The 143,274-nt window shown below is 47.2% G+C and overlaps 1 protein-coding gene across 1 annotated transcript; it reads left to right on the top strand.

Moving 5' to 3' along the window:
* Positions 1-21,596: 21,596 nt before the first annotated feature.
* WNT3A (Wnt family member 3A) lies at positions 21,597-108,357 on the top strand. The gene is made up of 4 exons (XM_062505741.1): positions 21,597-22,531; positions 72,386-72,627; positions 104,861-105,126; positions 107,878-108,357. Exons 1-4 carry the CDS (start codon positions 22,461-22,463, stop codon positions 108,355-108,357), a joined length of 1,059 nt encoding a protein of 352 aa, XP_062361725.1. The 5' UTR covers positions 21,597-22,460.
* The last annotated feature ends 34,917 nt before the right edge of the window (positions 108,358-143,274 follow it).

Here is a 143,274-nt window from a genome sequence, read left to right on the forward strand (position 1 = left end):
CGTTAGGATTTGTGGGGTTCTGATCCCATCACCAATCCTCCCAATGATCTTGGTCTGTTTTTCTCCTACTCATGTCTGGACCCCCTTGAGGCACATGGAATGACCCAAATGTAAGGAAAACTTCCCTGGATTTGCTGCATTCAGCAAAGCCTCGTTCTGGGAGGTTTCTGGCTCCCACAGGCCCATAAGTGGCTGGATAACTTGGATGTGGAACAAGAAGCAGAATTTGAGCTTGGAAGGAGCCACAAATCAGACCAAGTGTGCTTCTGCATTTGCATCTTTCCTTCTCCAGCTGCCAGGGAGGTTTAAGAGAGACCTGATCACTAATTTCCAGTTTATCTCCATGTTACTTCTGCTCTCCTTCATCTTCTGGCTTTTTCCAATCATTTTCTGAGGTTGATAGCAGGAAAATGTTCTGCTGTATGCACCGAAGCTGCTGGGCACTCAGGTTTCTTTATGTCCCTCCAAAAAAAATAATGTCACATCATTGGGCCAAGGGCAGGAGTCACAGGTTGGCTTGGGAACATTTTTCCAAGCTTTTTGTGGTTGAACCTTGTGCACACCTGAAGCAAGGGATAGTGTATATTTTTGTGTAGATGTGTATCAACAATTTCTGTTTTTGTTTTTTTTTTTTTTTTAATGGGATCTCTTATTTTCCAGAGTATTTTTAGGTAAAATGTAATTTCCCAAGAGCCAGTTTGGGGCAGCCAGTTTGGAGGTACCTGGATGGGCTTTGTCCATGCTCCAGCTTGCTTCATTTAGTGCCACAGGATCCTGGCTCAGACCTCAGGATTTTGGGCAAGCACAGGCAGTGTTGTGACCAGCCTGGCACACCTGAGCTCCAAATGCAGTGAGATTTTCTAAAACTGGTGTAGGTTTGGTGCCCTTTTTGATGGGCAGTGTTCAGTCCAGGTTCTCCTGCAGCCAAGCCCCCATCACCCACCTGCCCTCCCCTCCTCTCCCTCATTTTGGCTGCTCCTAAACCTCCACGAGGAGCATGAGGGGATCACTCTGCTCTCCTCTCACACTCTGCCACTGGACTGAGAAGCAGAATCCATCCCTGCCCAGCTCCCAGGGGAGGCAGTGCAGGGTGTAGCTGCAATGTGCAAGGACATTTTGGCCCCTGGGAGTTTGTGTGGGCATGCAAAGCTCTCCTGGCCTGTAAATCATTGTCAGCACTCACACAGGGCAGGCCACAGGTCAGGGGCTGAGCACTGAAGCATCCCCTGATTTACAGCAGTCTCAGCCCTCCTGAGATGGTTCCTCACCCCAGCTCAGTGGGGTCCCAGGGCATTTCCAGGGGGTTCTGTGCGTGCAGGAGGTGCAGCTCTGTCACTCTGAAATGCCTCACAGGTGGGAAGTGCTGGGTTCAGCAGGAAAGAAGTGATGGAAAGGACTCAAATCACCCACAGAGAGGCTCCTTGGCCGCTCAGCTGCTGCAGGACCAGCTCTCCATCCTGTGCCTGGTGTGGGTAAGACTGGGCAAGGCACAGGACGCCCAGAGCATGTGCTGGGGTCTCCTTTGGGCGATCTGCTCAGAGCCTCTGTGCTCCTCCACAGGTTGTTGGTGTGAGCCCGAGCAGGCAAACAGCAGTGAGGGTGGAAAACTCAAAAATCATCACCTCGCACAAGCCCCTCTTCATCCCTTTCTCAACCTTCTTATCAGCCCAGGTCTTCTCTTTGCTCCATTCCCACGTTCTTTCTGCATCCCACCCCAGGCCAAGCGAGTGTCTCACATCCACCTCTCCACAACCAGGCACGTCCTGGGATCCCCCCAGCCTGAATCCTTCCTCCTGAAGGAAAAGGGGGGAGCAGGTATCCATCTCTTCTCTCTGTGACCCTGACAGGACGCAGGGAAGGGCTGGAGCTATACAAGGAGAGGTTTAGGATGGAAATCAGGGAAAGGTTCTTCCCCCAGAGGGTGCTGGACACTGCCCAGGCTCGCCAGGGAACGGGCACGGCCCCACAGAGCTCCAGGAGTGTTTGGACAACACTCCCAGGGATGCTCAGGTTGGGATTTGGGGTGTCTATGCCGGACCAGGAGCTGGATCAAAGATCCTTGTGGGTCCCTTCCCACTCGGCATATTCCAAAATTCCACCTTTCTGCAGTTAACACCCGTGTCAGGCCCAGCCCATCCTAGTTAGGCCAGGCCTAGGCAGGGTCTCTGAGCACCACAGGGGTGGCAGGAGGGGCTGCCATGGGTGTCCCCAGCTCTGTGTGGACCCACGTGGAGGGAAGGAGCAGTGCTGGTGTTCCCTACAGGGATGATCCCCTGTGCCCTGGGCTCCTCCACCAGGGCAAATTCCAAAGCCAAAAAGGCTTGTGCAGCTCCCAGGAGCGTGTTCCTGCTGGTCTGGGCTGCTGGGCAGATAAAAGCAATTCCCATCTGATTTAACCACTCACTTTAAATCCTCCAAAGTATGTGCAAGGTTTGTTGGCACTTCCAGCACAGGCTGGACCTCGTCCATCCTTCCTTCAGGTCCTGTCTTGGAGCAAAGCCACACAGAGAGTTTAAGCAGCTCCTGCAAGTTGCAGCAAAGCCTGGGACTGGCAGGCCAAGCTGGAAAACGCTGGGATAAGTCTCCAGTAGCAGCTTTTATAGTGAGTGAAGATTTAGGTGCTGAAGGTGGCCCTCGCTACTGAAAGTCAGGGCTTGTAGTCTTGGCCTGAAGCAATAGAAGGAGCCTAAAATTTGGGAAGAGGGTTTTGAGTGAACCAGTTGGCTCTGGGAGAAGGTGGAGGACATGGGGACTGCTGGGAGAGAGGAACCGGGGTAACACAGCATTCCCTCCGAGCAAAGTCGGGGCATTTTCTCCCACACGGTCCCCTATTAAACCACAGCGTGATTTTTGGGGTTGTCCTGTGCAGGACCAGGATTTGGACTCGATCCCTGTGGATCCCTCCTGGCTCAGGATGTTCCGTGATTCCAAGTGTGACTGGCAGCAGCCTTGTAAAACTCCAGGACTAGCGCTTACCTGTGCTGCTGGATTGTGGCTGGGTGACTCAACCTTGTCCTGGGCTAAAACTCACCTTGCTGAGCTTTCCTTTGAAGTGTGGGGCTTTTCACTTTGGTGTGGGGCCTCTCTTTCCTTCCCACAGGTCATGAGTGAGAACTCAGCAGTCCAGGCAGTTAAATCCACACACGGGATGGAACCTGGCAGGCCAAAGCAAGTCCCAGCACTGCTCCCTGCCACTTGGCAATTGAATAATATTTAAGGATTATTAATCAGCAGGAAAATTCCTGCTCTAAAAAAGCTGAACGCCTTTCTTTTGCTTTTCACAAGTTGAGGTCTCAACGCACAAGGGATGAAAATGGAATAAATGAGAGGCTCTTATTTGCCTCTGCAACAAGCATTTCTTCATTTTCTCTGCTTTTACAGATGTTGGGGGGGGGGGGAACTGTATTTTTTTCTGCCTTTCTGATGGACTCTTTGCTGGTCCCTGATCCCCAGTGTGGGAATCCTGTGGTTCCCTGGTGCACATCTGACCTCCTCAAAGTGCCATGGCTCGCTGAATTGTTAATGACTGCATTTTCCCAAGGCAGAGAGAAACCCTGCATCCCTACAAGTGGAAATTTCAAGCACAGAGATGATAGTCCTGGTGGGTGTGGAAAAGGGAAAATCTGTGCTGTTCTCCCACTGCTCCTCTGAGGAACCAAATCTGCCCTGGGTGAGTTTTTCCAGGTTTTATTGGCAGAACTGGCAGGTTTTATCCCAGGAAAGAAGCAGAGGAACAGGATTTGTTGGAGGCTTGCTCCTCCTGCCTGTCTGCTGGTCTTTTCCAAGACCTTTTCCATTGACCTTCTTCCCAACAGCTTTTCCTCGGCACATCCCATGGAAATTTCATCCCGGAGCCACCTTGCTGTGGGCACCAGGAGAAGCTGCTCTGAGGGATCTCAGGTGGAGGGTGTGGAAATGGCCCCATCTCTTGGCCACAAACCTGACCCGGAGCACAGCGAGCTCCAAATCACCTTAAAATCACAATTCTGCATCTATTTCAGCATAAAACCCCTCTGTTTTCCACTTCTGCCATGATTTCTGTGGGTTTCTGGAAGCTGGAACGGGCAGGTGAACATCTCCAGTGTAGAGATGACCAGCGATTAAATAAAATAATCCTTGCCAAGGTGAATACATTTATTTCAGGTGCTTTTTCTCCTTAGGAAACAAGGCTTTGGGTCGAGGGAGTGAAACGCTGCGGGGGGGGGGGGGGGGGGGGGGGAAGTGACTTTTCCATAGGTTTACAAGTGAGGAATCCACTCTGGTTTGCACTCCTTGCGTAGGAAGAGCTGTGAATTCCAGGTGTGGATAAAACTGCCCTGGTGCTGCTGATAAACCCAAAAACCTGCGAGATCCCTGGGAAGGAGCGAGTCGGGGAAGCTGAGGAGCAGAAGCAGGGATGGATTGGGATGGATGGGGATGCACCTGCTCCGCAGGCAGCTCCATGGAGAACCACTGCCATCTTCTGGACCTTTCCCAGCACAGCTCCAGCGCCAGCCTGGACACCGATTTTTTTTTTTTTTTTTTTTTTTTTTTTAAGATCTCTTTGGGCAGGGAGTTTTCCAGAGGACGCACCGGTATTGTGTTACCTCACACTCAGCTCTGCGTTGTGTTTTTCTAGGCTGTGTGCAGGTGTAGGATAAAATGTTGTCCCTGGAAGAGCTGGAAATCTGCCTCCTTTTCCATGCCCGTGCAGGAGGAGGTGATGGTGCAGTGTTTGGTCATCTCAGTTTGGGCTTCTCAGAGGGTGATGGAGCCCTGAGACATCGGCTCACTTCGACCCCCGCCATGAATGGTCCAGGACTAATTCTAATTCCGGTCCCATTTTCCTAATCCACTGAGAGTGAGGCTAAAATTTAGGATCTGAGATGTGGCTTGGGGCCATCCTGAAGTAACTCAGCTCACAGGAAGATGAGGATGAATAGTTGGGAAGCAGAGCCCTGAAATCACCCTCCTTTGAGCAGCGGGCTCCTCCCAGATGGCAATCTTTTATTTAATCACGCCAATCACTTAATTTAATCAATGAATTAATGCTCTGATAATGGAAACTGTTGCAGCTGTGTGGTTCAGCTCCATCTTGAGCCACAGGGAGGACCAGAGCAGCTGAACCAGATGAAGATGGATAACTCCTGTGTCCCAGATCCCCTCTCCACGGACAGGACAGCTTTTCCTGAGAATATGGGCAGGTAGTTGCAGTGATTGAGTCAGGAGCTATTCAGGTCTTATTTTCCCCCTGTACTCAGCCCTGGTGTGGCCACTTCTCAGATCCCGGGGTCAGTTTTGGGCCCATCATGACCAGAAAGACATTGAAGGGCTGGAACATGTCTAGACAATGGAATGGGGCTGGAGAATCCCTGAGGGAGCTGGGAAAGAGGCTCAGCCTGGAGAAAAGGGGGATCAGGGGGGAACTTGTGGCTCTGCACAACTCCCTGACAGGAGGGGACAGCCAGGGGGGAATTTGGGATCTGCTCCAGGGAACAGGGACAGGAGGAGAGGGAACGGCCTTGGGCTGGGCCAGGGGAGGTGTAAATTGGATATTAGGGAATATTTCTTCCCTGAAAGGCTGGTCAGGCACTGGAAGAATCTGCCCAGGGCAGTGGTGGAGTCGCCATCCCTGGAAGTGCTCAAAAGCCATGTGGGGACATGGATTGGGGGAGAACACTGTGGTGGTGCTGGGGTTACTTCTTGGATTTTAGGATCTCAGAAATCTTCTCCAACCCTAAAAATTCTAGTGGCACTTGGGTGAAGTTCCCATTCCCTTCCCACCTGCTCAGGGAATGTCAAACCCACGGACAGCGAGATGACTCCGTGTAACCTGAAGTTCTTCCCCTGAGGCCAGGTGCTCATCTCCTTTCTCACACCCCCCTGAAGAAGCCAGAAAAGGGATTTTTGGGAGCTGGGAGCTGTTCCGTGGTCACTAGATGGCGGTGGCTGTTCACATTTGGCAGCTCTTGGCAGGCGAAGAGCAGCCAAGGGGGAAGAAGGATGAGTTTGTGGTTGGCACTTTGGGAACCGCTGGCCGAAAGGTTTCAGCGCTGCTCCCGACCCTGCGTGTGAGATGTTCCTACACTTCAGTGTTCCACACATTGCTCATCAGTGGAACTCAGTGCTGCGAGAGGAGGGAGGGGGGGGGAATAAAAAAATGATTTCAATAAATAAGCTGATTTGCACATTAGCAAAGGCATGGGAGATACAATGAAATGATGGGACAAGGGGGACTGGCTTTAAGCTGAAAGAACGGAGATTTAGGTGGGATATTGGGAAGGAATTCTTCCCTGTGAGGGTGGAATTCCCAGAGAAGCTGTGGCTGCCCCTGGATCTCTGGAAGTGTCCAAGGCTCCAGGGCTTGGAGCAGCCTGGGATGATGGAAGATGCTCCTGCCATGGCAGGAATTGCACTGGATGATCTTTAAAACCCAACCCATTCTGGGATTCTGTTGTGATAACAACAAACAGCAAAATAAAAAATAACCTTGTGACAAGGTGGGAAAAACTCTTATTCCAGGACAGAAAGGAATCCATTGCTGCAGTGTGCGAGTGGTGTCCTATGAGATCATTCCCAAGGAGAAGCCTTAATTTGGCTTAATTTGTGACAGCAATGAAGGAGGCAATCAACCACTCTGGTCAATTATGGTTGACCCAATGCTTGCACTCTCACCACGTGCATTTATCTCCTGAGGGAGAAAAGCCTCTGGTGCTGTGGGGACACCTGTGAGAATCTGGGCTCAGGACAGGAGGAAGCTGTCATTCCCTGGATGTCTGCACCTTGGGGGACACATCTTTGGGGAGCTGGCCTGAGGTGCTGAAGGCACAGAACATCAGTGAAGTCCAGACGGGTCCTCTCCTGGATTTGTGCTCCCTGTCTGGCACTGGATTTCCCAGCTCTACTGCTGGATCCCAGAAACCTGGGGGTTTTGAGCTTCCTGTGCTTTCTGGCACTGACCCCCAGGAGAACACTGCTTTTGATCTGAGGCCTTGGAGAAGGATCCCAAAATTTGAGTGATGGAGTTGGAATCACTGGTGTGTAGTTAAATAGGAGTGTGTGATTACACATGGGGAAGGTTTTGGAATTTGAGGTTTTTATAATGTAGTAATAGGTATGGGACAAGATGGAGGATCTTGGGTGCTGTTTCCTTTCTGTCTTCTTCCTCCTCCTTCATGATTTCAGGCAGTACTTTCTGGTTGGACAATTAGTGTCACACTGAGGGTCATGGGGGTTTGGTTATTGGGTCAAAAGTATAAATAATACAGGTGTTAATTCTCTATTGGACTGCTTAGCTTTAAGAGACCTTGCAGCAGCTGGATCTCTCTCCACTTTGCTCATTTTTAGCTGGTAGCTACAAGTACTGCTGAACTTTCTGTACTTTAGATAAGATTTAATAAACAACCAATCCCAAATACAAGAAAATCCATTTCCGTGGTGTGTTTTTTTTAATCCTGTCTCTGAGTGAAGACAGAAGAGACAAACCACAAATTGAGTGGTGCAAAAACACCCCAGAGTTACACTCTACAAGTGGGGCTTGTCTGGGATCTCCAGTGGGAATCCCAGAGAGGATCTTGGCTGAAGCAGCCTGAGGGATGCAGAGGAGGAGGGGGAAGGAAGGGATCCATCTTTAAAATAACTTTTTTCAACAGATCATTTCTCCCATTCTCCTTTTTTTTTGGAAAACCCAAGACAAAATTTTTAAAATTCATCAGACTCCAAAGAGAGCTGGAAAAAGCCTCCAACAGAGCAAGCCTGTCTATACTACAGGTCTATACTACAATAACAATGAGTAAATTAATTGTTTTCCAAAATTGTATGGCTACTATATTATTATATTATTGTGATTTTCAATAGTTGCATTTTCACACTCAAGTCTCACCAAGCAGAAAAATCCTTTAAAAAAAAAAAAAAAAGGTTTTTTGGTTTTGTTGTTTCTCTAGTTGTTGATTTTTGTGATGGCTGGAGGAATTTTATTGAACATTTTTGGGTATGGTCTGATCCACCAAAGATTTTGACAGAAGCTGAGACTGGACCTGTCTGGAGGAGCACAGGACCTCATCTGGGAGATGGATTTTTGATTTTAAATCCTGTCATATCCAGTAATAGTCTGTATTAACCCTGGCAGTCAATGAATGCTCACGTATTGAGTGTGGGGGGAGGAAAAATATCTTTATTTGTGAGCTGACCTCTATTTGATCTGTGAGGCTGCCATGGCTTTAGGGTCACAGAGCAGCCTCGCAGGTGGCAGGGACCAACACATCCTCAAGGATGCAAGGCCCAGCCCAGAGACTCCAAGCCATGCTGGAGGTGCTGTTAAACTTTCCCAAAACAGAATCTGGGATTGTTTGATTTATCAAAGCGTAATAACTTGTCCTTGTATTATCAGAACCCCGTGCTGTCTTGTGGCAGTGAGTTGCTTGCTTTAATCATCAGCCATCTGTAGACAAGTGGCTGCTTTGACCGCTTTTAATGCTGCTGCTTTCAGTTCCATCTGGAGGGTGAGTCAGAGCAAATTACAGCCCCTTGACTGATTTCTCTGCTGATCACTTTGTCTTACAGCTCTTACTCACCACCTCTAGCAATGAACCCCTGATATTTTTAACCTGCTCCTCTTTTCTGTCTCTCTTTCTCTTCCTTTTCTATTTTGACAGGCCCGAACGGTTTCATATTTAGCCGGTCTCACGAGGTACCCCCAGCGTTATTCCCATTTTCTTCCTAGATACATTCTGACTCCATTTCTCTATTTTTGGGAGGATCATCCCTGCACAGGGAGCTGTCCATCAAGGACACAGATTTTTATTTTTTTTTTTTTTTTTTTTTTGAGCAGAAACCCTGTGTGGTGCCCCCCAGTCTGGGTTCTTCCAAGGCAGCATCACCTGCTGCCCGTGCTTGGTGACATCAGCCAGTCTCATTTGCACAGTGATAATTAAACCCCAATCGGTCTGAACCATCACTGGCATTTTTGCCACTGTGCTCCCGCATCCATCACTTATTTTTTAACCAAATTTGACCCGGATGATTCCTTCTTCCTCCTCTTTAACTGAAACTGGCATTTTCTCGCTTGTCCACCTTTTTCCTGCTCTCCCCCATCACTTCATGTTTCTGTTTCTCTCAGCATAATTTGGGGGGATCTTGCATTTTATTTTATTTTATTTTATTTTATTTTATTTTATTTTATTTTATTTTATTTTATTTTATTTATTTTATTTTATTTTATTTTATTTTAATTCTGGACAGCTGCTGGCTTCTTCATGAGCCATGATCACCCTGAAGCCTGGGAAATCCATCCCATATTCACAGTCCATGGTGACATTTCAGTCTGAAGGGAGTGAGAAGCCATTTGTATATTCAAGCTGACACAGAAACCTTGGAAATTCTTGAGAAGCCTTTTTTTCCCCTTTTTTTGGATGTTTCCATGCTCCCATGGAGACGAGGTTTGTGTCTTTTTGGGGATGTTGTTGGTGCTAAGGCTGAGAAAATTTGGATTGTTCAGCCTGGAGAAGAAAAGCTTTGGGTTGACCTAAGTGTGGTCTTCCAAGACCTAAAGGGAGGTGACAGAAAGGATGGAGAGGGAATATTTCCAAGACAGGACAAGGGGAATGGCTTCAGAATGGAAGAGAGTAAATTTAGGTTTAGATTTAGGGATATTAGGGAGAAATTCTTTACTCTGAGGGTGGTGAGATGGTTTGCCCAGAGAAGCTGAAGCTGCCCCTGGAACCTTGGAAGTGTCCAAGGCCAGGTTGGACAGGGCTTGGAGCAGCCTGGGATTGTGGAAAGTGTCCCAAGGTGTCCCATGATGAACAAGAGCCCTGAGAAGGGTTGTCAGGTAAACCCTAAAAACTAAAAAAAAAAGAAAAAAAAAGGCCAGCTCCAAAGCTGTGCTGTGGTGGCTGAGGGAGCAAAGCTCCCCAGAGTTAATTTCTTCCACCCATCCTAAAAATTCCCTGTCCCTGGGAGTTCCAGGGGTTGCCATGTCCAAAACTGCAGGAAGTTGTACCTGGGTGCCAGTGGTGATGCTGGGTTAAGGTTTGGACTTGGTGATCTCAGAGGTTTTCCCCAAATCCTGTGGTTCTGGGAAGTGCCAGGGAGACCCTGGCTGGGGACATGTGACACAAAGGCAGCTGGACCAGGGGGCTTCTCATCCTCTGCCACCAGCAGCTCCCCCTTAACTGGTCACACTGAGCTGGACTTGTCCCAGTGGCCTCATTCTCCAGCTCTTTCGATGACCTTCAATGAGTCTTTAAAACTGATAATTTATTCCAAAAAAAATTTTTAAAAATTCAGAAAATTTGCATTTTTTTATGACCAAGCTCGCCAACCCCACCTGAAAATACCTGTCAGTCTCTCCATTTCTATGTGCTGCTTCCTCAAATGTCTGTATCTCCCGATTAAGCTACCAAACACCTCCATATTTGATGGTGTTTTGGGGTTTATTCACAACACAGCAGCTTCTGGAGTTGGGCTGCTTTGTGCAAGTGTACATCGAGCTCTGTGGTGGGCAGGACATTTCAGAAACCACCTTCCCCACCTGTTTTTAAAAGTTTAGAAACTGGAAAGTAACTCGTGACTCCCCACATGTTTGATTCCTTCAAACCTTACGAGTTCTGGGAGAAGGAGGCAGAGGTAGAAGGAGCTGATTCCTGATGTCTGGGGTGCACATTTCTTGATGTCTTCCAAATTTGCAGGGTCAGACTGTTGCCTGGAAAGGCTGGCCTGGAACAGAGACCAGGCAGAGCAAAAGGAATAAAATAGGAATTTATTGAAAGGAATAAAATAGGAATTTATCGAAAGGAATAAAATAGGTATTTATTGAGAGGATTCACCTTGGAAAGTGCAACAGCCTTGCTGGGGCTACACCCAAATCAAATCCAAGATGGATCCTGGTCACGAGTTTTACACTTTTATAAGTTTGGGTTCATCCATATCTTGGGGTCAATTATCCAACCTCAGCCCCAGGCTATGAACTCTCAGCCCCCTGGTTTGCCCCTTTTCCCTCACCATTGTTTCTGCTTTTTGGGTACCAGTTGTCCTCGATTCTCTAGCTAGAAAGGAATTGTTTTGTCTAATTCTCCTGTGAAGAGAACACACTAACACCTAATATGAAGTTTCAGAGTTACACACCAAGCAGCAGAGATTCAGAAAAACATAAAAGCTAAAACCCAAGGCATCAAGACGTGCCCAGGTCCAGCTGCCAGGAGTGCACAGAGAAGGAAAGGTGAGGACAGGAGGAGGGAAGCCTCTCACAGAGATGAGCTCCATCCATGAACTCCTTCAGGGCTTTCCTACCAGCTGCCTGAAGATCCAGTTCCAGTTCAGGCAGTGTTGCCACCAAACTCCGGGAAAGGAGCACAGCTATTCCTTCTTTCTGGGAAAAGCGGGATTGGGAAAAGATGAGCCAGGACTTCTGAACTCACCCAAATATCCCCAGCACTGGGCACTCCCTTCCTGCCACAGGGCTGTGGCCACAAAGATTCTTTCTGCTCCTGCTCCCTGATTCCTGGGAGGTTCTGCAGGAGCTAAAAGGAGAAATAACCTTTTTAGTGAGTCCTACTGTATCTCCAGGATATAATATATACCTTGCCTTGGTAAATAAAGGCATTTTCCAGATTCTGGACCAGCTCATCCCTGGTGTGACACCACAGAGCAATGGCACATGGGTGACCCAGTGCCCTGTGAACACCCAAGCACTTTTTCTACCTGCAGAGAAAGGAGTAGAATCCTTTTTTTCCTTTAAAAGAAAAAAAAAAATACAGTTGCCAAAGGGGCCAAGCCCTGCAGATTTTACTCCCTCCTTACTCCACAGAGCCAACAGGATTTCTGGGCAGGATCAAAGCCAAGTAGGGCTGTTAAGAGGCAAAGTTCATCAAGCCCTGTGATTTCCTTGCCATTCCCATGAAAAAAAAAACCAACTCCAGCAGAGCCCAGCTCTGCTCCTTTGCAGGCTGCAGCCAAATCCAACCCACATTAAGGGAGTTGCTCCACATTCATATTGAAAAGCGGGCGCTTGCCAACCTCGACGTGCCTTAAACTCCTCGTTTTAAACTCCTGAGCACTGGCCTGGGGAAAGGATTGTGTGCAGGAATATGTTCATGCAGTGCCTGGCACGGGGGGTTCTGGCTCATGACTGGGATTTGGAAGCAGCTCCTGCAAGACTTGTGAAGCATTTGAAGTCTGGTTTCCTTGGGAAACTTGGTTGAGCTGATTATGTTGAGCATCCGCTCGTTTCCTCCCCTCCAACTTCTGAACCCCTCGGCCAATCCCAGCCCACGCTGGCAGGAAGATAAAAGTTTTGGGGGAGATTAAGTTGTATGAAAATAAGGGCACAGGTAGGGGGGGGGGGAAAAAAAAAGAAAAAAAAAAGAAAAACAATAAAAAACCAACAAAACCTTATTAGTGCATTTGCCACAGAGGAAGGGGGAAGGTGCACTGAGCATCATTAGCACCGTTTCCCACTGAATTTCTTGCTGCTAAAGCCACGTTGCTTCACACCCAGGGCTTTGAAACAGCTTTTTCAAACAGTGGGAAGAATGGGAAGATGTGGGCTCGATTTTGGTCCTGTAAACACAAGGTGGAGAGCAAGCCAGAGAGATGCAGCCCCAGCTTTTTCTTCCTAATGTTCCACAAATTCCATGGCAAAATTCCCTCAATAGAAACAGATCATATTATAATTGATAAAACAGATAGAATAGAATAGAAATAGATCACAGGATGGTTTGGTTTGGAAAAGACCTTAAAAATGATGTGGTTTTAACTCTCCTGCCATGGGCAGGGGCACCTCTTACTGTCCCAGGTTTATCTCCAAGCCCTGTCTGACCTGACCTTGGACACTTCCAGGGATGCAGGGCTTGGATCCTTGGGCATTTCCAGCCACAGTTTCTCTTTCTCTGTACCAGGGCCTCTCCAACCTCACAGCCCAAAATTTCCCCCTAATATCGAATCTAAACCTTCTTTCAGCTTAAATTCATCCCCCCCCCCCCCCCCCCCCCCCATAGGAATGGACAGCATCAAATCCATCAATATCCCTGCCTGAGAGCTCAGCCCTTCCTCAAATCATCCCAAGGACATGGCAGGACATCCCCCACTCCTTACACCGCAGCAAAAAACAAATAAAATCCGTGGTATTTCGCCCCATTTTAATCCGTGGGTTTGGATGCTGGGCCAGGAACCATCTGCAGGTGTCACTCCTGCACGCCAAGTCAAGGCAGCAGAAGGGAGCTGGGGACAGGTGGCCACCCGGCAACTGCATTAAGACATCATAACTTTGACTAATTTGTAAACAGGCTGAAAGAACATCCACCCTCCCTGGAAGGGGGAGAAGTGGCTCTTTAAACCCTGGGGATATGACCTCTTGTCCTCTCTGTTTATAAGAGGGAGGGGAAGGGGGGGGGGGGGAGAAGGGAAAAAAAAAAAGGAGGGAGAAAGGGAGAGAAAGTCAGACTTGTTGCCGTGTTAAAACCTGCCCCCCACCATCAGCTTTTGTGATGAAAATGGTGAGGGACACTCTCCAGCTCCTGCTTCTCGCTCTTTGTCATTCAGGCTTTGCAAGGGAGAGCTCCTTTCTGTTTATTTATCAAGCGGGATCCCTTGTCAACACCTCACTCCACTGAGGTTTTAGCACCTTGGTGGGGTTTTGTGGTTTTTTTTAACTGCCTTAACCAAAGCTTTCTGGTCCTTTCCTCCCTCTGGGTGCAGGCAGATCTTTTCTTCCACTAATTTTGCAAGAACTCTTTTTCTCTTGACGTGAGATTCTCCTGCAGCAAAGCACCAGGCAGACCTCAGCCAGCCCTTGACAGTGAATTTTGGGGTGCACTGGAGATATTCCATTATTCGTTATTTATTTAATTATTCATTATTTCTTATCTCACCATTTCCCACCTCGTGCCTGAGCTCTGGCCCCCTCCAAGCTCCCCTTTCCCACCCTGTGGCTGCAGCACACCGCCACAACTTTGCCATGGTGATATTTCCCATTAAGCTGCTTTAGAATGAACCTATGGGGGGAAAAAAAAATAAAAAATTTAAAAAATAATAAAATCAATTGACGTTCTGCACTTTTAAAACACATTGGAAAGGTTTGGATACCTTGACCAAGGCACTGCTGCAATATCAAGCAGTAACTGTAGATGCTCCTGTGCTCTCAAATTGTACCCTACGTTCCTATTAGTGATTTTAATGTATCTTAATTAACTTGCTCTGTGGCTGGAGAGAAGACACTCCAGTCTGGGCAGTTTTTCAGTCCAGTGCTTGTCAGCAGCCCAGAATAATCCCTGTTTAAAATGCATATTGATTTGCAAACACGAGGCTGAATCCCAACATTCATCTGCAGCGATGCTATCACTTGAGTTTCAAAGAGGGGGGTTAGGAGCGAGTTCACAAAGGGATCAAATTCTGGTTTAAATTTTAAATTTGTTTTTTCCTTTGTTTGCACCTGCAGCAGGAGTGTGGCCAGCCCTTTGAAAAGGAGTGATTTGAATTGGGTGTTAGAAAGGGATTAGAGAATTTCAACATCAGTGCATCCATGATTTAATAAATAATTGTTCATCTTATTGTTCTTTCTGTCTCACAAACACTTGGCTTTCCTCTCTTTTTTCTTCCTTTAATCCAGCATGTGTCTCCACCCTCAAAATAAGTAAAGAGAAATCAGAGAGCAGAGTAAAGAAACTGCAATTTTAAAGCCATTCCTTACGCTAAATGTGAGTTTGGAGGAAATCTTCATAAAATCATAGAATATTTTTGATTGGAAGGGACATTAAAAATCATCTAATTCCAATTAATGCTGGATTTCATCTTTCCTGATTTTGGGCATTTAAGTGAAGGTAGCTAACGAAGTAGTTAATGAAAGGGGCAGATAACGAGCACCCCCAAAGGACGTTTTATCCCACTCAACAAAATCTCTTCACTTCCAAGGAACTGGTCCCTTTAACAAGCTGCCATCCCTCCAGGGGCTGAGACTGGGAAATAGGGAAATGTCCAATGAGGGGTGCAGGATTTGCCCCCAGGAGCCAAAATACTTGACCCTAAAGTGCTTCTCTCAAAGCAAGCAGGCGATGAATATTAGTATTACTGTCATTATTATTATCATTATTTTCATTCTCTTTTTTCATTGAAATACTAAAAATGAAATATTTCCTCAGTTAGTGGCGCCCAGCTTCCTGTGAATGGTTGTTTCTACACTTCCCAGCAGGTTTGGGGCCCTAGAGGTTATCAGCTTCCACTGCTGATTAATGGGTTTTTAATCTGGATCTGGCCTGGAGAGGTTCCACACGAGCAAACACACACTGCACACGCAGGGCTCAGGTCATGTCTACATTTATTGGATTTCCTTTGAGGCAAGCTGCCACTGGTCAGGGTCCTCAGTTCATGTTTGGGGTTATTTTCTCTATGATTCTGGACTTCTCCATGTTCCAGAAAGGCAGGACTGCTCCTTATGGACTTCACATGGTTGGTTTGCCTTCAAAATAAATCAGTTTTCCCCAAATATAATCCCCTAAGCAAGATCCCAAATCATCCTGCAAGGCTATCATTTTTCAGAGGGTGATCTCCACAAAGTGACTTTGCTGTTGGAGACCACCTGGGACAGTTTCCCTCGCCATCAGCCAAGCTCTGATTCCCCTTGCCATGACCCCAGGAGGTTGTGGAAAGTTCTGGAGAAGATCACAGAGTCACAGAATCCTAGGAGGAATTGAAGGAGCATTAAAAATCCCCTTGTCCCATGGCAGGGACACGTCCCACTGTCCCAGGTTGCTCCAAGCCCTGTCCAGCCTGGCCTTGGACACTTGTGATGGATAAACACTTGTTTATCTGGATGAGATCTGGCACTGACTCTCCTGCAGGCTGATGGAACTGGACACCCATGGGAGAGGAGAGGAGAGGAGAGGAGAGGAGAGGAGAGGAGAGGAGAGGAGAGGAGAGGAGAGGAGAGGAGAGGAGAGGAGAGGAGAGGAGAGGAGAGGAGAGGAGAGGAGAGGAGAGGAGAGGAGAGGAGAGGAGAGGAGAGGAGAGGAGAGGAGAGGAGAGGAGAGGAGAGGAGAGGAGAGGAGAGGAGAGGAGAGGAGAGGAGAGGAGAGGAGAGGAGAGGAGAGGAGAGGAGGCAGCACCCATCATTCATCCTCATCATCACCTTCCAGGGCAGGTCCCTGCAATCCTTCTTCCCACCAGCTCTCTGAGAACCCTGTGTCACCACCAGGGACACGGACACATCCCCTCTTTTGGTCCCTGGCAGCTCCTCTGGGGTGGGGAAAGGAAAGCAGAGTCCTGGTGCTGCAGAGCCCCATGTCCCGGGTGCGTCTTCCATCCAACCTTTTCCCTCTCCAGGTTTGTTCTCCTGCTGTACCACTAGGTGGGCCAAAGCTACATCGGTGACAGGAGAATGGCAGGGCAGGTGGCTGTGCCTCACTCCGGCGTCCAGGGGACAGGAGATGGAGGGAAGGCGTCAGGGAGAGGTGGCAGAGAGCCCCAAGTTCCTCCTTGAGTCATTTAATATCGGGAGAGGTGTCCTGCCCCAGAGGAGTGACCATCCAAGGGAGAGGAATCCAGCAGGGACACAGCCACATCCCAGAGTGGTGGCAAAGGCAGGAGCAGAGCCACCACCCCCCGTGCAAACCCTGTCTTTGTCACCTTCTGCCATCCCCAAGCAGCTCCTTGGTGGCCAGGACACTTGTCAGAGCCTGGGATGGAAGGAAGAGACAGCACTGGTGCCTGTGGGAAAACTGGAGGCACAAAAAGCATGAGAGGGAATCCTCCTCAAAACCACATTTATGTCACCCAAGGTGGGAGAGCAGAAATATGAAAGTCTGTGCGTCAAATTCCAAAGGAAAGGATCACACCCATGGCAGATCTGCTCTGCTCTGCTCCGGGACATCCCAGTGCAGCTCTTTGGGTGCTCTGCCTCCATCCCGCTGATAGATCCAATCCCTCCTGCCCTCCTGGGGTCATTTCATCACTGGATTTTACACTTTCAGCCATCCTCCACTTCCCTGAGGAGCCTTGAGATCGGGAGAAAATACAACTGGACAGAATTTTTTAAATGGGAATCCAGGAGCAGCCAAAATTCCAATTACACACGGAACAACCTGGGCACATCACAGCCACAGCCAGGGGTGTTTCGGGCAATGTCAAAGGTTTGCTGTTCCCTTTCATGTCTGCTGTCCCCTCCCAGCTCAGGACATCTCTTTGAAGCCTGAAGAGCTGAGAAACACGCCCAAATGTGCCCCTGATTTGCTCAGTGCTATCAGTGCCTCTTCAGGGCAGGGGTGATGGCCTGTGGGCATCTCAGCCAGCTCCAGCTCCCTGGAGATCCAGGAGTCCAGAGCAGGTCCCAGACACAGGAATGCAGCTCCAGCAGGAGCTCACCCCACCTCCACAGGCTGGCATGAGCTGCTCAGGTCTCCCCTGATCCCCGGGCAGCCAAGGAGGTTTGGACAGGGGGAAGAGGAAAGGTGGAATCCTTTCAGGAAAAAAAAAAAAAAACAAAAAAAAAACCAAAAAACCTCTTCTCCAGCATAGCAGCAACCTCCACTTCTGGACAGCTGGGGACATGAATCTTGGTGAGGGGACATGAATTTAGCACCACAACCCCCCTGGTCACCAGTTCTGCCACCGAGTCACATCACCAGCCACGTGTTGTCCATCTCCTGCCTCCTTCCCCACCCTGCTGAGGTGGATTTTGGCCAAATTGTCACTCTCTGTGCTGCTGTGACTGCTGGGTGTGGGGATGACACAGCAGAGAGGGATCGCTGTCTTTAGGGACCTTAAAAGTGAAAGATTTAAAATGGCACAAGCCAACAGGCCCGTGGCCACCTCTTCGCCCCAGGAATATGGAATCCTGGCATTTTGGATAATTTCATTTAAATAAGATGGCAGACGTGTAGTTATATTTTGATATCTGGGTCTCCCACGTGCTCTGGGGGTTGCACAGCAGGGCTGGCTTTAGGGAGGCTTGCAGAGATGCCTGGTGGGGATTTCCTTGTGCCCCCAGTGCTCCCAAGGAGCCAGTTTGGGTTTCTGGGCACAGCAGGAAAACCGGGCTGTGGTGTTCTCCCAGTGCCATCCCTAGAGAGCAGAGGGTGATGAGTGAGGCACAGAGTGAGCAAATTGTGAGTGGGCAAGATCAACCACAGCCCAGCCAGAGCCAATTCCAGCTGAAATTTGCAGAAGCAGAAAAATGATCAGCGTTTACCAGTGGGAATTCAGATGGGAAGGAGGGAAGGGGTGAATCACACTGGTGTCCTCTGCTAAAATTGAACAAAACCTTCTTCTCCACAAGGAGCCCTCGGTGGTTCTGGTTGTCTCTCCATGAGGGTGATCTTCCCATCCTGCAGCCATGGCCAACCTCTTCCATGGAGGGCCCAGGGGGGAGGAGAGCAGGAGAAGTGACTCAGGGGGTATTTGAGAAGTGTGTGACCAGTCTGGATCCCTCCAAAGCTCCCTCCTGGTCCCTCATCCCTTTCCACAGCCTTCTCTGGGATGGCAGCACCCTGGATGTGCCTTTTCTGAGGGTGGGTGAGTGCAGCTGTTCCCTGTGCTGGCTGCCTGCTCTGGGAATCGCTCACGTTTCTAAATCCAGCTCTCTTGTCACACTCAAGTGGCCCCTGAAGATGCCAGCTGCGCCATCGGGGTGAGTAAACAGGACAGAACCAGCAATGCCTTCACAAGGCATTCCAGCCCCGTGACAACGAGTCCGTGTCCTCCCATCCCCTTTCCCCTGCGCCTCTTGGGTCACTGGAGTTGTCCAGCTCCTGCTCTTGCAGCAGGGTTGTTGTGGAATTACAGAATTCTGGAATGGTTTGGGTTGGAAGGGACCTTCTAGACCAACCCATCCTATCGAGCTATCCCAGGTCATTCCAAGCCCTGTCCAGCCTGGCCCTGGACACTTCCCAGGAGCACTCACAGCTCTCTGAGCACCTTCTCCCCTCAGAAATTCCCCTCAAAACTCCCTGGATATTGATGAGCAAACCCAGGAGAGAAGCAACCAAAGCCACGCTGCTGTCCCTGCACTGAGGGCCAGGTCCTGCCCATCACAACCTGTATGCACGAGTGGTTGGGGAAAAAATGGATCAGCCTGGCCCTAAATCAGCCCTCGGGAGAAAACCCTGCAGATATGGGCAGCTGGCAGTGTCACCTCCCTGAGGCCCGTGGCAGCTTTTTTACCCGCTTTAATGGGCTGCAAAGGTGCAAAACCCACCCCTTGAAGGTTCAGAAGTAATATTAATTCAAGATCAATTAAGAAGAAGCAGTATTAATTCAAATTGCTAATAGATAACCAATCACCAGGAGCATTCCTGGGGCTGGGAATAACCACTAGACAGCCCAGAACCCTTTTAAATCAGTATCATGGAAAACTGCTGGTGTCAGAGTGAGCAGCAGTGATTCCCTGCTGGGGGGGAGCTTCCCCATCCCACTGATCCCATCCCATTATCCCATCCCATCCCATCCCATTATCCCATCCCATTATCCCATCCCATCCCATCCCATCCCATTATCCCATCCCACTGATCCCATCCCATCCCTTTACCCCATCCCATTATCCCATCCCATCCCATCCCATCCCATCCCATCCCATCCCATCCCATCCCATCCCATCCCATCCCATCCCATCCCATCCCATTATCCCATCCCACCCCATTATCCCACCCCATTATCCCATCCCATTATCCCACCCCATTATCCCACCCCATTATCCCATCCCATCTCCCTCTCTCTGCGTGCCCCTGACAAACTGGATTATCTCCATCCTCCCCGAGCAGCAGCTGCCGAGCAGACAGGGGGAAAGGGAGAGTGCCTGAATTTGTCCCTTCAGGTGAAGTTGCCTGGTGCTTCCTGGAGGGAGGGGCAGAGGCTTCGGGAGACGTTTTCAAGCTCTCCCCAGGAACAAAAGGAGGGGGATGATGTCGGTCCCCGGGAGGGATGTGTGTCCTGCCCCATCCCTCGTGCCCTCAGCCGGGACCCGGGCTGTGTGTGAGTGTGTGTGTTCCAGTCTGCAGCGTGAGCAGCTCCGCTTGAAAAGACGGAGAAATCCCCTCCTTTGAAAGCCGCGGTGTTTGGTTCTTTCCAGTAATGCCATAATTGGATGGGATTTTCTCTAATACACAGGGAAAGTCCTTAAGATGATTTTTCACACACACACGCACCACCCCTCCTCCTTTTCCCTCATCCCACCTTATGCAATAAAACTCCCTCCTCCAGCCCCTTCGGCTGCTCCGGGAGGGCGGGGGAGATGCTGAAGGAGGAGGTGGGGGGGGATGGATTTAATACCCTCGCTATAATTGCGGCATCAACACCGCGGGGATTTGCTGGGAGAGCCTCGCGGAGCATCCGCTCCCCCTCTGGAAGCCGCTGGGATCAGCCCGAGCTCGGCTCCGCTCAGCGATTAAATCTCGGAGCACTTGCCAGAGCTCACATTTGCAATCGCTTGTCATCCAACCCGAGAGAAAATAATCAGGGCCCGACCCCTGCCAAATTCCCGATGATTTAAATATCCCCGAATGAACTGCGTTTCTAGTATAATTTCGCCAGAATGAATATATCTCTCCATCTAGCTCCACACAAACATATCTCTATATATATGCATGTAAAGCCCTGTGTGTGTAAATAGAAATATTCCCTACTAAGGGAAAATATAAATGCGGCTCTTAATGAGGATGAAAGCGCATTTTGATTTGAGCTAATGCAGGGTTGCAACAAAGTCATTAAAAATTGTACCTCTCTTTGTTCCCTGCGAGCCACAGAAATTTTCTGATTCGCAGATAAAATAAAAGCAAGTCGAAGAAATAAATAAATTTCCCTCCAGCTCGCTGAATCCTTTTAAAAAAAAATAATAAATAAAAAAAGTGACAAAACCCAGGGGGAAAAAAAAAATAATAACAGGCAGCAAGCAGCTACAACCACCCCAAAAAATATAAATAATAATAATAATAATAATAATAAAATTAAAAACCATGGAAAAGAGGATCGTTGTTGTTATTCCAGGGGAAAAAATATCTCCTCGCTCATGCAGTGCCTCCATCCCCTCTTTTCTCGTCTCCAGCCCCTTTCAAATGAGCCAGGGGCAGGGGACGCCTGTCAGCTGTGGGTGACACTTGCTCCCAGCCCCAGCTTTAACCAATATGTTCCAGAGGAGCAGCAAATCCGAAAACGGACCAGGAATCGAGGAGCTACATATTTATAATAATATTAATAATGATTCCTCCCTCCCCCTCCTTTTTTTTTTTTTTTTGCCTCCTTTCCACCCCATGGGGGGGGGAAAAAAAATATGGAAAAAAAAGGGGAAAAAAAAGAAAAAAAAGAAAAAGCGGAATTTTTGGGACCGCAGAAATCACCCCCCACCACCGGCGCTGAAAAGAGAGAAATTGGAACAATATGTAGAAAGAAAAAAAAATTTTAAAAGCTCAATTACTGGTGCCCTGTGGGGTGGATCTGGTGGATGAAGTCGTTCAGCAGCGGCAGCGCCTTCCCAATGTCCGGGGTTGGGATTCCTGGAAATTGGGATGATCTGAAGGATCCCTTTGGAGATTTGCATGGAAGAAGTCGATTTTTTAGCAGATGTCTTCAGTGGAGCTCTTGGATCTGCGACTGCTTGGACTGGTGGGGAAGGGGGGGGGGGGGGGGTGCCTGCGTGGTTGGGTGGAAATCATCTTTTTTTTTTTCTTTTTTTTTTTTTATCCATGAAAAAAGGAGGAAAAAAGCCCCCAAAAAAGAGACCGACCGAAAGTTTCTAGAAAGTTGGTTCAAATGCATCCCAAGCGTGCCCGTGAGGAAATGCGGCTTTGAGAAGAAGACAGACTGGCAAGAAGGAGAAAATTGAGAAAATAATAATTTTTCAAAGAAGAAGGGGGGGAAAAAAAAAACACTTTCACACTTTTTTTTTTTTTTTTTTTTTTTTTTTTGCATTTTAGTAGCTTCGACCCAGGGAGTGAAATCCGGGCAGGTTGTTATAGCTACCCAAATCCACAGGGGTCCCCCCTGTCTATTTAAACCCCCTAAATCTTCCTTCCCCTTTTTAAAACTACATTTTATCCCTTGGCTTGTGGGCCAACGTGCCCCCTAATGAGTATTAAAACACTATCTCCTTGCAATTAGCTCATTCCTGACTTCACGCTCCTGATTGACAGAACAAGCCAAAGCATCAGAATTCTCCCTTTGGCAATAAGTGCTGATTGGGTCCTTTTTAAGAGAGCTACTTCAAACTTTTTTTTTCTTTTTTTTTTTTTCTTTTTTTTTTTTTTTTTAATATTTGCCTTCAGTGTCTTGGCTGAGAGAAGAGTTTTTTACCTCTCTGAGATTTTTTTTTTCCTTGAGAGTAGTAGAGGAAGCAAGAGAGGATTTACCTGGTCGGGTTGAGTTCACTTCATTTGACTTTTTTTTTTTTAATTATTGTTATTATTATTATTATTAAAATAATCATCCTGCCTCAGAAGAAAGGAAGGTTTTTGGCAACTCTGGTTAAAAAAAAAAAAAAAAAAAAGAAAGACAACTTTTCATCAATGGCCTCTTTTGGATATTTCCTGTTTCTTTGTGGGTTGAGTCAGGCTCTGTCAAGTTACCCAATCTGGTGGTAAGTTTTATTCTTGTTCCTTTTTTTTTTTTTCGCTCATTTTCATTTATTTTTCCCCTCCTCTGTTTTCTCTGCAACCCCTGCGCTTAAGATGACTTGAAATTCTCCTTTCGTTGCCACTCAGCTAAAGAGGTGGGATTGTTCCAGCGCCAGCAAGTTCTTAGAACCTGCATTTCACCTCTTTTATTTATGCATTCACTTTGTTTATTTTGACTGGGTTATACCTGATCTCTCCTTCTCCTACTGTAAAGGAGAGAGAGCGAGAGGGAGCGATCGGAAAGTTATTTTTTTTTTTTTCTGAGTGCTTTGATCCTCTCCTGTGAAGAACAAAAGGCGCTGCCTGAATTAAAGAGATAATGATACAAGTTGACATGAGCATTTCAAGGTGATTTCGAGCTAGTCAGGTGGAAGGAAGGGGGGGAAAGGAGGAAAAACTTTTGGGTGTTTATTTTTTTTTTCCGCGCTTTCGCTTTAAGGAATATTAAGCGGTAAATTAAAAAATATATGTATGTATAAAAAATAAAAATAGGGGAGCGAAAGGGGCAAAAAGAGGAAGGTGAAGGCTCCGCAAGCCGGGCTGTGGGAAGGCAGAGCAGGGATGGGATTTGGGGAGATGCTCCCGGCATCGGCGTCTCCTCTCCCCGGGATGCTGCAATTTTTTGGGAGGGGGGCTGGCCGCTTCACCCCCCCCCCCTTTTTTTTTTTTTTCCCCCTTCGCTTTGCACCCTACGCCTTTAAGAGCTTTTTTTTTTTTTTTTTTTTTTTTTTTTTCTTTCCCCACTCTCAGCGCTCCCCCACGAAAAGCAAATGGTGCTGGGCAAGGCATGTAAGTGCACGATCCGCTCTAATTACCCGCGGAGGTAATTGGGCTGGGGGAAGCCCTAACGCAGGGAGGCTCCGCGGGATGAGCCGGGGGGGGAACAGCTCCCGACAGCACCATCCCCCCCACCAAAAAAAAAAAAATCATCCCCCCCCTCCTGCTAATTAATCTTTAAAGTGCGTTTAATCCTTGTTCCCCCCGCCGCGGGTGCGGGATCCGCGGTTCCCCCCCCCCCCCGTCCGGCGGTGCAGAGGTGAGGGTGTTGAAGGCAGCAGCCTCTCCAACTATTTCAGGTATGTCTGAAAGCAGGGAATTCGTTGGGATGGGAGAAAGAAAGAGAGTGGGGGGGGAAAAAAAAAAAAAGGAAAGGAAAGAAGAAAAAAAAAAAAGCAATAAAATGCAAATGTGTTCTTGGGAAGACAGGCAGCGAGAGCACCTGGACGGGAGTCATTAAAAAGCAATCTTTTATTCCCAGCCACCATCTAACTTATAATTAGAAACTCTGCTCGCATTCCTGATTGGAGAAGGGAACGCATTCCTCCAATACCGACATAAATATTCGCTTGTCACCCGGCGAGGGGAGCGTGGTCCTGTCCCCCCTGTCCCCCCGGTCCCCGGAGCTGCGGAAAAAGGGGGGAAAATCTGGGAAAAAGGAGCTGGGAAGAGGGGCAGGAGATTTTTTTCCCAAGCCGGGCCATCAGGTGTGTGCGGGGGGGAGCAGCGGCAGCACTTTGGGGTTTGGGGGTGGTTTTTTTGCCCCCGTCCTTCCCCGGTGCCGAGCGGCGCTTTCAGACATTTCTTTCGCAAGGAGAAACCCCCCTTAGGCCATGGAAATGCAAAGGAGGCTTTGCTTGGGGTGGGGGAGTCGGGGAGAAGCCGGGAGCTGTTGCATTGGCTGCCCAAATTCCCCCTTTCCCTCTTTTTTTACCCCCAACCTTTCCCTCTTTACTCACCCCCATCCCTTTCCCTCTTCATTCACCCCCATCCCTTTCCCTCTTCATTCACCCCCATCCCTTTCCCTCTTCATTCACCCCCATCCCTTTCCCTCTTCATTCACCCCCATCCCTTTCCCTCTTCATTCACCCCCATCCCTTTCCCTCTTTATTTATCCCCAACCTTTCCCTCTTTATTTATCCCCAACCTTTCCCTCTTTATTCACCCCCATCCCTTTCCCTCTTTATTTATCCCCAACCTTTCCCTCTTTACTCACCCCCATCCCTTTCCTTCTTTATTCACCCCCATCCCTTTCCTTCTTTACTCACCCCCATCCCTTTCCCTCTTTATTTATCCCCAACCTTTCCCTCTTCATTCACCCCCATCCCTTTCCCTCTTTTCTCACCCCCATCCCTTTCCCTCTTTATTTATCCCCCAGCCCTGTGGCTGGGCATGGGGAGCAGCCCTGGGAATGTGGGAATGGGAGCCTGGAAGGTGGCACTGGGGTCCCCGGGATGCACATCCCAACAATGGCAGGGAAGTTCCTTTTCTCCTAGGCCAGCCCAGCCATCCCCAGATTTAGCAAACTGACCGTGCTGCTCTATTTGATTTTAATTTAATTTTGTTATGTTCTTTTATTTTGTTGTTGCATGGTTGTTTTTTTTTTTTTTTATTTTCTGATAATTTTTTAATCTGCTCATCCAAGCAGCAACCATCCCATCCCAACCATCTCTGTTTAAAGCTCACGGTGATTTGGGTGTTTGGAGCAGAAAACCTCTCATTTACCACCCCCAAATTGTGTCCCCCTCCCCACTAATCGTTTCTAATTAAAGCATCAACTCACTTTAAAGCACACGGAGCTGTGGATATTTGCACTTTGAGAAAATCGGTAAAAAAAGCAGGGACTGAGAAATTATATTTTCCTGTGGGTTTTGGTTAGTTGTTGTCGCAAAATTGGGGGAAATGTGGATTTGTCAGGGGGATCAAGTCTTGCTGTAAGTTCTGTCTACCTCTCACAGTTTCTTTTTTTGGCTGAGCTGTTAAAATTGTTGCTCCCACCATGGCTCAGGGCACCTGTTTAAATCAGACCAAGCAAATTCCCACGTTCCTGGGAGCTTTGGGAAAAGTTCAGTGGAGGAAAAGGGAAAGGATCCCTTGGAGCAGCGATGCTCCCACACTCCATCCCTGATGATACTGGCAGGGGGAGGCTCCGTGAGTTCCTTAAAATCAGCAAATAATGCATTTACAGACTGGGATAAAAGAGCCTCTGAAAAGAATGGTTTAAAAAATAATCAGAGAAGAGGGACTGGTTCCCACTGGGATTGGCGAGCCAAGTTTTAGGGATGTGCTGGTGGGGTTTATTGTGCCACAGGAGCCCCAGGAGCTTCTCCAGTGCAGTGCTCAGCCTCAAGCAGCTCCTGGGAGCATCAACTTCCACACCCAGGGGGTCAGAATAACACCAAAAATCAGATTTATTTTTTTTTATGTTAGTGAAGTTCATGTTTTTGTTTGTTTATATATATATATGTATATGTATAAACTGAGAGATTGGAATGAGCAAAGGAAGCCTGAGAGAGTTCTGAAGCAAAATTCATGGGTAAGGGAGGATTAAATGTAACCTGTTAAATGTTCCCTGTCCTGGGGGAGCCTGGGGTCCGTGGGGAGTCACAGGAGCAGCATGGACAGAATTGAAACTTTTTCCAGCTGACTTGCACTGCCTTGAACGACTCCACATGGAATAGGGAAAAAAAAAAAAAAAGTCTTTAATTTTATTTATTTTATTTTTTGATCCGTGCTAAGTGGCCTGACTTGGTCTGAACACAGCCAGTGGGCAGAAATAATTCAGGAGAGGAAAAAAAGTCAATAAAAATTAACACAGAGCTTCCATGATGGGAATCTTAATCTCCTGCAGGCCAGGATGCTGCTCCTGAGGGAAAAGATCCCAGGAGAGGCCCTCCGGGTGAACTGGAAGTACAGGGAGACCCCTTTGCTGTAGGAAAAACTGACTGGCATCATTTTCCTGGGTGTGAGGCAGCTTTGGGATGTGTGTGGTTTAATTCCGTGCCTGAAGAGGGATGGGAAGAGGAATTCGAATGGAACAACAGGCACTGGCTGGGATTTGATGTGGTGGCAGCAGTGTCTGTCCCTTCCTCTGTCCTGCTGGGCGCGGAGGGGCTCCTGTCCCCTGTGCTGCTCTCAGAGCTCCTCTCACACCCAGAGTGGGGTGGGATGGGATCAGCCCCATGAAAAACCGGGAATTATCCAGTGAGCAGTGTTCGTGGAGGTGCCAGGCTTTGGGAGAGGATGTGAAGGATGTGGGGATGTGTATGGAGGTGTTTCCCTGCCTGTGACCTGCCCTTGCTCTCACAGCCCAGCACTGGCCACAGCAGCTCCACCAATTTCCTCTTATCCGTGCAGGATGGAGCTGGCAAAGCTGCGGTGTCCTGCAGCTTCCCCTTTCTGTGAAAGCTGGGGAAAGGGATCTAGCAGCTCTTTCCCTCTGTGTTTTTTGCAACTCAGGAAAAATGTAAGTTCGAGGGAGCCCTGCCAACACCCGTGACATCACCCCAGCAATGCTCAGGTGCAGCACCTGAGCCTGTCCCTGCTCTGTGGCACCACCACAGCAGCAGCAGTGCAGGGATGAGCTCCTGCCTTGTGCTCTCTGCTCTTTTCTGGGATCTCTTCCCCTCAAAGCGGGTGGAGCAGCCCCCATTTTAAAGTGAGGGCTCTGGCTCCCATGAGAAACCCAATCCTTGTCTGCTGCAGAACCAAACCGAGCTGTCAGGCTGCACTCCGGGGAAAGCAAAGGCTGCTTTGGCAGACAGTGAGGGGTGATCATCCCTCCCTGGCCAGGAGGGAGGCAGAGCCCTGGGGGGTCACCTGAGCTGGCACCAGGGCTCCTGGAGCAATCTCTAGAGCTCAGAAGTATGAATTGCATCTCCCCACTTCTCTGCTCGATTGGCCGGGCTGAGGTGCTGGAATTCATCTTCATCTCCTCCCCTCCTGCAGCAGGTTGTGGTGAGCTGCTAAAATCCATCAGTGTAGCAGAGCAGTCGCTCTCCTTCCATCTCTCCATCCCTCCATCCATCCCTCCCTCCCTCCATCCCTCTCCCACCCTTGTCCCAAGCCTTGGAATTGCATTTTTTGTACCTGTACCTATATTCCAGCAGTATCTGACCCAGCCCTGTTTTTCCAGGCAGACAATAATCACAGAATGAAGGTTTAGGCCACTCTCAAATCCCAGCTCTACCCCCAGTTTGGATTTGGGCTGGGGGTTTTGCACCCAAGCAGTGGAGTAGAGGGAAAAGGACCAAGGGGAATTTTCTGTGTAGATCTAAGTGGTAAAAACCAGCTCTTGTCCATTCCGTGCAGAGGATGCTGTGTGCAAAGGGGAAGGGAAATCATTTCCCATCTCCATCTTCTTGCTGGGACTGAGGAAACAAACCCTGGCGGTGTTTGTGTTGCTCCTGGCACAGTCCAGTTGTGGTGAGCTTAAATGACTGCACCGAGATCACACCAGGAGGTTTTTTTCTCAGCAGCAACTGAAAATTTTGCAAAGTTTTAGCAAGAAGTCCCCCTTGAAACTCAGGGAGGGCTGGGACTCTCTCAGAGAGCCTGGTGTGTGCTAAAGAAAATCCCAAATCCCTCATCTACTCAGCTTTCAGACTCATTTTATCAAATTGTGTTGTTCTGCTACGTATTAATTGATTCTTTTTTCTTTCCATTTTAAGAGGACTTTATTAGATAAATTAACCTAAAAAAACCCAGCCACTTGATATTCAAAGCGTTAGCTGAAGGAATTGCATCCAATAAAAAGCCTTTCCTAACTAAGATAAAGGAAAGTGACTGCTTTTGCTCCCCAGCTTTTTCCAGGTAACCCTTGAGGTGAAACCTGTCCTTTGCAGACATTTGAACACCTCTGAGAATTCTCACTGGAAAAGTTTGGAGCACTTGGAATAGTCTGGGTTGGAAGGAACCTTTTAGAGGTCACCTAGTCCTGCAGTGAGCAGGGACATCTTCAACCAGGGCAGCTGGGACTGAGGGCTGGGAATTGCCTTGCTTTCTCTTGGCCAAAAAAGGACTTTTTGACCATTCTTTCTAAAAGGTTTGGGCTGAAGGAGCCTTAATTTTTACTGTGGTGCCTCCTAGGAAAGGAAGTCAAGGATTGCTGATTGCAGCAGGGTAAATGAGGCTGACTCACGGGTGTCTCCATCCCAAACCTGCGGGATCCCTTTCCTGCTTGCATCCCGGCTCTAGCTGCTGCTTCTCCAGTCCCTGCACCAATTCCTGCACCACTGGTGCTCAGCGTGGGTTCTAAGCGGTGGCAGGAGGAGATTGTTCCACGTTACGCCCCGTGGGGAGCAAATTTTTTTTTTTTTTTCCTTCCTTTGCGTGCGCAGGAGAATCCCACCAGGAGCAGCGTCTGGGCTCTGCCCTTGCTCAGCGCTCCTCGGGTGTGATTCGGAACAGGTTTCAAAGGGTTTAATGGGACACAGTGACAAGGGCTGGGGGGGAATCCTGAGGGCACGGACTCGGGATGCTCCCTTGGGGCTGGACCGAGCTGCTCCCAGCACGGGCAGCACACCTGGGTGTGCCAGCCTGGTCCTGCCAGCCCATCCCACCCACATCCGCGGTGGAATTCCCTTCCCAGAGCAGGGCTGGCTCCCAGAGAATCCCCTGTGGGGGTGGACACTGTGGCTGGAAAGAGGGGAGGAGGGCGAGGGAGGTCTGGAGGGCACGGCTGGGATGGAGAAGGTTCTGGAGAGGCACCCACTGAGCTCTGCTGGTGTGGAAATCCCAGGGATTTCTGCCCAGCCAGGTGGTGGCTGGCACGGGGGTGGCATTACCAGTTAAACCCACTGGAATACGGGGGAAATGGCAGGGGGAGAAGCACTGGCCGGAGCACACAGGTCTTGTCCGTGTGCTCAGCCCAGGCTGGACAGGGCCCAGCCCCAAGACTGTCCCCAGCCCAAAAGGTCTCTCTAAACCCATCCCTGCTTTGCTGCCACAAAACCCAGAGCCGGGACAGTTCAGAGGGGCTTAATACTGAAACTGGAGTAACACCCAGGGATTTTAGATGGATATCCCATGGGGTATCCATCAGGGCTTTGCTGGTTCAGGTCTAGGGCTGCTCCTGCAGCAAAGCCACTCGTGAAACTGTCCATGCAAACTGTTTCCATCTATCCTCTGCCATTTATCATGCTCTTTTCCCCTTTTATCCCTTTAAAAGTGGCAGGATTTAAGTCCCACTGTCGTCGAGTTGTAAAAATCCATCAGCTCGTAAATTCACTCCAAATTCTACCAGAACTCACAGAAAACAAGGGGAGGGAAGGAGAGCTGATACATTAACTCCCTTGTTCTCAGCTCCTAACATAGGGCACGGCTTTTAAGAGCAGCCTGGGAGCCAGGGGTGATCGTTCTGCATCACAAAGGTGTTGTTTGTCCCTCTTCCTGGTTTGTCACCTGCATATTCACAGTCCCCTTCCCATCTGGGAGCTGCTGCTACCCAGAGAGAGCTTTGCATTTGTAGAGACTGGGCCATCAAAGGAGTTCAAGGTGCCTTTGGTCTCCTCCTCACCACAGTTCCTGTCCTGGTGTTAAACCAGCCAGGTACTCTTCTATGGACACAGTGATAATTATTAGCAGCGATGCCGTTGCTCTTTCCCAAAGTGGATATTCCTTCATGCTCTTGGTGTGAAATTCTTTCCTCCTGTTGCACCTTTGCACTCTCAGGCTTCAGCAGCAAAGTCACATCAGAGCACATGAGCTGCTTCCCTTCCCACATCACTGGCCCTGCAAGGGATTCCAGGTGTCTGGGATGGTCATTTCTCCTCTCCCACGGGGTTCTGCAGGCTCAAAGTGTCTTGGGGAAGGCTCAAAGAGTGCCTTGAGCTCAGGGAGTGGCAGACCCTCACATTTCCTGGGGTTCACAACAGCTTTGGGAACTTTCCTGGTTTCCAGGCACCATTCCCAGTGTTCCCAGTTTAAACACACCTCCCTGGAATGGCATCCAGCCCACGAATGGAAATGCCTGGGTTCCCACCAGGAGCCCACGCACAGGTTCTGCTGCCAGGTTAAGGTGCTTGGTGACACCTGGTCATCCTCAGACACCCGGCAGGGATTGTGCACAATCCACTGGTGACCTGTTCCTTCCTTGGCACCAGTGAGGAAAATCCCAGAGCGCCTCAGCATCACTCCATGTCCACCTGCAGGCAGCTGAGCAGGGCCTCGGGGTGGAATTCACTTCACCCCTCACATACCTGCAATTTCTGTCTCTCCATCCAAGCCAGGGGATCTTGGCTCCTTTCTCTGAGAACTGGGCACTTTCTTCTGGTGCAATTCATGTCTCAGGTGTTTGATGGAGCTTGACTGGTGAAATCTTCTGTGCCAGTGGAGGAGTTGAGGTGGCCACCTCAGAGGTACCTCCATCAATGTCATCCAGGTTCAGTCAGAATAGAACCAAAACAAAAGTCTTTCCATACTCGCCTATTTCCTAGTTGTTAAAATCCATAATTCCTGTTGCCAGCTATAAGTTCACATGGGTCAAATCACGTCATGGACTTTTTATCCATCATTCCCCTGTGTTTTATAATCTCTTTAGTTCTCATTGATGTACTGGAATGGCTGCAGGAATATTCATAACATCCAGGCTGGTGCTAAAAAGCTCTAGACCACTCCTCTCCTCAGGAAATTCATGTTTTGTCCTGTCTCAGCCCAGCTGCTGAAAGCCTCAGCAGTCTGAGGGTTTTGCATCTTCTTCTGTAGCATCTTTAACCCTACCTTTAATCCAGGACACTCCAGAGCACAAATGCATCTTCCTCGTGCTCTTGGACACATCCAGAGCCTCCCACCACCCCCCAATCACACCCAAAAGTCATTACCTCAGCACTGGGATAGAACTTTATCTCAAAACTTCTTGAAGAGAGATTTGTAGTGGTTTCCCTATGGCCCTGTCCTAACAGTTGTCTTGGCAGAGGGGCACAGTCACAGGTGTTTCTGCATCACCAGAGCTCCTCTGACTTGGCTTTGCTTTTTCTGAAATTAAACCCTTGCCCCTTTTCCCTTTTCCCAGTTCTGTCCCTCTTCATTTCACTTTCCAGGTTTGTATTTCCTCTGCATTTCTGCTGGAAGATGCAGTTTTATGGCAAAAGTTATGCACAGCCATCTTTCCAGGGAAGTCAGCATCATCCAACAGAGTTCACACCTTGGGATGGAGCAGGGAGAAAAGGATGGACAGGGCTCTGCTGCAGATGAGCCTGTCAGACAAATCCAAACTGCTCTGGGCAGAGCAGGAGCTCCTTGTGCTTCCAGAGGGGTGCACCTTGCCTAATAGAGACATTTCCAGAGGGGTGGGAAGGCAGGAATGAAGCTCCTTGAACAGTTGCCAAGCCTTCCATTCAGTGTGTCCCTCTGCCCCCACGAGAACAACAATGGAGCCTGTTGCTAGACAGGGCTGGGTGGCGTGACAGAAAGCAGCTCTAAATCCTCGTCAGGCTGAGGGACACAAGTGAGAATTCCTTTTTTTTTTTTTTTTTTCCTGAGCCTGCTGTAGCTGGGGACAAACTGGACAGGTAGGAGTCCATCCAAAACCCAGTGAATGTCAGGGAAATACCACCGGGCATCAGATAAGGTTTGCAGAATTTACTGGGAGACCCACAGCTGCTCCAGAGATACAAAAATCTGGTTAGTGCTGTATTTTGGGAGATCTGTGGTTGGTTTCTATCCCTCCTGGAGGGAAAATAAAATTTTCCTGAACAATTTACAGTGAACTTTCCTTAAGAGTTAGCGGTGAGAGATGAGATACAGCTCATCTGACATCTGTCAGACATTTACTTTGGGATGAGATTAACCCCATCCCAGCTTCCCAACCATTGCCTGGCAGAGGATCCTGGATGACTGGGACAAAGATCCCTCCCTTTAGACATGGCAGGTTTGGTTTTGAAATACTCCTAAAAGTTAGGAGCATCTGGGCATTTTATGTTCTACATAGACATGTGGAGTGCTGAAAGAGGATGTTTCCATTGGAGGACCCTTCAATGTGAATCTTTAGTGACCAAACTACCTTTAAAAAACTCTTCACTTGAAGTCCTGGGGTTGCTTTCCACAGGTGCAGAAGAATTGAGTAAAAATCCCATATCTCAGCAGGGCATTTGAAGGGAATTCTTGTGAAGTTTCGATTTCTTGCACGTTCTGGGAACGGCCATGGAGGTGAATTTGATGTGGAATGAGCTGCATTAGTGATGCAGAGCAGGAGAGCTGGGTACCTCGTTGGTGGATTTGGGATGTGGGGGAGCCATCCTGGAGGCTCTGAGGACAGAGTCCTTGTGTGGATCACAGAATCCCAGAATGGATTTGGGTTGGAAGGGACTTTAGAGCCCATCCAGCTCCACCCCGTACCATGGGCAGGGACACCTCCCACTATCCCAGGTGGTTCATCCACCCTTCTGATATATCCTATTATTTTCCTACAGTGGAGGATTTAGGGATAGGGAAGCTCAGCCCAGCCTCTCCCCTTTCCCAGCTGGATGGAACAACGTGGGCTGGTTTTTCAAATCTACAGAGAAAGGAACTGGCAGCCCAAACTCCAGGCCCTGAGAGCTGCTCTGCTGTAGCATGAGCAGGGCTGTGGTTGGGTTATCCCCTGGAAAGATTTGCTGCTGGAAGTGCTCAGACAAAACAAGAGGCTGAGTGGGGAAGGACAGGAGGGAAGTGCGGAGCTGCTTTGACACAATTTGTGCTTTTTGCCTCAGGCTTACCGCTGCAGCATGATCCATTAGCTGATTTTATTGAGCTGCCCCTTTTCAGTGGGTCGCAGTGACTGGTCCATGAATACCCTCAGCTCGTCCTGAGCGTGAGGAAAAGTGGATTAGCTCCGTTGCTTTTTCTGAAGTGCTTATTTCCTCTCACATGCTACAGAGAGAGCAGCACAGATTTAGCAGCCTAACTCTCAAATACCTTGGGTTAACTGAGATCCATCCCACTCTGGGTTTGCAAAATCAGGCGCAACCACTTCTACCACCATTAAATCCAGAAATCACCTCATCCATCCTCACGTGCTCCAGGCTGGATTAAATCCTCCTAAATCAGAATTCTGAAGAAGTCATGGATAGGAGCCCTCGGTTAACACTGAGTCATTGCCAACAGGAATATCATCTGGAGAAGGAAGGAGCTCACTGGATCACTGCTTTTTCCTAGCTGGATGGGTCATGGATATCAGTGGATTGATTGCAAAACCTCCAAGTCCCTTGCAACAGAGGACTGAGGGCACGGTGGGAACAGGGTTTTACCTGGGAGAGTCCACGGCCCAGACAGATGGGGCAAACAACCGAGTTGAAAGAGAATAGATAAGACACATTAGCAGAAGATTGGGGATCAGACAGGGAAATGCTAATTCGGTGGCCACTGAAACCCTTGGTTAAGTTGCCCACAGGCATGTGGGAAGCCTGTGATCCCAAGGAGCACCGAGTCCATTTGTCCTGCTGACTCAATGTGTAGTCTCGGTCTCCCGGGGAATGAAAGGGTCAAGCTCAGCCTAGCACAAGGCAGGTGTTTCCAGCACAGCTTCCTAACAGCTCCTGTAGAACTGCAATTGTCCTGTTGGCCAGAAGAGTCACCGAATTCTAACAGAGAAACGACTTCAGGATTTGTATAGACTGGTTTAAATTTACAGCCACGGGTACCTTGGTGGTAGCCAGCAGCAGTGAGGGTGGTGGTGGCTCCTGCTGCCCCCAGACACTGGGACTAAGAACAAACTGAGGAATTCCATCCTGCAGACGGGCTCCAGAAACAGGGAAAACCAGGCTCTTGTTGGATCCCTGCATGCAAGAGCCTATTTTGGCAAGTTCTGGTATCAGAAGGGCAGGGCAACATGCAACACCTTTACTGTCTAATGAGCTGCAGACTTTTTGATTAACCAGGGGACGAGGTAATTCAGCAGCTAAAACACATCCTTTGGACATGGGACCTCTGGCCATATTTCTTCTCTGCCTTTCACAAACCTAAACAAATAGCTGGGTGCCCTGGATAGAGGAGAATCAGAAAATGAGAGTTTCCTACAGGCTCTGGCAGGGGCAGCTGCCCACATCCCATTCCAAGCGAGTGTGGGGTCACTGAGCAGAGCCAGGAGAAGAAGCTGGGCCAGACTTACCTTTGACTCACTGTTTAAAAAAAATAAATTAATATATATATATTTTTACAGTGCTGACACATAAGCAGCCCTGCTGAGCTGGGCTCATCACGCTCCACCTCAGAGCTGCTCATCCCATCCCAGGGAGTCATCCAGGCTCCCTCTGCAGTCCACCAAGGAGGGCTGTGACTCAGCAGCCCTGTCAGGGTCAATCTCAGGAGGAAAGGATCTCTCTGTGTTGGGGAACAGCAGGACTGAGATCCAGTTGGGAGCCTGGCTCCCGCATGGACAAGGTTAGGTCAGATGATTTAATTCCATCGCTCCCAAATCCTTAAGTTCATCCTGCCCTTGGTTGCCATGGACAAGGAATGTGCATTTCTGCAGAAGTCTCTGCTTTTTGGGTTCTGTGGTGTTTCGGTGTAGAGGCTGATTCAGGGGAAGTGCTCTTGCAAAGGTATAATTTGTCCAAGATTTAGTTATTTGGACTGATTTTTTTGTAACCAGTAGTGAGCTGCCAAGGGGAGGCACCTTGGCAGAGACCACCTCAAAACCAATCATGATCCTGATCCTGAAATCCCTGCAGCAGGACTCACCAGCTCCTGCTGCCTTCTGAGCTTCACATTTTCCTGCTTTCTGCTGACCTTGCTGATAAGATCTGTACAAATTTATTCATACGCTTGTGCTGTCTGGTCCTCGAATTCCCAGACTGTTTCTGTTACTGTGAATGAGGAAGAGTTGGGTTTATCTTAAATTTCCTTGATCTTAGAGATGCCAGGAAAGGTGCCTGGGATTTTCTTTGATGCCAGAACAATACAGTGGCATCGATAGAATGGAAGAGTGAGGGAAATGATGTGAACTCTGAACTGACTAAACTTCAGGTCTCTACACAGGTTTTGCTATTAAATCTGTCTGGGTGCTAAGTTAGGCATGAACTTAGCCTTGGGCATTACTATGCTGAGTTAGACTTCATTATTAATCTTAGGAAAGAATAGACAGAGACATCTCAGGTGTAATTTGGGTAATTTTCAGCCATGTTAACCCCTTTTTCTGTGAAACTTGGGCCTTTCCAAAGTGTTTTTATGCAGACTTGTAATTGCTTGTGCAAAGGGACTGATGTCCCAGAGGGGGACCCGGGCTGGGGGCAAGGAGGGGCTCATGGAAGGGCTCTCAGATCCACTGCTGCTCTAATCCATCTCTCAGAACTAGTTTCTACATGATCCAAGGCTTAAGCTACCCTGCTGCCTGCTTGTCCCCATAATGACATTTAAACCTCTTGGCCCCATGAGCTTCATTTGGCAGAGGTTCGGAAAAATGTTGGAAATCTCACCAAAATGGGCAGTTAAATGTGTTAGAAATGTGAGTAGGGTTCTCCCAGGGGCTGAAGGGTGTGAGCATGTGTGAGTGCATCCATGTTCCCTGGACATCCTGAATCCAGGCAGAAGAGTCAGTGCTCACCAGTTTCAGTGCCCACAGAACAACTCCTTGTTCTGTTTTTTTTTTGGTTTTTTTGGTTTTTTTTAGATTTTTTTTTTGTTTGTTTCCTTCAGTCAGCTTTGGTTTCATTGAATTATAGAGCACAGATTGGTTTGGGTTGGAAAGGACCTTTGACGTCATCCAGTTCCAACCCCCTGTGATGGGCAGGGATGTCACTCACTGCTTCAGGTGTCTAAGGAGCCCATCCAGCCTGGCCTTGGACACTTCCAGGGATGGGGCATCCACAAGCTGATCCAATGCTTCAGTACCCTCTGTGTAAAGAACTTCCTCTTAACATCTCATTTAAATCTCTTCTCATTTAGTTAAAACTGTTTCTGTTGTCTAATCCCTCTGTGCAGATGTAAAAAAACCCTCTCCTTCTTTTTTTGTAAGCCCACTTTAATTCCTGTAAGGCCCCAGTGAGATCTTCCCAGTTCTCCAGGCTGAACAATCCCAGCGCTCTCAGCCTGTCTTTGTTGGATGGTTGAGAGAGTCAAAAGGAAATCAAAGTCTTCCATTGACTCCATCCCTCTGGTCATTAGAGAGTTCCTTCCTTCCTTCTTTCTTTCTTTCTTTCTTTCTTTCTTTCTTTCTTTCTTTCTTTCTTTCTTTCTTTCTTTCTTTCTTTCTTTCTTTCTTTCTTTCTTTCTTTCTTTCTTTCTTTCTTTCTTTCTTTCTTTCTTTCTTTCTTTCTTTCTTTCTTTCTTTCTTTCTTTCTTTCTTTTTTCTTCCTTTCTTCCTTTCTTTCTTCCTTTCTTCCTTTCTTCCTTTCTTCCTTTCTTCCTTTCTTTCTTTTTTCCTTTCTTTTTTCCTTTCTTTTTTCCTTTCTTTTTTCCTTTCCTTTCCTTTCCTTTCCTTTCCTTCCTTCCTTCCTCACTCTGAGATGTGATTTATGAGAGGAGTGGGCCATGCCAGGAATCTCCCCATTGTTCTGTGTGGCTGAGGAAGGGATGAAGAGGAGGAACCTCCTCACTGGGTTTAAGGAAAACAAAGGACTCCAATGCTTTGGTGGTTCCCAGTCACAGCTGTGTGTCACTCACTTGACTGGTGGGTTGGTGCTGGAAGCTCCCAGTGACATGACCCAGAAAAGTCCAATGAGCCCCTTCTGTGAGGGTTCTTCAGGAAGAATAAGTATTTATTATTAGTTTAATTTATTTTTATTTATTATTAGTTAAATACATGTATAATACATGTGTGTATATGCATAGATAGGTAGATCACCTATCCCTCTTCTTAGTTTTGGCTTCTGCAACAAACACAGTTGGAAGTCACATAAAATTTTCCTTTGACTGTAACAAATTTTGGGACAACCTATTTGTCCTGTGTCATGGACTCTGAGATCCTTCAGGAACCTACAAAATTGCTTCACACCTTGATTCTGGGCCAGGAAAGTGCTGCTTTGGAGCAATTCCTTTGTCTCATGTCTTAAGACTCCGAGCTCCTTTAGGTCTTGATCCTTCCAGTTGCTTCACCCTTTGATTCCGGGCCAGGAAAGCTCCGTGTTTGCTTTGTGTTTATCCTTAAATACCGGAGCAGATCTGTTCATTTTCTGTGCTCGGGCACCGGGCTGGGTCGCACGGGTTGAAATGAAGCCTGGGAGCAGGGAGAGTTTTCCCTGTGCTGGGCTGATCCACAGCACGTTATTATCCACGCTATCAGGGACATACAGTAATAATGTATGGAAATTACAGGCATATCTCAGTCCCATCTCCCCTATCCCAGCGCAGGGGAGAGAAGGAGCCTGGTTAAGGCTTGTACATATCTGACAAGGTGCAGCAAAACTTGGCTTGGAGCTGGATGGGGTTTTGGGGCATGCAAAGACAGAATTGCAGAACTTTGCTGTGTATCCTTCAGAGCTCTCAAAATCCATCCTGACCTCCACCCAACTCTCAGCTGTGATGGGTGCTGAGTGCTCCGAGCTCCACAGGCTCCTGGCTGAATCCCCAGCATTGGCCAAGCCTCAATCAATGTGAATAATTGATTTGGTGGTTCTGGAAAACGGCCTAATCCATTGGGGAGGGCGTGCTGCTGAGATTTGGGAAACTCGGGTTCAAAAACCTGCTCCGGATTGAGCAGAGGAAGCTTTGTGGAGCTCATTTTCCCATCCCATGGGTAGGTGCCATAACCACCGAGCTGCTGACTCTGAGTATAAAGGGGACATTGCGTCCTCCAACTTCTCTTTGGGAATGGCACCTTAGGGGATGGGCACCTGAACAAATTACCACGAGGTAAGTTAGGGTGTGAACTCATCAGATGCCAGTTTTTCTGTGGTAACTGCCCGTGTGAATGCTCTTTCCCTGCAATAAACACGAGATGGTTCATATTTACCAGGGGGTAAGAACGTTCACATGGGTGTTCACATGGCTCACACCCTGGTTTGACTCCCAGTAACTTGGGCCTGTGCCTCTAACCTCAGTACCCTTGAAAAGCCATCCCGAAACAGAAAAAAAAATCCAACTCCTCTGCTTTACATAAACCACAATTTTGCCATTTCTTCATTTCAAATTGCAATTATTTCAGTTCATCTTCGGTTTGCCAGAAAGGATTTGCTGAGATTGACTCCACTGCTCTGTTTTGGCAGGGAACTTGAGGTCCTTGAGGTCTCGGTGGCCAGGATCAGCCAACAAGGGCAGATAATCCTACAGACACCACACCAGCTTTTCTTGCCTCATAGTCAGAGACCTTCTGGGCACTGTCAGAATATTAATATCCCTGTTTCTCACAGCCGGCTCCCGAGCCCTGAAGAGATTTAAACACGTGGAGATATGAAGTTAGGCACATAAAATGCTCTTCAGCCACTGGAGAGAGGGTGGTGTGGTTGTGGCATGAGCAATGCTCCCAGGTCGCCTTCAGGTCTCCAGGTACTTTTCCAAGTGTTTTCCATAGACCTGGGAAATGGTCACCAAGTGTTCTTTAGGAAAGACCTTGGAACAGTGGTCTGTGAGTCTTCCAGTGCTGCATAGATAGAAACCTTGCCTAGGAGCAGCCACAGCAGAATTGTGCATGAGCCAGAGGACAGAGAAAGGGAAAATGCCTTTAAAATACTCCAAGAACTGGACTGAATGTTCCAGTCAAATAAAAACACCCACAAAACTAACAACCCACTTGCTTATGGGCTGGGATTTTGTCTCATGATGATCCCAAAGGCTGACTCAAGTTATCTGGGACATCTCCTTTCAGGTGAGATGGGGAAGATTCAATTCATCCTCGAGGAAGCCTTCCTCCAACTCTGCTTTGAAAGCAGGGTTTTCTCAGGATGTCCCAGCACACCTCCGGTCTCCAAACACACCAGGAGTGGTATCTGTGCTCTGTGGGGTGACAGAGCCTCCCCTAAGTGACCTCTGGACAAAATTCACTCAGTTTTAGCCATGTAATGCTCAACTATCTGAGCCTGCCATCTTAGAAAGCTGGGCATCTTCTGAGGGCGATTCATCCTTCCTGAGATTGGGATCTCTCTAGTGGATGTGATGAATCACTGTCTGGAGCTGCCTATCTTTCTCCATCCACTCTAGAAACAGCCTAAACACCTCTTTTTTAGACAGGTAGAGTAGGGAGGGATGACTGGGCACCTGAACACCCCTCAAATATCATTGATGTGATGCCAGTTAGTGTCTGGGAGGTTTTTATCCCGCTTTTAAGAGAGGCTGATGAGAAACTCAAAGTGTTTGTCAGGTTCCTGACCTTCCTTGTTGATTTTGCCTGGAGAAAACGGCTAAAAGACCCAAATCTTCTTTTTCTTCAAACTCTTCCAATTTAAATGCAGTATTTTCCAATACAATTTATTCCAGGCAATATTTGCAGAGTTGTTGCTGTAAATTCTGGACTGTAGTAGTTAATAACAAAGAGTATTTTGGGACTTTTATTTCTGGGTTTAAAGTGACATTTTGCTAACAAAGACCAGAATAAGATTTTTTTTTTTTCAAGGAAATGATGTTCCACAAAAATTCTGTACTGGGCACTTACTTTTTTTTTTTTCTGGAGCAGCTGGTTCTGGCCACTCTAGGAAAAGATTGCTGACCTCAGGTGTGCAAATTCGTATTTTTCTTTAGGACTGGAGCATTGTTACCAGCCTGGTATAACCATTTATGGCTGTGATGGGGACAGCCAAGACCTTGTAGAGAAAACAAGCAATTTTTCATCACTGCACCCTTCAGAGGGCAGCTCTTGACTTGTGACTGGCCAGTGGCTTGGTAGAACTTTGACAGTGCTTTAGAGAAATATTGAGTTGTCAGCAGTGTTTGTTAGTCACAGAAGTAATAGAAACAGGAGGGTTTTAATTGGAAGGGACCTTGAAAATCATCTCATTCCAATCCCCTGCCATGGGCAGGGACACCTCCCACTGTCCCAGGCTGCTCCCAGCCCCAGTGTCCAACCTGGCCTTGGACACTTCCAGGGATCCAGGGGCAGCCACAGCTTCTCTGGGTGCCCTGTGCCAGGGCCTCCTCACCCTCCAGCCAAGAATTTTTTCCCAATATCTAATTTAAATATCTTCTGTTTTAATTTAAAACCAAGCTGAGGGTTGATTTAAAAACCCCTCCCCCTGCACTCAATGCTGGGTATTTTTTTGTGTGTGTCTATGGCACAGGAGGATGCAATTCATTGTGGCAAGCTTTTGTCACCCCCAATGAAACATCTAGTTTATAATTTCCATGTAGAACCCTTTTTTAGGGACTAATTCCCCCAAAGGGCAACTCAACCCCCACTTATTCTAGCCATCTATCTTAGGACACAGCAAGTTGCTCTTCTGTGGCCCTGATGATTCTGTTGCAAGGTCAGAGAGGTTTTGGGTGATATCATTAACAGAATTCCTAACTTTAAGGTGTTCCAGAGAGATTAGATGAACTCCATTGAACATTGGTTTCTGCCAAGAGCATGTGTGACATTCCAATCCTGGTTCTTTGTTCATATCTGTGGAAGTCCTGCAGACCTGAGAACCTGTTTAGAGCTGGAATGGTGTGAACTGGCACAGCTCCATAGCCTGGAGGATGGGGACAGCAGGTGACAAATGTCACATTACAGGGCAGAGATGAGCCCTCAGCTCGTGGTGGCTGAGGGAGCTGCAGGAACTGCTGCATGCACAGAGTCACCGCCTGAGAAGTTTGCTAGTACCTTCACGTCCTCCCAAAATACTAATTGTGCTGCTCCTCCAGCAACCCTGACTCCAGGGAACTTTCTAACCATGCTCTGGAAGCTTCCTTCTTGCTCTGCTCTGCTGCAAACCTCTCCAGTGAGAAAGTCTCTGTCTCCAGACTGGTTTCACAAGAGCAAGCCTGGGTCTTGCATTAGGCTTTTGTGGATGTGTGCTCAGAGGAGGCAACCTGGAAACGGGGAGGTTTCCCCAGAACATCCTAAGCAGTTGAGGGATGTCATCACAACCCATGTGGCTTTGCAGAGTGTGGGTCTGGTCTCCAGTGACCTCCAGAGTTCCGTGGCAACTTGGTTTTTGTGATGATTTTCCCATTCTTACCTCTATGGCAAAAGCGATTACGACTGAGTTTCTAAGTTAATAAAAAAGTTCCAGCTCTGCAAAATTAAAACAGAATTTACCTCAATTTCCTCCAGTTGAAACATCCATCTACTTTCCTGCAACTCCACAATGTCTGAACACCTTTCCCTTTGCTTTCCTGTTCTTTGCATCACGTTTTCCCTAGAATTTAAGAAAAATCTTTCATTTGTTGGTGCAGTGCAATCCATGCCTTATTTAAGAAGTCAGAGGGAGTGGTGGGAGCAGCAAGCTCATCTCTTAGCATAGAACACACCCATATTTCCAGGGCTTTCTTGTAAGTTCTGAGAGCTTGATCCCAGAGGGTCCCCTGCAGTCCTGGATGGATCAGGCTTAATTGGCAAATATTCTGTGTACAGTGGGTTTAGTACGGGCAGAATTACTCCTGCTGGATATTTTTGTATCCATACATCCCTGTGTTGGTCTCAGTCTGTGACCTGAGTCCCATCCCAGAAAATTCTAGCATTAGTGATTGATACTTCGACCCATTTGAAAGTGGATCTGGGATGTAAAGGTCTGTGGGCTCATTTTTTAAAGATTTCAATGAGGATTCCACCACATTTTCCCCTATTCACCCAAACAAGCTGGGCTGAAATGCATTTTTTTGGGGAAAAGCTTTGAGCTGAGACCTTGAAGATGTCGGCAGGTTGGGAGAATCCATCCTTTCTCTTGAGGTATTTGAATCCAGTTGGGGACTCATCAACTTCACCACAATTCAGGCCTACATCTCAGCTGAGTCTGGCTGGGTTCAGTGAACCATCACTGGTTCCCATTTCACTTCCAAACTGGAAAAAAAGTGCTTCATCTAATCCAAGTATCTGGTTGGGAGTTTGTAATTCCAAGAGTACTTGGAGTGGGTAATTTCAGGAGTGTCCTGTGGACCCTCTGGATCACTGGAGGTCCGGGAATGAAGCATTCCTGTGTTCTGTCCCAGGCTGGTGAGGTGAGCAGGACTCTGCTTGTGCTCATAACACTATAATCACATCTGTCTTGGGAGCAGAGAGCAGAGGTGGGATGGGAGAAGAAAATTCCTGCTGTCTGTCTTGCAAGTTGTCTCTTCTAACTATAAAGAGGCTGAGTTTGTGACTTAGACCTGACTTAGACCTGACTGGACTATCGTGGTAGCATGTCTAAAGACCTTTGGTGGCATTCCTTTGTTGTTTTCTGCCTCAGAAGCAAAAGTCCTATTAACCTACCTAAAAACTGATTTATTTGTGAGAAATAAATGCCTTTTATGGCTTTCTACTCAGCACAATTCTGCTATAAAAAAAAAAAAAGATGCTGGCTGTCTGGTGAAACAGATTTGCTGCTCTTTGATACAAGCAGCTCTTAATGCTTTAAGATGGAAAAAGATGAAGGAATTTAAGGTTTTGAGGTTTTTTTATTATTGTTACCACTGTTAGATTTGTCCAAAATGGAAGGATTTGGAGCAATACTGAAGTCCACCGTGTCACAGAACCTCCCAGCACGGAAGGGCATCACTGTGACCTCTCCCTCTCCTTAATCCAACTTTTAGTCAGTTTTGTACTGCCCGAGGCTTCGGGAGAAATTAGAATCCAGGTCTAAGGGTTTGCCTGCGTGTGGAAGTTCTAGCAAATTAAACTCCTGATCGAGTTTCTGCGGTGCAACAAGTTACCACACATCAGCTGACCCTTGGTACCTGGCTGTGTGCTCACGGCTCGCCTGCAGCAAGTGAGGTAATTAGACTTTGCTTACCCACAATAAAAAAGGGTTAATTTAAATCACATTCGCCAGCATTTGCTGTAGGCTAGGGATTCACATATGTAGGATTGCTGTGGGTCAACTAGCACTTGGGAGTAATTTGAGCTCGGCTTGCTTGACCATGAGATTGAGCCCTGAGTGGAGGTGGGGATTTGTCATGAGGTGGTGTCTGGGAACTGATTCCTTCAGGACATCCACGCTCAGACATCTGAGGCAGAGACATCTTGTCTTGTCTCCTCTGTGGTCGATAAGGAGGAGAAATGGGTGATTGTAGTGAGACATGATTCTCACCCTAAAGATGTTTTAAAAAAAACAGGAATGGAAACACCTTGAACTGTGCCCTCAAATGGTGTTTCTTAATTCTCTTAATTGCTGAGAGGGAAAGCTGGATGGCTCACATGGAGACCACTCCATGCCTACTGGAGGTCACCAGCTGGACAAATGCATCTCATCTCCCACTACACTTTTATCAATCATTTTTTTCTGGATGATGAGGATCTTGTGCCATCGAAGGAGCCTCCACCTGCCTTTTAAAAGGCCTCAGGTCTCCCAGAGATGCCACGTCAGACCTGCTGATATCTCAGAAATTATGACCTAAATATGGAGCACCTTTCAAAGAAGAGCGAGCTACTTTGAGACATTCTGTTGCAGATGATTCAATTGCTGCTGACTGTTTGTATTTCAGGGTTTGTGAGGAATAGGTTGGAATGTACTTCCACTCCTGGTTGCTCTGTGATGGTGTGGCATGTAGGTAAATCATTAGTGAGTTCTATACGTTTTATAGGTGTTCACGATGACTCAGAGAACTGGAAATTCTCTGCGGGAAGCAATTCCTGCCTTCATGTGAGCCAAAATCACAGAACTGGTCAAGTTCCAAGGCATTGAGTGCACAGGAGATGAATGAAGAGGCTTTGAGCTTAGAAATAATGACCTGAACACTTATTTTCTCTTTCAATAGCCTGTAGAATGTTGCAAGTTTCCTTTCCCTAACATAGATAACCTTTTCCAAGTTTCCTTCCCTAATACAGATAGTCCTTTCCATAATCTTAGTTTTGGGATTCCTAATTTCTTGTACAATCTTAAGAAGGGAAAAGGACTAAAAAACTTCAGTCCTGTGGAAATAGTGAATTTCCAAAGAGAACGGTGATAACCCTCCCTGAGAGTTTGATACATTTGGCTAAACGTAGGTGATTAAAGCCATTTGAGATTTCCCTGGAGTCCACGAGCAGCTTTCCCTCAGGTGCCTCGTGATCTTGTCTTGTGTAAGTATCTCACAGAGGATTTTTCACAGGGAAATATTTAGGAAATATTTAACTAACTGAATTGATTCTTGAGCTTGAGATCCAGGTATTTTTATTTGGCTTTCTACACTACCAGTGCCTAGCGAGTGATCCCAGCCAGTGGAGATTTAAGGCTCCCTGTAGTTGTGTACACAGGAGTGTGCAATGTCATCCAAAGGGATGCTTTGTGTCACCCCAGGGATCCACATGATTTAGGGAGGCAGGCTGGAGCCAGGTGGATGCTGGAAAGCACCTCAAATGGTACTCAACACACCTGTGCTCAAGCAGTTGAATTCCAGCCTGAGAATTCAACATGTGATAAACTATGAGGGGGGGGAAAAAATATCCAGAGAATTTCAAGCAGGCGCGTACAATTTCTCCCAAAAGCCAGCTGTTGGGTGGTTTGCTTTGGAATGTCTGCTTCCTGACTAAAAGTGGTGCTATGTAAAGGAAGGTCAGCTAACTTCTGTGCAGCAATGGAGATTTATCCTGGGAATAATGGGAACGATGGCTGAGAGCTCTGCTAGCCTGGCCACGCAGTTCTTGACCATCACAGGGACTGGTAGATCATGGAGACGGGGGGATGAAACATGGAATTAGGGAGTTCTAGAATGTTAAGGGGTTGGAATGGATCTGAAGGATTATCCTCCAGTCCCAATTTCCCCCACCTTGGGCAGGGATACCTCCCACCAGGCCAGGTTGCTCAAGACCTTTCCAACCCAGCTTGGAGAACTTCCAGGGCTGGGGCATCAACAACTACCTGGGGCAACCTGAAAATATGAAAGAGGATGACCAAGCTCCTGTGCTTTGGTTCAGCTAATTTGGATCAGGTTGAGCCAATGTTCAGGGAAGTGGAAGCTCACTTTGATGTGTGGAGATGAAGGAATCCCACAGTTTCCAGACACTGGTAGCCTACCACCTGCCACCCAGCCTAAATTGACTCTAAGTAGTTCTCACTTTCAAGAGTAATCGAGTAGTGCTGATTTAGATCTGGGTCTGATTATTGTTGGAGAAGAAAATTAAAGGTGTTTGTCTTACCTAGAAGGATAAGTCATGGCGTTACACAGGATAATCTTCAATTTACTACCAGAAGCAGCTGCACTAAAGACAGACAGGTTATCAAAGCACTGAGCTCCCTTTGTGATAAAAAAAATGCATCATCCTCAGATGACTGATTGCAGTGGAGCTGCTGTGGCTTGACACGTTCGCAGCCCTCAACAGCACTGCAACACCTGTGCATGACCTCAGCTTAATCCAAAGTCAAGGGCAAAGGAAGAGGTTTAAGCCTCGCAGTCCCGGTGGAGGCTCGGAGCACACGCATGGATGCTTGCAGCAGCTCTGTTAGCAGGCAGCAACTTGTGAATGACTTGATCTCATTCATTGTGTGCCAATACCTTGCTTCTCGTCACCTTGGTGAGTAAACAGAGGCAGGCAGAGCCCCGGCCTGAAGGTTGATGAAAAGCGTTGCCATGTCGACACGCAAAACTGCACAGGACCCAGGGGAGGGGATGGGCTCTGCACAGGCACGCACCCCTCAGCCCGAGTGTGCAATGAGAGGTGACAGGCCAGCAGAACCCACGGGACACAGTGCTCCCAGCCCTGGCATGGAGCTGAGAGGGTGATACAGCTCTGGAGACAGCACACCTGGACTGCCAGGTTCCATCCCCTGCTCGTGCCAGGAAGGTATTGACAAACTGGTGGGCAGTCAAAGAGCCAGAGGGCTGGAAGGACTGATGCTGATGAGCAGATTAGCTCTAACTACTAATCTGGGCCAAAGAATGGGAGCATAATAGCTCTCAAACTTTAGTCAGGTGTATGGAGTAGAGGAAAGCGAGGTGGGATGGCTCCGCAGGGTTCCAGGAGCACAGTTTGGAGAAGGAAAGAAAGAGGGATCGAAGTTAAATATCAGAGAAAACAACTTGCGTGGATGCTCTAGAATGACAGTGTAGAGGGGTGATGTTAAAACGATGGAAGGATCATAATTTGTTTTATTCAACATGATCCCAGGCAAGACCATGGGAATGTGTGATGGAGGTTTCTATTTCATGTCTGGGTGGTACCATATGAGTGATATTTTAGTGGAATTCAGTGAGGGTTTACCTTCAGCTGGTGAGAATTTCCAGAGGTGTCCTGATTCCTGTGAAGCGGTTGCAGAATCCAAAGAAATGGGAGAGACAATGGAAGGATTGGAATTCAGGATATGACTGGATGGACTCTCTAAGCATTTGTCTGTGCCTCAGCCTCAGGACTTGGACATTCACTTGTTTAGACACAAAATGGTGAAATTTGTGACTTTGTGTACCAGGGATAACAAACTGTACAATTATAACTTGCTGTGACCCGGTTTGAGTGCCTTCAAGTTAATCATGAAACTCATTCTCTAACCTGATCAACCACTGTGTTCAGTGCCCACAGCACCCTTCCCTCTAAGCTGGAGAGGTGTGGATTTGATGGGTTGGCTCCTCAGTGTAAGGGGTTGGTTGGATGGCCACACTGGTGGTGGTCGGTGGCTCAATGTCCTTTGGAGATCAGTGACCCCCAGGGTCCCTCAGGGGTCTGTGTTGTGTCCAGAGCTCTTTAATCCCTTTATCAGTGACATGGACAGTAGGATCAGCAGAGAACACCAAGCTGAGTGGTGCAGGTGGCATGATGGAGGGCAAGGATGGCATCCACAGGGACCTGGACAAGCTCCAGAGGTTCAACAAGGCCAGGGCAAGTTCCTAGACGTGGGCAAACCCCGGGAATCAGTCCAGGCTGGGGATAAAGGGATTGAGAGCAGCCCTGGGGAGCTGAATTTGGGTGAGAGGCTGGACATTCCCTGACCTTGTGCACTTGCAGCTCAGAAATCCAGAGCTGCATCCCCACAGGTGAGGGAGGTGATGCTTCCTCTCTGCTCTGCCCCCGGGAGCCCTCACCTGGAATGCTACATCCAGCTCTGGAATACTCAGCACAGAGGCAGGGCCAGAGGAGGCCACAGAAATGCTGAGAGAGCTGGGATTGATCAGCCTGGAGAAGAGAAGGTCTAAGGAGACCTTAGAGTCCCTTCCAGTGCCTGGAGGGGTTTGCAAGAAAGATGGGGACAAAATTTTAACAGGACCAGCTGTGACAGGACAAGGTTCAGTGTTTTTAAACTAAGAAAGGATTGATTCTGACTAGGTATAAAGAATACATTTATTATGATGGAAGTGGTGAGGCACTGGCACAAGATGCCCAGAGATGTGGATAACCCATCCCTGGGAACATTCAAGGCCAGGTTGGCCTGGGCTCTGAACAACCCCAGTGCTTGGAGATGTCCTAGCCATGGCAGGGGGGTTGGACACAGGAGCTTTACAGACCCCTTCCAACCCAAACTATTCTGTGATTCCACAAATGGGAATTCTCTCACTTAGGTTGTCATAACTGAGTCATGATTGAGTTGAAAGAACCTTTCCTTTCACCAGATCTAGTAGGACTTGGGTGAACAGTCAGATCACATTTTAGGTAAATATATTTTAGGTGGGTTGTGCTCAGTGAGATGGGTCCTACCTGAACTGCAGATGAGCTTCTGAGAAGCTCCTGAGTGCATGAGAACAGATAATTCTTTGTCAGAGCCCCTAAGCTCAGGTCAGTGCTTTCCTTTAGATTTTCCTGAGTGGGGATGAAGTGAAGAACTGACCTTGTCCCACTCAGAGGAGTAGGACACAGATATTCCCCCCCTTTGGACACACCCTCAGTGTGTGAGGTGGTCATTTCTCAACTCCCCATTATTAAAGGATGTGAAAGGGCTGTACCTACAACAGAAGATCAACCTTGTTTAAGGACTGTGCTACTTCTCTCTTTAGCACCCTGCTGATATGCAACCAGCATGTTCCTTAATCAAAGATTTGGCGTTTGAGAAGAGGCTCCTCACTGAAAATGGCCAAAATGCACATTCATGCAGCAAACAGGCAGGGTTTATTGATTGACCTGACAAGACACTTATAGGAGAAGGGCACATGGAACTTGCAAACCAATTTTTGGGGTCTCCATGAGTGAGATGGAATCCCAGTGTGCTCTTGGCTGTGGAGTTACATCAGATCCCCGTGTGAATGCAGCTGGGAGGAAGGGGGAAGGGTTTTGTCGCCTCAGCCAAGGCGAGGTTGGGATCTTTAGGGACACACTGGCTGCTAAATGCTGTTAAGGACCTGAGTGGTGGCTTTTTGAAAGTCTAGGAGTGCTGTTTGACCCCACCTGGGGGCCTGGTAGAGATCCCTGGATTCCAGCAGCCTTGCCATGGGATGTTCTGCACTGTTCCATGCCTTGGGGTCAGATCTGTACAGAAAGGACAGAGCTGGGATGAATTATATCTGTGGTGAGTTCTTTCTGGCTGAGACAAGCTCCTCTCACACTTCCCATCCAGCTGACAGAAAACCCACCCAGACATCCTCTCCAGTCCCTCTCTGGACTTGGTGGCTCAATGCACAGGGACCCTCGTGGTCCCTAGGCAGTAACTCCATTGGGTAAGGCTCAAAAAACGGAGCCTCCACCCCGCTGGCCGAGCTGTGCTGAACTTGTCTCAGCTGGAAGTCACTGTTTGGATTTTTCCCATAGCTACTGGAATCTGTTTGATTCCAGGCTGAGGTGTGACATGCAGCTCCCTAGCTCCTAGATGTGAGCTCGCCTGGTGGGTTTGGATCGTCTCCCAGGTGCTGAATTATCCAAGAGAGACTCACATTTTTTCTTCACCTCCATGGTGTGGTATCCCAGGATTGGGGGTGCACGAGGAGTTAAGATCTCAGGCGTGCAACATTTGGGGCTGAAGTTATCCTTTTGCTGAGTATTGACCCAATACCTCCTCTCACAGCCTCAGGTAGGAACCCTGTCAGGCACATGGCAGGAACTCTGCCATACAGCAGCATTCCCCAGATTCCTGGGTCCTTAAACAGCTCAGAGAAGCTCCAAGGTTATTATCAATTATGCTGGTATCTAGATTAGTCCCTGCTCTGCCACCTTATCAGTAACAGAGCCATAAAGCTGGCCTTTGGGATTCTTATCTCCCCACTGGGATCAATTCCCAAATCTTGGTTGCGCACTAAGTTGATCTCGTCTGCATCGGGTATCCAAAAGCTGCCAGCAGCTCTGCACAGGGCTCAGGGTGTAAAAACATGACCAGAGTCCTGATTTACTTTATCCAAAGCCCTCTGAAGCCAGCTCTTTCCAGGAAATCAAACTCAAAGCACATTGAAATGCTGCAGTTCCAGTGAAGGGAGCAGGCTAAACACCTTTTGATTTCCAGTCTTCAGGAGCTGAGCTCCAGGTGGGGACAGCCTGTTCTCCCAAGGAACACAGCCTGACCACAATTCTTTATCTGTCTCTGTGGAAAAGAGGAGAAATAGCAGAAAAAGAAAACAACCTGAAGAATGATGTTCTCAAAAATTAGAGGTTTGACTTCGCTGCCCCAGTGGTTTTTTTCCACCTACCCTAAAAAAAACCCCACAAACAGAAGCTCCCAAGTGCTTTTAAAGGGGAGTTGATAAAAGTAGACACTAATAATGTACAAACCATATGCAACTATGGATAAATTCAAAAAGTTAAAGTGAGTATGAGACTCAGGGATCTAATCTGGGACATTTTTGTGTGATTGTCTTGAAGGCAAAACACGAGGCTTTCGTGAGCACCAAATCTTGGACAATTGTCTGAGTCTTCCCTGGGTTCATCTGAGCTTCCTACCTGTGCTTTTTCCTGGATTTTTCCTGTTGGCCATCATTTAAGAAGATGCTGAAATAGAAAGAATAGGTGAAAATATGTTACAATGTACACACAGTGCAAAGGCACAGCTGTGTCACCTCCCTGGTCTCATTTCCTACCTCAGGATCTTGTTTTGTCCTCGTGTTTGGGCTCCTCTTCGAGTCAGCTCCATCCAGCTGGAGAGGCAGAGGCTTCCTGGAGGGCTTTTTATTGGAAATCTCTTACTCTGGAATAGTTTTTGGATCAGACTATGGACAAAGCCTTCCTTCTGCATGCCCAATTTTGTCTGCTACTGCTAAAGCATCCCTATAGATCTTTGTCAATTTAGCAACTGATATGAATAAATGATACCCTCAGTAAACAAGTTTTGAATGAAATCCCTCAGTGGATAATTATGGTTGGTAAGGTAGAGCTGAACACAGATTTATTGGAAGTTTCTCCTGTGAGGGGTATTGTTGGTTTTGGTTCTGGTTTATTTATTAAAATTCTTGGAGATTTTAATGTTTTTAAATGATGAAAGTCTTAAAACACATTTCCTCAGAGTAGGGTCCAATGTGACAGCATCTAACAGAGGGAAACCTGGGTCATGTGTGGGATTGCTCATTTTCCTTGCATTAAATATAATCCTTGTGAAAACTTTGCTTGAGCCAAATACTTAACCACATGTTTAAGCACGTGGGACATCCTGTCCTTACATTCTTGCTTGTGTCTCATTGATCCATCTCTCAGCTGTGGCACTGGGTAAATCAGGGACCAATGGAATTGACCCAGTAGGGAGAAAATGAAATTTCCAGCTTCTCACCACCTGCCCTATTTAATAGGGTGAGTTGAAAGGTTGAAAACCTCAAAAAAAAAACCTCAGTGATCAGACAAGACTTGAGAGGAAATGCAGAAAACAACAGTGTTTGGTGTTTTTCCAAAGATTAAAAGTAGAAAATTTAGGGATGCAGTGGGGAGATTCTTGAATAGAACTAGAAGTGAAGCCTCTCTCACCCAAAATTGTGTTTATAGGCTTGGAAGTGAGGTTTTCATAACCACTGACAAATATCTGGTTATAGGCAGAGACTGGATGTGCAGCTCTTCTCAAGAACATCCACCCAGTGATCCATCAGCAGTTCTCCACTGAAATACAGCTCATTCATTAATAATCCACCATCTACGTGTCAACAGCCTTGTCCTTAATTCCCTAATGGAATGGCTGTTTCCATGAATGTGTGTGGTGATATTATTCCCACTTCACAGGTAGGAAATTGAGGCAGACCAAAATGCCCCCAGTCCACAGTCCCATGCTCACACCTTAATAACTACATCACCTTCTCTCCTAATTAAAGTAATTTACTGATAGAATTGATCCGTGTGCACACTGGGATGATTATTATCTCAAATCTAGCACTGGGACAGTTTCGTAACCCACCCAATCTGTCAATGCTGAAGGTTCTCCATCTCCAACAAGAGGGCTGAAAATTTTTGTTACTTGGTGCCCGTGAGGTTCCTATGTGTGCTCAATCACTCTTAAGGGAAAAGACACACACTCTAAAACAAAAAAAAAAAATTCTGGGGAAAATCTGCTGCAGTTCTGATTGGCAGTGTTTGATGATTAAAAACATGATTCATCCAAAAACAACCCACGCCTTTCAGTCTGTTCCCAGAGCTCTGGCGCCAACCAAATTCTGGGTACCCAAGAGACATTTCTGTCCTGTCACAGCAAGCAGCATCGGAATTGCAGCAAGGCAATTCCTTCCCGTGTGCTGGCACAGGGTGCCTTTCACAACGATGACCCAAGGTGAGTCCAGTCCCACTTACAGGAAAGCCTTGGGTGCAAAAGCCTTTGTTGAGAAGGGTGCTGCTGGACAATGAATGAAAGGGCCACAGCTGAGATGTTCCCAAAGGGCGTTTTTAGTTGAAGACCCTTGCTGATAAGTGATTAGATGCTCCCAACAAAAAGGTGGTGTTAAAAGGATCAAGGAGGAAAGTCGGTGCTGAGTGGGAGCAATTTGCTGGTGAGAATCAACATCCTTATTCCTGTAAGGCTGGAGAAGCCTGGTAATTCCAAGGCATAAATCCCTTTGAGGCTTGCCACATCCCGGTTTCAGCCAACACTGGGATGGGTTAAAAGCAGGAGGGGCAGCATTGTAAAGCCATGATCTTATCCAAGTCTCATCCAGCTCGCTATTTATGTGGTTGTAGATATATTGCATCCCATTGTCTAGTGAAGGAACTGGTGCTCAGCCCTTTGAGGGTTTGTGGGGAGCACTCCTCTGATCAGGGAATTTTACAGCACTCCGTGATAGGGGACTTTGTGGCCTGGAGCCCTGGATCATCTCGGCCTGATCGTGTCAGATTCCTTCCTGGAAACAATGAGGAGCTTGAGTCACTACTTGGGTGGGAAACCTCCAAGGAAATCTTGGGATGACTCTGTATCTTCAGGACCATTAGGACCAAGAGGGCTACACCTGGTGGCACCTTGGTCAGGTCTAACAACCCCTGTGTGAGTTAGAGCATTCAGAAATCTGCCCCAGCTAGCATTTCCTAAAATTCCTGTAGCTCACATTCAGAACTCTGCTCTTAAACCTCCGAGGAATTTATTGGAACCTACTGTAACATCTAAAATCAAGAAAGAAATTAATAATTCGGGTTAAAACTCTGGCTCTGAGAGAGAGGTTTGATGGTATTCAAAGGATCTCTGTGTGTGACTTGCTTCAGTCCCATGTCCAAAATCCTCCTCTGTGAAGAGAAGGATGATGTAGCTCATGGTATGAATCAGCCATTCCTCTCAGATTTGGACGTCCTTCTGTTTTTCCAGGCCTTCTCCAGCTTTTCAGCATATCTGGATGTGGCATTTTGTGCCCTGCCCTCCCCAGTGCTGGGTGCTGGGTTATTCCCCCCTCCTTTGGGCTCACTCTGCAGCCCTGCTGTGCTCAGCATTCACATCCTGGGGGTCAGACCCCAAACCCCCACATCCTCCTGGAGCCCTGACGTGGCTCTTGTCACTCCCACAAGCCTGGCTTGGCACCCGGGGCAGGGAGGTGGCTTTAGGTGGTGACATCCGGACCCCTCTCTTTGTGCTGCTGCCCTGGCCGTATCCTTCTCTCTCACTCCTCCAGTGTTTCCACACCCTTCAGGCTTTTTCAGTAACCATGTGGTGGAGTTTTTTGAGCGGTTGGTAAGAAAGTTAAACAGCATTGAGATGATCTCGGGAAGTTCCAGTTAAAATCAGCCTTGTTTGATGGCAATTGCTTGGCAGAGTGATATGGAATCGACTCCCTGTGCATTTCTTTTTTAGGATCTACTCTGATCTTAAATATGGCCACTTTGAATTCTTTATTTGCTCTTTTTTCTTTCTATTCTAGCTAAAAATGCTGTATCAACATCACTCTGTTGAAATGAGATTTAACAATCCCATTTAAAAATTGCATGAAATTAGTTTTCCATAGAACTGTGGTTACTACCAGTAATTATATTACAACTTTTCCATCCTCTGTGGGTTCAGTCTTGTATCACCCATCTCCCTTTTGGGCCAGATAACAGATTTACAGTTATCCATTTGCTCTTTAACAACACTGTGGATTCCTAACCTATTTGGCATTCTCTTGTTTTCCATCATCACTTGGAGATTTATTACAAATGTTAACAGTAGTTATCCAGAAATATCCAAGATTCCCGTCCTTCTTTATCTCCTTGTTTATCTACAGGAGGTTAATATATTATTAGGGACTACAAATGTGTGCGTGAATATCTCTGTATGCTCTCCAACAGCACATTAAACAATTATTTATTGGTCATCCTTATGTTCTTAGCACCACTAACCATGGATTATCCTCGATGGGCTTTCCTTATCACTTATCTGCCTTATTGAGTCCTAATTCATATTCACAATTCCCCACTCTTCTCACCGGGTCTTTGAGTGCACACAGGAATGGGGTGAGTGAGGTTCATGAGCAGTGCTGGGAGCTGACTTTTAAACCACACCATGGGCTTTCACCTTACATTTATTAATTTTTTTTTTGTAAGAGCAAAGGTGAATTAGGCAATTGCATTCACTTTTCTTAAACTCCTCAAGCTCTATCTGAACAGAATTTTCTTTTACCCTCCCACTGTAGTTCAGTGCTCCTGTATCGCAGTCCCAGTAGAATCATTGATTTCTTAGAACCAGGAAATATGTCCTTTGTCTTTTAATCATTTACTAAACCAAAAAAAAAAAGCTTTCAAAACTTTTCCAGGACCCTCCCAGCCCCTCTCAGTCAGCCTGTTGTCATTTTGCACCTCGCCTTTCAAGATCTTCCCTATTATTTATTATTATGCCTCAGCAGTTGCCAGTTCCAAGGAAGTGGAAAAGTTCCTTGTCCTGAGCACCGTGTGTGCACATAGCGAGAGACAGTCCCTGCCCTGCAGCACTTCAAATCTAATCTAAAGAGACAGAAAAAAAGGTGGGTGAAATGAAGAATTATTAGTATGGCACGATGTTAGCAACTCCTTACCCCGGATCCCTGGCAGCTTTCCAGCCCCCAAAAAGGACAGGAGTGCAGGTATTTCTTTTCAAGGTAAGAGTAGCACAGGGGGTTTTGTGGTGGAAAGTTCTCCACCCTGATTTTGCCACAGAGGAAGGGGTTTAATTCTGGGCAATAGACAGGTTTGAAGCAGGGTTCTACCAGAGAAGAGGCAAGGGCTGTGAGCAGCTGCTGAAGGCTCTCCTGCTGCTGTGTCAAAATAAAAAAAAATAAAAAATAAAAAATAGAATCCACATTTCTGCAGCTGGGAAACTCAAGGGAGCATTCCCCTTCTCGCTGTCGAGATTTGACATGTGTGGACACAGACAAGGAGTGGGGTTTGCTTAGGCAAAGCACCAGTGCTGACTCCTGCTATTCTGCTAACTGCTCTTCATTTTCTACTTACTGCTGCCTCCCATCCTACCTCATTCCTGGCCCCTTCTCTCGTTCTTTCACTCCTTCATGTCCTGACTGAGTGCAGAAAATGTGCTTTTTACAGAAGGAATCATCTCCCTGACACTTCTCCACAGAGCTCTTAACACAATGGGAGTCCTAATCTCAGACTCAGGTTCAAGGCATAATAGTAATAATTATTGCTGTTATCGTTGTAATAACAATGACGGAAAGATTTAGAGAAAGCAGGGGGGAAAAAATGTTGCTAACAGCAAGGGAACATTACCCTGATCCTGGAAAGAGGTGTGTATCAGCAACTTTTAATCACCAGATAGGCTTCCTCTTCCAGGGTGGGGTGATGTGGGAGTCTGGGAGCTCTGGTTTTGTTCCCTGATGGAGCATGCGGTGGGAGCTCTGTGAGTGGGTCAGTGAGGGTGCAAAAATGGGTTTCCCTAAATTCAGGTGCTCGGAAAGATGGGGAATGGACTGCAGGCATCTGTCCAGGTCTGCCAGCAGACAGTGTCTCAGACCTCACAGCCAGAGAGGTCAATGTTTGGCCACTTGTGGGGTTTGGAGCTTGGGGTTAACAGCCAACGTGGGCATGTGGGGCTTTCTCCCTCTCTCCTTTCTTTGGAGCACAGCAGATAAATAGCTCCAGGTGAAGGCCTGCACATTCTTTATGAAGCAAAACGTGCTGTCGGTGTAAGGAGGCGAATGTGTGGCCCGGGGCACCATGTGCAATGTAATGTGTCTCGAGTCCCTTGCACGGGCTTGTTTGAAATATGTGTCAATAACACGAGCAGCAGTTTGCTGCTCAGAAAGGAAAAGGAGGTGAGCGTGGTGGGGAGAGAGGGGAAAGCAGCGTGGGGTGGAGGGCAGGTCCCCATCCTCCCCCACCAGCCTCCTTAAAAACCCCAAACCTTCCCCTCCTCCCCACCACCCACTCCCTGCTCCTTGGTGAGATCACCCTCATTACAGTGAATAGCCAGCACGAGCACTTCCAGGAGAGAGTCAGTGTATTCCCTGACAAACTCACTTTTACAGCAGAAGCAATAAATGATCTCTTGCAGGGAGAGGGTGAAGCCTCTAATTATTATTTTTAAGGGTGTAAACCAAACCCTGGTTAAAAATTATGGGGGGCTGATTGTTTTCATCTTCTTGCTTCTGGCTCTAGACAGGATTCAGGTCTCAGTGATTTCAGCAGAGTCAAAATTAGCACCTGCAAGTCCCATGTGTGGAAAGCCACAGTTGTTCTGTACAAACCTCTTTGCCAACACTGCCACGAGAGACTGGTTCCATCAGCACCAGCAGCTCCTACAGGGGACATGGGTCAGCACATCCCTGGGGGAACTGGTAGATTCCCCGTCTCTGGATATCTCTGGATCAAGAGTGGGCACCTTTCTGGAGGAGGTGATTCAGCCACGGCCAGTGGTGTAGAGGAGATGAGCTAATGGGTGGTCTAACTTGGTAATTACATATGTTGATGAATCCATAAGATTACGGTGTTGTTGGAAGGGAGCTCGGCAGAATTCCCAAGGTTTTGTGACTGCCTCTCACCAGTTCCCCTGCTCCAGCTGAGGAAAACCATTTCACAAGGAGACAAGTGAGAGGAGCGGTCCTGAATCTTCAGTGCAGAATTTTGTGTCCTGGTGAGAATGTCCCTGGCATGGTCTACAGTGGGAATTGCTGGGTTTGGGTCTTTGCTCCTGTATTTGTCATAACTCCTATGGAGTGGCTTTCTACCCCACTGCAGCCTCCCTTCTCCTCTCAGCAAGTCTCTCTGGAGCTCAGAAACAGACCTTTGGCCAAAGGGTTTGGTGCAGGTGAACAGCTCTGGGCCTTCAGTTTAGGAAGGACATGGAGGAACTTGAGCATGTCCAGAGGAGAGAACGAGGCTGGTGAGGGGCGTGGAACACAAACCCTGTGAGGAATGACTGAAGGAGTTGGGCTTGTTTATCCTGGAGAAAAGGAGACTCAGGGGTGACCTTATTACTCTCTACAACTCCCTGAAAGGTGGCTGTGCTCAGGTGGGGTTGGTCCCTTTCTCCAGGCAGCACTGACAGAACAAGAGGACAGAGTCTTAAACTGCACCAAGGGAATAGAGGTTGGATATCAGAAGAAAAGATTTTTGTGGGAAGGGTGATAAAGTGCTGGGATCATCTGCCCGGGGAGGTGGTGGAGTCACCATCCCTGGATATGTTTAAAAAAAGACTGGATGTGGTGCTGGGTGCCATGGTCTAGTTGAGGTGGTAGGGCAGGGGTTGGACTCGATGGGCTTGGAGGTCTCTTCCAACCCAGTGATTCTGTGATTCTGTGTGTGATTCTGTGATTCTGTGTGTGATTCTGTGATTCTGTGATTCTGTATGATTCTGTAATTCTGTGATTCTGTGTGTGATTCTGTGATTCTGTGATTCTGTGATTCTGTGTGTGATTCTGTGTGATTCTGTGTGTGATTCTGTGATTCTGTGTGTGATTCTGTGATTCTGTGTGATTCTGTGTGTGATTCTGTGATTCTGTGTGTGATTCTGTGATTCTGTGTGTGATTCTGTGTGATTCTGTGTGATTGTGTGATTGTGTGATTGTGTGATTCTGTGTGTGATTCTGTGATTCTGTGATTCTGTGTGATTCTGTGTGTGATTCTGTGTGATTCTGTGTGTGATTCTGTGATTCTGTGTGTGATTCTGTGATTCTGTGCGTGATTCTGTGTGTGATTCTGTGTGTGATTCTGTAATTCTCTGATTCTCTGATTCTGTGATTCTGTGAATACAAATCTCTTGTTCATCACCTGACTAAATAATCCCGAGGTCAAGGTGGGATTCATCCCACTGGGCACCTGTATTGCCAGTAACTCACACCTGAGGTATCACAGAATCAGAAAGGTTTGGGTTGGGAGGGAACTTAAAGAACATTCCATGTCACCCCCTGCCATGGCAGGGACACCTTCCACTATCCCAGGATGCTCCAAGCCCTGTCCAACCTGGCCTTGGACACTTCCAGGGATGCACAAGTAGTATTATGCTTTCATGGCCAGTGGAGTCCAGCACCAAACTAGACTTAACTCCATGACTTAGCTTCTAATTGAAACTGGTATCAAGGCCAAATTCCTTGTCTCCAAATTGTGTCCAGCTCTTCCCACTAGACACATGGGACATGTGGGATGGCTGGCTCAGGTCTGTGTTGTAGCCTTTCCCCAGCAGCTGAATCCCACAGGGCTGGGGGTGCCCACATCGAGGCTCCCAGTCCTGCTGTAGATTCCCAGTGGTACCTGAGACACCCAATCAGGGCTGGAAGCCACTGCACCTGTCCTACAGAAAACCTGTGCCACTTGAGATCCAGGTTTGATCCCAGGAAGGGCGTGAGATAGCCCTGTGCACTCAACCAAACTGACCCTCCCATGCCCTGAGATAGCTCACCAGCTTTTGGAGACTTCCCCCACCTTGTTCTGAGCTTCTGATTTCCTAATGTTTTAGTGAGTATTAGTAGGAAAAGGAGGTGCAAGAAGGAGTTCCTTGAGGGCACCCTCAATGTTTCTGGTCAATGCTCGGGTGCACCAGAGCAGAGAAATGTTCAATCAAGCCTCCAAACACGGGGTTGTGTCAATAGGTGTGTCCGTGCGTGGGTACACGCGGGAAGGGAAGGGAAGGGAAGGGAATGGAAGGCAGAGAACATCTGATGGTGGCATCAGGGGTAAACATGTTCTCGTGTTCATGGCTTTGCTTCCACTGCCGTTTTCAGCCTTGCAGTTGAGCAATTCCTTCCAGAGAAAGCGTCCTCTCTGCCCTCCTGGCTGGTGATGGATGGGGTGATATCATGTAGGTGAAGAGCTTAGAGACCTTTAAACCCCCGGCGTCCTTGGTGCTGGCAAATCTCCAGGTCCTCCTGCTTTGTGTAAAATAACTGAGCCCTTCTTACCTCTGCTAAATCTGCTTCTACTCCTCTGAACCTCCGTGATAATTTGTGAAACTGAGTTCCATTAATTAATTAGTTCAGCGTTGTGATAAACCCTGGAGTTGTGCTCTAAGACAGTAGTTATAGAGCCTCTACACCGTTTAGTATGTTATTTCTGTAAAATTCCTTTAAACTTGAACTTTCTCTTTTCCAGGTAGTTTGGGCAGTTGAAAATTCCTATATTGCTTAATAATAATAATAATAATAATAATAATAATAATAATAATAATAATTTGCTAAAATCCAGAGTGATTTGTTCAGTTAAATATTTTTGGCCAGTCATAATATCTCCTTTAGATTCCTACTTTTCCACATTCTCATGCGTTTTCACTGGCACAGGTTGCCCTGCCACAGGAGAGGTGGTGGGCCCCATCCCTGGAAACATCCGTGGTCAGGTTGGATGGGGCTCCCTGATCTGGTTGAAGACATTCCAGATTATGACAGGGAGGTTGGAGTAGATGACCATTGAAGTTCCCAGACAAACCATTCCCACACAAGCCATTCCATGGTTCTCTAATTCCGTATTTAGGGTCTAGGAGCATGGGAAAGCTGAAAGCCAGGGAGTGAGCAGCTTTTTTGATTGCTCCTGCAGCTCTTTGGTGAGACAGAGCTGCTTCTGCAGAGGCTGCGTGGCCCCTGTGGCCACTCAGGCTGCTCAGACCCCACAAGAGACCCATGCATGGATCTGCTTGTCTCCAGTGGAGCTCCCTTCCCAGAGTATGGTTTTGTCACTGTTCAGATCTCCTGTGAAACCCAATTATGAACATTGCATAATCCCCCCAGATGCATCAGTGCTTCAGTTCCGCAGGGAGCGCAGAGAAATCCAAGCTGGAAGGAATCCATCTGCTAAGCTGAGTGACCCTGGAGCTTTATTATTATTATGATGATGATGAAGAGGAGGGCTCGTCTCTGGTTTCTAAAGTAAACACAGGAGGTATCTTGGCAGAGGAACGTGCAGCAGAAAGCTGGGATTGCTTTCCCAAATTCTTGGCTGCTTCCCTAGCTGCATGTCAAAGCTGGTATCTTTGCCTAATAGTGATCACCCCTGCACGAGCTGATCACTATCTGGCAGCCTGTCTGCAGCTCCCCAGCCGCTCTCACAAAGAAATCATTAAGGCTGGGATGCTGCTCAGGGAGATGTGCAGGTGCTGCCTCATCCCCGAGTCCATGGAGGCTCCATGCCCCCAGCACTGAGGGGTCGTTTGCTCTTCACTCAAAATCTTTTTCCATGCCCCAAGTCGGGCATTTGGGGTAGTTTGTTCTGCTTCAAGGACAACTCCCTGCCCACTTTCTTTCCTCAAAATCTTTCCCCTCCTATTTGCAATGAGGGTGGCTCAACCTGCACAAGAGTAGGGTTCAGGGTAATCTAATTGTGGCCAGGACCTGAAGGGACATACAAGAAACATGGAAATAAACTATTTACGAGGGTATGGAGTGACAGGACAAGGGGGAATGGCTTCAAACTGAGAGAGAGTAGGGCTGGATTAGGTATTAGGAAGGATTTCTTCCCTCTGAGGGTGGTGAAGCCCTGGCACAGGTTCCCCAGAGCAGCTGTGGCTGCCCCTGGATCCCTGGAAGTGTCCAAGGCCAGGTTGGACAGGGCTTGGAGCAACCTGGGACAGTGGAAGGTGTCCCTGCCATGGCAGGGGGCTGGAATGAGATGATCTTTAAAATCCCTTCCAGCCCAGGCCATTCTGGGTTTCTGTGATTCCATGATTCTTCCTCTTTCCCCAGTTTCTTTGCCATTCATCAGCCTGACCCTTTCCAGATATTTTCCATCCAGGCACTGCCTCACCAGTCAAGAAATTTCCACCCTGGAGAGCAATTCTGTTCCTGTGAGGAACATCAAGGCACCACATCTGCCAAACCACTTGGAGAAGAAGCTCTTTGAGCCACAGTTCCTGGTGTGAGAGCACCAGACCCCAGCAGGTTTAGGGAGAGGAGCCTGGAGAGGGAAGCTTGCTCCTGCTCTGTGCTGTCCTGTGCTGCACACGTGGTGTTATTATGCTCTGGCTGTTTTTGGAATTCAGACCAGGTCTTGAAGAACCTTTCATAGAAATCAACTTTTCTTTCACCCAAGAGATTTGGAGAGTGGGTGGCCCCTTACCTGAGAGTCATAAAATCATGGAATGGCTTGGGTTGGGAGGGACCTTAAAGATCATCCCATTCTACCCCTGCCATGGGCAGGGACACCTTCCACTATCCCAGAGTGCTCCAAACCCCAATGTCCAACCTCACCTTGGACAATCCCAGGGATCCAGGGGCAGCCACAGCTTCTCTGGGAATTCCATCCCAGCCCTTCTCCACGTTCACAGAGAAGAATTCCTTTGTAACACCTAGTCTAAATGTATATAAATACATACATACATACATACATACATATATATATATATATATATATATATATATATGGCTTCCTTTCTCCAAAACAGATTTTAAAACCTTGACTTAACTTTAAGTCATTGTCACTGTTGAGGGGGTTGCCAAATGGAGGGATTTTGCTTATCAGCCCAAGAAAATTAAGTTGCCTTATGGCTGAAACCTCCCTGCCTGTTCCCTTCACAGCAGAATGAATTTTGGGCTGAAGGAGATCCAGCACATCCATTTCAGTAAACAGGAGGTATCTGCAGACAGTGGTAAAAGCAAATTAAACCTTTCCCTTCGTTCTCTACACCAGGTTTTATTGCGGTTGTTATTCTTTCTGTTGTGAGAGATGATCTCTGAGAGAGAATTTTTCTCTCTCTCAAGGTGTATACAACTGCCAGGACATCCACTGGCATTTTTCCTGTACCTCTGAGCGACTCATCAGTCTGTACCTCTTTAATTTTACTGAGATCTAGCTGAAACATGTCAAGAAGCCATGAGGATTTTTTCCCATGCAAAGCAGTTTCTTTGCAAAAAAAAAAAAATAAAAAAAAATCCAGTTGTTCTGTTGCAGCAGAAATTGCACTTTCATTTGAGAAAAAAATCATTTTAGAAGCAGGAAAAAATGTTTGAGCTTTGGTCTCACGGCAGTCTTGTTGCTGTTTCAGTGCTTAAAAAGGGTTATTTTCTCTTTGGGCTCTGACGTTGTTCATGTCCTTCCTCCATGTGGATTTTTTATCATCTAATACCAGGGCATCTTTAGCTTCAGCTCTTCCCAAAGAGAGGGAAGGAGAGGGTAAGGAGCTCTCTGCTTTCTGCCACTTCTCGCGTTCTTCTAAAAGCTGGAATACAGACCTGAAACGTATTTCTGTATTTCTGGAGGAAAAGTTTGTCTTTCCTGACCTGCTCTCATGTGCCTTTCCCATATGGCAGGACCAGGATCCAGACAAATATTCCCCTTAGTCCACTCTGTGACAGAAATGGTCCTCAAAGAAGGTGTAAGATGTGTTTTTGTGTATTTATGACTCTGGAACAGCTGATTCCCTATTGATCATTCAGAGGCATTGAATGAGAGGAGAATTGTGACATTTCAGACCAAAGGAGGGGCAGATTCCATGATGAATGAATGATATGAAAGGAAGCACAACCATAATTTATTGCAAAGTACTTAGAAGGTATTTTGATGGATAGTGCAAGTAGATGAAAAGCCCTTTTGGGTTTGGGATTTTTTTTTTTTCCAGTTCATTAGTTCAAAGTAAAGCAACTTTTTCATGGTATCAAAATCAGGCTTGTGATCAGAAATCCAGTTTTTTTTTCCCAAAAAATCAAAACATTTCACTTAACTTTCAAGGTTCTGAGTATTTTGAGATAAACAGAAAAGATTTTTACACAAAATAAAATTCCTTGCAAATCCACCCTCCATAAAAATGTTATTTTTACATTGGTCAGAAAAATTAAGCTTATTGTGAGTGTTTGGCAAACGTGCCAAACTCAGAAGATTTCGGGGTGGGTTTTTTGCAATGTAAAAATATTGCATTCAGTCCTAGCTGGCAGCTTCAGTAGAGTTGATAAAGTAATGTAGGAATTTGCCCTCCCTCAGATGTTTAAGATTTGGACACAGTGACAATGAGAAATGGCAAAATTCCCAATTTCAACGGGAGCTGTGCTGTGGGTCTGCAAAGGAAACAATCCCTGAGGTTGCCCAATCCAAACTTCGAATTTAGTATCGATAATTAAATTAAAAAAAAAGAAAAAAGAAAAAAGTACATACAAGTGTGACAACAAGTTCCTTACTGACTGTCTGGGTGCAATAAAAGTCCTTACACACATGCTCAGTTTTAAATATGTGCCCAAGCCCCACTGATTCCAGTTAATGTGAGGCACTGGCTGAAGTGCTTCTCTAAATCAAGGCTCCCTGCATTTTCCTTAGGAGAGTTTGATCACCAAGACAAAAAGTAGTTGTAGAATTCATTGGGGGGGGGGGGGGGGGGGGAGGAATAGGAGGAAAAAAAAAAGAGAGAGAGAGTGCAAAAGCAAAAGGAAGGAAAAACAAAGAGGAGGAAACTTTATGGCTCCGTAAACAGCTGTAAGCAATGTCTCTGGTCGGGTCAGACCGGTCTGAGTTGACAAGGCAGTGTCTCCAATTATATAGCATGCCGTAGCCTGTAAAAATGAAATCAATTTGTTATTTTTCTGGGAGAACATTATAGCGTGAGTTCACACATTTGGTGAGCCTGATGAGTCAGTGAAAGCCAGAGGAGGAACTCTCAGCCCTGTGTGTGTGTGTGTGTGTGTGTGTACAGCTGAGGGTCTGAGCGTGTGCTCAGCACTACCCAATGCACGTTCACAGCACCTTCTTGAAGGGAAGAGTGGGAAATGGGAGCAGTTTGCATTGTTAAAGCAGTGGACAGGGAAAATCCTGCTGTTCTTACCTAAACCTCAAAAATGATGGCGCTTTCCATCCGTGGTTCTCATTTCAAAATTGGCTTCATCACGGAGGAGTTTCAGGATAAAATTCCCCCAAGCACTTAAGCACTTAAGCAATTTAGAAGTCCAAATCCAATCTCTGCAGGGATCTGAGGTCTTTGAGCCCATTCCTCCAAGGTATTTAGCACTGACATAGCCCAGACCAGACCTCAGTGCAGGGGGATGAGCCCTAATGAGAGGTTTGAAACCACAAAATGTACTTTATATTGCTGATCATTTAAAAAAGGTTCAAGCTGGGATGCTTTAGGGGTGGGGGGGAGCTGGGAGCATTAGGACTAGCCACAGTCCTAATTATTATTGAAATTCAAAGTAGGAGTCTAAATTTCTTTACACAGTGTAGGCATTTTTCATTGCCTAATATGTTGCTTTATCCCTTCCCTCCATTCCCCTAATTTAGCACACCTGACCCAGAAAATTAGAGCTATTTTCACCTAAAACTTCATTCCGGTGCCCAAGTTATATAAGCATCGTGCTGGGGAGAAGGAGGCAGGTTCTTTTCCAGGCCAGCCAGTCATTGCCTCACAAACACACATTCTTTCCATTTGTCATGAAACCCTGAGAGGGGTTAGGCTGGGAGAAGTCAGAAGTAAGGCAGCAAAGGTGTTTACATGAAACTTTAAATTACTCCCCTTTCATTTGCAAGTAACTGTTGTTCTTCGTCCCAGGTAAATTTATCCATCAGCAATATCATTAGATGAGTTCATTATAACCACGAGATTTACAGCACTCATAAACTGCAGTGTAGGTGGCAGATTAAAATGTTAAGGCTTATACATCTCTAAAACCCTGCACTGCCATCCTGGCACATTTTATGGGATAAATGCAGCTGGATGGAGGCAGATCTCAACAGGGGAGACCTCCAGGGAGAAGCCCCAGATGTAGGATGTGGTATGGAAGCAGCACCAGGGTCACTGGGACCTGGATCCAGGCTTGAAAATGTGGTTTGAGGGGCCATTATTCTGCTGCCTGGGTTGTTTTTCAGATGACATGTGTAGCAAAGGAGTTAATTGCCTTGGGTAATTAAAGAGTTCCAAAGACTTTTTCCAAGGAACCTGGTTGTTAATACTTGTATTCTCTCCACCTCTGTTCTGTAGATCCTAAGGGAAGACAAAGTCAAAGCAACATCTCTTGCACTTAGAGTGGAAGGTGCTGACTGTTGTGGTGTGCCTTAGTTCCTGTGGGAATTCGCTGTCCTGGCCAAACCTCAGCTCAGGGAATTTTGCTTTCTTAGCACCCACTTGAAGCTGCCATTGAGCTTATTACTTTCCAAACCCAGCCTCAAACTACTCCAAATAAGCTGTCGTGGTCCACATTAGAGATAGCAAAGACTCTCCTCGGCCTTCCCTTTCCTCCTCCAAGGATTTCTGAGATTCTGCCAAAAAAATAAAAAAAAAAAAAAAAATAAAAAAAAAAAAAAGAGTGGGTGAAATTCCCGAATTCCCAGTTCCTACTTTTAGCTTGGAAAAAAAGGTGTCCAGTTTATGCTCCTCATTTTTGCACAGCCAGTGCTGCCTCCTGGGCATCTCCAGTGATTCAGCCCACCTATCTGAGGCATCTCTCTCAGGATGGGCAGAGTTGCCCTCTGGAGATGCTGATCTTGCTCCACGGACTCCGGTAGACAGCGAGCTTGGCCGAGATTCCCAACTTTTAAATGGTCAAAGCCGGGTGAGGTGAGTCCCACGCTCAGAGATCCTCTGATGCAAGGTGCTGGAGAAACACAATGCTGCTGCATCATCACCATCACCATCGTGGTTATTAATACGGGGCAAGGGTGAGGGAATTATTATGGGAGAAAAGTCACCTCCGTGCCTGTGTTTTTTGCAGGATTAGACTCAGCCACAAAATTATGTGCATACTTTCGGGGTTAGAGGAGAAAAAAGGATTTAAATATAGCCCTTGTGCTGTAGTTGGAGAGGAACAGAGAAGTATCCAACAAGAACAGTTAACCCAGTAGGTTGCAGCCTTTTTCTTCTCCAGGCTGGTAGAAAAAAAATATCTAGAAGGACAGACACCTGCACAGTGAATTTGAGCTGTCTAACAGGCTTAGATTTCTTTTTGAGAGCCTCTTTGGAATGTCTTAGTCTTGATAGTGAGATGCCCAGAGCCAAATGTTGAAGACCCCACTGCAATCAATGTTGCAGAGACTCATAATTTCTGAATTAAAGTATGACACTTCTGTAATTAGGCTGCTTAGGCCTAAGCTTGATTGTTACTGGTGTATGTAAAACAAAAAACAACCCCCAAACTGGAAAAATATCTTTCACCAGAATCAGTTACTTGATTCATGTCTTCTAGAGCCAAGCCTATCATTTTGCTGATCTGTGTTAAGGTGGTTTCCAAGTTTTCAACTAAAACATCAATTAAATTTTTTCTTACTGTCCACATTTTGTAGTTGCTTGGGTTTGGGATAGTTTTAATGTCATAGAAGAAAGCCACTCTAAGGCAGGAGGGACATTAGTGAGCAGAAGAATTTTCTTTTCCTTTTAAAATAAGGGGGTGCGACAAGTTCCACTTCCTTTCTTTTCATTCAAAAATTTCTCTAGGTTTTGTTTTCATAGTAAAACAGAGAAAAAAAAATCACAGCATATGCTGAAATACTGGTATTTCCTGTGAAAAATCAGGCCATTCAGTAAATGTAGAATTGGAAGTTTTTCTGCCTGTCCACTTGCCTGGCCTCCAGGCTGGAGGTTCAGATCATAAAATCACAAAACCACAGAATGGCCTGAGCTGAAGGGACCTTAAAGGTCATCCATGGGCACTACTGCCATGGGCAGGGACGCCTTCCACCATCCCAAGGTGCTCCCAGCCCCAGTGTCCAACCTGGCCTTGGACACTTCCAGGGGTCCAGGAGCAGCCCCAGCTTCTCTGGGCACCCTGTGCCAGTCCCTCCCCATCCTCACAGGGAACAACTCCTTCCCAATATCCCATCTAACCCTGCCCTCTGGCAGTTTGAATCCATTCCCCCTTGTCCTGTCACTCCAGGCTCTTGTAAATCATCTCTCTCCATCCTTCTTGTGGGTCCCTTCAGGTCCAAGAGGGCCACAATGAAGACACCCTGAAAATCTTCTCTTTTCCAAGCTGAGCAGATACAATTCTCTCAGCCTTTCCTTACAGGAATGATGCTCCATCCCTCAAATCAACTTTCTGGCTTTTCTTTGGGCTCGCTCCAGCAGGTCCATGTCCTTCCTGTGTGTCCAAACACGAGTCTTGTGAGCATTTGTGTGTCCAGATTGGAAAAGACACAATAGGTTCAACTCCATCTCCTACTCCTGGTCAGTACCTCTGGGAAATCCTCCCCAGCTTCCAGTTGTCCATGTTAGGTGGACACCACACTTCATCTGTCCTGTGTCAGCCCTGTGTGGTGAGGGTTTATGGGAACTGATCACAGCTGATTTACAGAACCTGCCCCAGGAGCCTCTTGACATTCAGTGTCATTAGCCACTCATGGCAGCCTCTGGTTTTGGAGCCTTCACAGCCTTCCAGCTGCTCATTCCTAGAAAAAAAAAAAAAAAAAAAAAAAAAAAGTGGTTTTAGGCAGCCTTAGATGCATGGATTCCATGCAGGTCAGCTTGAAGGATTGTGGTGAGAGATGAGAGATGACAAAGTCTGTTTGGGATGTTGTAGGATGGAGTAGGGCTGCCCACTCATCACCTGCTTCCCTGTAAGCCCCTCTGGTTCCAGGAGATGTGAGACAGCCCTTGAGGGGTTTTCCTTGCAGCTTTTCACAACCTATGGTCACTTCTCTAGCCATCTTCTCAATTTCAGTATTTTAGGATCATAATACCACAGACATTTTGTGAAAATACATCTTTTCAGACCAATTTGTCCCCTCTTTTATTGCGTGGCTGAGATTCTTCTAAGGGATGTGGCACCGCAGAGAGGCAGCCAAAATTATTTGGAAAGGAACAGGGCCTGAGCTGAACCTCTGGAAAGCTGGATAGATTAAAAGAAAGGATTTGGAGGAGGTGTGGAATCTTGCTGTTAGGGGGCTCCTTGCAAAGGAAGAAGCACCTAAGGCATCTACAAGAGAACATCAATCTCCTCTATTATGAGCAGATGGACATCCTTTGACTTAACTTCTTCACCAGCTGGACAAAAGGAGCAAAATCACTCCCGGTGCTCAGTTCTCAATATTTGGTGGGATTTAAGTGCACTGAGGGTCTTATCCTGGGTCATTTGGCAAGTTGATGTTCAGCATTAATAAATGAAGTTATTTTCCCTGTGTCAGGGACCCCGGAAGGAGGTCCCTGGAGGAAGCTCTCCAAAGGCCTTCTCCAAGATGAATAGCAAAACAAAGTTCCTGCAAAGCTCAGGAATGACTGAATTCAGGGAGAAGCAAGCAGGTGTAAGAGTATTCACATGTTGCTCCTGGTGTGTCAAGGACTTTTAACACGCTTAGAAGGTGGTGACCTTGAAAAGTCAGTGGAGTGGTGCTGTACAACAAGGTCATCCAGAGCTGAACCCTTCTCTTTTTCTGCAAAAAGCTCTGAGCAGGTATTTCCTTCATAATTCTCCCTCCTAACCTGGCTGGGGTGTCCATTCCAAGAGGGAGGGTACATGTAATTTATTAAGAAGGTGGCCAGGTACTTATTTACAACGGCTCTGCTGAAGGAGCAGATAGATTGAGATAAGGGAAATGAAGAGCTCTCTAGGTGTGTTGGCAAAGAAAAATGCTCACTGGAGGTTGAATTAAACACTCCAGGGCATGCAAGGCTCAAAGATAAGCTAAGAACTTTGGCTGTGGACATATAGAGCAGTGTTTTCATGGCTCCTCCTGTGCTAGTAGGAAGAAAAGCTTGATTGGTTTGAAAGGAACAACTCTTTGACCCTTTCCCTTGGTTCAGACTTGAGCAGAGCCTGTTCTGAGTGTGTTTGTAAAACGGAGAGCTTCAGGAATTCTCCAGAGGAAAAGGAGAGGTGGTGATGGGGTCAATGCATCCAGGAAGTGTTGGTGCTTAGGGAATTTAAAGGCGATGCCTGGTTAGACCACTTTCAGCCCATTTCTTGACACCACATTTTCAAAATTACTCACATGAAGGAGATTGTTTAGGAGGAGAACTCGGGAGAGTGGAAAAATGCAAATGCCAGGTTTGATCATTGGAAACAGTGAGAAAAAAAATGAATGATGGGAGCTACAAGAGAGTTGAGCAACACTGAAATGAGATTCTGATCTTTATAGACTTTCCCAATATTTTCTAAAGGTTTGGTTGTTGGGTTGTTGTTGGGTTTTTCTGGGTGGAGGAGAAGGCTGGAAAGTTCATAGGGTTCCCACCTGATGATCAATAATAATGACAGGGAGCTGAAAGAACTGGGTTCTCCTAAAGATAAATTGACTTTAGAGAGGGAGAAAGTGTTTACACCTGGAAGCAAAGTAGAAACCAAAAGAGGGTGCTCTGGGAGATGTTATCACACTCCAGAAGCTTCCAGTGAGCCAGGAGGAGGAAGAGGAGGAGGAGGAGAAGGAGGAGGACTGTGCTCAGCTCTGTTTAACAGCAGAGCCATTGCTCATGGGGAGATGTTTTGAGATTCCACCCTGCACCTTCAGCTGGAAATCAAGTGACTCCACACTGCCCAAGAAATGCCAAATTTGCATCGCACCGTCTCGGGGCCTGATGACACCTTGAGAACAAGGCTCTTGCTGGAGATTGTCTTTTGCAGATTAAACTTTCCAGACTGTAACGCAGATCAAAGCAAGGTGTGACTGTTTCCCTGCTGTATTGAGCAGGGAGCAGTGTGAAAAAGCAATTAGAGGTATTTCTACATGTTTTGGTTTTGTTTTTTTTTTTTTAATCTTAGATGATCTTCCCAGCAACGGAAACGAATAGTTGAGGGCACCAACCTATAAACTCCTCTTCCTATGACTGGTATTTTCATTTTACCACTGTAGTAACCACCAAAAAAAAAAAAACCAACCAAAAAAACAACACAGAGACAGGCTTGACTTTGGCTGTTCATATGATTAAAGTTTATGAGGTTGGAATCAAAAATTTCTTCAGGGTCCTACTGAAATAGCTCACAAAATTTCTTCTGGCTTCACAACATGATGGATAGAGCCTGCAACAGGTTGATGGCAACTCAGTGGACACTTTATCTTTGTTGGGAACTGGGTAAGAGATTTTGGAAAGCTTTGGGAAGGATGTTGGTCACTGCAATGATGTGGAAACAAACTCTACAGGTGTTCCCACCAAAGTTAACTTCAGACACCAGAAAACATCCGCATTTTGGACTCTCTGTAGTCCATGGCTGGAGGATGAGTTGGAACAACTAAATTCGTGTTCTTTCCCAGAGAATTCAATGAAGGCTTATCTCCACATGGTTTACAGAGATAAGACCACCTACCTCCAAATCCTAAAGCTGTGAATACCTCCTAAGTCCCAGTCTGGGAGTGGTTCCATGGATCGAGTTTTGGGTATGTGGCACCCTAAAACTCCATTTGCAGCAAGGTGACAGAGGCAACACATGCTCAGCAAGTCCTCTGAAGCCTGAAGCAGGGCTTTAGAAGGTGTCTTTAGTCCAGAAATGGTGGTCCAGTGTTTTGTATAATATTTAACAGCGAAACAAAAATGTACACTTGGCATGGGCTCCATTTCACAGATGGCTTTCTGCCAGTTGTGTTCCCTGAATCAATCTAAAGCTCAAAAAACCCCATATCTGGCCACTGAGATAAGGAAAATTAGTTTAACGTGTCCTTTCCTCAGTTTTCTCCCGTAGGCTCCTGCAGGAACTTGTCCCCTTCCTCCAGCTGAGCTCTCTGCATGGCCTTCAACGCAGGGCTGGACTTTCCTGGGTGGGACTGTTTCAAGGAACTCATCCATGCTCATTGTCAGGGATCATGGCATGATTCACCTGGAGGCTTCCTCGGTGCAGACATGCCCCACTCCACAGTCACCCAGGGGCTTTGAGAGTCTCGCCAGCACAGCCAGTGGGGGCAAGGCCATGATTCACCCCAGCCCAAAGCACACACCTCACCTGGGCAGGGGAATCGTGGCATGGAAATGTCTGCTCCTCTCCACTGACTGATTGCAAAAGCAGCCCTGGGGTGAGCAGATCAGCTGGAGACACCCCTGTCACAAGCAGTGGAATGTGGGTGACAGGGACACAATCTGGGGTCAGAGTGAGCTGCCTGCCTCCCTTTTAATGCAATGGGAAAATAAGAGGCACTCCTGGAGGGAAGTTCATGCCATTTCTCCCTGGGGTAGGATGAATTGTTCTCTAGTGCTGAGATTCATCATCTCCCAGAAGTTCAGCAGAGGTGGAAAGAGGCACCTAAGTTTGGGAAATCAGCTGGAAATCCTTTGCATTTCCACACACCTTGTCCATCTAAAGTTCATCTACTGGAGGGCACATTCTTGGCTGAGCTGATTATCCTGGCTCTAAACTCCCACCTGGAGCCATTTGGGATCCAGAAATGGATGTCCTTATCTGCCTGGAAAGGACAGATTTGTAAATTAGTCTGCAGTTAGCAAAGCCCTTGGGATTTGGCTCCTGCCCATGTGTATGTCCACCTTCTTCTCACCTGTGTCCCCTCTTGACCAGGACCTCCTCCTCTCCTCCAGGAAAGGAGTTAATTGGCTGCAAGGACCCTTCTCTTTAAAACAAAGACAGTCACATTAAAATATTTTTTATCCCAGCCTAGAGAACTTCTAAAGTCAAGCTACTTTTCCTCTGGACATTAGCAATGACAGAATTCTTGTGTTATTTTTTAAGTCAGAGCAAAAGAGAGTGAAGGCTTTATTCCCTGACGGCCCTGTTGGTAATTCAAACACACCAGGCTGTTCCCAAATGAAAACCACACAGCAAAAAAATGAATGTAAACAGAAATACACGCTGCCCAGGCAGGTTCCTTTTTGTCATTAATTCAGGGCAGAAAAGACAATCAAGAGATTTAATTAGAAGAAAAGGAAATTATACTCTAAAAATCCCTTCAGTTTTACTAATCAAGGTTATTATTAGAAGCACCAGTAAAAAACACTTTTAAAATCTATCTAATTAGCTGCATATCTGCTGATCTCCCTGCAGAGCTGACTTGTTTGTCTCCAAGGCTTCACCAACACAAAGATTCATGGACACTCCTTTCAAGACTTCTACTGGGCTGAGCACAGAGTTTGCACTCAAGTTTAATTGGGATTGGTTTTTGCTTGTTGGTTTGGTTTGGCTTTAATTTCACTCCCTTCACTTTAACCAAAGTCCCACAGAATGATGCTGTTCCCCTTCCCAAATTCTTGGTGTTGCTTTTCTAAAAACTTGGAGCTTGATGGCTTCTAGTCCTGGAGTAATTCCTTTGGGTAGTTCTGAGAATGCTTTTGACTGTTTCTTCAGATGCCAAAATGTCCTATGAAACATCTTCTAGAGGTGTGCTTGTCACTGAAAGAAAGAAATACATGTTTGACCCCCAGGAAGGAAGGAAGGAAGGAAGGAAGGAAGGAGGGAAGGATCCTCTAGGGAACTTCAGGAGATATTTTGGGGAAGGATGACAATAAAAATTATGTTTTCTGGTGAGGGGGAACGCAGAGGAACCGAAGACGCTGGTTTTCTGTCCCAATTCTTCTGAACTGAGTACAAAGCTGAAATCCAGTCTGACAGCATCTCTTTTTCTGTTTTTTTTTGCCCAGGTCCTTGGCAATTGGTCACCAGTATTCCTCCCTGGGCACTCAGCCCATCCTCTGCGGGAGCATCCCGGGCCTGGTGCCCAAGCAGCTGCGCTTTTGTCGGAACTACGTGGAGATCATGCCCAGTGTGGCAGAAGGTGTAAAGATTGGGATCCAGGAATGCCAACACCAGTTTCGAGGGAGAAGGTGGAACTGCACGACCGTCAATGACAGTTTGGCCATCTTTGGGCCCGTGTTGGATAAAGGTGAGTGAGGAGCTACAGGTTTGGGAAGGTGAATGTCCATGAAGGAGTGGCAGCTAGATCTTGAGAAAATTCCTGTGGACTCATTCCCTTCTGAAAATATGTCCAGTAAAATGTCATGCAGGAGACAGAACTTGAGCGGGATAAAGGAGTGAGGTTATCTCAGTTCCAGCTGGGAGCAGGAGGTTGGACTAGAGACATCCTTGAGTCCCTTTCAGCATGAATTATCCCATGATCCTGCACCCCTGGGGAGGAACACAGAGGATTATTGTGTTTGCAGTGGTCAATCTGGATGTGGCTCCTTTTCTGACCCCGTGCTGTAATTTCAACTCTCTAGGTGATGGCAGAGGGGAAATGATGGGCTTTTGGGGATGGTTCCTAGGGACTGGACTTAGCAGATAACATCAGTTTTGATACTTTTATGAAATACAATGAAAGGTTTGGGGAAAGGTTTGGGGAAATCACCATCAATTAATGCTTCTGCTTTCCTTGGTTATGAACATAGTAAATTAGGACAGGGTGTGAATTCAGGCAACAGTTTCTGCACCCCTTGATAGAAGTGGGAACTCTTAGGAATGTTCTGTCCTAGGTTGCTGAATCTTGTGAGATTTAAGCCCTAAGCTAAGCCTGAGTATCTGGTCTTTTCCCTTATAAGTTGGTAGGAGCGTGTGAGAACTCCTTTATCCTTCTGTGCCCTTGTGTGTCTTTTAAATTCCAGCCTGGTCCTGCTGGTCAATGTCTGGGATAAGTTTTGCCTTTCCTTTAGTACAAAGGGGCCCTTCCTTCCTTCCTTCCTTCCTTCCTTCCTTCCTTCCTTCCTTCCTTCCTTCCTTCCTTCCTTCCTTCCTTCCTTCCTTCCTTCCTTCCTTCCTTCCTTCCCTCCTTCCCTCCTTCCTTCCTTCCTTCCTTCCTTCCTTCCTTCCTTCCTTCCTTCCTTCCTTCCTTCCTTCCTTCCTTCCTTCCTTCCCTCCTTCCTTCCTTCCTTCCTTCCTTCCTTCCTTCCTTCCTTCCTTCCTTCCTTCCTTCCTTCCTTCCTTCCTTCCTTCCGTCCTTCCTTCCTTCCCTCCTTCCTTCCTTCCTTCCTTCCCTCCTTCCTTCCTTCCTTCCTTCCTTCCTTCCTTCCTTCCTTCCTTCCTTCCTTCCTTCCTTCCTTCCTAGATGAGGGAGCATCTGGAATAGTTTCAGGGAATCTGGTGTACAAAACTGATTTATACCCACCTTGGGCTGTGTTCTGCAGTGCTTCCATCTGTGTTTTTTTGTTTTGTTTTGTTTTTGTTTTTTGTTTGTTTGTTTGTTTTTAAGTTTTTCTCCTGCTGTATTACTCAGAACAGATTTGGGCACTTTCTTCCATCAGACCGTGTTGCTCCAAGCCCCATCCAACCTGGCCTTGAGGACTTCCAGGGATGGGAAGTCCATGACCTCTCTGGTCTCATGCTCCCAGACAGCCTGGGATTAGACACCCCACATGTCCTATAGCAATTATCCTTGTGGATAAACTGCCCCTCACCTCCCTGCTGGCCACAGGAGCCCCAGTCCCAAAATCTGTCAAATTCTCTTATCTCCCAGTTGTGCCAGCACGAAGGGTCTGTCCTTGCTCCAGACTGGAGGCTTTTGGTAGCTGGGCTCAGGGAGGGAGAGGAGACTGGGACGATTTCATAACTGAAGAATGTTGTTCCTTGAGGGAGAATCAAACCACCCTTCAGTTTTGCTTCACCTACAGCAGGAGGGGGGGTGAAAAAAAAACAGCTCAGTCGCATTCTTGTGCAGCAGATCCCCCAGGGTAGGAACATACTTGAGCTCCTACCCTGAATGAGAGAAGGGGAAAAAGAGAGAGAGAAAGCAAGGAATCAAAAATCTGTTTTGCAGCTTGGATTTTAAGTCACCTGGGATCTGAGTGCAGCTTTTGTGTGGGTCAGTGGGGACCCCATCCCCACTCAGCACAAATCACAAGCATCTCCCCTTTGCTCCACAGACTATCTGCACTCCTTCCACTGAAAAGGGCTGATTTTGATGCCTTCAGGAAATCCTTTCCAGGCCCAAATCTTGCTGAGGCTGCCTCGCTGTCTGGGCTGCCCTTGCTGCTGTGGTACCTCATTGTTCATTCAGGGCTAGGCTTGAGCTGTGATTCAGCAGTGCCAAACTGTCACCAGACTCTGTCCTGTTAACAGCCATGTTCTGATATCTCATCTAAAAACAGACTCTTTTCCCCCATCAGCCTTTTTATGGAAAAAGATCCCACATGTTTTGACTAAGATTATATTTATACTTGTTTTTTTAGCCAGGCCTGATGTCCAGAGGTCCCTTCCAACTCTAACAATTCTGGGATTTTGTAATGAATCACACATTAAACAGGAATGGCATCGATTAGCTTGGCTACCAGGGAATGGGAATGGTGATGTCCAGGGAATCCTGCCCTGCTGCTATTGAAGGCAACACTTGACAGGCTTGACCCTAAATCCCTCTTGCTCTTTGTATGTCACCCAGGGCAGAGGAAGAGCAGAAATCCCCTATTCCACCCTATTTGACTGTTCTTGTTTGCAAGCCTCTGGTTGTGGAAAAACATCCAGAGAGGTCTGGGCTTTCTATCCCTGGGAGTGTCCAAGGCCAGGTTGGATGGGCTTGGAGCAACCTGGGAAAGTGGAAGGTGTCCCTTCCTGTGGAATGTGTCCCTGCCCATGGCTGGGGTGGGATGAGATGAGCCTTAGGGCCAGGGCTGTAGGACAGGGCTCTTCTCCTCCTCTGTGGTCTTGGGAGTGTGTGGGCAGGTGTGCAGCTTCATGGAGAAACATTCAGACAGGTGCCACTGTCGGGTCTTCCTTGCTAATCCCCAGGAAATAAGAGTTTTGGTCAGTTTGGACTACTTGGAATGCAAAAACCAGGATTCCTGTATGGGGAAAGAATTTAGTCTGATCTTTACCTAAACTTAATCTGTTTATAATTTCTAATATAAAGACACTACAGCTCATTTCAAGTCTCCCAGAAGCTCAAATCTCAACTACTAGACAGGTGAAAGAACCTCTCACTTGAATTTTTCCAACAGTAATGCCTAAAGGAAAATACTGTTGTTTGTTTCTCTGTCTGTATTTTATGAAATGGAGAAAAACATGACCTGAAGTGACCACCTGAGCCACAGCTCATGCTCAGCCACTTGCCTGAGAGGCCTGGCAGTTTTTAATGCAGCTGTTGCATCTTTCAGTTTACCTAGGAGAAGGGAAGATTTTTGAGTTGCATCTAAAAATACGCAGGATAAAACTCTGGAGGAGGTAAGAGAAGGACACCCCATCACTGACAGCACAAAATTAACAGTGTAGCCTGAAGGGCTTTTTCCATCTCCAGCTGGAGTGCCATGCATTGGGAATTGTGCCTTTTGCCTTAATTTTAGCTTTTGTGGACTGAAGAGGCTGTCCATGCTGAAGTTGTGAGTTTAGATCTCTCGATGTTTAGATCTTTGAAACTCCTCTGGGCAGAAATATGAACGGATCTCAAGAGAAGTAATACAATAAAAGCTTATCATGGCCCTGTCTCTTTAAAGGACTTCAGCACATAATTAAGTCAAAATAAAAGTTTCCTCTCTCTCTCCTCCCCCCCCATTCAATAAAAGTAAATTACCTCCAACTATTTAAGCCTGCTGTTCGTTTAAATTTAAAAAGGGAGCCCTTGTCTATCTATTTCTTTCACTCACTCCCACCTCCTTCTGCTAAAGACTGGCCGGGGCTTTAAACCTGCCAGCTGGGCTGAGAAATGGTTAATAGTTATTGTGGAGGAGCAGCTTTTAATGAACTATTGAAGAATGATACATTGATGGAGTAATGGGAGTTTAAGTCTCTCTGTAATGAAACAGGTTCTCAGCGCCGACCCATTGTGGTGTAAATACGGCACGTCTCTCCCACTGTTTGGTCAGGACTAAATAGCAGAGGCCAGAGGGGGGTCTGCTTATGGGGTCTCTGCTTTAGTTAATCAATCTGATTGGATTAGGGTCACTGCGATCCCTAATAATGTCAAAGGTTACGCCAAACTGGATTAAATGCTTTGTTGGAGAGGGCTCGGATTCTTTCAGCTTTGGCCGGCAGGGCTTGTTTATTAGACTTTAGCACTCGTGTGCAGCCTTGGGAAGCCGCTCCTGCCCTTTTTCCGTGCGTCAGGCGCACGAGGGGATGGGAACGAGCCGGGCTGGGGGCGTCCCGTGGCTCTGCACCCATCGGATGTACCCTACCAGGACGTACATCAAACTCCCCACCGGACAAATGAGAGCCTGATGGGTGAGCAAGGCCTGGGAGGCATAAATTCATTCCGGAAATAAGGGTTGAGCCGCCGACCCCGCTGCAAGGCGAATGTCGAGAGTCACGACGGCGGTGGAGTGAGCCACTGCTCGTGTCCCTCGGGGTTAATCCTGTCTGGGCCCAGCAAAGCCATGTCCTTTTGGTGCAGCTCCTGTTCCGGCAGCCACCAGGCTGAGCGTGGGATGAAATATGGAGTATTTAAGACCATTAAGACCAAGTATTTAAGTATTTTGGATTGCTTTGTTATTAAACTGGGGAGGGGGTCTTGGCTTCCAGCACTTCCATCCCAAATCAAGATGGGATGGGATGGGATGGGATGGGATGGGATGGGATGGGATGGGATGGGATGGGATGGGATGGGATGGGATGGGATGGGATGGGATCTCCCTGTCATCTTACTCAGACTGACCACAAAGCCTAAAAATTTCCTATCGTCTTCCCTCACCACGTTCCTGCAGTTGCCACTGTCCTACAGACATGGCAGAGTGTCCTTCAGGAAGTGACCCCAAATAATCCCTTTGAATCCCTTGGCAGTGGGGAGGGACAGCATTAACAGTGTGTTACCAGCTCAGATCTGAAATCCCTGGATCTCCAGTGCCTCATTCCTTCCCACAGCAGAGCACACAATGCTCAATGTGCACGGCCTGACATGACTGTCATTATCCAAGCAGGCTTCTTGCATGATCCAGACTGGAGAATTTCCCCTCGAGACTTCTGGAATGAAACCAAAATCTGAATTTGACTGCAACATCTCTTCCCAAAGGACATTTTGCCTTGACATATCACCAAGAGATAGACAACCTCCTCTTTGCAAATCTCCTCCACTGCTCTGGTGCTGACAAGCAGCCCCTCTACTTTCTCTTCTAGCACTGACCATTTTCTTTGCTGCTTAGACTTCCTAAAAAGCTAAAACTGGGGCCTGCAGAAGAGCAGTGGGTCAGCAAAACTTTGGGTCCTTTATGCCAGACAGGGAGACAGGTCGAGGTAGCTCCAGTTGTTGTGGGGGTCCTCCAGGGCATGATTCATCTGATGTATTCCAGACAGTTCGGATTAAATTATTCACACCCTGACATTTCTACATCTCTCCATCAATCACTGGGGGAATCCAGGGAGACCGGCTCTGGATGAGAAGACTCTTGCTCCCAGGGATTACATGAAGGGCAGAGCAGGCATCTGTCTAGCTCCTGAGAGATGTGGGATTCAAATCACATCCAGTTTCTTGTGGAATGCTGGACACCGCCACCTTTGCCGCCAGGCTGACTTGTGAAGTTTGGTTTATTTTGGACTCTAGACATTTTTGGGATAAGACCCATGTATTCTTTCTCTCAAGAAAGCTCAAACAAAGCTATGTTGGAGGTTGACTCTTTTTACCACTGAGGATGAGAAATCTCATCTCATGACTGGTGAAATCCACGGGAGTTTTCCCCTAGATTAGGCAAGAACAGAACCAGACTTTTAAATTCAGTTATAATCGGAGACAGGACACAGAGACACGAGTCTCCTCTATATTTTTTTCTTGCTGTGTCATAACAGCATCGCTCCCCAGGCTCCCTGATAGGCCTGATCTCATCTCCCAAAGTTAGATGTCGAAGTCTGAGCGAGTCACCCCAGGCTCCCTTTGCTGTCAGTGGAGAGCAATCGGCATCTCCAGGGAGCAATTCATCTGACCTATCTCAGACACCTATCTCAGGATAACATGAATCATAGCAAGATGTTTATTTCTCTCCATTGACTATAGAGGGAGCCTAGGGCTACAGCCTCAGACTTCCATGGGTGCTTCTTAGAGGCCCATTTTGGGGACAAATAGTTCCCACCCCTCACTTTTCTCCTGCTGGAAAGCAGTTCTGACATCCAGCCCTAGCTGGAGAGGCCATTTTAATAATGGAACCACATGGCACATGGAAAGTATCTCCTGGACCACTGACTGCAGGCAGTCCCTTTCTATCCAAGGCATAATAACATCTCATAATGATTTAAAATTAACACGTTTAGCAGATCTCATCATATTTTCCTGGTGGCGTTCTGGCATCTCGGTTGTCTCCGAGCCAAACGTTTCCCCCTCCTTTTCCCTGCTCTGGATCAGCCTTCTCCACTTCTGCAATAAAGTAAGGCATGAGCAGAAAGCCACAAGATACTGATCCATCTAGGAGGTTTGTTACATGTAAGAGGTGCTCTCTGCTCTCTCATGAAACTCTTCCCAAGAGGATCTGATTTCCAGCCACACCCCGTCTACCTCTCTGCTAATGGCAATTTGGGCAGCTGCCCTGGTATCAACAACGGAGATCTACAAACTCTGCCCTGTAACTATGGGGAAGGAAACTGGAAGGATCAGGACTGAAAATGTGACTGTGCAAGCTCTGCTCAGCTGGCAGGATGCAGAAATCCTGCGGGCCAGAGGTTTTGCTGGGGGAAAGGCTGGCACGTCCTGGCTCGAGACAGGAGCACCAGCTGGGTTTAGTGTCCGTGTAAATTGAGCTTGGTGTGGGGCTCGCTGCATGGGGTGAGGGGGTGCTGCACTGCTGGGTCCATTCCAGCCCATGGGACAGCCCAAATTCCTGGCTGCAGCATTCCTGACCTGGGTTTTGGGTAGCTAGCTCAGTACAGGCAGAGTGTTGGAGCTGCAGCACGTCGCACAAGCAGTTTGGGGAGGTCTGCAGGAGCTGTAGCTGCATCCCTGGTTTGCAGCCCACAGAGTCCTGGGAGATTTGCAGCTTCCCCTGAGCTTTGGCAAGAGCTGCAGGCTGCAAGGGCAGCAAACTGTTGCTGAGGAGAGGTGCCAAGGTGTTGTCCCTCAGCTTTTGGCAGCAGGAGTCCATTGAGGAGGTGAGGAGCTCCTTCTCTTGCTGCTGGAGCCAGGTAGGACCAACAAGGGAGTCACTTCACTTTCTCGTGACTTCTGAGGTGTCCAAGGACAAGCCCTGGGCAGGGATGGCACCCAGGAGACGAATTAAATGTTAACTGTGGTTAACATCACCTCTGACTGCATCTGCCTCTCCATCCCAGTGTCCTCGGGTCCGTGGGCTCAAGCGGTTTTGGGATTTCTTAGAGGCGCTGACCCCATCGCAGGGATCCCGGGATAAAGATGTGGAGAGGAGACAGCCCGTGGAAACAGCTGGAAACAGCTGCAAACGGCCAAAGCCCGGCACAGGCTGCAAGCCCTGAGAGGAGGCACGGGGAAAAGGAAATGGCAGCAATTCCAGGAGCTGATCCCCTTTGCTTCCTGCACTCCCTTCACCTCCCACTCATCTGTCAACCCTGACATGGAGGATTTTTTGGGTTTTGGTTTTTTTTTTTTTTTTTTTTTTGTGTGCTCTTCTTTTGCTTTTTGTTGTTGTTGTTTTGTTTGGGGTTTTTTGTTTGGTTTGGGTTTTTTGTTTGTTTTTTTGGGGTTGGTTTTTTTTGCTTTTGTTGCTTTTTTGGTTTTTTTCCTTGCTTTTTTGTTTGTTTGTTCGTTTTTTGGGGTGTTTGGGGGTTTTTTGATGTGGGTGTGGTTGTTTTTGTTTTGTTGGGTTTTGATCTTGTTTTCTGTTTTTGTTTTTTTTTTTTTTTTTGGAGGGGGTTGCTTTTAGGTTTTTTTTTTTGTTTTGTTTTGTTTTTTTTTTTTTCCCCGGCGACTTAAACATTATGCGGGGGATCAGGGATGGGAAAAGGAACAAGACAGCCCGTGGCTCCAAAACCGCGGTGGCGGGAGGCGCTGGAAACTTCTGCCTCGGGCTGAGCTCACAATGCTGGCAGGGAGCGGGGCTGCGCGGAGTTATGGATTTATTTCCTTCCCCCCTTCCCCTCCTTCCCCTTTCCCTGCTGGGTCCATCGCATTCCCCAAACCGGGCTCAGGTTGGTCTCAACAAGGAGCTCCCTCTGCCGCATCCCCAGAGTGCCAAGTCCAAGCGTGGGAGCTAGCCCTAGACAAAAGGCAACAGTAGAGGGAGCTGAATTAGCATCCCTTTGTCCCGGGAGAATCCCGGCCCCAAACGGGCCCTTGGAGCTCCACAGGAGGCACAAACACACACAAACACACACACACACACACACACACGGATGGATGGATGGATGGATGGATGGATGGGATGGGAGCCAAGCAGGGAAGCAGCCACAGCGGAGGCTTGGTCGCCTTCACCCCAGTGCAGGGCGGAAGGGGGACACGCTGGGGATTTGCTTTTGGGATGGCTCCGGAACCGGGGAGCGCCGTGCCCTGGGTGGGTTGTGCTGGTTGAGGAGATAAATGTGTCTTCTGTGTCCCAAAGAGCTGAAGTGTCCTGACAAAGAGGGATCCCAGCTCGTGAATGTGGCTTTTCTTCCCTGGGAGATGCTTTGGGAGCTGGCAGTGCTGAATAGAGGGGGGATTTTAAGGCTAGAAGGGGCTGTGGGATCATCTGGTTGGATTCTTGTATAACCAGCAGGGATTTTCCTCCTCTCTGTCTTTGAGCAGATAAGACAGGGCAGCCAAAGGAAAACCAGGGTGTATAAACGGTTTTTTTCCTGAGATGCCAGGGGAGTGGGAGTGTCTCCTGCAGAACACCACTGGCATTTTCCAGCAGGATATGGCTTTGCACATTCCCTGCTGAGTTCTGGCGCAGGAGGAATCCTGCCTGGATGGTTCAACCCTTCTCATTCCTTATTTCCTCAGCCTAATCTTTCTGGGAGCATGTCCTTCAAAGCGAGGACTTGCCCATCCCAGAAGATCCACAGGGCTAAGAGAGAAGCAAGCATCAGTCACCAAGAGAGGGAATGGCTCAAAAGGACTGGTGTGGCTCTGGATTTCTGCTGTGCATGTGAATGATGGGCTCCCAAGAATGATGAGGGTGCAGCTGACTCAAGGCTGAGCAGGGAGGACAAGCAGGAGCAGGAAGAAAACAGATTTGGGGGGGGCACCACAATCTTAGGGGATGTAAAGGGGTTGGAGAGCTCCACCTGATATAGGTGGGAGTTTTCCTGTGGCAGGATAGGCAAAGGAAGTGCACAGAAGGGGCACTTTTTGGAAAACAGCACGAGATGGGTGAAGCTGAGGCAGCTGAAGGCTGTGTGAAGCTGACCCCAAGACATGAAGCGCTGAAGTGTGTGGTGCTCTGTCTCCTGCCCACCTTCACCGTGCTCCCAGGGCTCATGGAGATGCTCCTGGAGAGTGCTGCCCACAGCAAACCACTTCCAGGTGGGCCCATAAAAGAGGGATGTGAATATGTCACAGTCTGGATATGCTCCAGAGAAGGGCTGGAAGGAAACTGTTCTGGTTTGGTTTTGGTCTGGGCAGGCTTTTTAAGGAAGTGGAAGGTGGCGTGGTGAAGCTCAGGGAAGCTCTGGAGCTTTGGCTGGAGGTGACCCTAAAAATCTGATGCAAATACTAATTGTATAGATGTTAGGAAGTTCTTTACTCAGACAGTGAAGAGGACCTGGCACAGATTTTCCATGGAAGCTGTGGCTGCCCCTGGATCCCTGGAAGTGCCCAAAGTCAGGTTGGACAGGGCTTGGAGCACCCTGGGAGAGTGAAAAGTGTCCTGGCCCATGGTAGGGGTAGGAATGGGATAATCTTGGAGGTCCCTTCCAACCCAAATATTTGTATGGTTCTGTCAAAGCACAAAGAGAAATGCTGAAAGGCTCCAGATCCTGGGAAATGCAGAGCTGTCCTCAAGCCCTGGGAACAGGTCCTGGAGACTGGAGAAACAGAAAGTGTCCATCACTTTTTATTTCATTTTGACTCATCTCACCCTTCCCAGAGAAGAAAAGCAGTTTACAAAGCACTCATGACCCAACCAGGACCAGTGGTAGGGAACAAGGCAGAGAAGAGAGGTTCTGGTTCTGGTTCTGGTTCAGCAGTTCCTCCTTCCTCTGCCTCTCCATTTCCCATGGACCCACCACAGAACCTCCTGGATATTCCAAAGCAGGTCACACGCAGGGCCCTGCAGCTCTTGCAACACAATTTAGGAACATTTCTTGGCCTCCTCTTGAGCGTTTCTCTCCGGTTTGATCGACGGGCCGGCGGAAAACTTCTTGGTGAGGCTGCAGTTTGCTGACTCAGCACCTGGCACCACTTCCTGCCCATTATTTCCAGGTGCTAAATCACATTCAATGATAGCTAATAATTATGGTTTATCCTTTCCTAATCACGCTGCTTTCCCAGGGAAGCTGTTGCCACAGGGATGTTGTGGGAGTGTGAATGGGTGGGGAGGGCACCAGGAGATGTTTCTGTTCACCCGGAGCCATGAAAAAGTTGGGGACCCCTTAGGCTAAGCGCACAAGATTCAGCCTAGGAGATATTGTATCTTGTCAAAAATGTGTTTATTTATTCTTCTGAGCCAGTTTTCCATCAGAAAAGAGAGCTGCACCAAACTGGAGATGTTTTGCAAGCTCCCCTTAATTTCCAGGAAAAAAAATTTCACAACTCTGTTTTTTTTCCTGAAAGATTTCAGGTTTATTTATTTATTTAGTTACTTATTGGTAGATTTCATACGGTTTCATTTGAATTATTGAAAATTAATAATTTTATTTCTTTTTAATTTAAACGTGAACTTATGCTAAAATGGAAAATCATTAGACCATCTTAGAATTGCACCTTTAGTATTTTATAGAATATAAAAGTGTTTTTTATATTATTGAGGCTGAATGATTTTATCTTCTCAAACAAAAAAGAATTTGGACATTAACAAGATAAAACACTTAATCAGCCCAAAAATTCAGACTCTTACATGGTCCATCTCATTTTCAACTCATTAAAAATTAATCAAAACAGAATTTCCTAGAGTGCGTTAGGTTTTTTTGGCCCTTGTTAACAACCTTAGCTGTGGTGTGAACTCCAAACTCCTTCATTCTGCCTAAACCCAGAATCAGAATTGAGCAATGGTTACCTAAACACCCCTCTAAATCCATAAAGCAGCCTGACAACTCTATAAAATTATAGCTGTAAGAGGTAAGACCCAAATCTGAGGCTCAATCTCAGCTTACAACTGCTGAATCCCGGCATGAAGATGCTCCCCTGGGAGATTGCACAGATTTTCCTCAGAGAAAAATAAAATGTGACAATTTATTTCAGCACAGTTGGGTTGGTTGGATAAATGTGTTTCTGTTCATACAACATTTGCAGTCTGCTCCTCTGATAGGGTTTCAGATAGAGATCCTACCTGAGGGATAGAATTTAAATTCTTGAGAGAAGAATTTGAAGAATCGAAAATTAATTGTAAGTGTAAATGTAATTGTAAATTGTAAATGAATCCTGAGAGGGGTAGGTGGGAGCTCTGTGGAGCCCTGTTTTTATGGGAAATGTTCTGTGGCACTCTGGTGAGATTTATATTTGAGTTATCATCCGTACCCTGTGCCTAAAATTTAGAATATTGTCTGCATTTTGCTCCCCTGAGAAAGGGGTCTTCTCATTCAAGATCCATCTTTTGCACACTTCAGACATGATTTAGTGACTCTGAAGGCAAATATTAATTTCTGTAAAATTCTGTTTATGGCTTTATTAATTATAACACTGGCCCAAACACACCCTGATATCATTGATCTCCATGGATCAGGAAAAATTGAAGAGGATACAAATGTTTTATCATGAAATTCTCCATCTCACTGTTTCTCTGTTTGGAAAAACAATGGATTTTGTCTGCTGGTGCTGGTTCTCAAGAGGACAGAACTTCTGAACTTCCCAGCCAGCAGAAAATCACCACTCCAGTTCTGAGTTCTGTGTTTCCAGAGCTTTCCCAAGGGTTCAGTAACTAAATCAAACAATCAATAACCAATATGTGGGAAGAATCAAGTCACAGAACCATAGAATGGTTTGGGTTGGAAAGGGGCCTTAAAGATCATCTATTTCCAACCACAACACAACAAATTTAAAGTTAAAAACTTTCCCTAAAATCTCCTTGCTTCAAGCAATACCAGCCACTGACCTTCAGCACATTCCTGCCCCATGAGTCATTAACACTTTTGTTCATTTATAGGATGGTTTGGGATGGAAGGGACCTTTAAGGGTCATCTAGTCCAAGCCCTGTCGTGAGCAGGGACATCTGAAATTGGGTCAGATTGCTCCGATCCCCATCCCACCTCACCTTGGATCTTTCCAGTACATGTTAAAGCTACTGTGACATCCCTGAAATCCTCACATCAATCTGACAGAAAGCCAGGGATTGTTTTAAAGAAACAGTGAAGTGCAAATGGTGTTTGCTCTGTGGGTTGATTTTTTTTTTTTTAAGTATTCCAAACGTATTTCCATATTTAATCTGATTTTCACCTATATACTTTAGAAGCAGATTATACTTAACTCTAACAGCCACCAGTACAGCACAAGCCTCTTACACTGGTGCTGGCCAAGAAATATTAGTTATTCCAAGTCTGGAGAGTGGGGTAGATGCAATTTAAAATCATATGGATCAGCATTCCAGCTGGAAAAGAGCCTGTAATCACTGGTGCTGTAACTCAGTGAGGTCACTGCGTCAAGCACCCCGCACAATTCACTACATGAATTTACCCATTTTATGGGGTTGACCTCTAATGTGGCTGGATAAAATCTGGAATTGTATTGGGCTTTTCTTGGTAGGGATGGGTCTGATATTTAAGAGGCTTGGAGCTCACTGCCGGTTTTTAAACGCAGGGCTGCACCTTCTTTTGTGAGGTTTGTGACTCGTGGTGCTTTAGGCTTTTGTCTGGTTCCATCAACGCTGCCAGAATAAGGAGGGTGTTCTTAGCTCAGACTGGGCAACTGGGGAAGTTAGCCTGGCTTAAAATGCCAGAGGAGCTAAACTTGGTCCAGATTGGGGTCAGACAGCTTGGGACGAACCTCAGTGTGGGGTGGTGGATCCTCCTCCCGCTATCATCACCGCACTGATGCACATCAGCAAGCCCAGGGTGGTGGTTGGTGTACCAGGGCTCCCTCAGAGGGTGGTGGTGGCTCCTCTGGAGCTCATCCGGGCAGGAAAACCACATCCCAGAGTGGCACAGCCTGCTGCTGCTGCTGGGCTTCAACACCGACTGGGCACAGCCCTGCTGCTCTCACTCCACAGCCAGGCCAGAAACCATAAACAAAGTACTGGAGAGCCACAAGTGATCCAGGACCTGCTGGGGAGTCATTCCAGCCCTCACAGCTTGAACTGCAGCTCCTCCTATAACCCAGGAAAATCCCCAAACCGGCCTTGAACTTCACCTGAGCAAGGACACACACTGCCCCGCCATAAAAACTGATTTAACCCAACCTAGGTTAACCAGCTTGGATGAAAGATTTGTTTTCCCTGTGTAAAACTCACCATCTGGGAGCTCTTCATCTCAGTGCCTGACCTCTAAGCAGCTCTGTGAGACTGTGGGGATCTGCAGATAGTGAGCATTTTATTTCTTGGGTTAAAAAATTGATTTACTCAAAGGGACTCTGAGCCTCACAGGTTGCCTGTTGCACTCAGCATCAAAATAAGGGCAAACTCAGGCCCTGAAATGCAGATAATCCCTGCAATTCCTCACCCAAATGTCTCTCTGCTTTGCCCAGCTGTGCTCTCAGTTCCTGAACTCTATGTAGGCTTCCACCAATCCCCAAAATTAGCACCAAGGTTGGTGGTGATGCCCAAAGCGCCAGTGCTTATCCACAATAGAGCAAACACAGAGATTGGAAGGAAAATACCCCAAAATTCCCACTGTAGCCAAGAAACAGCACAAAAAATTGTGTATCCTCAAGAAAGTCAAGAGGATGGTGGGACCTAGGAGTGGTTTATGGGCAGGATATAACATTTCTTATCAGCATTGTCCTGCTGCAGGACCGGACTGGGCAGTGTGTGGGTGACCCAGCTTGTGTCTCCTCCACACCACGAGGTCCATGGCTGAACTTCTGAGGGGTAATTCTCAGCTCCAGAGCAGCAGTGTGGCCTCCAGGAGCCAACCCTGATTTCCTACACCCACTGACAGCTTTCCACCCTCCCCAGCTCAGATCCATTGTCAGCACGGGAAAAAGCTCCACATCCCATTGCCAGTTGCATAATCCATTCCTTCCCGCCCCACTGCCAACACAATAAAACCCCACTGAGGGGATCCACCTCCCAGGAAATCCTCCTTTAACACCCTCCAAAGCAGCAGCCTGATTTATCTCTGCTGTTGCTCTGGAAAGAGAAATGAGGACTCATCTGTTCTAATCCCCTCTTAGGATTTCCAGTTGGGGCCTGTGCTCCCACATCAGCATTTCTGACAGCTCCTACGTGTGCCCTGCAAGGCTCTCTGGAGGGAAATCACATCGTGCAGGAGCCCCACTATCTCTCTCTGAAGGCACAAATGGAGCAGCCTTTGCAATGACCCCATAAAAATTCCCAAAATGAAGGCTTGGGTTAAATGGGCCTGGAGATCTTCCTTCAGAGTGGATCTCGTGACCTGCCCTTTGCTGGAGAGTTTGGGGATTGCTCCTTCTGTGTGACGCACAGAATTTTCATTGGTCTTGTTTTTGGCATAGCGGGTTTTGATATTTCCCAAAAACAGAATCCTGGAGTTGGTTTGGTTGGAAGGGACCTTAGAGAGCATCCAGTTCCACCTCCCTGCCACGGGCAGGGACACTTCCCACTATCCCAGGCTGCTCCAAGCCCCAGTGTCCAACCTGGCCTTGGGCCCTTCCAGGAATGGGGCCTCCCCAAATTCTCCTGGGCAACCTGTGCCAGGGCCTGACCACCCTCTGAATAAAGAACTTCTTGCTGACATCAGGAGAATTCGCATTCTGTAGGTGGCTTTGCCATTTGGTTCTAGGGTCACCTGCAGGGGATGGGACATTCACAGGTTGAACAACAGTGGCTTTAGGCTGAAGGGGAAGAGAATTAGATGGGATATGGGGGGAAAATTCTTCCCTATGAGGGTGGGGAGGCCCTGGCACAGGTTCCCAGAACAGCTGTAGCTGCCCCTGGATCCCTGGAAGTGTCCAAGGCCAGCTTGGACAGGGTTTGGACCAGCATGGGACAGTGTAATGTGTCCCTGCCCATGATCTTCCAGTTCCTCTCAGGCCCAAACCATTCTGGGATTCCACAAAATACCAGTATACCCCCTGAGCTCCTGAATGATGCTGTCCACTAACGAGCCTGTTTGGAACATTTGATTTACAAACTCCACAATTCTCCCTCCTCCCAGCTGACATGGGAGAAGCAAGTGTTTGTTGGGATGCATTGTCCAGCCTGGAGCCATCAGCAGCTTTGTTGTGCACAAATCCCAATTTCAGTCCTGCAAAGTTTCTGCTCGCAAGTCTGGAGCTGCACAGAAGATGTAAGCCATTTGCATGATTAAAGGTGGCTGGACCAAACTGATTAGGAAGATCCAGCAGGTTCTCCAGTCCCAACATGAGCACAGATCCACTTGGGAAGGAGCTCTGGGCACGGAGCTGGCTTCTCCTCAGAGTCACTTCCATCGGTTTCCACTGAGAGCTGCAAGTTCTCAGCTTCTCTCAGGATTGATCTCTGCACCTGCAGAGCAAATTCCTCCAAATACTGTTGTGGTTTTAGCAGCTTTTCCTTTATAATATCAAAACCTGATGCTTTGATTAGAGATGAGGAGTGGCGGGGGTGAATCTGACTGTGTTTTCTGGCATTTAGTCCCTAATTGAAATATTACCTTGAGGTATTTATAAAAAAAATATTAAATTGGCCCAGATTTTTTTTATGAATAAGGCTTTAATTAACTTTTTACATATTAAATGTACATCAGTGGAAATAGTTAGATAAATAGCAGGGGTGTTAGTCACTCAGAAGCAAAGGGATGATTCAGTCAGGGACTGCGTGTGCTACAGCAGCCTCTCCCTCCCAGGGCACATGTGAGAGATGCTGAGAGGGAAGGGAAATTAGCATGAGAGATGGAAGTGAGCATGGAGAGGGAATATATTTTTAAAAAGGCCAGGAGAAAGGCGAGGTTCCCAGTGGAATTAGAAATTAAGGGCTCCCTTGCTTACGCAGGAATAACCCACAGAGTCCGGGGAGCTGAGCTCTGTTCCCAGCTCTGCTTCCAACACATTACACAACTCCAGAGCTCCCTTCTCCCCTTCCCTTCACTCCCAGCCCCTCCCTCGGTTCATCCAGGTTAACTGGGCAAGTTCTCCTCCATGTCCACTCTGACAGCCAGGGAACAGGGGCCCAGTTTGGGAAGGGCAGAGTAACGGTGAGGGTAGAGCAGAGATCGCCCCAGGACGGGGTGGGAGCTCCGACCTGGGAGGTTTTGGAGAACAGGTTAGACAAACATCTGTCAGGGATGGTTCAGGAAGAGTGGATCCTGCCTTTGGGCAGGAGGGTGCGAGGTCCAAGTCTGATATCTGGGATTTTAAGTGCTTCTGGAACACGGGCTGAGCCTGCCAGTCTATCCAGACACTAATGCAAAATCAAAAGTGTATCATAAAGTAAGGTTTTTTCCCAAAGCAGGAAAAAAAAATTTTAATACCAAAATGTACCCCTAATTACACTATCTTAACTTTTCTACCACTTCCACTGAATTAGATATAAATTATTCTGACTTACACCAGGCCAAGAGGAGAATCAGGCCATGTGTTTTTCCCGCTGATGGCCAAAATATATATTTTTACTTGACTCAATTTATTCAGTAACTGATTTGCATAGACATTTCCGAAGGCTGCTCGGTTGTTCTTTTTTTTTTCTCCCTTTTTTTTTTTTGCACTTCACATGTCATCTATCCCCCACTCATTACACAGGGCAGCAGCAGTGTTGCCACCAAGGGAGCTCACATTTAACAGCAAGAGAGGAATCTTCAGCAATTCCCATCCCAAGGGACTGCAGGATGCAGAGCTTTGATTTTGTTGCTCTAAGATAGGCAGGGATGAAAGCAATGTGCACTGCCAGTAAATCCTTAAGGTGCTGGGTTCCTCCAGCAGCTCATCGAGTGCCTTTCCCTGCCAAGAAAGTCACCAAAATCAGTGTAAGCACAACAGGTCATCACCTCTCCCCTGCTCCAAGTTAATATTCTGAATATTCTATGAGTTGTTCCCACCAGAGAGTGCACACCCAGAGCTGGGGGGTGTAGATGCTCCTCAAGAACCTGTAACAGAACACCAGGTGTCAAAACAGGAATAAAACCATGTCCAGTCCTCAGATATGGAGCCAGGGTTGATATAAGAGCAAGCAGGCACCTGGTGAATTGGCAGCAGCAGGAATGAGAAAACAGAGAGGGAGTTGTGGGTTTTCATGTTGGCAAAGCTCTGAAAAACCCTCACAATGTGAAAGACAAGAAGAAAATACACTGAAATGACACACAGCCTGATAAAGAGCTCAAAGGATCATCGAAGTTCATCGAAGGATCTCTTGTAATTCGGCTTAAAATGGGTGAACCCAGAGTCAGAGATTGATGGTGGATGGAAACCCAGAGCACCTCCCTGCTCTTCCCATTCTCTCAGGCCCCTGGTCCCTTCAGAGAGACTCAATCCCAACCCAGGGGTTATTTCCATTCTGGGTCCCCATCCCTTTCCTTGCCTGGGGGGGGGGCAAAATCCATGTGCAGTTCAGGCTGGAAGAGATCATCTCTGGAGGGGAGAGGATTTCGGGATGTGAGGGGTGAGCAGTGCGTGGCACAAGGCATCTCTCTAATTAGAGGTGGTCACTATTTGAGTTTCAGAAACCTGGGTAAAAGAAAGGAAGCATCAGATGAATTGAATTGGTTTGTCTTGTGAATACAAATGATGGTTGATAAAGAAAATTATCTGGAGGTGTTTGGTACCCTCCACTTATACAGCAGGTTATTTGATTTTTGGGGGTTTTCTTTGAGGTGAAGTCTCCCACTCATGTTGGTGAGGGCAAGGTGACAGCTTCACTGTTCTAAATCACAAGCAGACACAAGTTCTGGCTATTTTAGTGCTGTTGTTGTTATTATTGTTATTGTTATTGTTATTGTTATTGTTATTTAACCTCTGTCTATGATTTGACAGTGAAGCCAACAGAGAACTTTCACAAATCACATTTCTGTGGTCTTGCATTCACCAATAACACAAGGACCTTGTCTTATTCAGGGTGTGACAGATTCCCAGGAGTTCTCCTAGCCTTGTATTCAATTCTGTGTTTTGCTCAGCTTCCCAAACACAAGCAATGACATTTTCAGCCCAACACGGTGGCAGGCTGACTCCTCATGGTGGCTGACATTACATGTGATTAGGACATGATGCAGCAGAGGGTGAGGTCTACTTTGAAGTTGTGTTTAGGATAATTTCCTTCAGTTTTCAAGCACTAGGACTCATTTCTCAATATCTGGGACCAGCACCAGGCTGATCACCAGCTTACAAAATTTTCTCAGCAGTGCAAAACAATGTAAGGAGGAAATTTTTTTTTTTCCACTTTTTTCTGTTCTGATTATTTTGACAACGTCTTCTTAGGACTGAAAGATTTAACGGAATGTCTCAAAGCAGGGGTGTTGGTCAGGATGAAAAAGCAAGTCGTGATAGGACAAGGGGGGATGGTTTTAAGGAGAAAAGGGAAGGGTTACATGGGATTTTGGGAAAGAATTCTTGGCTGGGAGGGTGCACAGGGTGCACAGAGCAGCTGTGGCTGCCCCTGGATCCCTGGAAGTGCCCAGGGCCAGGTTGGACACTGGGGCTTGGAGCAGCCTGGGACAGTGGGAGGTGTCCCTGCCATGGCAGAGGGGTTGATACCAGATCTTTGATGTCCCTTCCAACCCAAATGACTCTGTGACTCCATGATTCTATGATAAATATCCCTGCCAAGGGCCATAAAAATCTGTGCATGACAAAGTTCTGAGTCTTTATCCACCTGACCATCAGATGTGCTCATGGAAGAACACATCAGAAAGTGTGCTTATTTCCTTCTGGAAAGGGAGCTTAGCTGAGTTTTTGAGGTTCCTGTTTTGGCTGGGTGAGGCAGGGGATCTTTTGGTTTTCCCATCTTCAGGAGCTGAGCTCCTCCAGCAGTATCCTCATGTGCACTGCCCCAGTGATGGACACATTCACAACTGGAGACATTTCAGACAAATGCTCAATGTATTTTGCTCTCTTTTCTGCTTGAAATTCCAAGAGCTCCAACTCTAATCAGAATATGTGTCATCCACATCTTATCTGCTGACTTTAAATTACTTGTAAATCATCCAGCCTGCATCTGGGCTTTGCAATTTCCTTATTCCTAAAGAGATCTGGAATTCCCTAGCATTGTCCTCAAGTGTTTGGGATTAGAAAGTGGGAAGATGACGATGGCTCTTCATCTCACAGGTGAGCAGCTGGGGTCAGAGGAGCTGTTTGAAAGTCATGTTTTGTAGGACTGAGCCCCTTCTCCCTTAGGAACCACAGATCCAGCCTCCAAACCATGCTTCCTCTCATGAGCTATTTATAAAAAGTGGCTTCTATGCTGTGGGAGCTACATCAAATTTTTTTTGCTTCCCCAACTGGGTGAAATTGAAACCCACAGGAAAAAACAAACAAACAAACAAAAAAACAACAACAACAAAAAAAAACAAACAAACAAACAAAAAAAAGATTGCCCAAGTCTGCTACAGGGAGGTGAGCAGCTCCTCCAGCACCCAGACCCCCTCCCTTCTCCAAATGGAGCCTGTAAAGCAAAAGCTTCTGCAAGCTGAAAAATTACCTAATTGCCTCAAATTCATTCCATGGTTTTATTAAGATATTTTCCCAGCTCTATTATGGTTAATTATTTGTATTACAGCAGACTCGGAGGCCCCAAGCAGAAATCAGGGCCCCATTGTGCTAAATAGTGTACAAGCACTTAATAACAGAATCATTCCTTGCCCCAGATAGCTTGCAATTATGTGGGGAGCTGCAGTGGAAACACACCACAGCTCATGTGAACACCTTTTAGGAGAGGTTAGCGTGGATTTTGGAAGCCAAGAGGGTCCCTCGTGAGAACCTGTGCAGCCCCACTCTTCCTGCTGAGCCCCGGTGGGAAATCCTCAAGGGAAAACCTTGATGTTCAACAAGGAGATGAACACCCCACCCGGATTAAGGAGTTGTGAGGAGAATCAAGAGGAAGGAAAAGTGGGGAAAACTGAGCAGGTTCCTGTGCTGCTTTTCCCCTCCTTCCCCGTTGGTTTGTGTTCGGGGACTGGGCTGCAGGAGGTTCATGAGGGATTTTGTTACCCTGGGCATCTCCAGCCTCGTTCTGCAGAGACAAAGCTTTCCTCTGCTCAGGGAAATGCTGAGATGAGCACCAGCCTTGCAGAGACCTTGCTTCCTCCCAGCCCGAGTGAGGAAGCAGAGCAGAAATGCAGAAGGGGACGCCTGTGTGTCTCCTTCTCCCTCTTCCCACCCCACTCCACTGCCAAAATCTCTGTGGCTGCATCTCACCCAAGCGTGGGAGGTCTCATCTGTCCAGGGGACAGATTTTCCACACCTTGAAGCGAATTTTGAGACCTCGAAGCCTTGCTGGAGGTGATGTTTGGGGCTGGGAGTGCGACAGGTTTGGGGTGAGTGGGCAGCAGGTGATTCACGCTTGTACCCCAGGTACTGCTGAGCTCCGGGTGACCCTCGGGGGCTGCACATCTCTGCATCGCCCACCTCTCCCCGGCGCTGAGAGGATGTGAAAAGCAGCAAACTGTAGCCCCGAACCAGGGGAAAAAATCCGATTGTTTCCAAGCACTAAGCTCAGGACTCAAGCAGAGCAGGAACCTCTGGAGATAACGCGGTGTGTGTGTGTGTGTGTGTGTGTGTGTGTGTGTGTGTGTGTGTGTGTGTGTAAAACAGCCTCTCCGAATCCCCCAGCTTTAGCAGGGCTTTGAAAAAGATCTGGGTGGTGATTCAAAATCCAGGTTATGACCCGTGACCTTTGGATGAGAAATTGTTGCCATTTAGGATGTGTTAGGAGGTCCATCCTTTTCATCAAATGCGTGTTTCTTCTTGCTGCGGGAGGCAATCACACCGGTATATCATTAACTCGCAGAAAAGGAGGCTGTAAAAGAAGTTGATGGGGGACCTTAGCCCACACCCTGCTGGGGTCTGCTCGGAGCACAATATCCCAGCGACCATGAGATTAAGCTAAAGAGAAAAGTGAAAATGCTTTTCACGATTCACACGCCCTTTAGATTGTTTTATTAAACCATTTGAATAGGGATTTCCCTTTCGGCCGACAACGGGGCCCGGCCAATGCATAGTTCTAGGTTGCTATGACTTAGTTGGTGCTGCCTAATCACAAGTGAGGGCAAATTTCATATAAAATATCTCGGGCCATTGTCAACCTAATGCAGCGTGACAGTGCCAGCACAAAGGGGGATTCATTCACCCCAGCAGGTAATAAGGACGATTTGCCATACCAACCAGGCAGTCTCGAGGGGGGCTGTCAAATACGATCAGAGCAGCGAAATGGAGCCTCACATTCCATTCTCAGGTGGGCGAAGGCGATCCTTTTGTTCAACCATGTTGCTTCTGATAACAGAATACAATGATTTTTTTTTTCTTCCCTGTATCCTACTGCCCGTTTTTGCATGGCAGTCTTTGGGACTTGCCTTCTTTTTCTTGTCTTTTTTTTTTTGTTTGTTTGTTTGTTTTTTTGTTTTTCCGAGGCCAGGAGGGACCCCCACAATGATCCTTTAACCTGGAAGGCATCCCGGAGAACTTTCAGCCCGCTCCTTTTCCACCTTCCCCTTTCATTAAGGACTCTGTCCTGCCACAATGAGCATCTCTGCTAATGACCCCCGATGGACACACAGCTTCCTTTTGTCCATCCATCCCAGGAATGTTGGGGAGACGAGGGCTGGGGGTAACTGGGGGTAGATCGAGGGGATCCAGGACGATGGAATATTGGAATAGTCAGGAGAAGGCATTTATGGGATGGCGGGAAGGGGGGATCAGACGCCGCCCGAGTGTTTCACACATGACCAAGCTAACAGAAAGGCAGATAAAGCATTAAGAGGGCAGGCAGGGAGATACACACCGTAATGATTAGATCAGCAGAGAGATAGGGCGATAGGGAGACAGATAAGGGGTTGTTTCTCTGCAGGTATCAGACTCGGTTACTGATACCAGACCATCCCGCCGATTCACCTATCCTGGGGGTCTGGTTACCTGCGAGATCACCTGGGGTTGTTTTGACAAGGGGTAATTAATGAGAGCATTCCAGCCTTCCAACCCACCCTGGCTCAGCTCACACCGGGGCTGGGAGGGCAACAGGGAGCACTGGCCCTGCTCCCAAGGCACAAGGCTTGCAGGCTGCCCTGGCGTCTGGCAATCTGGCTCTACCTGTTTCAGGTACAGCCTGAAAGGTTTTGGAAGTGTGAGAAAGGTTTTGGAAGTGCCAGGAAGGTTTGGGGGTTTGAGCAGCACACTGGAGGTTGCAGCTCTGTCGAGCTCCAGTGCAAGGATAACCATGAGCAACCAGCAGAGAGAAAGTGAAAAGGAAAAGAAAAAGAATAAGACCCTATCATTCAGATGTTTTGGAGAAACTTGGCCTTCAGGATTCTACAAGCTGTGCTAATCCAACCTCCTTCAATCCAACATTCCCTCTTATCTGTATCGCCTTCATGTTCCCTGGCAGGAATTGCCCATTTAATAATTTCCCTCCAATGAGCTGAATCACAGCTAATCTGATCAAATGTCTTTTTAGGGCCTTTCATCTTCGCAGGGATGTGTTGACACTAGCACAGCTGGTTCAGAGGAAACAAGAACTCAATCAGAACTCCGTTCAAAACACAGATGGAACCCAAACCTAACCTTTCCTTTAAGATATGCAGAAGTGTGGTTAACTTCTTGTTATTATGCATTTGCATAAGTCTTTGCATTTAGGGGCTTGATTTTTAAGTGGTTAAAAAAAAAAAAGCCAAGCAAATCCTGGAGCTGGATTTTGATGAGAAACTGTGCAGAATCAGCTGGGCACGGAGCTGGCAGGGCTCTCTGTGAAGAAGGGGACAGTCTGTGGTGTCACACAGAGCCATGTGCAGCTCCTGGTTGCCATCATCTGCTGTGCTGTGGGTGCTGAGGATGCTGAGCCACCCTCATCCCATTCCAGGGAAAGCCTGGGTTACCTGCAGCCCCCAAGGACTGCTGTTCTGGGCTTCCCTAGGTCTGGAATGAAACCCATGTGGCACTGCTGATGAAGAGGAGGGGTTGTGGCACAAGGCTACACACCAGGCAACAGCAGCAGGAGCTTGGGTTTCACTGGTCAATGACTCCAGATCATCCAGCCAGTCTGTAGAATTGTGTGGAAACTGGAGTTGTGGACTCCCCATCCCTGGAAATGTTCAAGGCTGGGCTGGATAGGGCTCTGAGTAACCTGGGATAGTGGAAGTTGTCCCTGCCCGTGGAATGAGATAATCTTGAAGTCCCTTCCCATCCAAACCATTCTGTGATTCTATAATTCTCTGATGGAAGTCTTACAAGGAGATCATTGAAGAATGCAATTTGTGATCCTTCAGCATCCAGGGGCTCCCAGGCAGCCATCCAGGCTCTGCTCCTGTTCAAAGGTTCCCAAGTAACCAAGGTCTTCAGGATAAGGTGGATGGGGATTTATATAACTCTGGACACAACTTGGTGCAACGCAGAGCTGCTGTGGAACATCCTGCAGCTGCTGCCAAGACCTGTAACCAGATGAGGTACTGGTTAGAAAGTCTCCACATCATAGAAAAATGGAACAGTGTGGGTTGGAAGGGACATTGAAAGGTCCCCTAGTCCCACCCCTTTGCAATGAGGTGAGCACAACTCAGCCCAGAGGCAGCTCCAGGTGCTGAGGTTCTCCTGGAAGGCTCCATGGATAAACAGTGATCCCAGCATCAGCATCACTCATGGGGTAAAAAGATATCATGCAGCACTAGCTGAGTAGAAAACTCCTGTCTTCCCCTCCCTTGTGGAATGCTGCAGGCTGGAATGGTGCCCAAAGCTCAGGCTGGAGTGTAAGATGAGCTTTCTGCCCATTGCATTGCAAATGGGGAAACTGAAGAAGAGTTTTGGAGTCACCCCTGTCCAGAGAGGCCCTTTGTGCAGCACGTGAGTCCCACTGGGTGAGGCAGTCACCAGGCTCTGCTCTTCCCCAAGCCTCTGGATCCAAGGGCTCCCTGGCTGATGCTGCTGTGGTCGAGCAGAAAACGGGCTCAGGGCACTTGGTTTTTTAGGCTTGGGAGTGACACCAAGGAAAGAAACAAAAGCTATAAAGATCTCAGAATCTCGGGATCTCTTCCTTAAGCTGTCACTTAGGAAAGCATTTTCCAACATAACCAAGGTGAGCACTGCTCACACTGCAGAATTTGGGAATGTGCTCTGTGGATTGAGTCTTCCTCCCACCAGGAAGCCTGACTTGTCCCCTCCTTTTATAGTCCTCATGCTGAGCACATCCAAGGCCACAACTTCCATCTTAACGGTGGAAAGCAAAGTGTGGGACAAGGACCCACTTTTAAGGAGTAAAGGAGTAATTGAGGAGGTGCCAGGTCTGAGGTGCTGCAGATGGTGAGGAAGAGTCAAGGGAAATGGGAAAAACACTGGAAACAGGGACCTCTCCAGAGGGAAGCTGAAGGAAGCCGGAGGCTGAGCCAGACTTATATAAAACCTTTTGGTTGCTTTATCTGAGATGGGATCCTCTCTTGCTACATTCGAGAGGAATGTGGGGAAACTGAAGCTTACCTGAGGCTGCCAGAGCCAATATTTGGTTTCCAACGTTCCCAGTATTTTCCCCTCAAGCACTGCCAGGGTCCCAGCAGCCATGGCACCCCTGTGATCCTCCTTCTCCTCCTCCTCCTCCTCCTCCCCTGGGATGGGAACGATGCTTGTTCCCCTGCAGCACTTGGGCACTGTCTGTGGATGGCTCTGTCAGCCAGTGCGTGCCAAGGAGTTCCCTGTTCTCTGTCTTCCCCTGGTGCTGGGCCAATATTTAATAGTTCTGATTGGCAAATGATTTTCTGCTTGGTGATCATTAAAAAAAAAAAAAAACAAAATAAAAACCTTTAAACTATTTTTTTTTCTTTTTCCCTACCTTCACTCCTGTCCCTGGGGAGAAATATGTCCGGTGAAAATGTGAACCTTCATTTCTTAGGATGGTTTAGGTTGGAAGATACCTTTAAAGTTCCTCTAGTCCAACTCCCCTGCAGCGAGCAGGGACACCTCTCCAATAGATCAACCCACCTAATTCCACCTTTCCAGGGATGGGGAATCCACCACCCCTTTGCACAACCTGTTCCAGTGCTTCACTACCCTCATCATAAAAAATTACTTCTTTATGTCTGGGTCCACATGTTTTTAGTTTAAAACCATTACCCCTATTTTAGTTCAACAGGCCCTACTGAGAAGTGTCTCCCCAGCTTTCTTCTAAGCTCCCAAAGAGCACTGTAAGGTGGGGGACATCATCCCCATATCCTGAGCTCTCAAGTTTTGGCTTTCAGGGATCTGCTGATCCAAGTTTAGCAAAGCGCTGAGGGACTGGAGCATCCTCTGCTGGAATCTGGGACAGGCTGGGCTGCCCTGCTCCTGCTGCACGTGGATTTCGGCAGGCAATGCCATTTGTGTTGGTATAAGCCAGCAGTGATGCCTCCTTGTGCTTTTGCAAATCTTGGGAGCTCTGACTCACCAGTCCCCTTGGATTTCACTCCTGCTGTTCAGAAAGCAGTTGTGCCTGCCAGGCAGTCAGAGCCTAAAGGAACTCCTTCTCCCAAGGGCCACCAGCTACTCAACAACCGAGCAGCTCATTTGGTATTTTCTGGGATTCTTCTTTTTCATCCTAAGTGGTGCAGTGCGAGCTTTCATTCAAACCCTTCTGGTTTCTCCTCATGGAAGTGTTTATGGGTGACCCTCCCCAGAAGGGAATGGCACAGCTCTACTCCCACATCCAGGGAAGGTTGGACCCCTCCAACCAATCAATCCATCTCCCTTGATGGATTCAAGGAGAGCATGGTGTGCTGAGAGCAGCTGGGTGCTGATCTTTGTACTGCAGTCAAAACCCAAATTCACCTCACCTCAGTCAAAGGCTGGGCTTCCAGAGCTCTTCACAAATTCCTCATCACCTTTTTCCACTGGACAACACCTTCCAAGGCCCGTGACACCAAAGGTGCAGGAAGGACCAGAGGAACCAGGGAAAACTGAGCTACGATGGGCCCCCAGTGTAAAAGGCTGGGTTGTGCTACTCCAAATACCAGAAACACCAGGTTGGTCCCAGCTTTATTTCCAGTTTCATAGTTCTTAAGGTTTACTTGGTTTATTTGGCTGGGTTTTTTGTGTTATTTTTTTTTCCTTCCCCTTTTAATCCAGAGTCAGTGTAGTGTCAACTGTTGTGCAAATCCTAACTGACAGCTGTGGGTTTATATCCCCTGGAGCCAAGGAGGGAATTGAAACCCTTTCTCACACTCCCTCGTGTTCTTACTACCAGAAAAATTTCGGAAAGCCTTTGCACCTTCCATTCCTCAGAGATGGGTGTCTCAAGTACCTTTCTGTAGTCTTTTTAGCTTTGAAAAATGAAGCTCAGAGAAGCCAGCACGACTCCTCCCCACAGTTCTGCTTAGCAGATAAACCATTTCCTCTGTTTCACTCCATTTTTAGCAAAATGCCTCTCCCAAGGGCACTCCAGAAGTCTGTGGTGTCAGAAATTCAGGGGTCACAGCCACACCTTTCCAATCATGGAACAGGGAGCAGGATCCTCTCCTCAAGAGCAGACATGGCTGGGAATTCTTTCCTTCATTGTCTAGGACAATTCTATTCTTTTCCATGTTGTTTATACATTATCCAGCCCAAAAAGGGACTAAGTCGGTGCTTCACTCTAAGGACTCTGTTTCAAAAAGGAAAGATTTAGGGTGTCAGGAATGGGCGCAGCAGGGCTCAGTGTTGCGGTATAGATGTGGTAAAAAGGGATTTTTCAGAGCAAAATAAACCATTATATTCATCCTACTACATCACCGTAGTGCATCTTGCCACATATCTGGGATACCTACCTGGTATTAATAATTTAATTATGATTAATTGATTATAATTGACCTGGGGTTAATAATTTCATCATTCAGGGAAAGATTCAGGGAAAATAAGTAATTGTCTGGTCAGAAGAAGACACGAGGGCAGTTTTCACGTCTTGGACAGTTGAGATATTTATGCAGTTATTCATTTGCATTCCTCATCCCACCATCTGAGAATCCTCTGCTGGGCTCCAATTCCTTCTGTCTACAATTCTGAAGACATCACTGAATTTAGCATTGTAGACTTCTGGGGAGATAAGCAGGATTGTCCTCGGGTGTACAGATAAGGAAGCAGGAGGACAGAGTGAAGAAAGGATTTGCCCAAAGTCACAGGAAAAAAAAAAAAAAAAAAAGTCCTGTTACAGCAGGAAAACAAATTTTAGGTCACATCTCTGGATTATCAAAATTAAACCACTCAGCCAAGTGTTTTTGCATCTCAGGATGGGTTTGGTGCTGGGACAAGTGGTCAGAGAGGTTCTGCACAGGATATTCAGGGGATATTCAGTTTCTCAGATTCCAGTCTGGGCTTCTTAGGAAACCCTTTCCAGAAGGGGCCAGTGACTGGGAGACCTCTGCTTTAGGGGACACCCCTAGAGCCCCTCTGTAGATCTCAGCACTTTTTCACTGATGTTCAGTCCCCCCAGAATGGAACTGTGGAGAAACACCAGACATCCCAACCTCTGAGCCCTGAAGGAAAACTCAGGAGCAGGCAGGAGGAATTAATTCAACGAGCTGAAGCCAGATCTTTGGTGACCAAAAGAAAGTGGTTCAAACGCTCTGAAGTCAACATCCCCGTGAGATGTCGGTCCCTGTTAACCCCCTCTTGCCAGGTGACTTCCCAGAATCTCCCTTCAAGCTCTAACAGCTCCTGTCTCTTGCTACCAGAACCACCCAGAGAGGAACGAGGCGACCTGACAAATACACGGCACTTTCCTGTTATCTTCGCTAAATCTCTTGCATTTTTATATGGCACCTTAATAACCCCTCATTTCCATTACAAGTGCATGCTTTCCTTCTGCTTATCTCCATCTCCATGCGCTCCTTCTCCATTCCTGCAGCCTCGCCGCCTCCGGCTGCAAGCCGGGGAGCTCTGGCAGGGTCAGGGATGCTCGGCAAAGGCAGGACAATGCCATGGCTTTGGGGAGGTGGCAGGACGTGATTCACACGATGGCACCGCTCCATCTGCGTCAATACTGAACCCGGTGCCTTAACTTAGGGGTAGGAGATGTTAAACCCGGTGCCCTAATTTCGTGGAGTCATTAAGAGATCGGCTGCGACTTTCTCAAGAGACAAAACTCCTCGGTGCCCCGGGGCCAGATCTCGGCTCCTTTGCCCTGCCTGCCTGCATTCCCCAGGTAGTTGTGATCAGATACAACGCGATTTGCTTCCTGTTGTGTGCTCTTAAGTGGTGGCTGCATTTCAAAAGCAGGGGAGTGATTACGTCCTATCCAGGCTGTAAAGGGCACTGAGCGCTTTCTGGGAAGAGAAGAATTTTCTGTAATTGGTACTTCTTAAGGCAAATCCCGTCAATGCCCTCCTGGCTTTCAAGCAGGGCTAAAAACTGTGGAGAGTTTAGGTGATGGATCTCGGATTTAGGGTTTGGTCTCTACAGCCAAATCTGTCTGCCTGGAACTGCCTGTTGGGCTGTGGCTAAGTCCTGGCAAAGGCAGGAATTCTCCAGGCTGTGCTGCCTGAAGCTCCCTGGGGTTTGGTGAGCTCTGCACCTGGACAGATTCACTGGATTGTAGAATCCTTCAGGTTGGAAAATACCTAGGAGGTCACTGAGCCCAAACATGAACCCAGCACTGTCACATCCACTGGTGCCCCACGTTCCTAAGCTCCATATCCTATTAAATCCCTCCAGCTGACTCCACCACTGCCCTGGGCGGCTGTGCCAGTGCCTGACAACATTTTCAGTGAAGGAAGTTTCCCTAATATCCAACCCAAATATCCAAATTTCCCTAATATCCAATCCTTGACACAGCTTGAGGCCGTTCCCTCTCCTCCTGTCCCTGTTCCCTGGGAGCAGATCCCAAATCCCCCCCGGCTGTCCCCTCCTGTCAGGGAGTTGTGCAGAGCCACAAGGTCCCCCCTGATCCCCCTTTTCTCCAGGCTCAGCCCCTTCCCAGCTCCCTCAGCCTCTCCTGGTGCTCCAGACCTTTCCCATCTCCATTCCCTTCCCTGGACACACTCCAGCCCCTCCAGGTCTTTCTTGTAGTGAGGACAATGCACAGGGAATGCTCTGTGCTGAGCTGATGGTTCCTGCTGAATCCAAGCTGGGATCCACAAGCCATGGGCTCCCAAGCCAAGGTCACCCCTCTCGTACCCACACAGGAGAAGTTTTCCTGCACAAACACCATGGCTGGAGACATTTTCTGTTTGGTCCAAGCTTGGCAAGGCACAAGGGGTCTCCACAAGGTTTGCAAACATCGGTTCAGCACCCACAGCAACTTCCCAATAAGTCAAAGGCCTGGATCAGATCTCTCCTGAGCAGAGGAAAGGGTGATTCCCAAGAGATGAGAGCTGACCTAGCCAAGGATCATGCTTTAGTCATAAAACAGCACATCATCCTCATCTCTAAATTGGAGCTACCTGGATTAGATGGATGGAGCACGTGTTGGGTCAGGAATTATCTGTATGGTGGCGCTCTAGGAGATGCAGTGGTGTTCCTTGGGGGCTGGTGTTGGGACTGGCAGTGTTTGTTGGTGACATGGACAGTGGGATCCAGGGCACCCTCAGGAAGTTTGCTGGTGACACCAGGCTGAGTGGTGCAGGGACATGCTGGAGGGAAGGGATGCATCCAGAGGGAGCTGGGCAGGCTGGAGAGGTGGGTCTGTGCAAACCTCATGAAGCTCAGCAAGGCCAAGTGCAAGGTCCTGCACAAGGGTCAGGCCAGTCCCAACCCCAAACTGGGTTCTGTTGGGTGGAGAATGGGGTGAAAGCCGCCTTTAAGGACCTTCCAATCCAACCATTCTACAATTTTATGGGAAGGTTTAATGATTAGTTGGGCCACGCTGGGAGGGTGTAGGACATGTGTCAGCCTTTCTCTGGCCAGACACTGCACCTTCCACCTCCCTCCCAGACTGTAACAGCATCCACCCCACCACCTCATCTCACTGGCTTTTGTGAGAAGCCTTTTATTTTTCACAGACTCCAGACTGGTCAAAAATGTCCTTGAAGACCTCAAATGAAGCTCTCCACCCCCAAAATTTGGTTTTTGCATCCCACCTGGACTTAGGCAAGGGCAAGATGCAGTCCCCAGTCCTGTTTGAATGGGACTCTCCTGTTCTTGCTCAAAGCTGAGCTTTCATAGTCAAGAACTGCATGGTCATCATTTGCAGGATGCTGGGATCCTCCAGGCTGGACAGATGCTGAACAAGGAGTTTCCAAAATCACACTGGGGACCTGAGGGTTCCTGCATTTTCCATTTTTTTTTTTGGTTGTTGCCCTCGGTGACTTAATAACCTCCCCAAGTGCCCTGACAAACATGCTCCAGGACGTTGCTCATCCCTTCAGCCTGTAGGTTCATGCACATTATGGGATTTGCATATTGTTGTATTTGGTAGCCTTCCCAAAGCTAAGCTTGAGTTCCTGCTCAAGCCTTCAGCCCAGCCAGGACTGCTCCCCATCTGTGATTGCTCCCCGAAAACATGTTGACTTCTTGGCTTGGTGCATTAAACTCTCCTCACGTTAGTAAAGCCTGGAAGCATCTGGAAAGGCAAAGATTAAGCCAAAATGCCCAGGGAAATCTCAGATCAGCAAAATATGGTGCAGGGAAGGTTGGAGTGGTTTCTGAGGAGTCAGCTGATACAAAGCTCAGTCAAAGCTTTGGTGAAGCTGCATCAACTGTAAATGTGACCTTGTGCCTTTATGGATCTATTCATATTTCAAATGTTCCTCTGGAATCATCTGAAAAGTGTCAGAAACAACATAGTTTCAAGGATAACTGGTCTATAAGCATGAGGTGAGTGGGGAATGGTGCAGGAGGTTAAGGGAGGCCAGTTATCAGAATTATTGTTAATTATTATAATTATTATTATCAGAATTGCCTCAGGGGGTTGAAAACAGCCCTGTTCACAGTAAAAAAAACCATTTCACTGAAGCCAAAAAGCAGTGGTGTTTTCTGAGGTGTGGTGTTGAACTGCAGGGTCATTTCTTGTGAGTGAAGAAATCAAACCTTCCAGGAGAAAGGGAAATAAAAATTGATATCTCGTGTATTCCTCACTTCCAAAGCATTTTGAAATGTTTGGTTTTCGTTTTGGCACAGTGTGGAAAAAGCACTGGCATCCAGGAAAGCTTTCCCTGCTCCCCTTCCCTGCCCAGCTCTCCCTGTGATGGAAGTTCTCCACAAAGACTAAAACTCCTCAGTCCTTAACCCTGACATCTTCTGGCCGATCCCACCCTCCAGCCTGAGGCAATGGGCTCGAAAGGAAAGCTCATTTCCAGTCCCCTTGGCAGGGACCTTGATTGGGCAAGCGAGGAAAACTTGGGGCAGGTGCGAGGTGCGTCTTGAGTGCTGTGACTGAGTGAGAGGCACAGCCTTGGGGAAAAAGGGATGGAGGGTGGGGACAACGCTTGGTTTACATCCTGAGGATTGAGGATGTGACCATCCTGGCATTTTCCTACCTTCCAGCCACCAACACCTCTCCCTGTCAAGGAAGAGGAGCTTTACCTGGTGCTGGTCCCACCAGCAGGTGAAGCATGAGGCTGTCATTAAAGCGTAGACCTGTGTTTTCCGTTTTTTTTTTTTTTTTGGGAACATACCCAAATTCTGTGTGTCTGAAGCGAAGCCCACGACTCAGGGTCTGGCTATGTGGTGCACTGAGTGCACAGTACCACCTAGAATATTCCATGTCCCCCCTGCAATTCAGGCTTGCACAGCTTTCTGTGGTGCCATGGCCCTATCCAAAGACCTGAGGATGACCCCAGTCAGAACTTTTTTTGGCTGACCTCAGTGGCCTTGAATCAAGCCTGGTCCTGTCTGCACAGCAGCTCATTCCCTAGCAAAAGAAAACATCTTTGGAGCAGGTCCAAGCCAGTCCACAGGGAAGTGGAGGATTTCCTGGCCATCCGCCATGGCCTCCAGAGAAGATGTTCACAGGGCTGATCAAACCCTTCCTTCACTGGCCCATACTCACCAACTTCTCGCTTCACAGCCACCAGGGAGTCAGCCTTCGTCCACGCCATCGCCTCCGCCGGCGTGGCCTTCGCCGTCACCAGATCCTGCGCCGAGGGCTCGGCCACCATCTGCGGGTGTGACACGCGCCACAAGGGCTCTCCTGGCGAGGGCTGGAAGTGGGGGGGCTGCAGCGAGGACGTGGAATTTGGGAGCATGGTGTCCCGGGAGTTCGCGGATGCCCGGGAGAACAGGCCCGACGCTCGCTCGGCCATGAACAGGCACAACAACGAAGCTGGAAGGACAGTAAGGACGTTTAAGTTTCACCTTTCCTGTTGTTTTCTTACCTGATATAATGGACGGTGGGAGGGAATTAAGGGGGCTCAAAAGATCTAAATATGGGTAAATTTACATCACAAAATAGCTGTCCTATGACAGTTCCAGATCAGAGTGCCTGATCTGTGAAAGCTCTGCATAAATTCACCCACACAGATGTAAACATCTGCCTTGGAGTCAGCTGTCCAGATCTCTAATAGAGGATGGATCCAGGCAGGTTTAGGATGGGATTTCATCCCATCTTGAGAGGATAGATACTCCCAGAAGTTGTGGATGCCCCATTCCTGGAAGTGTCCAAGGGCAGGTTAGACAGGGCTTGGAGCAGCCTGGGATAGTGGAAGGTGTCCCTGCCCATCCCAGGGTGGTTGGAACTGAATGATTTTTAAGATCCCTTCCAATCCAAAGCATCCTGTGATTCCATGATTAGAGTTACTAACCCAGTTAATAATGTCCTAATTGTGCCTGTTCCCTTCCTTAGAGTGTGGGGCACCTGAAGTTTGAGTGTAATTGTCCATTCCCCTTCTCTGCAGCCTTGAGGGAGGAGAAGAGCAGGAGAGCTTTTCCCACAACCCATCTTCTCAACCCAGTTCTATTTCCCAAATTATATTTAAACAAAATTAGAGGCCATATGACTCTGGTCCCACCTGATTAAACTTGGATCATGCCCTGAAGCTGCTTTTACTTCAAACAATCCTGGAACAAAATATGTTGGGGAAAAGAACACACAAAATCTGTCTTATACACAATGAATTTCTTGCCCACAGTAGAATAATCACAAAAGGGGGATATTGCCTTTTTTTTTTTTTCATCTCAAGAATAGCCCATTCAATAAATGCCAGAAGAATGCAATTCGTGGGAAACAATTTGTAGAACTGAACCACAAAGCCCTTTCTGACAGAGATTATGCCACAGCTTCTCTGAGACAACACAGAACAGGTTAATGTGGTCTGGTCCCTTCAGCAGAAGGTCTTGCACATATCCAGGAGGACATTTGTGCAGTGAGATGTATAAAAGCCACCACAGTTGCTCTGCTGGGACACCTGTCCTCAGGCAGGTTGGGGTTTCTTGAGAGCTTCTGAAGTGGATCCTGTGAATTCCCAGTGGTGTTATCCCACCTCACACCACAGCAGAGCCGTTGGAATACAGCTTTTGAAAGGGAAATGCCACCAGAAACCAAAATTGTCTGCAATGGAGACGACCACAAGCAATAATGTGGTTTCCTCCAGCTCTGGCCTAAATGATCCCAGCTACCCCCAGGGATGGGGCAGTGCTGGTGGGAGTTACGGGGATATGTAGTGGAAAAAATAGGGCTGGGGAGAAGCTGTGTAGAGTGGAAAGGAGGGATTTCCTTTAAAGTGAGGATTTGCTTTAAAGTGGAAAGAAACAAACATGCCTGTGATCACAGGGATGCAGAAGTCTTCTTACTCCGAGTCTTGTTCCTTGACACGGCGTTATTCTAGGACGTTTTCCAGATGTCAGAGATTGGAGAGCAGATGTCCCACCATGACCTGAAACCCCACTGTTTTAGGAAGCTCCAGTGTTTTCCATTCTCACCGTGTCAGCACCCATGGGACAGCTCTTCCAGGCCTCCACACTCGAGTGCTTCCAGCTAAACCTGAGCCATGGGCAATGTTTCATATTAATTCCCATAGGAGCTCCAACCCTTCTGCTCTGACAGGAGTTTTGATGAAGTTCAGTGTGATTATACGAACCAAACCTCCTGTGGCTCTCTCTCGTCGCTAATTACAACCTGCTTTGTGGTGGGTGGCACCCTGTAAATAACACAGGAAAGCACCTGGTGAACACCAAGGTGCTGATTCATGGCAAATCTCTTGGACTCAGGCTGGCACTCGCCTGTTCACGTACCCAGAAATTTGCTGATCACTCTGAAAATGTAGATTATCAAGCTGTTGTGTAAGGTTGTCTCCCACCTCAGAGTACTGGAGGACAACACCTCTAGTTATTTAATAATTTAGATTTTACAAGAGGTAAAAACAAGTAGCTAACTTCTGGGATCAATAATCACCCTCCCATTTATCCCAGGAAAGTGTTTTGTGTTGCAGCCTGAGCCTTTCAAATCAAAAGATGGGCTCTCTTTTTTTTTTCCCCTTTGAAATAAAAAATATCATAATCCTGGCTTTAAAATGGAAATAAATTCCTTTTCATTTTCTGGAAGCAGCCATAGTAAGGCTTGAACCTTGTTTGCTTAACTAAATACAAAACATACGTAAAGGATGGAGTTCTGTGCTAAATAGATAGGACATTTCATGTTCCTTTTATTTTCAACAGAAAGGCTGCATTTTTCATTTATTAAGATACTCTTTAAGTAGCTTTGTGTGCTCTTTGCTTCTCTGCCCTGATGTGTTTGAATTCTTTTCCTGGGTGGCAACACTGCAATATTCCCACATGAACATTGATAAGACAGTAATTCCTAAGCTCAGAAATCTCCTTGGTGAAAGTTTTTGGTTAATCCTTAAATTTGAGCTGGGAATCAGAACCAGTCACTGAAAACCATAAAGTACAGAAGTTTTATGGCTTAGACCCAGCAGTGAGCAGGACATTGACTGGGGGATAAGGCAAGTTTTGTTCACAGGAGTATAAATATATCTACAAAAATCTTCATGATTCCTTGGAAAATCGTGGCTAAGTAGCAGAACGCCATGAGTGTTTTAATTACAGGTTAATGTTTTCCTTCTCCTTTGCCTTTCTTCTCTTTTGCAGTCCATCATTGAGCTCATGCACCTCAAGTGCAAGTGCCACGGGCTCTCGGGCAGCTGTGAAGTGAAGACCTGCTGGTGGTCCCAGCCAGACTTCAGGGTCATCGGTGACTACCTCAAGGACAAGTACGACAGCGCGTCAGAAATGGTGGTGGAGAAACACCGGGAATCCCGCGGCTGGGTCGAGACCCTCCGACCCAAATACAACTTCTTCAAGGCCCCAACTGAGAAGGACCTGGTTTACTATGAGAACTCACCAAACTTTTGTGAGCCCAACCCTGAGACGGGCTCCTTCGGGACCCGCGACAGGATCTGCAACGTCACTTCCCACGGGATCGATGGCTGCGACCTTTTGTGCTGCGGCCGTGGGCACAACACGAGGACTGAGAAAAGGAAAGAGAAGTGTCACTGTATCTTCCACTGGTGCTGCTACGTCCGCTGCCAGGAGTGCATACGAGTCTACGACGTCCACACGTGCAAATAAAACAGGCAAAACCCTTCTCTGGGCTCCGAGTGGAGAAATGGATTTTTGAGCCTACTTCCTCTGAGGTTGCAGACGTGAGAGAAGTCTACTTTTTTGATATTAAAAGAATAAAAACTGGACAAAAAAAAATTTATTAAATAAAAAGGCTAAAACTGGTTGGATAGAATAGGTCTAATGACTTCTGGGCTATCCTGAGGTACATCTGGCAGTCACACAAATTCTGCCCTGACACTGATGCCTCCGGCAGGAGAGCAGCCTTTTCCACCAGCCCATAACACCGAGCTGGAAAGAAGAGCATTAGCAAAAGCATGGATTTGCTCTGCTCTCACCCACCTGAAGTGACTCGTGTGATTAAGTGTCCTTTGAAAGACTTGCATCTTCCTAAGCATCTCCTTTCCCCTCAGCCAGGCAGAGGCTGTGCTGAACAGCAACTTTCTGAGAGATCTCTCTGCAAACCCAAATGGCCAGACTGTGTAACGTGAGCAACAGCAGCAAAAGAAATCAAAGCAGATAAATTAAGGAGTTTTAAAGTAAAGGACATGGCTACTTCTTTGCTTCTGCCTTGAAACCAGAGAAGTCTACAAATATCTAACAGAGCTGGAGAGTGGGCAAGCTCTCGATGTGAACTTTTTAACATAGTGGCTTCTGCCAGATTTGACATAGGATTCCGTGACATCTGTAGAAAGGGAAGGAGGGAGAAGAAGGAGGGAGAGAAAGAGAGAAAACTGCTGATGACTTCCTGCAAATGCCCTGCTGGCACACAGGTGGTGTGCACAGTGTGGAAAAGTTCAGTGTCTTGTGTGAAGTGAAGAGGACTCAGTGTGTGCATTGAGAAGGACACACTCCCACATCTGGGAATGCTGCTCCAGCTCTCCAGCCTGGGACGTGGCTCAGCCAGTGAGTCTTCCTTGGAAACAGGAGGTGCAGTGAGTCTCCTGGGGCTGGACACTCACTCCTGAGCACAGGACATCCATCTCCTCAGCACCCCAGGAAAAGGATGGGAACGGAAAGTGTTCACCCTTCCCATCTCGCTGGGGAGTTCCGTCGCCAGCAGTGGAAAGTGCACTTAGTTCATCCACTCTCTGCACCTGACGCAGGCTTCCCGGGCACTTGGCAGCAGCCTGAGCCCACAGGTCTGTTGGGAACACGGATCTGAAGGACTCATTGTGATCCATTAGTTTACACGAGGGTGAACCCACCCACCGTCACTACCACACCCCACAAGCTGGAGCAGTCTCAGACTCAAGCCAAACCTTGTTCCACACCTAATTCCAACAGCCATTCCCACCTATAAAAGTGGCACAGATTAAAATGGACAAAAATCCAGAGTCTGAACCAGCCCAGAGTTTGGTTAAGTTTGGACACAGAGCCAAATCCCAACTTTTCAGGGCTGGCCCATCTCTGCTGCTCATCCCTGACTCCCCATCTTTGCATGCTGCTCTGCTTCCAATTCCAGATCAGGATCACAGTTTGCAGAAACAGGTCTCACCTCCTCTGTGGGCATCAGGACTTCCTTCAGGGCATCAGGCATGATCCCAGCCCATCACCTTGGTATTTAGAGCACTGTAACCCTGCTTGGGTTACTCCTGGTCAATACTGGGATAAATGAGAGGGGAACCAAACTTGGAATCACAGATGGTTTTAGCCCCAGATGCACTTGCCCTGTGTCCTCTTTGCCTTAACTCTGCTTTTAGGTTCCTATCCTGGAGGAAGGACAGTGGACTGGTGTTGGTTCTGTCTCTTCAGTACAGGAAGGGCAGCAGGGCATGTGTTAATTCCCATTCCATGGCAATATGATCATGGCTGTTGGTTGGTTCACTCTTGGAAATCTTTGTGGAGAAATCAGAGTGCTCCTCTCTTCCTGTCAGCCTTTTCACAGGAACCAAAGGAGGGAGAACACAGAAGGAGAAGGGAACAAACAGAGCTTAATCCCATCAGAGAAAAAACAGCAGGAAATGATGCCTCCAAGGGTTGACTCTGAGTCACAGGAGTCTCCTGGGACTACTCCTGGGCTGGTGCAGTTTATGCATCACTCATTTGTCTCAGGGCTGTGCCCAAGGGCACAAGCAAGATTTGCTTATTGATGGAGGCACTTCTATCAGTGCTTTGCAAAGGAGAAAAAAAAAAAAAGCTGCAGTGAAATCTGAAATCAGAGCAGAAGCAGACAGGAGATCAAGAGAGGCAAAGAAAAATATGGGGAGAAAATCAATCAGTGATACCTGTCCATGTAAACACTGCACCCCATTGATGGCCACGCACCAAGTGGAGAAGGCAATAGATCCTGAAAATTAAATAAAGATCAAATAATGGATGCATGACTGATTTTCATAGTGCAATCTTGGAGAAAAGGAAAACTTAATCATGGGAGGTAGAGAAGGAAGATACTGCAGGGGGAGATTGCCACCAACAGATATAACCAACATTCAAACACAATCTATCAAGGAAGCAAATGCTCCAGAAAGCCACGTATGGGGTGGAACACATTGATAAATTGGAGAGCATGGGATAAGAGAAGATAGATCTGATCTACTTAATGTGATGCAATGCAAGCAGCCACAGTGAGATGTCAGACACGTCCTACCAGGAACTTCTGTCAATAAATGGTGACCCAAGAGTGAAAATTCAAATCATTGCAGGCCACGGTCCCTTCAATCCATTGACTTCAGTGGGGTGACACCCACAACTGGCTTTACCCTAAGATTTTTAAGCCAAGTGGTTTCAAACTCCTTCTTTTATACCACACCAGTGAAGAAATGGGTTGGAGGATTCGGCTTCCATGCGTGGGAGCTGGAATCTGACCCCAGCCCATCCGCAGCACGTTCACATCCACCATTCTGCTTTTGCACCAGAACAAGCCCACCATCACCAGCACGTGAAGCTTTTTGGGAAGCAGGGGGGAAAAAATTGAAACTAGGCATTTGCTGAGCAATTGCCTGTAGATGTGAACAAATTTGGACTGCAACAGTGGGATTTATTTCATCTGGTCTAAGCTATTTATCTAATTTTCTGCTGGGATCAATGGCAAGAAACAAATCCAGAAGGTGATTCATTATACTTAGGATGGCACCTGAGTTATGTTTGGTTGAGTACCCTCTAGGTGTATCTCTGACTTCAGCTGCTGGGCTCAGAGTAGATGATGAGCTCCTCCATGGGTCCAGACTGATGATGTGAAGCCCACCATGAGTCAAGGAGGTGAAGCTACAACCTGATCATCACCTGAGACGGGCTGGAAGTTGTGCTCCTTCCCTCCAAACTGGGGTCAGGCTTGAACCAGCTCAGTGGTTGGGGACTCCCCCGCTCCATTCAAGGGGTTTTTAACAAAGCTATGGGTACCTGTTTGGGTTTGCAATGTAATTCATCATCTCTGTGATGATCCAATGTAAGGGGTTGAGCAGCTGCTACTAAAGTCAATGAAAAACGCCTGCGTGAATTCTGTTCATCACCCCAAGCACACCCGGGGGTTCCAGTCCTGGGTCTGAGTCTGCCTATCCCTGAGGGGGGAAAAGAGCCCGTGAGGGGTCTGGGAGCTGGGCCTGTGTCTGACCCTGTGGTTTTGGAGAGGGGGCTTGGGCCATTGCTCACTGCTACGCATGAACTGGGGAGGTGTCTTTGGAAAACTGAGATCCCTCTCCACCGCCTACGCCGGCTGTCTCGAGTCAGGGTTTGCACTGCACTGGTGACAAAAATTTAGCCAGTGATGGGTGAGGTGCCATCCTTCCCTACAGGAGATGCTCTAAATACAACCCAGAGCTGCCTTCTGCCCCAGGTTCTCCTGAGAAAACAGTAGGACCTCACTTACAGAAGGATCTTGGCACTTCACTCAATCATACAAATATCTGGTGACATGTTACAGTTCCCCTGCAATGTTCTGATGTTGTTCCAATGGCCCAAGACCCACACAGATCATAAACCTGGGCAGTCAGAGACTGCTGGGTGTCCAAAATGGCCCAAGATGTCTTTGTGAAGGCAGTCGATTTGGGCACTTGTCTGGAAATGGTTTTCTGTCTAACCTTCGTTCCCACCTTGGTGCAATGCTCCAGTTTATAATCAAAAGGAAAACATCATTTATTTCCCACTAATGGGAGCTGGCCAGCTTCACCTCTGTGTTCCCTGGTGTCCTTCCCTTCAGTGTCCACTGGTGAGGTTTGTCCTCAGGCAGGTGGTTTGTACCAGGGGTGTGTCTGGCAGGACCGGGGAAAAGGGACAAGATGTCACCCAGCAAAGTAACAGATGCAAAAAATAAAAGTGAAAAAGGACCATAATTCCATCCTCTTACATGCTGCTATCCAACCTCTCCTTTAGCTGAACAGATGGGTCAGATGGGCCCCATCAGTTCCACATCCAACTTGTTAAAGACAGTGGAGTTACCTGCAAGGGGTGAATTTGGCCTCATCTCTTTTCTTTCTATGAAAGAAATGGAAAGTTTAGGAGTTTGGTTGTTTTTGATTTTTTTTCCCTTGGTTTGATTTAGTTGTAGAATTTAGGGGCTTCTCTTTCTCAGAGAAAATGGAAGTATGGGGAGGGAAGTACATGACATTTTTGTAGTTTGACCCTGGTATATCCCTGTCAGCTGAGCATCGTGCCCAGCACTGACAGTCTTCTCCAAAGCATTTTGAAGTCTCCAGAATTGCTTCCACTCCCTATGGGAAGCTTCATGTGCAGAGCTAAAGCAGTGAGGATTTAGTTTTTGGAGGGGATTGCAGAGACAACCACACCACAAAATGCAACATGGCACAGAAATCCCTGAGTCAGCACCGGCCTCGGCAGCCCTGCAATGCTGTCGTCTTAGCTGAGCATTGCAGGTTTTCTGTATTAACAAACCTCAGAAAACAGCTTCTTCTGCCTCTCAATCTCAAGTATTTTTGGTGTTTTCATTGCATTCAAATATATTCCCACAGAAATGTCCATGGATTTTGTTACATTTGTCATGTGTGTTCATATTCTTATCATGCCCCCATCCTTAAATTCATACACAGGAGAAAAGCTCTGAGCTTTGGGTGACTTTTTGTTTTAGCTTCAAAGATTGGTGTGAGTGCTGAAAATCTGGTGTTTGATGTTGTTTGGGATATTCAGGGTTACAGCATGGGCACTCTGCAGGAGCAGGGAGTTGTGATCCAGTCCTAGGATCCGCACTATGGAAATTACTCCAGACTTCCCTTGATGCTTTAACGAAATCCATTTAGGAAGATGAAAACAGGGCCATGAAAGGCGCCAAATCCAACTGCCCTGCAGATAGCAGCCATGCAATGCACCTGGGTTCCATGGGCTGCCCACAGGGAAACAACTCCTGGCTCTTCCAGAGCTCTGCTCCAGGGCTCAGGCTGCTGGGAAGGGATCACCCTGCTGGCAGTGGCAGGGTGAGAGAGAGATGTTTGCTCTGATCTGCCATTCCTGAACTCAAGCAGCTGTTGGGATGAGATGTAAAAGAGTGTTGGGTGATGGGAGAGAAGGCGGGCTGGGTAGGACAAGATCTCATCTCCTCTTCATGCCTAGAGTTTCCTATTTTCTGCCCATCTCCAAGCCAAATCTTGGCTGTTTTAGTAGTGACTTCTCATCATGGGAGTATCTTTTTTTTTTTTTTTTTAGATTCCCTCTCTCTCACTGGAAGCAGCAGTGGCACCTGCCTGAATTTATTCATGATTTAACTCTTCCATCCTCCTGTTTCCTGCCCTCCCCTGGGATCTCCAGCAAAGCTCCTGATCTGCAGATCCTCACCCCCCAGCTCAGGTCTCTGTTAACAGCTGTGGGGTGCAGATTCCTCAGATTGGTGGGAAATGGAGGCTCCTCTTTCAAAGAAGAGGTGTTTAGTCCTCATTCCTGCCCCTCCCAGTGCCTTCATGGGCTTGGGCAAGTTATCTGCTCCCACTTTGTTGCATTTTCCAGAGAGGTTTTTGGTGCATCTCCACCTTGGAGGCGGAGATTTTTCTCAAGCATGAACAAGAGGCCAGGAGTTGGTTCCCAGGCAGTGGTACCTGCAGTGGGATTTGGAATACAAAGTGAGATGCTTAAAGGCAGGTATCTACATATGTGCTAGGTGCTTAAATCCCCATACAAACCAAATTATGGGCTCCATTTGCCTAAACTTGGCTGAACTAAATTATTGAAATAGGTGTCTAGAGCCATCTGGGATGCTCCAGGGTACCCCACTGGCTCCTAAAAGCTACTCTGGAAGAACGTGGGCTTCCCTTAAATCTCAGGGCATATCTGGCAGATCCATGCAGATGTTTCTCTACCAGAGATTGGCGTTTAGATGTCTGACTCCCACGCAGACACAGGCTTGTGGACATCCACGAGTGTGTGTCTTCATCCATGAACAGGATCCCACTCCATATTCCAAGCTCTCTTTAGATTCTCTGAGGTGGAAAATTGTTCATGGTCCCAATCCTCACTGAAACCGACAAAAATCAGGTACAAGTGTCTCAAGGGGAGCAGAAGGTGGGCCTATTCCACAAAAAGAATTATTTGGATCCACTTCACTGCCTGGTTTGGGAGCATCTCTGCTCATCCTGTTGAGGAGCACGTAATAGAAATGGACAGATCCCACCAAGTCATCCACGGGCAAAATCCTGCTCTTAGGTGAACTCCACCCAGGTAAAGAAAGTTCCTGAAGCCACAAGGGTCTTTTCCTTTCCACAAGGGTCTGTCTCCGTAGACCTTTCCTTACACATGTTCTGCACACCAAGGGAGGTCTGGGACAGCCCTGCGTGGAAGAGGGGAAAGCGTGAGGAGCTTTCCCCACTTCCCTTTCTTTTTTCAAGTTTCTTCTTATTATTTATTAGTATTTATTTATTTCTCTCCATTCATTCCACTCCACCAAAAATCCTGAAGGACAGATCTGCTCCAGAAAGCAGCTGAGTGTCACCCATGATTTTGAGGGATGGCACCACCGTGTTAGTGCTCCTTCCCAAAGCTTTCCACCTGCTGCTACCACTTGGAAAGCACAAGAGGTCTGAGTTCAGCCTCCCAAAACCTCCAAAAGACTTCTGTACATATAAAATTCTCTGGTGTAGCCCTGGCTGTCCCATTGCCCCTGTCCCCAGCTGATGGCAGCTCAGCCTTCACCTCTTCATCCCCACTTGATCAATCCCTTGTGGCATCACTTTCTGTCACTCCCAGGACCAAACCTGCCCGAACAAGACCTGCCTTAGCTTTGGACTCTCTGACAAGCCCACCAGCAGTGCGGAAGACATGAAACACAAACCTGCAGCACCCCAGGGGATTCCCCCACGGTACAAAACATGCTTGTCCAGCAGTCAAGGACAAGTATCTTCTTGTGAGTGGGTTTTTTTGGCCGTTGCTTTCCCTTCCCACAGACTGTCTGCCTGATTACATCGCCTTCTTCAAAGCTCCATCACTGTCTGTAACCCCTGCCCTCACCCCACCCCAGCACCCCTGTGGACAGATTGCATGTATGATACAACCTGAAATTCCAAAGCTATTGTACAAAGTAGAGTTGTCACCTTTTTTTTTCCTCTCAGTATTTTGTTAAGTCTGATGATTTTTTTATGATTATTTATTTTATGAATAAATGTATATATTAGTAAGAGTATATATTTGCGGAAATAACTCATCGGGACAGTGTTGTCGCTCTGCTGTTGTGCTTGTGACCTCGTTGGCTTTTACCTTATTTTCTACTGACAGCACATTAGCAATGTCTTGTAACTGTTTTTTGTTACCAGTTAAGTTTGATAGATGTGTTAACTTTATAATGAAAATTAAAAAAAAAAGGGAGCATTAATTTTAACCTGTGTTCGGGTGCTTTTTCCCACTGTTCTGTGGTTTTGATAGGATGCTATTTCATATCATGGGCTGAGATTCAGCTGGGAAGAAATAAGAAATAAATATGCCTTCCTGCTGTGGGGCAGGAGTTGTGTGCTTTGGAAGAAGAGATGTCACCTGTGTTGTCATCACGCATAGCTTCTGTGGGAGGTGACAACCCAAATATGAATAAAACAAGTCCACTTAAACTGCCACGAGTCCTTTTCTCAGCCGAGCATCCCCAGGACCCAGCTTCTTCCTCCAGAGGAGTAAAAGCCCAGCATGGCAAAGGGATGAGTTTTCACAATGTCTCTGGAAGGCCCTAAGAAATTTTGTGTTGGTTTTGACAATTTCATTCCTTCCTTCCTTCCTTCCTTCCTTCCTTCCTTCCTTCCTTCCTTCCTTCCTTCCTTCCTTCCTTCCTTCCTTCCTTCCTTCCTTCCTTCCTTCCTTCCTTCCTTCCTTCCTTCCTTCCTTTCTTCCTTCCTCCAATATTACTTTAGGTTTGGGAGCCTCTTGGACAGTCTTGCAACTTCCAATGCTGCAATTATGCTGGCAAAAGGAATATACTGTAGGGATACAATTAGGGGGAGACACTGTTGACAGAGAAAATATGTTCCCTTCATTGGAACCACCATGGCTGGCCTTCCATTGAACATTCCATGGGCTGTGTGCAGATAAATCTGCTCCTAAAAGGAACCCTGGACCAGCCTTCCCCGTTTCTCTGTCCTCAGTGAGGAAGGCACCCTCGAGCAATGGGTTCATTGATCCAGGACTCAGCACAGCTTCTCTCTGGAATTTTCATTTGACTGGAAGGGGTGCAGGGGGGTGGGTTTGCTGCACGGGGGACAGGGCAGCATTTCCAGGGGCTCTGTGCATGTTCACCTCCCACCCCACTCCAACAGAAATGGAGCAGATCGCGCAGGAATTCCTGTGGCCTTCACTTCTGGAGAGTTTCAAGCCACCCAATTTCACCCCTCACAGATCAAGAACCTCCTCTAAAACCAATCTTGATGACTTCTTTATAGCTGATGGAGGGATTTAAGCACATCCAGAGGTTTATCCCAGTTATTTAAACCACAGACCTGAGCTGGTATAAATCGCCTTCTGGAGAAATCTGTTTTCTTGTGGAGGCTCTAAATGAACACATCTATAATTGAAAAACAGCTTTTCCCTGGGAAGGGAGGTGGGCAGCACACTGGGACACCCCAGATAAAATATCCCCCTCCCAAAAACACCCCCCCATGCCTGGCTTTGAATGACTCAGGTCAAACACCACGGAGAGCTTTCAGCATTCCGGGCTCAGCATATTTTGCAGAAATAAATGATAAACATTCTTATTAAAGAGCACTTGAGATAAGCCTGTTTGTTAAGCTGTGTTACCTTCTTCACCAGGCTTGAGCAAGAATCTTTTTTTTTTCTTTTTAAACCTAAATAGGGAAAACTAAGAAATGAGCGGACATCTCATACATGCTATTAACCCCTCCAGATCCTTTTAGGAATGAAAGAAAACAAGGTCTTTATAATTTTTTGCTGATTCATGACCTGGACTTTTCATTGTTAGGGAAGCTCTTGAAGTTTCCTTTTATTTTGTAAAAGAGTTATTTTCCCATGGGAAGGCAGCACAAACTCTGGTCACATTTAGCCATGGCAATGGCTTTGCTCAAGACAACCCAGGTCACAAAAGTCACTTAAAACTGTTCCATGACCAAGTGGGAGATATTTGATACCAGATCCAGGAGTCAAAACTCACTCTCAGGTGTAATTTAAGGACTGATGTGCTGCAGAGGGGTACCAGGTACCTGATGGCCAGAAGAGTTGGGAGCTCCATGTTCCTTTGAGGAACAATGCACTGAACTTGGTGAGGTTTGGTCACCAAAAAACCCAATAATAATAATAAAAAAATCTAAATTAGAATTAGAATTAGAATTAGAATTAGAATTAGAATGGTTTGGGTTGGAATGGACCTTGAAGTTCATCTCATTCCAACCCCCTGCCATGGCAGGGACACCTTCCACTGTCCCAGGCTGCTCCAAGCTCTGTCCAGCCTGGCCTTGGACACTTCCAGGGATCCAGGGGCAGCCACAGCTTCTCTGGGGAACCTGTGCCAGGGCTTCACCACCCTCACAGGAGATAATTTCTGCTGTTTCTAACTTAAATTCCCCCTCCTTGAGTATGAAGATGTTTCCCATTCTCCTATCACTACTGCTTCAGGTCCTGGAAAGTTCCGTGACCTTCTCCTCTCCAGGCTGAACAGCCTCAAATTTCTCAGTCTTTCACGAGCTACTCCTGAGCAAACCATGGCCAGGTTCACACTTCTGGTAGCACTTCATCCTCTCTCCTCACTGCTTTCTTTGCATAAACAGTGCCTCAAACCAGCCTGGGATGTGCCAGATCCATAGGAACAGTGGAAATCGTTCTGTACCCAAGTCCCTTTGCCCCAGCCTGGTGGAAACCAAGCACCTCCAATGTGAGCAAGGCACCCCAAGCCTCCATGAGGTCCCAGCTTTGCCACATGGGCTTACAAGGAGTGGGGTTCAGCCCTTGGATTCACTCACACCAGTGAAGGTGCCCACAAACAGGCACGGGGGTGTCCCCTGGACATCTCCTGAGTGCTCTGCCTGTCCTCTGGGTGATGCTCCAGGAGAACCATGGGTCTTCTGCTGGTCTGGGCTGTGTCTGGAGATCCAGGGAGACATCTCAGATCCCCCAGGATATGTCACCAGGCATTGGACACTTCAGCCAAGTGACTGAGCCCAATTTGCCTGAACTTGAGGCCTGACTTTCAAGTTCCTGATGTTCACAGTCAGCTGAGGGATTCATTTCACCACAAGGGCTGAGTGCTGCCTGTAGTCCTTTGGAAATCCAAACATCGTAGGGGTTTGGCACGTACAGACATTCTGGGAGGTCCGTGTCCTTCTGGATTGGCAGGGAATACCCAGAGGAATGACACTGGGATACCACAGATGGTTCTGGACTCCTGTGTTCAATCAAGCACGTGGAGAATCCCATCTCCACTGGCTGTAACAGGAGCTCAGAGCCTTCGAGCTCATGCAGGCAGCACTTTGCATGCTGCCACCCAAATTATGATGTCTTAATCTGCAGGCTGAATCCTGCTTGAGCAATCAGTCCAATCCAACTTCCTTTGAAGCTGTGAAATCCAGCTAAAAGCAGCTCCTGACCAGCAGCTCACCAGGCCATAAAGAAACACACTGTGACCCAATAAAATCTGAAAGCTTTGCCATCTCATTGCTACCCAGCCTGGCTTTGGAATTTGCTTACTGATGTCTTTTATTTGCAGGTGTGGAAGGGTTTTTTCCCCCCATCATGCAGTCATTTGGAGGCACATAGCCAGATTTGCATTCCACAGGGCTACAATCCGGTCTGGGATTTGCCTGCGAGTGTCAACAGGTGAAGTGTTAACTAATGAACTCCGTGGTGGTGTTAAGGTGAGGTCAGCTCAGTTTCTCTTCAAATTGGTTATGTGAAAGGACAGACAGCAAGGTTAAATCACTTGAGGGTGATCTAAAACAGATCTGTGGTCTGGACCTGACCCTTTGAATCCCTGTGCCATTCTTCCTGGTTCAGGAACATCCCAACACCCTAAATTTCATTTAATCTTTTGTCAGGGAGGAGGCACAGCAAGGCTGTGTTGACTACATCTCACCGAAGCCCTTGAGCTCTCAGAAATACATTTGCCCTATAATTCTTTTTCCCTGGAATATGTGAGATAATTCTCAATTCTGTGTGTGGGAAAGAATGGTGGTAGTGAGGAAGTGCCAGCTTTACTACAGTGAGAATTTATTTCCTGCAGGAATCCTGGGACAGCCTTGAACCTGTTTGTTCTGTCCTAATCAATGCAGCTGGCTTGTGCAGGAAGTGTTTTTCATCCTGGGAATGTCAAGCTCTTTATGGCAGCATATGGAAATCCAGGCATGAGCCTCCCCTCCCTATCAGACAGAGACCTGAAGCCAATGCCCTGCCTGAGTCACCAGGCATTTCCCCAGGTCTGATAACTCCAGCCTGCTCTTGAGCAACCCCGCTGGAATTCCAGTTTCTGCTTTCCAGAAGGACAAATGCTTCCTCTGGAATTTCTGTTCCTCAAGCTGCTCCTTCACTAAGCAACACACCCAGATTCCAGGGGCTATCAAAAATAAAGAAGCAACTTGGGTCTTACTCACTTCTCAGGCCCGAGGTCATAGAAAGGGCCACACAGGAGACTTTGGTTAATCAGGATGAAGCAGGGGAAGGTTTTTTTGACAAAGAATTTTCACGGTGAGGGCAGAATTTGTTGAGACACAGCCCCTTCAAACACCTACAAGATGGTTTTATCTTCCACATTGCTATGCCAGGACTTTTCAGGGGATTTCTCTCTGTTGTGCTTTCTTCTGTGTCCGTTGGGACAACGCGGTGTCTCGATGAAGTGGAGAGGGCAGGACAAGTAAATAGTCCTGAAGTGGGTAAGGGAAGGACTTTGGCTGACATGAACAGCTAAATCAATAAAGAAACTTGTTCCTGGTTCAGCCGTGGAGCGGGAACACCATCCTCTGAGCACCACAGTCACACAGGAGGAGTTTGGCACATGGAGGGCTGGCAAGGGGCTAACCTTTGGGCTTGTTAATGAATGATAACTGAGTGGTCCTCAAGAGCTCTGAATAAGTTCCCTGGCTCCCAGCTGCTGTTTCAGGCTGGCAGGGGCTGCTCAACACACCTTGCCTTAGCAGCAGATGCTGTTCCTGCTGGGGGAAGAGAAAGGTTACTCATTAAAAGGCAGCAGACACTCCAAACACAGAATAAAATGTGACCAAAAGACTGGCTGTGCGACCTGGATAGATTAGTTTTCTTCCCTTTAATCAGGATGTTTTGATAACTGGGGAGCACAATGAGATCCAGGTGTCAATGATAAACCTTGTTTTGTGGTGGTGCCTCTGGGCTCATCACTCCTCAAGACCATCCCTGGTGCTGGGTGATGCCCAAATGCAGCCCAGGGTGGTGGACTCTGTCCTAAAGAACTTCCAGGCCCAGTGATCTGGTTTTGGCTGTCTCTGTTTACATCCATTACATAAATAAAACCAGCTCCCAGCCATTGCCATGGGCTGCCTGAGCCAGTTTGTGTGCCCAAGGAGGTCACAGAGCTCCACATGTCAAGAAGATGTCTTGCAAGTCATCTAAATGCAGAAAAAAAAATCTGATTATTAACAGCACAATGACTGGTTAACTAAAGAAAGACAGGTCCACCTTTCAGCATCATTTATCCAACCTGTAATGTCAAGGAAATTACTTTTTTTCACTTGTGGCTTGCAATTAGTACAAGCCAATAAAAAACTTGACGTTCTGCTAGCTCATCAAGCAGGTGGTTAGAGCTTGCTGGCACAAAGAAGGTGGGAACTGCTCTGTAAGCACAGGTTATGTGGTGCAAGATGGCATAATCCACCAAAGAAATCCTTGGGGCAGCCGGGCTTTGGGACACAATAGTGCTGAGAGGTGAATATAGATCAAATACCCACTGTTTCTCATAATATTACAGCCAGGAGACATCCACTGTAATTAGGCTGAGATCAACAGAAAAGAGGATTTCTGCTTGTGGGGTTTGATGGTGGAAATCTCTGCCACAGGGAGCTGCAGGTATTTAAATTTATCTCAATTTAAGAAGCAACTGGGCAATATTCACCAAAGAAAGATACGTGAGGAGTTTTTTTTTATACTGAAAGGCTCAAGTCTTCCATTGGAAATCCCAGCTGGGAGTTGAGTGGAATGTCACCCTGGGTTTGTCCTGTTCTCCTGCTCTTCCCCTGTCACACTTGGCCTGTGTCAGGGACAGGAGATGGGGCCAACACAACCTGATCCAGCCCAGCTGATCACAAAAACATCGGACATGAATGTCCATGAAACAGATCTGTGAGAGATTAACAGTCCTTCAACACTTCAGGGTGCAATGGCTTTCAGAAAAAAGGTGATTTATTCCCTCAGTCTGACTGAAAAAATAGAAGACAGTGGTCATTTCACCTGACTTTGAAAAGATTAAAAGCCTGACAAATCTTTACAGTCAAGGAGACAGCGGGACATGTCCAGCAGAGGATTTGCATGACCAACCTTGGGTGTCTGTTTTAAGAGATGAATCTCCCCCTCGGGGTGACTCTCCTCTCCCTCGACCACAAAACAAGCCTGGGCTAACTAACTTGGACTTGGACATCTCACTTTTAGAGGTGTAAATTAGGGCTGATGAAACTTTCCCAAAATTTCATGTCTCACCTAAAATTTGCAGGATTCTCGATTGTGAAGTGGAACTTAAAAAAGAACCCCCCCCCGCCCCCCCCCCCCAAAAAAAAAGGTATAAAACACTAAAGAAAATGTACTTATGTTTCAGAAGTGCTTTGCATGGGTTAAATAAATTTTGGTATCAAAATTTCCTCTGATCATGTCAGCTCCTGGCCCAAAAATAATTCTCCCTGAGAAGCCTACAATGCCTTCCATAAGAAGGAAAACCTCTTAATAATCACAGGACCTGAAGAGTGAGTACCACTTCTAACTAGGGAGAAACTTGCAGCTGAAGACACCAAAACAAATTCCATTTTTTCCCCAAAAATGGCCTCAATCTCTGCCCAGACCATGAAATAATAAATCCCTAATGGCATTAACCTGAACACCCGCTGAAGAAGCACAAAAGTCTTGAGTTGAGTCAGCTGGATTTCCACTCTGTGGCTGCAAGGAAGATTCAAAGCTTGAAGGTGTTCAAATCCAGCCCTCACCTTGCTAAATCTTTCCCAGTGTGCCAGTGGTGGTGAGTGGGCTCCTCTTCCAGATCCAAAGTCATCAGAGCTGTTATCTTTCACTTGCACAAGGATTTCTGTTGGGTTCAGGAGCCTTAAATCCAAATTTGACATGACTTTGAAGAGTAAATTTAGGGGGTTACTCCTCAAGTGCCACAAACTCAGTTCATACTGCTGTTTTAAAGAAAACCATGGATTTTCCATGGGAAAAGAGAGGAAATTTGTGACATTTCATTCTGAACCTGCTGCAGACTGGCCACCAAGCAGAATTAAATGATTGTTCTCATTGGGAAATGAAGTCAGTCATCATTCGTGAGGACAGAGGAACTTGCATTTATTCTGGGTCCGTGACCTCTTAGTCTCAGGATTGTGGAATTCCCCATTTGTTGGGAATACTCCGAAGTGTCCAGTTCACACAATGGTCTTTAACTACAAACTTCTCCAAACAAATAGAAAGCAAAAGTTGCCTCCGATTTTAGATAATTTGAATCTTGGATATCGGATGGATGAAAAGTGTTTTGGGGAGATTGGAACTGAGTCTTCTGCAGGTGTGTTCTCCATGCTCTAAATCCATGGTTGGATTTTCTTTGGCTACCTCACTCTATCCTGGACACTCCTTACTTTGAAACCCCTTCATTAAAGACCATTCCTTCCATAAATCTCCTCTGACCTCCAAAGTGACCTCATCATCTTTCAACAGCACCACCACAGGCAAAAAGAGCTCCAGAGACAGCTTGTTGCAGCCTTCTCAACCCATGGAGATGCCTCAAAACCCACCAAGGTGGTGAAAAACCAATCCCAAGCATCTGGCTTAACAAAGACCAGAGAGCAAACCCATAAATAAACGTTTTTCCATTTGACTTGACTTCCAGTTTTATTCTCCTTGTGTACCAGGGCAGCATGGAGAGACATCTGGTGGCTGAATGATTTTCTGCGAGCAAATTGCAGGAAACGTGTGTCTGGGGACGTGTTTTTGGAAGGGGGATGTCTCAAGGACATATCCCTTAGGAGACATGACACCACTGAGTTCACTGTGTGTTGCCTCATCTCCCGCTTCAACAGCAAACCTTCCATCTGTTCTTTGGGGCAAAAAATGTGCCAAAATCTGTCTGTTGAGATGATGGATCTCTTCCTGGTGCCCCAAAAAGTTGGATTTCACTGTAAGCCTGTAGCTCTCATCCCAGTCCTCTCTCATTTTCAGGACATCCAAAGGGTGATGATCAATCCCATCTTAATTTCTCCTTTTCTAAATACAATTTTGGAGAAAAAGAAAGTTTTCTCCCACTGAGCTTCAAAAGAAGTTCTTATGCACCCAGCAGCAGAGGTCCGTGTGGGGCAGAGGGTTGGTTGATCCCTTCAGTCTTCCAAGACAAAATCTGGCCAGAGAGAAGAGCCGCAGCACTCAAACTAGGATCTGGAATTTAATCCTACAGAGGGACTGCCAATAATTCCTCCAAATTCTCCACTCTCATGACATGAAACCTCAAGAACTTCAGGTGTTAGAGCCAAGGCATTGATGTCTCCACCCAGACACACCTTTGCTGGTTGTAAATCCCTCCAGACTCTAAACCCAAAGAGTTTAAACCAGCACAGGCATTTGATTTGGAATTTTCCTCTCAGAGGAGGAAATAATAGGGAAAGAAAAAGTGACCCTAACGAGCTGCATTCTCCACTGTTGCCCCACATTGAGTTGTTTTCCAGTTGTTCCTGGCACCCCAAGAACTGAAGCACAGCACTTTCATTATCCCTATTTTTTTTTCCTGGGATTTGCTGGGGTACCTGGATCTTCATTGGCTGTTGTAGGCTGTAAAGTGCCCATCACCAAAGCTGCTTCCATAGTGACAGAGAATCTTTGCTCCTCTGTGTGGGACAAGGTTTTTACATCAACATTTCTGTCGGGTTCAGGAGCCCAAAGTGGCAGCCCACTGACAGACAGACTTGCTCACCAGGTCAGTTTTGGGCATCAATCAATACCTGTGAAAACAATCCTCCATGCTTTTCCACCACTATTTCTTTTGATAACAAATCATGGTCAGGGACACTTTCCAGTAACCCAGATTGCTCCAATCCCTGTCCAGCCTTCCCTGGAGCACTTCCAGGGATGGGCAGCCACAGCTTCAGCTGTGTGACCACAGCACACCTCATGTCCTTTAACACATCTCTGTCCACACCTTCTCTGTGATAAAGCAGAGGCTGCTTATCTTTATTTCACAAGTGAGGAGCAGGAGCACAAAGAGACCAGAATGTCTTGTTTCACTTGATTTTTGTCTCCTAAAATCGAGGACTTGTTTCTCTTGCTGCCTTCTGGGGAGGCAGATGGAGATGTCTCATTCTGCAAAAGTTGCTGAAGTGAGGCTGATGTGCCACACCAGGAGTTAGAGTCTCGCTCTGACCCCAGCATGGATAGGATCAATCACTTTGCAGACCTCTCTAATTAATTGCAGAAGGTGAAAGACTACCTTGGATTAGACATTAATTTTTGGTAAATAATTTGAGATGGATCCCTCAGCAAATAACTCCCCCCCGTTGCACTTGCACCACAGGGACTGAATCCCCACATTCCAAGGGCCAACCCAACCCTTGTAAGGTGCTTTTTGTCAGTATTTGATCCACATATTGGGTAGGGAATGGGACTTGCAACACGCTGGACTTAGCCTGTGCTCTCCAGAGCTGTCCATGCATATCCTTAGGAATTGTACAAATGACTGCAGCGGGAAAAGGCCCCTGAGGTTCATTCTGAGCATAACTTGATGAGATAAGGCTCAGCCTACGTCACACACGGGAAGCTGCAAACCCTTCACCACCACAGGACACAATCTAATCTACCAACTTCCTTTGTCTGATCTCTCCTAATTTTTACTAATCTAGATGAGAAGATCTTGTGTACCCAGAAGCACATTTCTCTGCTCTGGTCATATCAGATGGCCCAATAAAAGATATTCTCCCTCTCCACAAATTCTTGAGTGGCCTTTATCCATTGTAGGGTTGATTTTCTCCTGCATTTGCAGAGCATCCTTTCAGTACAAGACCAGGGGCTGGACCAATTTCCCCAACAATACTTGAGTGGAGGGAACATCCTCAAACTTCCCTCTCCACAAAAAGCTCAGATCATTTATTTTCCAGACATCTCTCCTCTGGGGCAGTTGATATGGAGGCTCTGTGGCTCAGAGGTGCTGCCTGAACTTGTGCTGTTTTTATCATTCCCCATGGACCATACATGGTTAAAAACCCAGAATTAGCCCCCATGGACAGGATGGATATTTCTGCAGTCAGGTCAGTGCCAAGCAGTGGGAGCCAGTTTCCCAATAGAGCCAAATGGTTTAAAAAGCATTTTAAATCCAGGGCAGAACATGCACATGGAGGGAACTGAGCCACACAACAAAGGCAATGCTTGGGAAGAGGTAACGGTGTGGGGGAATTCATGAGAAGGTGGCAAATTCTGAGAAACCCAAATACACCACTGAACTTAGGTGAACAGATTTTGACCCGCTGGCATCTTAAATGTTTATCTCAGGGACTGCAACAACTTTTGTCTGAGGTGTGCTGGCCCTGAGAACACAACCTGAACTGGCAGGATGAGTCTCACCTCCTGTCTGAGAAGAGAGGACACCCGAAGGAGGATTTGTTTCATCACCACTCTCGCAGGTCTAGATAAAGCTCTGAATTTTGGCTTCCTTTCTTTCCTTTAGCCCCAAGAGGGCTAAAATTTTATACAAAGCAATTTCTCCAGCCAAAGACACCTGAAAGAGCTGAGATCCTTGTGGAGGAGCCTCTCACCCCATTTCCTGGTGAGAGAGACGAGGTGCACGAGCAGCTCGTGCTGGACAAGGTATTTTAGGAAAATACATTTTAAGGAGGAATACTGTATTTTCCCCACATGATGCTGTAGAAAACACCTTGATCTGAGCATGGCATTAATGTGGCCTCATCACATCTGACCCTCTTTCTGTGAGACATCTCTGCACATCACCATTTGCTGTCCTACACACAACGCGTTTCAGTTGCAAAACAGCAAGCGTTTTCCTCAACGGGGTAATTCATCTGGAATAAAATCTCCTTCCTCTGGAATAGTGACACCATAGAAAACTAATTCCAAAATAGCTATTCTGGTCACATTTGCCATGAAGACAAGTCCTAAGGAGATGTAAAACTGGCACCACAGACCTCGGCGTCGTGTCCCCTGTAGAGAATTTCTCAAAGAATGTCTATTGTCCTGCCTGCCTCTGACTGAGAGATGATAAAACCAAGGAGCTGAGGGGAGCACAGAAAGGAAAAGCTCTGCTGTCTCGAGTATTCCACGTTGCATGGGAAATCTGGGCTCTTTTCTGGCAAATGTATTTTAATTACTTCCTTTTGTTTATGGGACTGTTTCGTGTAGCACTGCCCTTGCCAACAACCTCTCCAGGGATTTCTTTACCAAAATTATCAGATCTGTATAAACATTGTGACATCTCAGAAATAATTCATGCTGGATCCATGCAATTTATTTTCTGAGTTTTGAATCCTCACGGGGATATTTTTCCAACCCGGTGAGTGCTAAAAATCCAGGGAAGAAGTTTTGTTTCTTTTCAGCTCATTTACCACACCGATGAGAATGTAAACACAAGGAAAAGTCCAGTTATAAAAGATCTGCAGCTGAATCGTGAACTGCCATAAGCAAGAAAAAAAAATCAGGCAAAGAAAAAAAAAGTAGCAATAGCACAACAGGGCACACAAAGTTATGCACAAAAATAATTGAAAATCATATTTGCTCATCCTGATGCTGATGTAGGTCGAGGAGACACCTTTAATAATGCCTGTCCAGTGAGCACTGCAAACAAATGCATATGAGAGTCTTGGAATGAAATTATTAAACTTTTTCTAAGTCTATACAAAACCTTTTTTTACATTGCAAAGAGATTTAAAAATGCTGTCAGTGAAATCTCTACTAACTCTGGATTTAGTGAATATCCAGTAACAATGACATAAAAGATTTGTACCCAAAGAAAAACATCACCTGGCAAATTCTCTTTGTCAAATTGTCATCCTTAACCAGAGTCTGCCTTGGAGAAAGCAGTGCAGAGGGAACAAACACCCTGGAGTATAACTGATTCCAGGGAAATTCAGGAGTCATCCCAAACAAAAAACATTTGTGTGAATGACCAGATGAATAATTTCTATCTGGGACTGATCTACTCATGGACTACTCAAAAAAGAAAAAGAAAGAGGAATATTTGTTGGATTATTTCTGCTGTGCTGGAACTTGTTTATTACTATCTATGCTTTATATTCTGTTAATCCAGGATGGTCCTTGTGCCTGGAGTAGCTCTGCTGGGTTTAGCAGGAACCTTGCACGAGTCAGGATCACCCGTGGCAAGGCAGCCCAAAAAAACTCTGATCCTCCAGCTATCTCCAGGCAGGGACCTTTCATTTTTAAATTGTTAATAAAGGGACGTGTGCACCACCAGCAGCCACCACCCACCTATTTAACAAACTTAACTGTGAAATTGGATCCTTCCCGTTTAGCCTGGCTTTGCCTTTGATGCAGTTCCAGAGCTTAGGTTGCCTTATTTGCCTTTAATTTCTAATCCAGGCATATAGCCAAGTTTAGGACACACTGTCTCTTGTATTACAATATCTTCAGCATGGGCTGTAGCAGGTCCATGAGCATCCTGCAGCTCGAGAAGAGCTCTCAGGGATCGATCAAGAGCCCCCTGAGCTGCAAAACTCATGTCCAAGAGCATAGAGAAGAGGACAATTAGAGATGACCTCAAGAGACAGGGCACTTGGAGAAGGATTCCTGTGATGCTCCTTCTCTGATCTCCAAGCTTGTGGTGAGGAAAGCTGAGTGTTACAAGGATGAGAAGTGTCCTTGAGAAGGTTTTGCTCCAACAAACAAACACCCTCAGTCACCCCTGCTTAGCCCCTTCCAGGTGTATGTCCTTCATCCTGACCTCAGGTGTCAAGCAAAGGGTGCTGGGGTGTGGCTGTGGGGTCAGGAGTGGAAAGTCACAGAGAACCCGATGGATAGTGCTGGGTGTTCTCTCCTGTATATCCACAGGATGTGGTGTTCAGTGAGGGATAGGTGACATTCCTAAACGATGCCTGAAAATGGGCAGAGGAAGCTCCAGGACAGCAGAGTAATGGTGGTGAGATTCTAATGAGGAAAAGGCGTGTAAGGCCAGGAGCTAATGTCTGAGGGATCTCTAGGGTAGGATTCCTTAGAAGAAGATCTTCTTATCACCTGCTCTGAAAGATCCGAGGATGTTTTTACACTTGAAAAGAGCCAGGAGCAACATTACACAAAGGTGGTTCGAGTGTTTTTCTGGGACATTCCCCCATGACCTCGGATGGAAAGCACGATGATGTTCTCTCCTTCCTCGGAGCAGGCTGAAGAGGAAACATCCTGGGGTGGGATGGGGAATAAACCCCTTCTCCAGAGGAAGATAATCAACAGCTTCTCTGTGCCTGGCTCATCACCAGACGTGTCAGAGTCTTGGGCTGCAGTGTAAGATCCACCCCCACTGGGCTGAGTCACTGGTGAGATCCCTCTGCACCAGCAGCCTCGGCGCACATCCTCCCTTCTTCTCCCACCGTTGTAGGTGATTCAAGCAAACAGGGGTGGATTTGTCCTCTCAACAAGTGCCAGGGGAACAAAAGAAAAGTCCTCTCCCAAGCCAGCATCACGCCAGGGATAGGGAGACAACTCAATCCCTGGGAGAGCACACAAAAGGCACTCAACTCCAGAAAACACGGCCATAATGCAGCGCCTCCCTCCTCCCAGCTGGCACGGGAGCCCTGGGTCCTCGCGCCTTTCCCCCAGTTTGAAACATCTCAAGCATCCTGACTGAACTTGGCTGAGGGCTAAAAACATGAATAAGCTTCCCCTGTCCGAAAGCCAAGTGGTGAGGTTGGCTTGGACGGGACCCTCCGTTTGTTACGGGGGAAACGGCCGGAGCAGTCTCCTGGAAAGGCAGAAGGTCTGTTTGAAACACTGCACACACAACCCCTTCCCACCCCAATCACACAGAGGCAGCCCCAAATCTACCCCATTCACTGGGACGACCTAGTTCTGTTGTCAGTAGGTTAGACCAGAGCAAAGTTGAGGGACAATATCCTGTTTATATCAGGATATAATCAGAATTCTCCCTCAGAGTATCCTGAGGGAGAATAACCTGTGGGATCTCCCACAATGGCGCAGTGAGTGCCCTTTTGTCCCTTAATTGCACTCCCAGCCCTGATACTGGGCTTTCTATCGATGTTATAATCAGAGGGTTAAGGGCTCATCCTGTTCACATCCAGCTTAACTCTGCTGCCACCAGCTTTACACCAGTTCAAGATCTGCCATCGTGCTTTGTCACCCCATCCCTGGTGCTGGATTCTTGCGATGGAGAGGTTTTGTCCTGATAATTAAATTCCCGCCCCCCCCCCCCCCCCCCCTTCCTATTTCTGCTCCATTCCTGGGAAAGCTTGGAAAAGGCAGCAGCCACTTTGTTGCCCAAGCAAAGGAGCCTTGACCATGGGCTTCTACTCCCCAGGAAAGGTGGGGTGCTCCACACACCCCACACCCAGCTCCTCTGGAAGCTCAGGCACCAGCTGGGCTCAACACCCACGCTGTGTCCTTTTCCTTTTCCTCCCATCTCCGAGACAATGCCGCTCCTCCATGCTTTTAGGAACGGTGTGTGCAGAGGAAAAATAGCCCAGAAAAGAGATGGATCACAAGTGAAAAGCTACTGGGTCCCTAAATAAAAGAGGAGAGTGATTAAATGGCTTGTCTGCATCTTCCCTGATGGGTTGAGGATGGACAGACAGACAAGCAGACATTTCCTTACTGATCTTTAATGCCTTTACAATATGCTAATGAAATACTTCTCTAAATTTAAAATGCATTGACATTTAAAAACATGGCACATTTTGCAACCAGCCCACTGAACAACACACTAATGATTTATTAACTGCTTCTAAATGTTAAAAATAGAAGCTTGAAAGAAAACGCTTCCCTTTCCTCTTCCCTTTTCTGGTGGCAACTGTTAATAAAGGATTTAATCACCCATTTTACATCCTGTTTAAAAAAGAAGGGGCTTTCCTGATAACAGATGCCCCTCTGGCCAACTGGCAAGGAAAAGGGGAATGTATGAGGGATATAAATGTATTTCAGAGGACAGCCAACAAAAAGAGGGAGAAGGGCAGAGAGAAAGAGAGGGAGGAAGAGGAGGAGGAGAAGGGGGGAAGGAGGGAAAAAAAAAAAGAACCTGAAAGGATTAGAAATTAAAAAGAAGGTATTTTGTGCTGAGCTAAATATTATTTTGTTTCCATTGAAAGGGTTAAGAAAACAAAGACAGAGTTGACAATTTCTCCCGACTGGAAGCTGGGAATGGCCCACGGTGGCACAATGCTATTATTCTTGCATGGGCCCATTCTCACTGGATTTTCCACAAAATCTTTAATAATTTGATTCTTTTCAGCCTCAGCAGCCAGCTGAGCTCTTTAAGAAACAGTAACAAAAACCCAGAGAAAAACCCACTACTGAGAGGGGAGCTTTGGCGGAGAGCTGGGCTGAAGCCGATTAGTTTGGCCTGAATAGAGCCAGCCGGGTCCTCGAGCTCTTGCTCAGCCTGGAGCCCTCTGTCTCATTCATTGCAGTACAATATCACCACCAGAGCCCAGGCCTAGACACTAAATTACACTATTATAAAACTAGATTGATACACAAACTTTCCCTCCCAGGCTGAGTAGGGGACTTTTTTCCAACTATGGTTGGTGTTTTTTTTTTTTTTTTGGGGGGGGGTTTGACTTTTTTTTTTTTTTTTTTTTTTTGGTAGTGGTGGGGGCAAGCTCAGGGTCTATTCAAGGGGTTTTGAAGTATAGCCATTCATATTGAGCATATCAATTCTTAATGGTGCCACACACAAAAATTGCCAGCACAGGGACACAACCCCGTGGGTTCCCCACGGGGATGGAGGCAGGAGCTGGCGGGGGCTCTGCTGGGGTTATCTCCCCGAAGACCCAGCAGGGCAGGAGCTTTTCATCAGCCTCAAGCAGCTCTCATTGTCCCCTGGAATTCACATCGGGCCAGGGATGGTGCTGAGAAAGGCAGATGTTTGACCCTGAGCATCGCTCGGTGCCACCTGTCCCCACCTCTTTGCATCCCTTGTGTGGGTGACTTTTCTAAACGTGCATTCCTGGGGGGTGAAGAGAGAAAAAAAAAAACATCCTCGAGGTCCCCTTTAGGGACCCTTGTCTTTGGTTGTGACAGGCAAGTCTGGGTTTGGCTACATGACCCCAAAAAACAGAGATTTTTCAAGGTTGGCTCTGAGGTCCTGTGTTTTAACCGTGTCGAACCTCAGCAGCTGGGGGTGGAAAAATCTGTTTTGATTACACAGCATATTCCTACAGCTGCAAACCTTCCTACAGCTGTTTTTGGGATGTTTTGAACCCCTTGAGAAACACTAAATCCTTCTTTAGGGAGACAAGGGTCCTCAGCAAGGAGTCCTCAGCATTGTCACCTCCTTCAGCCTGCAGGGAACCTCCTCTTTGTCACACACTGCTCATTTTGGGCTCTAAAACATCAGATTAGGAAATTAGGAATAGCACTTTGGAAAGGAGCAAGCTGGAAGTGCAGATGGGAGGGAAAAGAAGAGATCTAGAGGAAAGAGTGATTTGTAGAACAGTCCTACATCCGTGCATCCCCATCCCACACATCCACATCCTCATCCTCATCCTCGTGGACAGGATGTAAAGCACCATCTCAACACACAGGACACAAAGATGTCCATGGAAAGCTCTGCACAATCCTCTTTGTATTAATTTTCCAGTGTATTTTTGAATTCTTCTGATTAATCTTTCCCGGGAATTTATCTACCTTAATCCCCTGCCTAGTTGCTTGTTTTGTTTTGGTTTGTTTTGTTGTTTTTTTCCTTGCCTGTGCTACAATTATTTCTATTAAAGCAGATACTACTTTAAAAATGAGAAAATACAAGGTTTTTCTTATTTTTACTGGGAAAAATGCATGGGAAAAAAAAAATCCTCCACTTCCTTGCCTGTGCTGGCACTCGTGAAATTTATTTTCCCAAATTTTTCATGTTCTTTTCTCAAGGCCAAATCCTTCAACGAAAACAATCTCCCCCTCCTCTGCCTCCAGACCTCAGGCTCCCCAAATGCTCTGAATATATTAAAAGCAGCACAAAAAGAGCAGCAACCCAACATGCAAATTAAATTTAAACTTGCTCTCTGCAAGGGGCAAATAAACAAACAAACAAAACCCCCACAGCTTATATCTCCACAAAGGGGAGAAATTAAAGGAGATTTAACAGTTGGAGGAATTTGGACTCTTGTCAATAGTTTTTCTGAATGGGACCAGTTCCATGACATCAGCACCAATTCTAATTTTGTCTGGAAGAGGGAGAGTTTTCCCCAAATCATTCCTTAACTGGAAAGTGTTTGGAGTAGTTTCCACTTTGGATATTTTGGATATTGTGGATATAAAACACCAAGAAAAGGAATCTTGGCTGTTATCAATGTCATCTTCATTATTCCAAAGCGTTAATGGGGCAAATGGCTGCAGCAGGTTTGGAACCCTCTAATTAAGACACCACAATTAAGAAATGACAAAACCCATGGTTTGCTCCCCTGTGTTGGGGTTTTTTTTGGGTTGTATTTTTTTTTTTTTGTGTTGTCCCGAGGGTCGTTTCTCATGTGAACTGGATGTGCTGCGTGGCCTGGGTGCCTGGGAGTGATATGGAAAACCCAATTAGGGCAGGAGAAATAATTAGCATTGCAGCACATGGAGGAATGACCCTAAAACATATGAAAGCTGTGGCTGCTTGCAGAGAGAAACAAAGGAGCCCGAGGAGAGAAGAAAGCAGCAATTAGAAAGGAGAGAATGAGCTGGGGTGTTGAACCACAGATCTGTAAATGGACACAAATTGTCCTGATTTTCCTTTTTTTTTTTTTTTTTCTTCCCTCCCTGCTTTCCTCTCAGGCATGGCAGCTTCAGGAAAAGTCGTTTAGGCAGGATTATACCAGAAGTAAAACCCAACTGCCAGGATCCAATCTCTGCATTCTAAGGCTGGAGAAGATTCTTGGATTTTCATAAATTAATTCTAATATTCCCCAAGATCAATGGAATAGATGTCTGGGAAACAGCCAGGTATTTTCCTTCCATGTTTATTTGGGCATAACACAATTGCAAATTTCTTCTCAAAATCGTTCTTCACGTTTCAACGACTCCACAGCTTCAAGACTAAAATGATTCCTGGCAAGAGGCAGAGGAAGTGGTGGCTGAGAAGTGGCTCAGCAGCTGTTTGGCAGCAGCACGATTCCCTGACAGCATCCATCAACGAGCTGGCTCTGGCTCAGGGGCTCCCTGCTCCCAGCAGGTGACACACGAGGATTCTGTTTATCAAAAAACTCATCCTGACCCCAAAAGCGGCTCAGAGTCATTCTCTGGCAATGGAGCCGACAGCAGCAGATCGCATTGATTCTGGCGGTTTGTTTAATAATTAGGGTAGATATCCCAAAAGACTCCAAAACAGGAGGAGAAAAACCCCAAATCTCGTTATTCCTGGATATCCCTGCCATAATCTGGTGCCCATAGGGGAAATTCATGACAAAACTCTTCTTTTGCTGCCAAAATATCCGTGAGCCAGCAGGTCCCAAACTAACACCAGGCTCACCTCGGGGAAAGCCACGGTGGGAATCAACGGGGAAGACAAAGCGGGAATGACATAAACCAAAGGGTTTCACTCTCCAGAGAAAATGGGATTTTTCATTCCAGCAACAGGGGGACCACAGCCAGCCAGGATGCCAAGCAGGAATGTGTCCTGTTTCCCAATCCCCCACCCTGGGACACCGAACTTCCCTGGCAGGGTGCGGTGGTGGCCAGCTGGACAAGTGCCCAGACAGGAATAAGGGCCCATTGTGGAGATGTGGCTCAGTCCTGGATTGTCCATTTGTGTCATTCCAAATGGCTCAGACACCTCAGGTCCCCTCCCCAGGCACTGCCATCCTTCAGGGGACATCCCCATGGCAGCAGGGAAATCAGGGATTTGGAGATGCTCCCATGCCAAGCGGTTATCCTTGATGTGCAAAATTAGGGGCAGTTGTAAAAAAACCTCTTACTTCACTTATTCCCTGGAACACGAGCACTTGTGAGCTTTCAGAGGTCCAAGCATTCCTTCAGATGCTTTTACTCCTGTTAATCACTTTATTTCTCCTTTTTTTCTCTCTTTTTATGGTGGCACAGCAAGGAGTTCCCAGATGGGGACATAACACCATGGCTGTTCATGGCTTGTCCTGGGTTTGCATCCCTGATTTTCACTCTGACAGGAACACAGGTGATCCATCCTCTTCAGGAATGCTTTTCATACCGCAGCCCTGCCTCTCCTTCCAGAGCAGATTTTTTTCCCCAGTTCCTGTTATGGAGCTGCAGCACCACAGCAAGACAGGTCGTGCCCTGCATGAAATCCCCCAAAATCTTTGGTCTCCCAGAGGCTGGGGGAGTTGAGCAAAGGGCAGATCCAGGTCCTGGGGTTCTGGGTGGTCTCATCCAGCAGAGAAAAACCTCTTGTGTGACTCCTAGACCAAGCCAGAGCAGGGTCCCAAACTGCTTCCTCACACCATCGACCCCCACAATTTATTTTTTCTCCGCATTTTTCTGGCATTTCCCAACGTGTTTTTTCTTGTGTTACATTTCTGGAGGAAGGCTGCCTGATGAGCAGCAAATCATTATTAATTCCTCAGGTATTCATCCTGATACAATTAACCCCCAACACCCCAGGCTGCACTTCCCAAAAAAAAACCCTGGTCCACATCCATCCCCACCACCTCCGGGGTGGTGTCTAAAACCCAATCCGTGAAGAAAAATGTATGAGAGAATGATCCAACCCTTCATCCCCTCTGGATATGGAAATTTAGAGACACTGTAGGAGTCCATCCCAATTTTTTCCAATGTTTTTAAGTGACATGTCCCGAGCTGCATGCCCACAAATCTTGCACTGCCCTCCACAAGAGTCATTGAAACCACTTGGAGAATTTTCCAGTATAACAATTCAAGGGGAGTCAGCAGCAAAAGCCCTATTTATCTTCTGGGAAATCCAGTGCAGTTGGAGAAGGAACAACACAGCCGACTTTTGGGGGAGCCCAGAGAGCTCCTGCTGCCTTATCCAGGTCAGGAAGACATTCCTTTAGACTTTCCTGATAACAGGAATTTTTTTACAGCTCTTGCACTGCCTCTTTTCTACAAAATCTAAAGCTTTCCCTAGGAAATAGGGGTGGCATCCCTGCCCGTGGTGGGGAGGTGGAAGCAGATGATTTTTAAGGCCTCTTCCAACCCAAAGCATTCTGTGATTCCATGGCTCTGTGGAATATCTCCCTGCGTCCCTCGGGAGAACATTTTGGTGGGAGTTCTCTGAGCACCCCACAGGGAAGTTTCTCCCCTTGGATGGGGATTTGGTGTTTCAGCTGTCACAGGGCAAGGAGGGGAACAGTGCTGCCAAGAGGGGAAGGGGTGAGAAGCAGGCACAGCCCTGGAGGTGGTGGGTGGAGATACCTCTGGATGTCATCTCAACAGCACATGGAAGAGATCAAAGTCAAGTTTGCCATGAAAAAAAATCCCATCGGAATAGAAAACTACTCAAGTCTGATTCGTCTCCTGCAGTGGGTGATGCAGGAGGGGAGAGGATTTAAAGCCCTTTCAGACGAAGGCACCTTGCAGCTCCCAGAGTGCAGCTCAGAGCTGTGCCTCACCACCCTTCCTTTTCCAGGGAGAAACTGAGGCAGGGGGACTTGCTCAGACAGCAGCAGAACACACCTGATAGCTCACATCGACTTCTAAAATCACCCTGCTCCCAGTGACCTGAGGAAATGCTCATAAATATATATATATATATATATATATATATATTTTTTTTTTTTTTTTTTTACTGTAGTGGTTGGAGAAACCAGGATGATCCTTTCTATATGATTTTTCCTGAAACGACTTTTACTACTTTTCCAACAGCCACAGCTTTAAAATCGGGTCTTCAGAAAGCAGAGCCCAATCCATCTCCTGTGAAGGAAAAGTTCTTTACAAAGCTTTTTGGGAAATCACGGATTTTTCTCAACACCATCCAGCAATTCCTAAAGGGAAAATGTAACCACAAAGGATATTCACTCCAATGTTACACTGAGAGGGGAGAAAACCCTCTTTGAGACCTGGGACGTTGGAATTAAAAGAAAATTTTGGGGATTTGGGCCAAACCCACTGAAACAGCCCCAGATTTGAGGCTGATCTCTCCTTGCTCGTGCTGCACTGGGAGCACAGCTCACAGCCCTTTTATTCCAGTGGGAATATGCAGACAAAGAGCAGGATCCAGTGCTCCAGGTTTGCAGCTCTGGGAGCCTGGCTGGGGAACCAGGAGCTAAAAAGCAAACTGGGATCCCTCCAGCTCAAAGATAACCCGGGGCAGGAGGGAAAACCCAGCTTCCATCCCCTGCCAGGCTGTCCTCAGCACTTCTGCAGCTCGCCATGAAATCATTAAATTTGGAAAAGACCTCTCAGATCACCCAGTCCAGCCCTAGTCCTGCAGCATTTCTTGAGCTGCACCACTGCAAAACTGAAAGAAAATGAGAATTTCCAGCACTTTTTTGGCTGCAACTCCCCAGCACCAAGGACCCTGCCCCAAGCCCCAGCCAAGACTGGGAAAGCCCCAGTGAGGACCTAGAAAGTCCTAAAGGATGTGGGACTGCCACCTCCCCAGCCATGTGTATTTGCTCCAGCATCCCCCAGAAGGAGCCAGCCCTGAGATAAAGGAGCTTGTTGACTTTTAACACCACCTGGGAGTGGAGGGGGAGGAAGCAGAGCAACAAACCCAGCGAAGGAGGAAAACAAGAGGTTTACAGCCTGCCTTGAAAAGCCCTAAAAAAAAAAAAAAAAAAAAAAAAAAAGAGTGACATTCTTGGCTCCCCTCACACCTATTAGCTTAGGAAATGGTACCCGGGACCTGGCTGAGACCAAAGGCAGGGGACCTGTTAGCAGGTACTTGAGAGAGGGGCTCTGCCCGGAGGCGTCAGAAGCCCCCAGAGCCTCCCTAATGACCATAAAAAAAGGCTTGGGGGGCAATCAGCTCCAATCGCACAAACCCCCCCTCCCCCCCACTCCCGGCCCTAACGAGGAGCATCCCAGAGGGACAGCGTTCCTGCATATCCATCCCTGTTTTTCCCAAGGAAAATGGGCATGTGTCACACGCCGGGTCGGATAATTTGGCCTTTGATGTCTGCGAGCATCTTTGGGCAGCAGCTGCCTCTGCATCCCAGATGTGCATCCCGGGATGAAGCCACTCCAATTCCACGTGTTTCCTAGCAAAATTGCTCTTTTCTTCCACCAGAGAAGCACTGGGAATTCCTTGGTGAAAACAAGAGCCTGCCAAAGTTACTTTTCTTCATCCATCATCTCTTTTTCAGCTCCATATCCCTGGTCCTGAAATGCAGGACCCTTTCCCTTTCCCTTTCCCTTTCCCTTTCCCTTTCCCTTTCCCTTTCCCTTTCCCTTTCCCTTTCCCTTTCCCAATTTTCAGTTCTGTCTCTCATTTCCCATAGAAAGGGGACAAAAGAATTAAACCCCAAGTTTTTCTCCAGACCCTGGCTCCAGCCTCTAGCATCCACCCAGCTCCACTGGGAGCTCCCATCCCTGAAATTGGGCACAAGAGCACAGGAGAGAGAGGCAAGAGACACTGAATATGTTCTGAAGTAACTTTTCAGGTGGAGGGCCTCAACCCAGTGTTAGAAACTCTCCCCAGATCCCAAACTTCCTTCTCTCAATAAACCTCACGTGTTCTCCCCTCCTTTTCTCCATCCCTGTTAACTTCAGCCCTGGTACTGGAAACAAATTAATCTGCATAATCAAATCCTTTAATTCTCAGATCCTCTGGGTTTGTTTCTATAGGTTCTCTGCAAGCAATGATTTCTTCTCAGGAAACTAAGGGGGGGGGGGGGGGGGGGGGAAGAAAACAAAACAAGGAGAAAATAAAAGGAACCAAAAAGGCAAAAGAGCAGCTCATGTCTCCAGTCCCACCTCGCAGGAAGCATCCAGGGAGGCTCTGGTTTCAGAAGAAAGAGGTGCTGCCTCCTAAGTCACCCCTGCCTTCTACCATGACAGCCTCAGCAGTTACTGAAGCCATCAGGACATTCCCCACGATACATCACCTACTTCTGCTCTCCTGGCTGCCTGAAGGATTCTGCCTTCCCCAAAACCACAGCTCTGGAGCAGCAGCGAGCTCCCTGCAGGGGAACGCTGCCTTCACCCACCCACCCACCCACCCACCCACCCAGGGAAGGGATTCCTCCTTCCAAGCCCTTCCACCCTCCCTGTCCGAGCCTCACCAGGGCACCAGGGAACCTTTCTGGCCAAGCCCAGATCCCGTTTTTATAACCAAGACCCCAACTGAGAGTCACCCACCCAAGACATCTGCGCTATGGCGACTTCTTCCTCTCTCTATCTCTCACCCACGGAGAGAGGCACAGCCTCAGAGCCATCCTTTACCTCTCTTTGCCAAAAAGTAATTGATTGCTGCTTGGTATTTTGAGGCATTATTGCTCCAAATTGTGGAAGGAGCTCTGCACGTGGCTGAGGGGCAGTCGGTGCTGAGATGTTGTGGGTCCTTGAAGAACAGTGATGGATTGCAAAAGATCTTTAATGAAGCTTGATAAAGAGGCCAGTCAATCACAGAAAAGAGGGAATTCTCCTGATTTCCCACACTTTCACAGCCCTGAGTCCCTCCTCACAGACTCCTGAATGCACCCCAAGAGAAGAACAGAGCCCTGAGCTGCTCAGGTACCTGAATGGCCTTTGCAGAAATGTCTTTGATGTTTCTTCACTTCACAAGAACAGCTGGAAGTTCAAAGCATTTATCAAAAAAGCCAAAGGAATTCCATCACTGTGTAGATCTCTGTTAAAAAAAAAAAAAAACAAAAAAACAAAAAAAACCCACCCAAACCAACAAATTTTAATAGGAGTTGCTGGGAAGGCTTAATCTATTTTTTTTTCCCACTTGAAACCTCAAGTATGAGCTGTATCCTGCTGGTAAAATGGCAAAATGCAGCACTGAGTTTGGAAAAGTCTTTTCTTGGAAATCTCTGCTGTGCAGGAACAGGGATTAGATGCTGTTTTGCAGATTCTCTGTCCTCCAACAAGCTGTTACAGAAAAAACCCTCTTAGGTGTGTCCACATGAGCACTGGCAAAACCATTCCAGCTTTGGCCACCTTCTCCCTCTGGAGGGTTGAAGATCTTGATCTGAATTTCACATAACAAATTTCCAAGTTTTGAGTTCCCACTGCCTGGGAAAAACATTTCAGCCAATCAGGAAGAGGGAATAATCCCTATAATTTTGCTGAGATGAAAGCTTGCATTTGCCATTCCAAAGGTGCAGAAGTCAATGCTAAGCCTGGAACACCCAGCTCTGGTTTTATCCCTGTTTCAGTGGTCCTGATCCCCCTATGCAAGTTCAGATCTTGGACAAACATCAAGTCTTACTTTGCATGGATTTATTTTGCTGTTGATGCAGAGGAAGACTCAGTTTATGATCCCAGGCTTTGCTTCGGCATCTTCTCCCTCGCTGTTTAATGGCATCCCAAACATCACCTGTTTAAATTCTGGACGTTTATCCTGGCCAAGAAGGTTGTCCCAAATCTTTCTTTTTGCTAGAGGCAAATAGCTGGGCTGGTTTTCCCTCCTGGAGCACCTCTGCCTTATTTCTATTGTGAATTAATCCACGTTTTCATTTCCCACTTCCTGTTTTTGTGTAGACTGAAGAGCCTTTGAGCAGGCAGTGCTCGTTCCCCAAGGAATCTTTTACACCATCCTTTGAAAAATCCACAAGTGCTTCCCAAAGGATGGTGGTGGGAGGCTCTGAAGCAGAAAAACATGGGAGAGAGGAGGTTTGGGGAATGAAGCCATCACCCCCGAGGACAATTTGCTCCATGGCAATGTCACCATGGGTTGGCTTTGCAGGACACGGAGTCCAAGGTTCACAAGGAGGATCCCAATAGAGTTTTCTCCTCTCTGCTGAGCCCAGCCAAGGGGAACTGCTCAAACTTTTGCCTCCAGCCCTCATTCCTGAGCCTTGTTTCTCATTTCTGACCCCAAAAATACAACCACCTCCTAATGGGATCCACTATTTCCTTCCTGTTTTGCTGCTCCTCAGGCAGATCTGCAATCGGTCGGAGAAAAAGTCACTTGGTGGGTCTTGTGCAAGGACAGGGAAAAAAAATCCCCAGCCCATAAATAAATAAAAAAGGAAGTATAAAAGGCAAGACTTTCTCAAAGCAATGGCTTGCAGCTAAGCATTTTCAGTCACCTCCACTGACCAGACAGGTTATTGGGAGTAATTCCAGCCCTGGAGATGACATTTGACATGACACGTACATGAGATGTATCATTTAGGTCACTCTGCTAAAGCAGCAGACACCCCCCCCTTCCTCCTCCTCCCCTCCTCTGTGCCCCTCGGGGAATCTCAGAGTTCAGGGTCTTTAAAGATGAATTCCCTGCACAAGAGTTCAGCACCTTTCAACCTTTCCAGACCTATTACAGGAAGAAAACTGAGTGGAAGGAGTGTGGAGGGCAGGAAGGAGGGTCGGGGGTTGTTTCAAGGCAGGTTATTTACAAGCAGGTTTGGAAGCTGAAGAAAAAAGAATTTTTGCATTGGATGGAAGGGAGATAAAAGTCCCTGGAAAGGTTCATTTCCATGGCCAGTGGCAGAGCATAAGCTCCTCCTAAAAGCCTTAAAAATGCACTTTTAATTCTGCAATAATTCCTGCATAGTTGAGAGATAAAGGCAACAGAGTGGGATATCACCATAGGATACTGGTTTAAAATTAAGAATAAAGACATAAGGGGGGAAAAGGAAGCACAACCTATCCAGCCATGATCAGCTGATTCACATTTGGGGTGAGTTGGTGCCATTTGGGCACAACAACAGCAGTTTGGGATGGGGAGGTGCTCGTTGAGTCTCACACAAAGCCATGTGCATGATCAGACCAGCTGCTCCTACCAGAGCCTGCTCTAGGGGGATCACCCATCCATGAAAATCTGCTGGGATTCATATTTTACTTTAGTTTCTTTCCCTGCACGTGTTTTTGTTGTTCTCTAAATGTCCCAGCTCAGAGGAATGCATAAAAATATCAGTGTATGAAGGATACTGGATCAATTCACAGGAGCACGCTTCCCACACAGGGAAATGGTGGAATTACCACCCTTGGAGATGTTCAAAAATCCTGTGGGTGTGGCACTTGTGGACATGGTTTAGTGGTGGCCTTGGCAGTGCTGGATCAACAATTTGATTTGATGATCTCAGAGGCCTTTTCCAACCCTTGCAATTCCACGATTCCACAAAACAGGAGCAGTTCAGAAGCTGCAGGGAGGCAGATGGGACATTGTGATGGACAAACATTCCCTTGCCCCACCAGGAAGAGCTTTCTAGGTCTTCCTGTGGTTCCATTTGCAAGGAGCCCAGGCAAAGGGGCAGGGAGATGGAGCTGGAAGGGAAATGGAAGTGTTGCTCAGGTGTCACCCATGTCGTGTTGATGTCACCTCCAAGCATGGAACATCTGCCTGGCACTGGCTGGGAGCCTCCAGAGGTGACAGAGAAGGACTGGCAGGGAGCAGGGACCAGGATGGACCTCCTAGGAAGTGTGTCCACCTGTCCTGTGGGGCAAAACAAGCCAGGGCCTTCCAAAAGCAGCTCCAAGTACGGCTCCATCCAAGGATTTTGGGGATGGAGCCAGGAGGGGCTTCACAGTGCTGCATCCTGGGTCCTTGCTGCTCCCCACTGCAGGCTCCCAGTGCTCCTGGGATGCACCTTCTGGCTGTGAATGACTCCTGGAGTTCTCCTGAAGTTCTGAGAGCACAAGGAAACAGTCACTGCAGGCACAAAATTAATTTTTGGAAAGCTGGATTATCTTGATGAAACTGATCCAGAGCCATCTTTGTAAGAGTTCCCTTCACCTTGTCAGAGACCAGTGAGGTCTGGGCAGGTGGTGGTGCCAGACATGGATCCATTGCACCTTGGAGAGGCTCCCACACAAGGGACAAGTGTCTCCATCTGTGTCTTTTCTCACATGGTTTGTCCAACTCCACAGAGCTTAAACCAGGAAACGTTTTCCTGTTATCCTGGTAATGTGACTCATCCTGCAACATTCACTCTCCCCACAGCCCCAGCTGTGGGACACAGCCCTCCAGTAACTGTGTCCCAAGTTCTCCAAGCTGCAGCTTCCTTAGAAAACAGAACCTTCCTTGCTCCATGGTGTTACACATCCTAATTCTGGCCACACAAGCTGCTCTCACACTTGCCATGCACTGGCATTCGGCATCACAAATATCCTGACCAATATCCAGGGCTCATTCTCTAAAACTTGTTTGGGCTGTTTGGGTCTCAA

Source organism: Cinclus cinclus, chromosome 1, assembly GCF_963662255.1.
Source record: "Cinclus cinclus chromosome 1, bCinCin1.1, whole genome shotgun sequence".
Taxonomy (NCBI): Eukaryota; Metazoa; Chordata; class Aves; order Passeriformes; family Cinclidae; genus Cinclus; species Cinclus cinclus.

Excerpts from the sequence above, each read along its gene's own strand:
- WNT3A (XM_062505741.1), top strand. The coding sequence starts at position 22,461 with ATGGCCTCTTTTGGATATTTCCTGTTTCTTTGTGGGTTGAGTCAGGCT. Across the intron at positions 22,532-72,385 it reads TCAAGTTACCCAATCTGGTG|GTCCTTGGCAATTGGTCACC; the intron begins GTAAGTTTTATT and ends TTTTTTGCCCAG. Across the intron at positions 105,127-107,877 it reads ACAACGAAGCTGGAAGGACA|TCCATCATTGAGCTCATGCA; the intron begins GTAAGGACGTTT and ends TCTCTTTTGCAG.